The sequence below is a fragment of the Aquarana catesbeiana genome, linkage group LG01, assembly GCF_042186555.1.
Source record: "Aquarana catesbeiana isolate 2022-GZ linkage group LG01, ASM4218655v1, whole genome shotgun sequence".
NCBI classification, from domain to species: Eukaryota; Metazoa; Chordata; class Amphibia; order Anura; family Ranidae; genus Aquarana; species Aquarana catesbeiana.
Genome location: NC_133324.1, coordinates 912,695,919 through 912,840,097, shown reverse-complemented (window position 1 = coordinate 912,840,097; position 144,179 = coordinate 912,695,919).

Below are 144,179 nucleotides of genomic sequence, written 5' to 3'. Positions count from 1 at the left end.
AAACTTTATTGAATATAATGATAAAAAGGAAGTACTCACAAGCAGTTAAAGAAGATGGCACAATGTAAAAGTACGACTAGCAGCATGCAGTCTAGGATGAGCGGAACCTTCCAAAGGTCATAGAGAAACTCACAAGCATCACTACCAGTTAACGCATTTCAAAGGGGACGTCCCTTCTTCCTCAGAGCTCGGCAGACTCAGACCCCCGCACCTCTGACCACATACAGTACTGCATAAACCAGCAGTGGTTTTGGAACGAATCATCTGAGTTTCCATTATTGAGTCATCTGAGTTTCCATTATTTCTTATGGGGAACCCATACCCCTTTAATATACAAGTGTGATTTGGATTACAAACATGCTTCTGGAACAAATTATGCTCGTAATCCACGGTATTACTGTACAGTGATCGGTGCTAATAATATACAGTCACTGTACTAATGACACTGGCTGGGAAGGGGATAACATTTAGGGCAATCAAAGGGGTATATATGTGCCTATGTGTAAGTAATGTGTGCACAGTGTGCTGCTTTTACTAGTTGACCTCTAAGTTTCTTATCCCTGCAAAGCAGGGATGAGAAACACAGAGATCGTTCCCTATGTACAGATCTTTGTGTTGAATGTCAACACAGAGCTCTTGGCTGTGATTGTACACAGCCGATCAGCACAACCCAGCCGTGAATCATTGGCTGGGACTTGCTCAGGGGCGTAACTAGAAATAGCAGGGCCCCCATAGCAAAATGTTGTATGGGGGCCCCCCCTTGCAACAGCCCCCCCCCCCCCCAGCTGCCCTAGTGTCAATGCAGCGTGACCTGTGCCACATATAGCGTGACCTGTGCACAATGCAGCATGACCTTGTGCCCAATGCAGCATGACCTGTGCTCAATGCAGCGTGACCTGTGCACAATGCAGCGTGACTGTTTAGTCTTGTTGTGTACCTGTGTATTGTCTTGAGTATTAGTGCCAGGAAGCTAGCTGTTAGGTAATTTGGACAGGGTAAAATCCCCAAATCCTCACTAAATTTAATAGGTACGATGCCCAGCGGGTGTGGAGAGGCGACCCTTTGTACATCTTGCCGCATGTATGGGTTCCTTGATCATCCGATCGAGGGCGAATACTGCTGTGCAAAATGTAAGCACATTGTTTCCTGGAAGCCCAGGTTCTGAATCTGGGGAAGCAACTGTCAGCACTGAGAAGTCCCTCCATACTAAAGGTGAGCCAGGAACGTACACGGCAGGTGCCGGCAGGGGCCAGCACAGAGGCGGGTGGAGACAAAGAGGTGCAGGCACTAGCAAAGAGTAGATGGGTGACAGTCAGGAGGGGTAGAGGGGGGAAGTGCCAGAGAGGCCGATCCTGGACTGGAGCATCCCAATAAGTACGCTCCATTGAGTGACATTGGTGAAACCAGTCAGGGACCAGCACTGCTGGAGATGAGGGACTCTCCTAGCTGCCAGGGGGAAGAACTCCTCCAGTGAGAGTGGGGGGGCAGCAAAGGGAAAGGAAAGACAGATTCTGGTGGTAGGGGACTCAATTCTTAGAAGGACAGAGAGGGCAATCTGTAACCAAGACCTGAAGCACTGAACAGTATGTTGTCTACCAGGCGCTCGGGTTCGGCACATCACGGATCTTGTGGACAGATTACTGGGAGGGGCTGGGGAAGACCCGGCTGTCATGGTGCACGTTGGCACCAATGACAAAGTCAGAGGCAGATGAAGTGTCCTAAAGAACGATTTTAGGGATTTAGGTGCCTAAATTGAGGAAAAGGACCTCCAAGGTAGTGTTCTCAGGAATATTACCGGTACATCGAGCCACACCAGAAAGGCAGAGGGAGATTAGGGAAGTAAACAAGTGGCTGAAGAGCTGTGTAGTAAGGAGGGGTTTGGGTTCCTGGAGGACTGGGCCGACTTCTCAGTCGGTAACCGGTACTATAGAAGGGACGGACTGCACCTAAATGAGGAGGGTGCAGATCTGCTGGGAATGAAGATGGCCAAAAAGTTAGAGGGGTTTTTTAAACTAGGCGATGGAGGGGAGGGTCCAGAGACAGTGATAGCCAGCGCGGAAGATATTCCAGAGGGTAGTATTGGGGGCATTAGTGGTAGGTTAACCAAAGCACAAAAACACAAGGTGAGCATAGTAGCAAGTCCTAGTTGCAATCTTGAAACACCCAATACGAGGACAAGATGCGACCCGGTCTAAACTATGTGGCATGTTCACTAATGCCAGGAGCATGGCGGACAAGATGGGTGAACTAGAGATACTGTTGTACAAGGAGGATTTGGATTTTGTGGGGAATTTCAGAAGACCTGGTTCAACAGCTCTCATGATTGGCTGGCAAACATTCAAGGGTATACCCTATACCGCAAGGATAGAGAGGGTAAAAAAGGGGGGAGGGGTATGCCTATATATCAAGAATAATGTACAAGTGAATGTGAGAGATGACATCACTGAGGGAGCTAGGGAGGAGGTGGAATCTTTATGGGTAGAGCTCCAAAGGGATGAAGCTAAGGGGAAAATAATACTGGGAGTATGCTATAGGCCCCCTAACCTGAGGGAGGAAGTGGAGACGGATCTCCTATCACAAATTGGATTAGCAGCAAGGATGGGAAGTGTTATCATAATGGGGGATTTTAATTATCCAGACATAGACTGGGCGGAGGGAACCGCGCATTCATTTAAGGCTCGCCAGTTCCTTAATGTCTTGCAGGACAATTTTATGGGTCAGATGGTAGACGCACCAACTAGAAATAAAACATTACTGGATCTACTGATTACCAACAATACAGACCTGATCACAGATGTGGAAATACGGGGGAATTTAGGTAACAGCGATCACAGGTCAATTAGTTTCAGTATAAATCACTCAAATAGGAAACATGAAGGGAACACAAAGACACTGAATTTCAAAAGAGCCAACTTCCCTAAACTACAAACCTTGCTAAAAGGCATAAATTGGGATAAAATATTAGGAACAAAGAATACGGAGGAGAGATGGGTTTGCTTTAAGAGCATATTAAATAAGGGCATTAGCCAATGTATTCCATTGGGTAATAAATTTAAAAGAGCAAACAAAAATCCTGGATGGCTTAACTCCAATGTAAAAATGCATATAAAAGCAAAGGAGAAGGCCTTCAAAAAATACAAGGTTGAGGGATCATCCTCAGCATTCAGACTTTATAGAGAATGCAATAAGAAATGTAAGGGTGCAATTAGGACGGCTAAGATAGAACATGAAAGACACATAGCGGAGGAGAGCAAAAAAAATCCCAAGAAATTCTTTAAGTATGTAAACAGTAAAAAAGGGAGGACAGACCATATTGGCCCCATAAAGAATGAGGAAGGACATCTGGTTACAAAGGATGGGGAGATGGCAAAGGTATTGAATTTATTCTTCTCCTCAGTCTTCACGAGTGAATCGGGGGGCTTCAGTAACCAAAACTGCAGTGTTTATCCTCATGACACAACACAGGAAGCACCTACATGGTTAACAGAGGACGGAATTAAAATTAGACTTGAGAAACTTAACATTAATAAATCACCGGGACCAGATGGCTTGCATCCGAGGGTACTTAGGGAACTCAGTCAGGTGATTGCCAGACCGTTGTTCCTAATTTTTACAGACAGTCTACTGACTGGAATGGTACCAGCTGATTGGAGAAAAGCCAATGTAGCACCAATATTTAAAAAGGGCCCAAAAAACATCCCTGGGAATTACAGACCAGTTAGCCTAACATCAATAGTATGTAAACTCTTGGAGGGGATGATAAGGGACTATATACAAGATTTTAGTAATAAGAATGATATCATTAGCAGTAATCAGCATGGATTCATGAAGAATCGTTCTTGCCAAACCAATCTATTAACCTTCTATGAGGAGGTGAGTTGCCATCTAGATAAAGGAAGGCCCGTAGACGTGGTGTATCTGGATTTTGCAAAAGTATTTGACACAGTTCCCCATAAACGTTTACTGTACAAAATAAGGTGCGTTGGCATGGACCATAGGGTGAGTACATGGATTGAAAACTGGCTACAAGGGCGTGTTCAGAGGGTGGTGATAAATGGGGAGTACTCAGAATGGTCAGGGGTGGGTAGTGGGGTTCCCCAGGGTTCTGTGCTGGGACCAATCCTATTTAATTTGTTCATAAACGACCTGGAGGATAGGATAAACAGTTCAATCTCTGTATTTGCAGACGATACTAAGCTAAGCAGGGCAATAACTTCTCCGCAGGATGTGGAAATCTTGCAAAAAGACCTGAACAAATTAATGGGGTGGGCAACTACATGGCAAATGAGGTTCAATGTAGAAAAATGCAAAATAATGCATTTGGGTGGCAAAAATATGAATGCAATCTATACACTGGGGGGAGAACCTCTGGGGGGATCTAGGATGGAAAAGGACCTGGGGGTCCTAGTAGATGATAGGCTCAGCAATGGCATGCAATGCCAAGCTGCTGCTAATAAAGCAAACAGAATATTGGCATGCATTAAAAGGGGGATCAACTCCAGAGATAAAACGATCATTCTCCCGCTCTACAAGACTCTGGTCCGGCCGCACCTGGAGTATGCTGTCCAGTTCTGGGCACCAGTCCTCAGGAGGGATGTACTGGAAATGGAGCGAGTACAAAGAAGGGCAACAAAGCTAATAAAGGGTCTGGAGGATCTTAGTTATGAGGAAAGGTTGCGAGCACTGAACTTATTCTCTCTGGAGAGGAGACGCTTGAGAGGGGATATGATTTCAATTTACAAATACTGTACTGGTGACCCCACAATAGGGATAAAACTTTTTCGCAGAAGAGAGTTTAACAGGACTCGTGGCCACATATTAAAATTAGAAGAAAAGAGGTTTAACCTTAAACTACGTAGAGGGTTCTTTACTGTAAGAGCGGCAAGGATGTGGAATTCCCTTCCACAGGCAGTGGTCTCAGCGGGGAGCATTGATAGCTTCAAGAAACTATTAGATAATCACCTGAATGACTGCAACATACAGGGATATGTAATGTAATACTGACACATAATCACACACATAGGTTGGACTTGATGGACTTGTGTCTTTTTTCAACCTCACCTACTATGTAACTATGTAACCTGTGCCCCATACAGCATGACCTGTGCCCAATGCAGCGTGACCTGTGCCCCATACAACGTGACCTGTGCCCCATACAGCGTGACCTGTGCCCCATACAGCATGACCTATGCCCCATGCAGCATGACCTGTGCCCCATGCAGCGTGACCTGTGCCCTATGCAGCGTGACCTGTGCCCAATGCAGCATGACCTGTGCCCAATGCAGCGTGACCTGTGCCCCATACAATGTGACCTGTGCCCCATACAGCGTGACCTGTGCCCCATACAGCGTGACCTGTGCCCCATACAGCGTGACCTGTGTCCAATGCAGCATGACCTGTGCCTAATGCAGCATGACCTGTGCCCAATGCAGCGTGACCTGTGCCCCATACAGCATGACCTGTGCCCCATACAGCATGACCTGTGCCCCATACAGCGTGACTTGTGCCCCATACAGCGTGACCTGTGCCCAATGCAGCATGACCTGTGCCTAATGCAGCATGACCTGTGCCCAATGCAGCGTGACCTGTGCCCCATACAGCATGACCTGTGCCCAATGCAGCGTCACCTGTGCCCCATACAGCATGACCTGTGCCCCATACAACATGACCTGTGCCCAATGCAGCGTGACCTGTGCCCCATACAGCGTGACCTGTGCCCCATACAGCGTGACCTGTGCCCAATGCAGTGTGACCTGTGCCCAATACAGCATTGCCTTTGCCCAATACAGCCTGGTCTGCCTGTGCTCCATACAGCCTCACCTGTGCAGAGGAAGAGGCAAGCCACCCGGATCAGCAGAGAGCGGGTTTGCCCGCTGTAATAGCTTTCATTTGAATTTCCCGTCTTCCCGGGGCTCATCCTCACATAGCCCCACCTCTTGGCCTGATGCCTTTGATGACGTCACATGTCCCGCATTGGATTGGCGTTCTGTCTATCAAAGGCGCCGGGCCAAGAGGTGGAGCTATGTGACGTGAGCCCCGGGAACACTGGAAGTTCTAATGAAACTATTACATTGGGCAATTCAGCTCTCTGCTGATCCGGGTGGCTTGCCTCTTCCTCTGCACAGGTGAGGCTGTATGGGGCACAGGCAGACCAGGCTGTATTGGGCACAGGCAACACTGTATTGGGCACAGGTCACGCTGCATTGGGCACAGGTCACAGCTTGCCTCTTCCTCTTCTCTCTCTTCCCCAGGCTGGGAGACTGTGCCAGCGGTGCTCTCATCCTCACTGGGCCCCACTTGGCTGCGGGCCCCATAGCGCCCACATGGGTCGCTATGGTGGTAGTTATGCCCCTGGACTTGCTGACAAGCTACTGCTGAGTACTATGCGCCCTAAACCCGGAAGTAGGCAGCAACGTAGGGGTATGTTGCTTTGCCTACAACAACCACTCATCCGCAGTACAATACAGGCAAGCGGTCACTAAGGGGTTAAAGAGACCCTGTAACCAACTAAAAAAGTGCAGGGAAAAACACAGAAAGTTTAAGATGAAGTTTGAAGTCTGCTTATATTTTGCCTTCCCTGTTCCCTTTATTCCCCCTCATCAATATGCTAATGACATTTTAAAATTAATTACTTACATTTCAATACATTTTCTTGTGACATCATACCTGGGTTTTGTTGCTTCTCTTTGTGCTTCTCTATGCAACACAGGCAGATCATGGCTGCTGATAAGTGATAGCATGCTGTATATGGAGTGACAAGTTCTCTTTAATGAGACATCAGGGGTCTCCTAAACTCCTGATTTTCTCCCCTGCAGCTAATTAAGCACAGTTCATGCTTGATTAGCTGCTTCCCTGGGGAGTGACAGCTCTGAAACCAGGTTTATCACTGCTAGGTTTATTCACTGAAGAGAAAAGAAGCAAATGGATGTACATTGATCTACCTCTGCTCTACCGCCATCACCCACAATTGTCAGTTAAAATAACACAGTGCCATATCGCAAAAAATGGCCTGGTCATGAAGGGGGGTAAATCTTCCAGAGGTCAAGTAGTTAAAGTGTTACTAAACCCAGGACCCTGCATTCACTATATCTGGTCTCCCACAGTACACAGGGCAAGGAAATGCAATTATTTCAGAAAACATAAACTGCTAAATACCTTTTCTCATCAGCAGTATATAGCGGTCTAGTGACTCCTCTCAGTGTCTGGTTAAAGCTTGTAGGAGGAGTTTTCTTTCTCCTCCGACTGTCCTATGAGGCTGCAGGACCCCTGACCCTCTGTCTGGACAGTGCTGATTGGCCCTGTGCTGATCACATGCACCCTCCCCAAAAAAAAAAAGTTGCAATACACAGCAAACTGAGCATATGCAGTGTGACTCCAGTAACTGTCTAATCAGGACATGTTATCAGGGTCGTATTTAAGGCGGGCAAAAGGGACAGCTGCCTTGGGTCCTGTCATTGTTGTGGGGCCCAAAGCAGTTGCCTCATACTTGCCAACTATCCCAGTTTAAATTCCCTTGTCCCTTGAAGTTTTAGTCCTGTGCTGTGTCCCGATATCTCAGTGTGAAGTGCTGCTACTAATGCTGCTCAGCTCTGTCCTATTGTTGTGTACAGATGACTCACCTGCAGACACTGTGTTTACATGTAAATAACCGTCATTCATATGTAAATAATGGCAGCATTCCTATGTAAATAACAGCTGCATTCATATGTAAATAGTTGAGGCAGATGGCATTGATATGTAAATAAAGGCGACATTCATATGTATATCATGCTCCCCTGCAGTGATGAGAAGATGTGCTGTAACCTATAGCAACCAATCATCGAGCAGTATTACTGTACAGTAATCTCTAGCAACCAATCAATAAGCAGAAATCATGTGCTGTAACCTCTAGCAACTAATCAGTGAGCCTTAATGTGTGCTGTAACCTCTAGCAACCAGTCAATAAGACGTAATGATATGCTGTAACCTCTGGCAACCAATTGCAATTGCTGCCTGATCTGATACAGTAAACTGATTTTAAGTCTAGCTGCTATTTATTGTATGTCTTAGAGCAGGTGGACAGTGAAATTGCATGTGGGGTGGGGGTGGGGGTGGGGCCAAGAAAATGTTTGCCCAGGGTCCAATCAATATTAAAGATGGCCCTGCATGTTATGGGGACAATGCACAAAGCAGAGCAGTGTGGAGCTGCTTTGTACACAAAGGACAATTGTTTCTAAGCGCAACTTATTTTTGAATATTGTTTGTTACTGTGTGTATTTCACAGGAAGTTGCTGCTCTTTTTTACGTGTTTTAGAATTTAGAACAGCGCAGTAATATTTCATTTTTTAACAATGGAAGCCCCATAGTAACTCTATGGATGATGTCACTCCCCATTAATTTCCCAGCCGATGTCGTCTGTCTCCTCTGCAGAGCTACTGCCGCTGGTGACCGGACCGGAGTGGTATGTATACTGATTTCTTCTTTACAGGGTTAGGTAGGTTAGTGTTAGGTTGTGGATGTCTATAGATGTAGCAATGTTAGTGTAATGCCCTGTACACACGATAGGATTTTTCGACAACAAAATCCTGGATTTATCTCCGACGGATGTTGTCTCAAACTTGTCTTGCATACACACGGTCACACAAATGTTGTCGGAAATTTTGAACGTCAAAAACGCGGTGAAGTACAACACATACGGCAAGCCGAGAAAAATGAAGCTCAATAGCCAGTGCGGCTCTTCTGCTTGATTCCGAGCATGCGTGGAATTTTGTGTGTCGAAATTGTGTACACACAATCGGAATTTCCGACAACAGATTTTGTTGTCGGAAAATTTGAGATCCAGATCTCAAATTTTGTTTGTCGGAAATTCCGAAGGAAAATCTCCGATGGAGCCTACACACGGTCGGAATTTCCGACAACAAGCTCCCATCGAACATTCGCTGTCGGAAAAATCCTATCGTGTGTACAGGGCATTAGGCTGGACTCCTCCTTTAAGAAGTATGGAAGGTATGTGAGAGTGTTCTTTTAGGTAGTGTTGGCAATTTAAAAATTCTTGGAGATAAATTGTGTGTGTGAAGGAGAGAAAATAGAGTTAATTAGGAAAGGTATGAGGATTATGGAGGAGGGGAAAAAAGGGGGGGGGGGGGGACAAAATAAACTCTATTGTCATGTTTGAATCTAAGGATTTGGAGTTAGCAATTTAATTCATTGGAGGCCGAGAGACTAATTGGGTCTATGAGTCTACCATAGATAACAATTCATATTAAAGTTGCAGCGACTACAAAGTAGTTCATGCACTACTTCGGTCTGACTTTTATGCAACTTAAGGGCCATAGACTTCAATGTTAACCCCTTAAAAGTTGAAAAATCATACCTGAATGTTATAAAGTACAACAGGTGTGCAACAGTTTTCCATTATCACTGGTCAAAGCCAAAGTTGTATCCAAGTCGCACCCATCCAAAGTTGCGTCAAAGTTGCACTCCAAAGTCAGTGCAACTTTGGAGTCATACAAGTGTGAATGGCGCCTAATACCTTTGTAGAAAATTGTGTATTCCAAAACACCGGGAGCACTTCATTCCTTCCCTACATCCTATGGGTGGTGGTTTTACTGTAGCAGAAAACGTACCTGGCCTGCTCAGAATGCTGATGAGTTATTGCTGATTGAACAGTTTACGCGATTATATTGTATGTCATGGTTTAAAGCATCTGAAACATTATCTTTATTTTTTTCCCACATGTGGTAATAAATTGGAATAACTAAATATTTCTCTTTCTGTTGACGAACTTCAGTTCTCATTAAAAGGATTTAATTTGAAACAGAGGCACCGAGGTGTGAAAAGTTTGGCAATTTACCTGACCGCAAGCAATGAGAAGCTATAATCATGGTTTCATCGCCTCAGTTCAGAACATAATAAAAAATGTGGAGTGGAATCATAAAAAGTATACTGTACCCAGTAAAATGGAAAAATAATATTTTCTCCAATGAAGATCAAGGATTGTTTTTTAAGGGTTTGTGAGGGGAATATACTTCATGCTTAACCATTTAAAGGGCCAGGCTGCATTAAGCTGTTATTTAATAACATCAGTACTGGAGTCAAGCACCCAAAGCAGTAATAAACCCAAAAGCAAAAATGTATTATATTGCAGTGGGTCAACTCTTAAATGCAGGAGGCTGCATTATTTTTTGGGGGTTTTTTGTTCCTTTACTTTCACCTGGTGATCCAGCTAATAAGTATTTTTCAACTTCCTTTAAGGCTTGATTCACACCTAGGCATTTTTAGTGTATTTTACATTTTGCAGATTTGCACTACAGCCCGTTTAACATGGTTTCTTACGGAACAAGTTCTGTAGAGCAAATCTGCAAAATGCAAAAAGCACTAAAAATGCCTAGGTGTGAATCCAGCCTAACAGACTATCCAGCAAAAGTGGCAGTTAGGGTGTTGAGACAAACCATTTACAATTGATAGGGGTGATTACAATGGTCATCTTTTAATTATTTATGTAAAAACCTTTATCCCAAAAGAAAAAAAAAAATGTTGCTGTAACTGTTCAAAACATGGTAGTTTGAGTTCAGCCTTAAAGTGTTACTAAACCCCCAACAGTAAATCAGTCTGTATATGCAGTAAAGCATGCTTGTTATACTCACTGTGGAACCTAAGGGGTTAATCCTCTGCATTGAGTAAAAAGTCTGCTTGATCCTGCCTCCTCTGATCCTCCCTACTTGCATTGTCTCCAAAACATGTACGGATAAGACAGGGTTACTGGAGTCAGGCTACACATGCTCAGTTTGGCGTGAATTGTTAGAGAGTTTTTCTTTTCTTGGGAGGGTGCATGTGATCAGCACAGGGCCAATCAGCACTGTCCAGACAGAGGGTCAGGGGTCCTGCATCCTGATAGGACAGTCAGTGCATTATGAAAATTCCTTCTACAAGCTTTAACCAGACACTGATGGAAGTCACAAGACTGTTATATACTGCTAATGAGAAGAGGTATTTAGCAGTTTATATTTACTAAAATAATTGCATTTTCATGTTCTGTGTACTGTGGGAGACCAGATGTAGTGAATGCAGGGTCCTGGGTTTAGTAACGCTTAGGCCTCTTTCACACGGACGATCCGTATGTCCGTTTTTCATCCTTCCGTTTTCGGATGAAAAACGGACATACATTCATCCCTATGGAGCGTCGGATGTCAGCGGTGACATGTCCGCTGACATCCAACCCGCTCTGATCCGAAAAGTGTAACGGAGGAATAACCTACTTTTCCATCCGTTTTCGGATCGGGTGACGACGGACACTACGGTCCGTCATCATCCGATCCCCCCATAGGGGAGAGCGGCACTCTGACAGGTCCGCCGCTGCACAGCGTGCAGCGATGGACCTGTCATCTTCCTGCTCAGCGGGGATCGGCGGAGCGATCCCCGCTGAGCAAGCGGGTGTTCACGGGGCGGATCATCACTGATCCGCCCCGTGTGAAAGAGCCCTTAATGTGTTAGCCAAGTCCATTTAAATTTGCTAGTCCATTTTCCCATTCTGGGATAAAATTTTACACTTGTTTTATGAACTTGTTGGAGATAAAATTCCCAACAAACCCCACATCACTGTATTGTCCATGTTGCCAGGCTTCTATAAACAATTAAGAAAAGCTTAGTTAGGTATTTCATCACTGCTGCTCGCTCTGTAATATTAAGACACTGGCGAGAGGTCAAAGCAACATTGCTGGCTAAATGGGCTTGTGAAATGAACAAAACCATTGACCATTTGGAACGTATGATTACATGGGGGTGAGGATAAAACCGAATCCTACAGTTTTATGTGGACAGTGTGGTCCCATTTCAGGTACTCCTCTGAGTTTGACTCATTCATCTCTTCAAAGTGTGAAACCTAATGCCCTGTACACACGATCAGTTTTCCCGTTGGAATAAACTCTGAAGGTTTTTCCGACGGAGTTCCGACAGAATTCCGCTCAAGCTGTCTTGCATGCACACGATCACACCAAATTCCGACCGTCCAGAACGCGGTGACGTACAACACGTACGACGGGACTAGAAAACGGAAGTTCAATAGCCAGTAGCCAATAGCTTCCGTTTCGTACTTGCTTCACAGCATGCGTCGTTTATGGTCGGTTTTCCCGATAGAAATTGGTTCAGTCGGAAAAATTTAAAACATGTTCTTTTTCTAGGTCCATCAGAATTTTCGACATAAAAAGTCCGATGGGGCATACACCCTGACCCTGGACAACCTCCCATTGGCGTCTCCTCTTTTTTTTTTTTTTTCTTCTCCCCTTCTACTGTGTCTCTTATCTCCTCTTTCTTTCACTCAATGTCCTCCTTCCTAACTTTCTCCTCTTTTCCTCACTAAGGCCCCATTCACACTAGCGCGTTTTTTGATGCATTTTGCATTTTGCAGAAATGCACGGGAATTTTTTAACATGGGTTCCTATGGAACATGTTCACATCAATGCTTTTTTGTATCTCAGCGTTTTTGGAAAGGGTCGGGGACTTTTTTTCATGCAAAAAGCAGCGTTTTGCATGTAATGGTTTTCAATGGACAAGCATCAAAAACGCAAGTGCTGCGTTTTTGCAGCGTTTTTGATGCGTTTTTGGTGCGTTTTTGCCGTTTTTTTTTTTTTTTTTGTAATTTTTTTTTAAGACTGTAAAAAAAAAATGAAAAAAAAAAAAAAAAAAAAAAAAACGCAAAACGCAAATCGCGGCAAAAACGCGGCAAAAACGCCGCAAAAACGCGGCAAAAACGCGGCTCAAAAACGTGGCAAGCATGAAAAAAAAACCTCCAAAAACGCTCAAAAGCAACATGCATAGGTGTGAATCCAGCCTAAGGCTGGATTCACACCTATGCATTTTTAGTGCTTTTTGAATTTTGCAGATTTGCTCTACAGAACGTGTTCCATAGGAAACCATGTTAAATGGACTGTATTGTAAATCTGCAAAATGCAAAAAGCACTAAAAATGCATAGGTGTGAATCCAGCCTAAAAGATTTACCATATTACATATTATCAGTTGAATGTGTTGGTTGCTCCTATCCAAATAAGGCCTGATTCACACCTATGCATTTTTAGTGCTTTTTGCCTTTTGCAGATTTCCACTACAGAACATGTTCCATAGGAATCCATGTTAAATGGACTGTAGTGCAAATCTGCAAAATGCAAAAAGCACTAAAAAATGCATAGGTGTGAATCCGGCCTAAACAACTTCTCACCATGTGTGACTCCCAATAAAGTGTCATATACCTTTAAGAGTTAAACTTAAAACATGCAATGTTCATCCATAAAAAAGTCCATCCATTTAAAAAGTTTACACAATATAATAAATTATTCAATCTTCAAAATTTGTTTCTTTTGTGAACCTTCTTGAAAACTTCATTCTTGTGGTTCATGCATGCATTAATGTGCAACAGTGCCCACCACCTGTTCACCACTGTGCCCACCTCAATTTTAGACCTATAATAGGTCTAACATTGCTTCTCCCAGCTGGGGTGTACTCCGGTGTTATTAAACAGCTGATTAGTTTCCTCTCCTCCTCTCCGAGTTTCACTATTCCTGGTTTTGTGTGGACTGTATGACAAATACTCCTCACTTCTCCGCCACGCCTCAGTTTAAAATTAACATGCTTCCATGGTGTAGTACTTAAAACTCCTTACATTTATTATAAGGATCCACTTACATTTAAAATGGAGACAATGCGTTTGTTCCTACCCTGTTTCCCCGAAAATAAGACCTAGCGTGATTGTCGGTGATGGCTGCAATATAAGCCCTACCCCCCAAATAAGCCCTACCCTGTTTCCCGGAAAATAAGCCCTACCCTGAAACGAAGACCTACAAGGACTTTAACTAGGGCTTATTTGGGGGGTAGGGCTTATATTGCAGCCATCTCCGACAATCACGCTAGGTCTTATTTTCGGTGAAACAGGGTATATCCAACAGGGCCGTAGCCCTCATGTAATCTCTATCCACCACAACACTCGACTCCGCCCAATGCATATTGTCACAGCCACGTGACTTCCTCAGGGCTCATATTACATATTACTATTCCTCCTTGCGTTATGTAGGTTGGGCCGGCGGGCCCCTTATTTTTTCAAGTACCCTTTCCTTTCTATTTATTTTATCTGACATTGCTTATTTGCTATTAACCACCTGAAAGGTTTTAATAATGTGCCTTATATGCATGTCCTGCTAATGATGTGTACCGCTATCTTCCAAATTGCATCATAAATCATTTGTCCTAATTCACAGCTAAGAACATTTGACCACATTTGTCTTTGTTTTGTAGGCATATAGTGTATGCATTCTTCTATTAAAACTTAATAAAACCTAAATCTGCTAGTCCATCTAATACTACTCTCTCCAGATTCACAATGGTGCTGTGAAATGGTGTTTTCATTGCTCCTCCATCCAGGGTGAAAGCACCCTAAGACAGGAAGTGTGTTTTTGGCCAGTTCTCTAGGTGAAAATAAAGGAAACCATTCTATAAAAATAAAATGAATGAAGCTACCACATTTAAGGATTGGTAGGCTGTAATATATTATATTTTGTGGGGTTTAACAGCTCCCATATCTACAAATAGCACGATTTCCCAGAAACAGCAGATTATGGTGGCAGAGTCCATAGTGTATTTCAGCATAGAAGGGAGGTCATTGGTGCAGAGGATCCCGTTGCAGTGCAGATGAGTATGCACACAAGGGGTTACATGAAAAAGTGTTATTCTTAAGTTTAGCGTTTGTGCTTGTAGGGGTTAGTGTAAAGCCGCGTACACACAAGCGGAATGTCCAACAGAAAAAGTCAGACGGAAGCTTTTCATCGTCTATTCCGATCGTGTGTATGCCTCATCGGACTTTTTTTTTCGAAAATTCTGTTGGACCTAGAAATGGAACATGTTCTAAATATTTCCGACAGAACCAATTCCTATCAGGAAAACTGCTCGTCTTGTATGCTGTTCCGACAGACCAAAAACAACGCATGCTCTGAAGCAAGTACGAGACGGAAGCTATTGGCTACTGGCTATTGAACTTCCTTTTTCTAGTCCCGTCGTACGTGTTGTACGTCACCGCGTTCTGGACGGTCGGACTTTGGTGTGACCGTGTGTATGCAAGATCGCTTGAGCGGAATTCCGTCTGAGTTCCGTCGGAGAAACCTTCGGAGTTTATTCTGACGGCAAAACCGGTCATGTGTACGCGGCATAATGCCCCGTACACACGGTCGGATTTTCCGATGGAAAATATCCGAGCGTGTTGTCGGAAATTCCGACCGTGTGTGGGCTCCATCGGACATTTTCCCTCGGATTTTCAGACACACAAAGTTGGAGAGCAGGAGATAAAATTTTCCGACAACAAAATCCGTTGTCGGAAATTCCGATCGTGTGTACACAAATCCGATGGACAAAGTGCCACGCATGCTCAGAATATATAAAGAGATGAAAGCTATTGGCCACTGCCCCGTTTATAGTCCCGAGGTACGTGTTTTACGTCACCGCGTTTAGAACGATCGGATTTTCCGACAACTTTGTGTGTCCGTGTGTATGCAAGACAAGTTTGAGCCAACATCCGTCGGAAAAAATCCTAGGATTTTGTTGTCGGAATGTCCGAACAAAGTCCGACCGTGTGTACGCCCTATAAGAGTTACCAGGAGGGTTAATGTCAGGCTTACAGGGTAGAGTAAGTGTTACGGGGACAGGAAGGGTTCATGTGGGGGCTAGCGTTAGAGTTAAAAGGAAAGCTAGTGTTATGTTTACAGCGATGTGTAGTGTGAGGTTTAAAGTGGAAGTAAACCCTCCTATCGTTTTCAGCCAAGGAAGCCGCCATCTTGGCCTCTGTTTAGTCTAGAACTGCCATGATGCTGCACACATGATCAGTTATGACACCGGCCATTGGATGGTTTGACAGTTTGGTTGAGAGCCCAACCAATGGGAGTGTTACATTTCCGGCACATGCCGGAAAGGTAGCTGTTTTATGGATGGGTTTACTTCCACTTTAAAGAGGAGGTTATAAGGGAATAGAAACCACCTCAATTTATAACTAGCTTTTGAAGGGTATTGCATAATACAAACAAATAGAAATTTCCCAGCACACTAACCAGCTAGCCTGCAAAAAAAAAAAAAATTACCATGTCCAACAATTTATATTCAAAACAGAAGTTTTTGTTGCACACATTTGCAATTATATGTGGAAGCTATATTGCCTTGCCAAGGCTTCTCTGTAAAGTGTGGTCCTAACTCTTAAATTTCAGTCTCCAAGTTGAAACAAAACTAGCAATGGATAAATTAAGGGCAGGTATGTCTGGAAGGAGCCTATTCCTCAAGGGCTCAAGGACACATTAGCAGCCTAGCAAGAATACAATGTCAGCTGAAGGCATCCATTGAGTCCCCACTTTTTTTGTGCACATTACTTCTAAAGCTAGTTAGAAATTGTGATGGCTGCCATTCTTGTATGGCTTGCTCGTTGGATGCAGCATGGGAATGCATTGGATGCCTTCAGCTGCCATTCTTGTCTTGTGGGCTTCTAATGTGCTCATATTCTATTAAGGAGGAATGGGCTTTCTCTAGGCAAACCTGCCCTTAATGTATCCGTTGCTATATATGCTTCATCTTGGAGACTCTCAAATTTAAGAGTTAGGACTGCACTTTACAGAGGAGACTTGGCAAGGCAGTACAGCTTCCACATATATTTGCAAAGGTAATGGTTAGTATAACGGAAAGAGTTATGCCCTGTACACACGACAGGATTTTCCAAAGGAAAATGTGTGATAGGACCTTGTTGTCGGAAATTCCGACCGTGTGTGGGCTCCATCACACATTTTCCATAGGAATTTCCGACACACAAAGTTTGAGAGCAGGCTATAAAATTTTCCAACAACAAAATCCGTTGTCGGAAATTCCAATCGTGCAAAGTGCCACGCATGCTCAGAATAAATTAAGAGACGAAAGCTATTGGCTACTGCCCCGTTTATAGTCCCGACGTACGTGTTTTACGCCACCGCGTTCAGAACGATCGGATTTTCCGACAACTTTGTGTGACCGTGTGTATGCAAGACAACTTTGAGCCAACATCCGTCAGAAAAAATCCATGGACTTTGTTGTCGGAATGTCCGATCAATGTCCTATCGTGTGTACGGGGCATTAGGGTTAGGTCTACATAGAGAGTTAGTATTATAGTTACAGAAAATTGTTGTCTACACTAAAACCTACCTGCCAAAGTTATTTCACCAACTAAGTGACCACAGTGGCACCTTCCGTTATGGTCAGTAGCCTTAAAGACTGCAATAACCAACGTGCAAAAGACTCTACCACTGCTCACCACTTAATGTGAAGAAAGAACCTTTCCTCATTCTCTTGTAATAAAGTTCAGCTTTGACTTTATTGAGCAGACGGACTGCTCATTCCTCAACAGTTTAAAAAGATGTCCTCTTTGAGTATTTTGCAGCAGAATTATCTCACCTAGCCTAAGGCTAATATATGCAATGGCTGACTGCCAGTACAACACCTGTGTAATTTGGCTTGCCCGCTGTCCCTGTAGCGGTGCAGTAATTTAAAAGACTATAAAATTGGCAGTATTTAGCAGTCATTGCAGTGGGTGTAAATTAAAATAAATTAAAGAGCGAAACATAATCTGATGCATCGCTCTTTCACATCAAATTTCTATGGTGACAGAAGAACTTACCGTAGTTTGTATCCACAGTGATGTTGGGGTTTAGGAATGTGTGGATCGATTAGAGTCAGAACTAGGGATGACCTGAATGTACCTGGGTCATGTTTTCAGGATGTTTGCTGAAGAGCTCACAAGCTCTAAGGGTCCATTCACACCTGACGTAGCGATGCACTGGTGTTTTTCAGGCGTTTTTTCAAGCATTTTTGCAGCCTTTTTAAAGCACTTTTTTTTCTACTTTTTACAGGTTCAGGAATTTTTGTTTAGCCAATAGAAATCACTAGGGGGAGGAGAGGGAGAGGAAGTTAGGGGTAGACATGTAGAATTCGGATTGGTCTAAAAATCATCGACCAATTCAAATTCTGTGTGAAGAATAGCTGGTTGTTGAGCAACGGGCCAGGAAGCCGGCCACCGCGTCCTTAACAATCGATTAGTCATGAGCTGTCAGTGGGCTTCCCCACTGACGGCCAAATGTAAAAAAGAATGCGGCAATGAAAATTAAATGGAAAGAACACGCCAATATTTTTTTTTAAATGGCGTGGGGTCCCCCCAAAATCCATACAAGACCCTTATCTGAACATGCAGCCCAGCAGGCAAGGAAAAGGGGGGTGATGAGTGTGCACCCCCCTCCTGAACCATATCAGCCACATGCCTTCAAAATGGGGGTTGCTTTGGTGTGGGGGGGCACTGCCCATGGGGACAAGGGTCTCTCCCCCACAACCACGGGCTGTGGTTGTGGGGATCTGCGGGCGGGGGGGCTATCAGAATCTTGAAGCCCCATTTTTATAAGGGGGCCCCCAGATCCCACCCCCCATATGAATGAGTATGGGGTACATAGTACCCCTACCCATTCACCAAAAAAGTGTAAAAAGTGAATAAAGACACAACAAGAGTTTTTGACAAGTCCTTTATTAAAAAATAAAAAGTAGAAAACAAACAATGTCCCCCAATGCAAAGTCTTCATCAATCACGCTGCCCGCCGAGCCGCCGGACCCGAAAAAAGAAAAAAAAAAAAAAAAAAAGAAAAAAAGCTCCACCCGCGACGAAAGCTAACTGCTGACTGGCTGCTCCTCCATGTGACATTTCTTAAATAGCTAAGGGGCAAAGTCATGATGTCAGCAGGTGACCCCCGCCCCATTTGACATCACCGACCCAGCATGACAGAATGCTTATGTGTCAACAGAGGCCATTGAAATGAATGGGATTTGGCTTGTTGGGCATTCTTGAGCTTCACAGCTGAGCAATTTTCATGCTGAAAATCGCTCAGGTGCGAATGGGGCCTAAATGTTAACTAAGTCAATGGGAACAGAAGCTTTAAAATTCATTCTGAGCATTTTCAAGGCTAATAGGCTGGGGACTGTCAAACAAATGGCATGGGGGTTTGGGCACTGCCTAGGCGGGAGGTGCATATAGCAACCAAAAAAAAAGGTCTGTTTTCAATCACATCAAACCCTGACTGGATACATGTTTGATGATTGGAATTACCCTGGTAAAGGGATTTAATAAGTGCGTTTGACCATTTATATGATGGTCCACTGGATCCAGTAAGAGGCTTATTTATCTGGTGTCACTCGGTGGTGGAAGCACTGAATATTGAGATCGTTGGGACACCCATATGATAACTGAATTGCGAATTGATCATCTCTTTTTGAACTTTGTTTTTTAAATGCCCTTGTTGATGGGCTCCTATGGACTGATTATTATATTTGCTTTTATATTTTCTAATGTTGGCTCAGGATTTAATGACTTGTTTATTATTCTAGCACTGCTCTTTTATATTATTATTATACCTTTGCTGTTGGTGTCACAATTGCTTAAGCAGCTGCTTATTTTAAATACATATGCTCCAGCGCAGGTTTTCCATATAATTCTAGATTGCGTTTTGTGTGTAATAGACTTCAATGGACCTGCACCAAAAATGCAAGTGTTGCATTTTGTATGCGTTTTTACATGCATTTCGCGATTTTCTGGGCTGCCGACATCACAAAGGGACCCTGGCGGCCCCTCCCCTTAGCTATTTAAGAACTGTCAGACAGCGGGAGCTGAACTTTTTTTTTCAGGTCGGTGGTGGCAGCAGAGGTCATGATGGATCAGTCAAAAACTTGTGTTGTGTCTTTACTCACTTTTCACACTTTTTTGGTGAATGGGTAGAGGTGTTATGTCCCATGCTAATTTACATAGGGGGAGGCGGGATCTGGGGGCCCCCTTGTAAAAAGGGGCTTCCAGATTCCGATAAGCCCCCACCCGCAGACACCCACAACCACTGGCCAGAGTTGTGGGAAAGAGGCCCTTGTCCCCACCAACACAGGGACAAGGTGTATTTGGGGGGGAAGGGCCCCAAACCACCCCCTCATGTTGAGGGCATGTGGCCTGGTATGGTTCTGGGGGGGGGGGGGGGCGCTCACTTGTACCCTTCCTTTCCTAACCTTCTGGACTGCATGCTCACTTAAGTGTCTGGTATAGATTTTAGGGGGACGCCATTGCACGTTTTTAAAAGAATGCTGGCGTGGGATTCCCCTAAAATACATACTAGACCCGAAGGCGCTGGTATGTTCCGTTTTCTTGCCAATCTTTTTCTTATATTCAGCTGTCAGTGTGGAACCCAGCTGACAGCTGATGACTCTTCGGTTGTTAAGAACGCAGCGGCTGGCTTGCCTGCCCACTCCCTAACAACCAGCTATTCACAGTGTGTCAGAGAAAAAAAAGAGAAAAAAAAAAGAAGCAAAACGCACAAAAACTACATGCAAAAATGTGGGTTTAAAACCGCAAAATGCACCAGAAAAATGCATCAATCGCAGCCGCAAAGATGCAAACCTAGGATTGAGGATGAATTGCTACCAAAATACCTGCAGCTACAAAAGTGAGTTGGGGCTTGTTTCAAAGCTCATGTTGTGTGTTTTAAGAATATGTAAATACGTTGTATTTGAATGCCCATAGAATTGCCACAGTTCTAAAATCCTCATGCTTATTCCATGAAATAGTTAATACTTTTTGGCTACACCGAGGTCTCAGTCAATAGTAACGATTGGCCTGATGTCACCCTGTAACCCAGATGTATCATGGTAGGGTTCCTATTTCGACCTTTAGTAGCTTGTTCATTAGCGATCCCTGGGGGAAATATGTCAGCCTTTGTAAACACACAATAATCAATACTTGTGTTTCCAGCTATGCAAACAGAAGAAGAAAGAAGAGGGAATGTAAACCGCCAGCACTTATTCAGTGAGTACTTATAAGGGCAATAAACTTTGTCTGATTTATATTATTTTATATGTATTTATTTGTTAATGTATGCATGTATGTATTTATTTTTAGCCATTTTGAGATTCTAGTTATGTTAACTTATAGGGTCAACAAGAACCAGAAAAATGTGCATTTTTAATTTAGCATTTTTTTTTTAATGTGCTGCTCTGGGAAAAATTCTCACCTTCCTGTGCTGTGCATTATTTATAACACAAATGTATTTATAAATATAAAGAGGATTTTTTTTTTTTTTTAAGTTGATCGGATTGAACACAGAGAACCCGAAGGAAGAAAGTTTGAAGGAAGGGAAGTTTTTGTATAGTAACATCATGGCGGAATATGTTGAAAACTTTGTGAACACAACACTGCAATGCAAACTACAAGCTGTACCCACCTGGGACACGGTGTAAACGGAAAATGCTCAGACTTGACAGAAAAAAAGAAAGTATAAAGTTTGCAGCTATCAGGTATAAAAATAGATAAAAATATAATGGTGCCTGTGTGCCTGTTGTGGGTTATAGAAGAGAGAAGTCTGCAGCCGTCGCTTGATTATAACAAGTAGATCTGGGAATTGGGTACACTTGCAACAGCTGCTACTCTGGGCAGGAGAATCTCATCACTGGAGTCTCCAAGACATAGATAAGGAAAGGGCTACAATATTCTATTTAGTACATCAGTACTGAAAAAATCGGTAGGAAATGTGCCTCGGAAATGCCTCGGAAGTTAGGACTGGCATAACCACTTGCCAATCCTTCTCTCCTATTTTTGCTAGAACCCCATAACAAAAATATATATATCTATATGTCTGAATACTTTCCGTCCCCACTGTGTATATATATATATATATATATATATATATATATATATATATATATATACAGTGGGGACGGAAAGTATTCAGACCCCCTTAAATTTTTCACTCTTTGTTACATTCATTTTATTTCCTCATTAATGTACAAACAACACCCCATATTGACAGAAAAACACAGAATTGTTGACATTTTTGCAGATTTATTAAAAAAGGAAAACTGAACTATCACATGGTCCTAAGTATTCAGACCCTTTGCTGTGACACTCATATATTTAACTCAGGTGCTGTCCATTTCCTCTGATCATCCTTGAGATGGTTCTACACCTTCATTTGAGTGCAGCTGTGTTTGATTATACTGATTGGACTTGATTAGGTAAGCCAGACACGTGTCTATATAAGACCTTACAGCTTACAGTGCATGTCAGAGCAAATGGGAATCATGAGGTCAAAGGAACTGCATGAAGAGCTCAGAGACAGAATTGTGGCAAGGCACAGATCTGGCCAAGGTTACAAAAAAATCTGCTGCACTTAAGGTTCCTAAGAGCACAGGGGCCTCCATAATCCTTAAATAGAAGACGTTTGGGACGACCAGAACCCTTCTTAGAGCTGGCTGTCCGGCCAAACTGAGCTATTGGGGGAGAAGAGCCTTGGTGAGAGAGGTAAAGAAGAACCCAAAGATCACTGTGGTTGAGCTCCAGAGATGCAGTCGAGAGATGGGAGAAAGTTGTAGAAAGTCAACCATCACTGCAGCCATCCACCAGTCGGGGCTTCTATTTCAGAGTGGCCTGACAAAAGCCTCTCCTCAGTTCATGACACATGAAAGCCCTCATGGAGTTTGCTAAAAAACACCTGAAGGACTCCAAGATGGTGAGAAATAAGATTCTCAGGTCTGATGAGACCAAGATAGAACTTTTTGGCCTTAATTCTAAGCGGTATGTGTGGAGAAAATCAGGCACTGCTCATTACCTGTCCAATACAGTCCCAACAGTGAAGCACGGTGGTGGCAGCATCATGCTGTGGGGGTGTTTTTCAGCTGCAGGGACAGGACGACTGGTTGCAATCGAGGGAAAGATTAATGCGGCCAAGTACAGGTATATCCTGGACAAAAACCTTCTCCAGAGTGCTCAGGACCTCAGGCTGGGCTGAAGGTTTACCTTCCAACAAGAGAATGACCCTAAGCACACAGCTAAAATAACGAAGGAGTGGCTTCACAACAACTCTGTAAATGTTCTTGAATGGCCCAGCCAGAGCCCTGACTTAAACCCAATTGAGCATCTCTGGAGAGACCTAAAAATGGCTGTCCACCAATGTTTACCATCCAACCTGACAGAACTGGAGAGGATCTGCAAGGAGGAATGGCAGAGGATCCCCAAATCCAGGTGACATTTTTTGCACATTTGTTGCATCTTTACCAAAAAAGACTCATGGCTGTATTAGATCAAAAGGGTACTAAATACTTAGCAAAGGGTCTGAATACTTAGGACCATGTGATATTTCAGTTTGTCTTTTTTAATAAATCTGCAAAAAATGTCAACAATTCTGTATTTTTCTGTCAATATGGGGTGCTGTGTGTACATTAATGAGGAAAAAAATGAACTTAAATGGTTTTAGCAAATGGCTGCAATTTAACAAAGAGTAATAAATTTAAGGGGATCTGAATACTTTCCGTACCCACTGTATATATATATATATATATGATTTTTAAATTTTTAAGCAGAGACCCTACAGAATAAAATGGGATGTTGCATATTTTTATGTCACACAATTTTTATGCAGTGGTTTTTCAAACGTAATTTGTTTGGAAAAAAAATATATAATTTTTAATGCGCAAAAACACAATATAATACCCAATTGTTTGGTAAGATATAAAAGATGATGTTACACTGAGTAAATAGATACAAACATGTCACGATTTAAAATTGCGTATGCCCATGGAACGGGGCCAAACTATGGTATCTAAAAATCTCCATAGGCAACCTTTTAAAAGCCTTTACGGGTTATCAGTTTAGAGTTACACAGGAGGTCTGGTGCTAGAATTATCGCTCTCGCTATACCATTTGTGGCAATACCTCACATGTGTGGTGCAAACAAGCACGGGGGCGCTTTCAATTCTTTAAATGTTAGTATGTATTTATTTATTTTTTTATACGGTTTCCTTCTTTTTTTTTAGGATGGTAAACATCCCTTGTGACAGCAATAGGTAGTGACAGGTACTCTTTATGGAGAGATCTTGGGTCTATTAGACCCCAGATGCCCCCCCTGCCCTTACAGGCATCTGATCACACCAAGATCGGTGTGATCAGATGCTTTTCCAATTTAAAATGGCGCTGTTTACATCCAGGAAACTGGAAGTGATGAAAATGCTCGTCCCTTCCGGTTTCCTCACGTATACCTCAGACATCGGCTCTACAGTCAGCTGGCAAAACCACAGGGGAAAGGCCATCTGTAAAAGCGATCTAACGGCTAACTAGCTGCTAGGATCGCTTTTACAAAACAAGAGGATTGCCAAATGAAAACAAAGATACCGGAATGATGCCTGTAGCTGCAGACACCATCCTGGTATAACCACTGCAACTCAAAGACGTACGTGGACATCCTTGGGTAGCAAGTGGCTAAAGGAATTTGTGTTTTTGTGTATATTAATTCATTATTTTTAAAATAAATTTATATTTTGTGATTTTTTTTTTTTTGACTTTGTGAAAGACATTTTAAACTCTTCACATACGTGTATTTAATTGAATATGCTTTGTCTACTCCAGCTGACATCCTTGGCCACATAACTCTTCTGCCATGAACTGACATTCCTTAGACCCTGATAAGAAACTAGCTAGCCTATGTACCGCTTACAATTGTAGGTATGTTATGTAAAAAAAAAAAAGAAAGAAGATGCTGGGTGTATCCTTTTGTGTCTATTCCATACTGCAGTAGTTATTATTAACCTGGAGCCACTAATCAAGGTTATTATAGAAGTTGCCGATCTATAAAAGTTCCAAGACAACTTGAAGCGGTATTAAATCCAAAACCAAAAATGTAATATATTGCAGTTCACCAATCCTTAGATGTGGTGGGTGGATTAGTTCCTTTTTTTTTAGGCTTTTTTCCCCTCTGTTTTCACCTGGTGATCTGATCAGTAACACACCCCCTGTATTACAGTGCCCTCTCTCTGGATGAAGGATCACAGGGGGTGCAGCAACAGACAGCAGCATTGTCAGTCAAGAGGGGATGGGGGGGGGGGGTTGGGCAGGGGTCAGATAGTACTAAATGTACTAGAAGATTTAAATACACTAGCAAATTGAAGATGAACTCCAGCTGATACTTTATAATCAACCACAGCAAACAGTTTCTTTCCTTTTGGGATAAAAGTTATAAATAAATAAATAAAAGCTGATCGCTGTAAGCACCCCCGTCAGTGGTAAATGGTTTGTCTAATTTCTGTAATGAATGCATTCTGTTGAAGAGCTTCTTCTTTTGAAAATCAACAAACTTGTTGGCTGGCTCACCGGATGTAAATAGAAGAAAGAAAGCCTAAAAAATACAATGAATGCAGCCATTACATCTAAGAAATGGTAAACTGCAACACAGTAAATGATTGCTTTAGGGTTTAACCACTTAAGCCCTGGACCATTTTGCTGGCCAAGACAGAGCACTTTTTGCGATTTGGCACTGCGTCGCTTTAACTGACAATTGCGCAGTCATGCGACGTGGCTCCCAAACAAAATTGACGTCTTTTTTTCCCCCCATAAATAGAGCTTTATTTTGGTGGTATTTGATCACCCCTGCGGTTTTTATTTTTTGCGCTATAAACATAAAAAGAGCGACAATTTAGAAAAAAATGCATTATTTTTTGCTTTTTGATATAATAAATATCCCCCAAAAATATATAAAAAAATTATATTTTTGGTAAAAAAAAAATGCAATAAGCATTTATTGATTGGTTTGCGTGAAAGTAATAGCGTTTACAAAATAGGGCATAGTTTTTTGGCATTTTAATTATTATTTTTTTTATTTACTAGTAATGACGGCGATCAGCAATTTTTATCGTGACTGCGACATTATGGCGGATGCGTCGGACAATTTTGGCGTGATTTTGGGGCCATTCACATTTATACAGCGATCAGTGCGATTAAAATCACATCGATTACTGTGTAAATGTGACTGGTAGTGAAGGGGTTAACACTAGGTGGCACTGTAGGGGTTAAATGTGTCCTAGGGATGTGTTCTAACTGTGGGGGGGATGGGCTAGCTGTGACACATCACTATTTACCGCTCCAGATCACAGAGAGCTATGATCAGTGACACTGTCACTAGGCAGAACGGGGAGATGCTTGTTTACATTAGCATCTCCCCGTTCTCTCTCTCTGTGAGACGATCGCAGGAATCCCCGTGGCGATCGAGTCCGCAGGACTTGCGACCCGAGTCACAGAGCTCCCGGACGGCGCGCGCACACACAATGGAACTGCGGCAAATTCAAAGGGACGTACAGGAACGCCCATTTGCCCAGACATACCATTCTGCCAACGTACATCGGCGTGCGCCGGTCGGGAAGCGGTTAAAGTAGAACTATAGGCAAAACCTTTTTAAGGTTATAACCCTTAAGTTTTTTTTCACCATCTGTGTCCCATTGGGGAGATTTCCCTTCACCTCCTGTTCCATAGCCAAACAGGAAGTGAGAGGAAATCCCTGCAAATTAAGGGAATTCCTTGGGGACCCTCAGGTCACCAGAACTATAGTCCCTATTGTAGAATTTCCCCTTTTCTGGAGACAACCCAAAATTTGGGATTTTAATTTACTTTCACTTTCAATGATAATGGTAAACAGGACAGTTGGAGAGGGACACATACAGCAATAAAAACTGACAGGTGTTCTAATCCCTCTCCACTCCATCCACAACTAAAAAAAAAAAAAAAAATTTGCCCTAAGTTATACTTTATTACCACTTTCTACCATGTGCTGCCCAAACCAATTCTGACAGCACTCACATACATGTAAAAAAAAATCTGCATTTTTTACTAGATAATTACTTAGAACCCCCAAACATTATATATTTTCTGAAAGCAGAGAGGGTCGGCGAACCTTACTAAAGTTCGAGTCCCGTTCAGTACCCCAGTGAAGCCAATTGGAGCTGAATCTTAGAAATCAGTAATGGTCAATTTCTGGGCCAATAGGCAGGAGATTGTCAGGCAAAAGACATGGGTAGCTGGCCACAGCTCTGGGGGACACGTACCAGTGCAATAATAATAAGTGTTGAGCGGGTAAAGGGTCTTTTATTGGGTGGTTTAAAAGGCAGTATTAAATATAACAAAAATCCTTCAAACTACATGATCAGGGGATGCCTTAAAGCTGTATGTGATTTCACTGGACATTACGATTCTCAGGAACAGCATCAGGGACACTGTATTGTGGCATCACATAAATTGCATGTGTAATAATTTAGTTTACTAGTGTACCCAAACACCTCCAGAGTGCAAACCCACATTCCAGAGATGAGGCAGTTTTGCCAAATTAACATATTAATTTGTCATATTGCAATGGGCAAATATATGGCACAGGGGCTTGAGATAATCAGTTTTTGCTCCTGAAATAACAACTAGAGTGTGTTATTTTAAAGACAGCAACTATAAATATTGTATAGAGTCAATACACAGTATGCAAACATTGTACTTGACTACTAAGTTAGATTAAGAGATGGGGCATATGTTATACTGTACTTTAATTATGTCACAGTCAAGAGGCAGAAATATTTCACAGACACGCTGCACACCATGATAGTCTTTTTTACTTGGCCACAATGGAAGATAGAGAGATATGTATGTGTTGTATATGAAAAGACAATAATAGTGAATACCTTCATGCTACCACTATCAACAGTGTCTAAGTGCTAGTTATTGGGTGCTGCTCACATATCTGTGTTCCCGCACATGGATGTAATGGTTGTAACTAATTTTAACCAAGTGTTATATGTAACAAAATTAAAGGGCAATTTTCCAGAGGCAGAAAAAAAAAAAACTGAAATCATTTGTTGGGCAATATGAACCCCCTTATTAGCTAAAATGCTAGCGGGTGACAGCATGTAGATTTCATCTTGATCAAACAAATAACTGTGTAAATTTTCGCAGCAAAATGTTTAAGTCTTTTTGATAATATGGATATTCTGATATCTAAGAGGGAGAAAGCAGGAAGATTAAAAAAACAAAAGTTTATTTACTTTTATTGAAGACTGAAAATTGTACAGTTTGTGACACACCCATCACTGCAGCCCATCAGTGCTCATCAGTGTAGCTTATCAGTGCCCATCAGTGAAGGAGATAAATTACCTAATTACAAAATTTTATAACAGAAATTTTTTTAGTGCAATTCATTTTTATTTTACATAAAAAAGAGCAGGGTTTCTTTATCTTTACCTATTACATTTGGCAGAGTTTATATGATAATACAATATAGCCACAAACATTTTAAAATGAGAACATGTATGAAGTGTGATTATTATTTTTTTTTTTTTTCATTCGATTTTTTATTTAATTTTAATACAGTACATAACAGAAAATTTAAAAAAATTGACATTTTTTGCTTGTTTAGCAAAATATAAACCCAGTGGTGTTTAAATACCACCAAAGGAAAGCTCTATCTGTCTCAAATTGAATATGAGTACAGTCTCAAGAGACACTTTGTCTTGTCTGACTATCCGTTCCGGTTCCTGAACTCTGGCTATGTTTTGACTACGTTTACTCTTTTTACCTTTTTTTTATTATTATTAAACAAGTGAGATTTAACTGTACTTCTGTCTCAGTCTGATTCATGGTTTCTGACAAAGAGAGAGAGCAAGCACAGGTTATCTGGAGAGAAAAATATATGCATTTTAAATGAGACTGAAGACCAAAAACCTTTACAGGTTTGCACACAGATATGTAATTTCTGAGTGACAGAATGAGTATATTGCATCTGTAAATTAAAAATTGGGGCTTTGATTCTTAGAAGGTCTTTATTGGATAGGCCACAATTTCTGAGGAAGAGAGCAAGCACAGTTAAACTTTCCCTTCTCCCCCCCCCCTTTTTTCCGCCACCGGTACCCTGCCCCTGCTTACCCAGGACCTATCTATATTTTAATTCGAGTAAAAATGTCCTAAGCTAGGGTAAATTATTACTCTTTTACACAACTTGGGGAACCATTGATTCCTTGCTTTAATCCGATTATAGCATCACCGTTGTTTCGCCTTGGGTGCAGTGTGTGCCCCTCACCCTCCGGTTCCCCCTCGGGGGGTAGTTTATTCGTGATCCCTTGCAAGGCATGATGGCCTATTACCTGCTCTCTGGAGGGCTGGCCTGCCATCGGGGCTTTGATTCTTAGAAGGTCTTTATTGGATAGGCCACAATTTCTGAGGAAGAGAGCAAGCACAGTTAATATGGAAAGAAAAAAAACATCTTTATTTAAAGGAGACTGAAGACCAAAAAATGTAACAGGTTTGCACACAGCTCTGTAATTTCTGAGCAACTGAATGGGCATACTGGACCTAGAGCAAAAAAGTTTTTTATGTACAAGTGAAAAATATTTTTTTTATATCTTTTCCTCCCCGCCTTCTCCCCCCCCCCTTTTTTCCCTCCCCATAATCCTTCTCATCTTTCCCTCCCCCCCTTTCCTTTCCCCTTTTTCCCACCCCCCCTTTTTTCCCTCCCCCCCTCCCTTTCCCCCCCCTTTTTTCCGCCACCGGTACCCTGCCCCTGCTTACCCAGGACCTATCTATATTTTAATTCGAGTAAAAATGTCCTAAGCTAGGGTAAATGATTACTCTTTTACACAACTTGGGGAACCAATGATTCCTTGCTTTAATCCGATTATAGCATCACCGTTGTTTCGCCTTGGGTGCAGTGTGTGCCCCTCACCCTCCGGTTCCCCCTCGGGGGGGTAGTTTATGTGTGATCCCTTGCAAGGCATGTTGGCCTATTACCCGCTCTCTGGAGGGCTGGCCTGTCATCGGGGAGATAAAGGACACAGGAGGGACCATACCTGTTTCATCATGAACACTTAGAACTATCGGGAGCTTTGCGACTGGTAGCTATGCAATTTACAAAGATGTGTTGTGTGACATACACATGTATGTGACATGTGTTGTTGGTGTTTTTGTGCTATGTTTGATATATGCTTACATTTCTACAGCTGACAAACCATCCTCTGAAGAAGACCCAGTTAGGGTCGAAACGTGTCAGATTTTAAGACCTATGATCTTGTTGTCTATAATACATTGTATTGTGCATTGTTCCTGATTACTGGCACTGTCCATTGTTTTTTATCCTATATTGTACTCCAGATCATTCCCTGATTTTACAGGTCGGAACCCACCTGTTTTATACAACTTTTTGTACTAATAAAATTATTTTTGATCACTCACCTACTCTGCATTCATTGGCTGCATTAAAGCCCTGTCAGGGGGTGTTCGTATTTTCTTGAGCATCTTGTGGGGTGCGCAGCCCAATTGCCTGTGCTCTTGTGAGTGTCCCCGTTCTGTTATTGAAAAATATAAACATTGAACAGAATTTCACCACCCTTTTCAAACCTTTATTAAAACAACCCTCTGAGAGACAGTGTAAGCTGATTGCATCTACAAACAAAAATGTAACTTCTTTTTCAGAAAAAATAGAGAAACATATGTAGTTTGTAATCCTTTGAGACTGAGATTTGCTTCAGGTTTTAAAAATTGCACATTTCTGCATAACAGAATCCTTCTTTTTAATAAGAGGCACATTTGGAAGGAGAGAGTCAGCTTCTTTCAGACAGAATTATGAATAACTTATGGATTAGCTAAAAAGAATGTCATCCATTTTAACCACTTAACCACCGGCCCATAGCCGAATGATGGCTACAGGGCGGTTCGATAACTCTGGGAGAGCGTACTATGACATCCTCCCAGAATCGTGCTCCCACACGCCCTCTGGGGTGCGCACACGGGAGCATCCGTGGACCCGGTGCATCACGGTAAATGGTCGCTGATAGCGGGCGTTTATCACATGTAAAACAACAGGCGTGATATCCAGTTCCTCTCTCCCCTCTCCGCTCACACTGGATGCAGCAGCGCTGTGGGCTGGATGTGTAGTGCCCACGGCGCTGCTCTGTTACAATTGCAAAACTCATCCCAGCCATCCATCCATCCATGCTCAGTCATCCCTCTATTACTCAGTCGTCAATACTTATCCATCCATGCTCAGCCATCAATACTCATCCATCCCTCCATCCATACTAATCCATACCGCCATCCATACTCATCCATACTCATCCATCCCACCATCCATACTCATCCATCCCGCCATCCATACTCGGCCATCAATACTCATCCATCCCTCCATCCATACCCAGCCATCAATACTCATCCATCCCTTCGTCCATACTCATCCATCCCTCCATCCATACTCAGCCATCCCTCCATCCATACTCATCCATTCCGCCATCAATACTCGGCCATCCCGCCATCCATACTCAGCCATCCCGCCATCCATACTCAGCCATCAATACTCATCCATCCCTCCATCCATACTCACCCATCCCTCCATCCATACTCGGTCATCCCACCATCCATACTCAGCCATCCATACTCATCCATCCCGCCATCCATCCCGCCCTCCATACTCATCCATCCTGCCATCCATGCTCAGCCATCCATCCATGCTCAGCCATCCCTCTGTCATACTTATTCACCCATCCATGCTCAGCTATCCATACTTATCCATCCCGTCATCCATACTCATCCATCCCGTCATCCATACTCATCCATCCCGCCATCCATGCTCAGCCATCCATCCATTCATGCTCAGCCATCCCTCTGTCATACTTATCCACCCATCCATGCTCAGCTATCAATACTCATGCATCCCTCCATCCATACTCATCCATCCCGCCATTCATACTCATCCATCCCGCCATTCATGCCCAGCCATCCATCCATTCATGCTCAGCCATCCCTCTGTCATACTTATCCACCCATCCATGCTCAGCCATCCATACTCAGCAATACTCATCCAACCATGCTCAGCCATCCCATCCAACCCCAGCCATACTCAGCCATACCCAGCCATGCTCAGCCATACTCGGCGATACCCAGCCATACTCAGCTGTACTCAGCCTCTGTATGTGGTCAGGCTGTGGAAAAGTCTCACACATGTGGTATCTCCATACTCAGGAAGAGTAAGAGAATCTATTTTGGGGTGTCATTTTTGGTATGTACATGCTATGTGTTAGAAATATTGTATGAACGGACAACTTTGTGTTAAAAAAAATGCATTTTCATTTTCTTTCCACATTTTCCAAAAATTTGTAGAAAAAAATGACATGTTCAAAAGACTCATTATGCCTCATAGATTATACGTTGGGGTGTTTTCTTTCCAAAATGGGGTCATTTTTGGGGTGTTTCTATTGTCCTGGTGCTCCAGGGCCTTCAAAAGTGCAAGAGGTAGTCAGGACATTAGATGTGTAATTTATGCTCCAGAACACCTGAAGGTGCTCCCTGCATGTTGGGCCTTTCTATGTGGCCACGCTGTGTAAAAGTCTCACACATGTGGTATCGCCATACTCGGGAGGAATAGCAGAATGTGTTTTGGGGTGTAATTTGTGGTATGCATATGCTGTGTGTGAGAAATAACCTGATAATCTGACAAATTTGTGAAAAAAAACATTTAAAAAAAATCTTGATTTTGCAAAGAATTGTGGGAAAAAAATGACAACTTCAAAAAACTCACCATGCCTCTTACTAAATACCTTGGAATGTCTACTTTCCAAAAAGGGGTCATTTGGGGGGTGTTTGTACTTTCCTAGCATGTTAGGGTCTCAAGAAATAAGATAGGCCATCAGTACTTCAGGTGTGATACATTTTCAAAGATTGGCACCATAGCTTGTGGACTCTATAACTTTCACAAAGACCAAATAATATACACCGATTTGGGTTATTTTTACCGAAGATATGTAGCAGTATAAATTTTGGCCAAAATTTATGAAGAAAAATTACTAATTTGCTAAATTTTATAACAGAAATTAAGAAAAATGCATTTTTTTACAGAATTTTCAGTATATTTTCTTTTATAGCGCAAAAAATAAAAAACCCAGAGGTGATTAAATACCACCAAAAGAAAACTCTATTTGTGGGAAAAAAGGACAAAAATTTCACATGGTTACAGTGTTGCATGACTGAGTAATTGTCATTCAAAATGTGAGAGCACCGAAAGCTGAAAATTGGTCTGGTTAGGAAGGAGGTTTAAGTGCCAAGTGGGTAAGTGGTTAATGGGAGCGAATTATGGAGACAGGGATTAGTCTAATTTCAGAATGAAAATTTAATAAAAGTGCACTTTAATGCCCCGTACACACGGTCGGATTTTCCGACGGAAAATGTGTGATAGGACCTTGTTGTCGGAAATTCCGACCGTGTGTAGGCTCCATCACACATTTTCCATCGGATTTTCCGACACACAAAGTTTGAGAGGATATAAAATTTTCCGACAACAAAATCCGTTGTCGGAAATTCCGATCGTGTGTACACAAATCCGACGGACAAAGTGCCACGCATGCTCAGAATAAATAAAGAGATAAAAGCTATTGGTTACCCGTTTATAGTCCCGACGCACGTGTTTTACGTCACCGCGTTCAGAACGATCGGATTTTCCGACAACTTTGTGTGACCGTGTGTATGCAAGACAAGTTTGAGCCAACATCCGTTGGAAAAAATCCTAGGATTTTGTTGTCGGAATGTCCGAACAAAGTCCGACCGTGTGTACGGGGCATTACAGATTTGTATCCTTTTTCATGGGAGACAATTTTGGAGGAAAGGAGTTTTCATATTTTACCCTTAAAGAGGGAGTAAACGCTGATGGATTTACTTCCTCTTTGTTTCCCTGTAAAGGTATAGCATAATGGGCTACTATGCATCGCATAGTAGCCCATTATGTGTCACTTACCTGACACAGGAGCATGCGATGTCACCGATGTCCCCTTTGCTACGGAGCGTCCATCTTCTTTCTGGGTATCGTGGCTCCGGCGCTGTGATTGGCTGGAGCCGCAATGATGTCACTCCCGCTAGCAGCGGCATGCTCAGTGCGCCTGTGCACCGCTGTCTACGGCGCATGCGCCGTAGACAGCGGTGCCTGTCTTTTTGAAAATATCTCCTAAACCATGTAGGTTTAGGAGATATTTCTTGGACCTACAGGTAAGCCTTAATCTAAGCTTACCTGTAGGTCAAAGTGGTCTGTAAGGGTTTACAACCACTTTAAATATAATGAAACTGAATTGTTTGCAAAAAGCATTTTATAAAATCATTTGAATGGTGTGCTGAACTGAATAACAATCTTTAGAATGTGATAGGGCCCTTTCACACTGGGGCGGTTTGCAGGCGCTATTGCGCTAATAATAGCTCCTGCAAACCGACCCGAAAGTGCCGCTGCTTTCATTCCAGTGTGAAAGCCCCGAGGGCTTTCACACTGGAGCGATGCGCTGGCAGGACGGTAAAAAAAGTCCTGCTAGCAGCATCTTCGGAGCGGTGAAGGAGTGGAGTGTATACCGCTCCTTCACCGCTCCTGCCCATTGAAATCAATGGGACGGCGCGGCTATACTGCCGGCAAAGCGCCTCTGCAGAGGCGCTTTGCGGTGGTTTTTAACCATTTCTCGCCCGCTAGCGGGGGGGTAAAACCGCCCCCGCTAGCGGCCGCATACCGACGGTAAAGCGCGTTTACAATAGCGGCGCTTTACCACCGACGCCCGCCCCAGTGTGAAAGGGCCCATAAAGTTTTGGAAGTAGAGAAGTAAGCATATTTCACCTGAAACTTTGTTTTGCCAGAGACACTGTATACACATTATGTGTATACACATTAAAAAAATAACAATAAAATACATTAACACAATAATAACTCAGGTGTCTATGATTGTTATAGCAGAGCTACTGTCATATAGTCTATGATAAGCTTTCATGTGTATACAACAAACAGGGTAAAGAGAGGTTGACAGATGATGTGAGAAAAGTCCCAGAAACCTCAGAAGATAATCTTGCTATGTCACACAGTTATGCCCCATACACACGGTCGGATTTTCCGATGGAAAATGTCCGATCGGAGCGTGTTGTCGGAAATTCCGACCGTGTGTGGGCGCCATCGGACATTTTCCATCGGATTTTCCGACACACAAAGTTGGACAGCAGGAGATAAAATTTTCCGACAACAAAATCCAATCGCGTCAATTCCGACCGTGTGTGGCCTGTTCCGACGCACAAAGTGCCACGCATGCTCAGAAGAAATTCCGACACGGGACAGCTCGTTCTGGTAAACTTAGCGTTCGTAATGGATAAAGCACTTTCGTCACGCTGCAATGTAAAAAATTTTTAATACAGCGCACTCTCTTCTTCTTTATAATGTGACAAGAATTAAGTCGTTTTGATGCTCATATTCACACACACTTCTCACAAACTTTTTTCGTTACTATTTATCGGGATTCCCTCAATATATTTTGATTTCTCACATCTGACAACATATTTTTTTTTTTTTTTACTTTAATGTAGAATCTTTTTTTGTGTTTCTCTTTTTATTTTTTTTGGGTGATTTTGATTAGTACTCCCGAAAATGTTTGTGTGTTTTTTGTGACAAGTTCCCACAACACCATTGATATGTTGTTCTATTTAATCTGTAGGAGATTGTTTGGTGTTGTTGTCCCTTGTTAATTTCACATTGTACTTTAGAAATGTACCTGAATCGTCACCAACAAACTGTCCTTTTTGGATGAAAACACACACAGGAGAGTAGAATTTCCCTAAAAATATTTTATTAAGGGGTCACAACTATAAACAAAGAGGGAGGCAACGCTGGAGAAACTGCAGAAGTGGGTGAAGCCTTGGACCCCCAGAAAAGACATCAATTATTTAAAAGCAAAATTGGTGGCCTGAGGAGTCCTTATCTAAGGGAGGGCAGTCTGGTCCAGAAGTCCCAGAGATCCGGAAAGCAGCAGATGACATCTGTGTCCCCAGGCTGTGGTCATACGAGAGACTGCAGCTTTTGTCAGACCAGACTGAACCCAGGTCATCACTCTCAGGTCTTCTTTCCACGCTTCCTTACAGGCTTTGGCTGTGGTGGTGGAGTTGTGGCAGCAGGAGGAGGAGGAGGAGGAGGAGGATGATGGTCCCTCTCCATGACATCCGTCTTGTGTGTCAGTTCCCCACTCTCCCCCTTACGAAGGACTTTATAAATCAGGTCCTCAGAGATCTTGCGTTGGCCCTCCTGCATGCCCAGCAATTTGGTGGCAGCCATGCAGGCAAAGGCCTCTTCAGGACTGGGGAAGGCTCTGAGGGACGCCGAAGCCTCCTGGATCAGCCTGTACACTGAATCCTGCACAGGACTGGGAGTGGCCTTCCTGGCCCTTTTATATGGCAGGCGGAGGGGAGGAACCTGAGACTAAGTCAGGCTGCGACTTGTCCCAGGCTTCTCTTGGCTGACACTTAGCCCCGCCTCCTCCTGGCTGCCACTAATCCCCGCCTCCTCCTGGCTGCCACTAATCCCCGCCTCCTCCTGGCTGCCACTAACCCCCGCCTCCTCCTGACTGCCACATTCCACAGCCTCCTCCTGGCTGAGGTCTTCCTGTGTATGAAAAAGGGACATAGTTTTAGTATTGTTTTCATCAATCACACACAATTTTCACCTCCTGACTGCTGCAAATTGAATGTTAACAAATATAACAGACTATCCTTCTGAGCCCAGCAGTTTTCATTCTTGTCCCAATTTTGGGTGCCCACTACTGTCTATTGATATGTAAAACACTTTATGAAATCAGCAATTAGTGATCAATAATAACATCTAGTAAACATCATTTATTTATTGCTCAGAAATCAGTAGAACAATGCTATACCTGACTCCAGCTGGGCTCCTCCACTTCTTCCTGGCTGGAAGGCCCAGGTTGGACATCGGAAGCCTCAGCTGCTGTGGAAGGAAGAGTGGAAGGAAGAGTAGAGAGGGATTCCCTGACTTCAGTGTGGTCTGACAGAAATCGCAGTCTCTCATAGTACCACAGCCTGGGGACATAAACGTCATCTGCTGCAGCTCCGGACCTCTGGGAATCTGTGACCTTCTTGCGCTCCCTAAGATAAGTGCTCCTCAGCCCACCAATTTTAGCTTTTAAATAAGGGATGGTTGCTGTGGGGACCACCGGCTTCACCAACTCCAGCAGTTTCTCCAGCGCTGCCTGCCTCTTCTGTTTGTGGTTATAGTGGGGGTGTCTCACTTGCCACAGACAGGGCAGCTCCCTGTACTTGTCTATGAACAGGGGCAGGAAATTGTGGTCGTTGAACCCATCCATTTTCTCTGCAAGACACAACACAAGACAAACCCTAATGTCAGGCCAAACTCCCCTAATCTTGTTACAATATAGGCTTCAATTTCGAAGCAGTATAGGCCCAAGTTTAGATCCTACCTTCGTTAGCACGATCGGCGTCTCCGATGCTCCTTCCTCCGCTCACAGATCGTACGTAAGACACGCGCGTTACGATTTATACACACTGCGCATAACTCCGCCCGCCCCTGACGTTCTTTCTATTCTATTCCCCGCCCCTTTTCGTTCGGCGCAGTGGAGGAAGAGCACATGGCGGAGAGACAGCAGGATAGTGCTAAGTACAGCAACGAGGAGGAGGGGGAGGAAAGGCCGGAGCCTGAAACGTCCCGATCCAGAAGGAGATTAAAGGACTCAAATATGTCCTTTGGGGAGATGTTGGAGATGGTGGACATCCTGAAGAAGGCCGACTATGATGGAAAGTATGGGCCTTACCCCAACCCCAATGTCCGAAAGGCCAAGATCATGGCGAAAGTGGTCAGGAGTCTGCACCGGAAATTCAGGGTACGACGATCGAAAGATCAGCTCAGGAAGCGGTGGTCGGACCTGAAATTACGAGAACATGAGCAGTACAGAAAGATCCGGAGAGTGCTGCAAAAAAGTAAGTAGTTGTGCTGTGTTCCTATTGTTCTTGTGTTTATTACGTTCGTGCTGCTCCATGTGCTTTTAGGAACTGTTGTACAGTTTAAAATGGCAACTTTCATGTTCATGGGCACATTATTCGTTCGGATCACACATTTTTATTTCAGACGATAAAATACCATTGTTTAGGCCATATGCATTTGGCCACCATTTTGACGCCCTATACTTGTCTTCAAAGAATTGGGTTGTGTAGATGGGTTTGTTACTAGAATGAAATGCAAATTAGATTGTGTGTAAGGAGAGGACACTGAGCAGCTGTTTTCACATCTGGACACTGGAGCACTAGTGTGGGACCCCAGAACACCCTTTTTATTAGGGGGGGCACACAGGTGCTCCAGTGTATACTATAGGGGGGGATACATCTGTGAAGCTTTTACCAAACAGGTAAAGTATTGCAGGTTGACAAAGGGCACTAAAAAAGCTACATCTTGGAACTCTGCTAAAATAGATCATTGTACCCCACTTCCAAGCAATGTTTCATCTTTCTATAGTTCTGCCATCAAATATCTGTGTGCTAAGTATACCATTTTTGTTTTACATAGGGGAGAAAAGACTCGGAGGACACCCCTCATCCGAGGAGACCAGAGCCCCCCCCCCCCCCCCTGGAAGAAGGGGAAATCCCCCCAACACAAGCTGAGCAGGAGGAAGAAGACGTGGTGGAAGTAGTCACCACAACAGGTGAGTGTCTGCAACCACAGGCTCAGATAAGAGATGGATGGCGGCATTTTTTGGCAAACCTAATTTATTTTGGGTTTCCTTTCTTTTTAGGTGATCGTGAGGTTGTGGATGAAGATCCTTTCACATCAGAAAGTTCCCAGATTGTGATCGGGGAGATCATGGGGTGTAATTTACAATTGGAAAACATCAAGCAAAACATCAATGATGTTATTCCAAAATATAAAAACATCATTGATGTTTTGGGGCGAGTTTAAAGCCCCTCCAAATCACTTTCTTCTTTTGTGTGCTACAATGTGCGAAATGTTTTTGTGATTTTTCCCAAAGCCAAATTTGGAGGATGCACACAGTGTGTCAACATGTGCTATCTGCCATCACGGGAGATCAATGGACGCGTTTTGGGGGTGCAACCCCTTCCTCAATAATAAAGTAGCGGTGAGGAAGGGCTTTCTCCCCCAAAACACGTCCCTTGATCCCCCGTGATGGCAGGTAGCACATGTTGACATTGGGCAATTTGTGTGCATCTTCCAAATTTGGCTTTTCCAGGGGTGATTTCCCCCCATCTGAACGCAATATCAAACACAGTTCCTAAATACTCATGTCTGATATTGCCTTCAAGTTCTACCATATGTGAACTTTGTAAGATCAAGATTTGTGTCTTTCTTGTGGGTTTTACACAGGCCTGTTTTCTATAAAATGCACATTTTGATTTTGGATAATGACACCACAAAATATGTTATACAACAAACATGTCGGTTTGTCAGAAAAACCTTTGGTAAATGCCCATGTGATTGTGCAGGTATTAAAAAGATTGTTCATCAAGAATGTGTGGATTATTGTCTCAACACTACAACACTTTTGGGGTGATGTAATTGTTGTTTGATGAGAAAATGGGGGTAATTTCCTAAGGGGAAATCCACTTTGCACTACAAGTGCAGTTTCAGTGCAGTTGCAAGTGCACTTGTAGTGAAAAGTGTCTTTGCATTTAGTAAATAACAGCCAACAGTGCTTTGCATAAGGTTACACAATCACGACATTTTCTGGACTCCACACATTTCTGTCAGGGTCAGCTAAAACAAACACAAGCAGTAAATGTCCACAAAGAAGAGCCTGGGGGGAGATGCCTGTCGAGAACTTGAGGTCCTGCAGACTTCTCCCTGTGGCCAAATACCGCAAGGTAGCGACCAACCTCTGCTCCGGAGTGATGGCTTGCCTCATGCAGGTATCCTGCCTGCTGATATAGGGGGTCAGCGAAGCCAACAAACGGTGAAACACGGGGTCCGTCATCCTGAGAAAGTTCCTGAAATCATCAGGATTATTCTCACGGATCTCACGGAGCAAAGGCATATGAGAGAACTGGTCACGCTGAAGCAACCAATTCTTGGTCCATGAACTCCTCCCCACCCTGTTCATGGACTGGACTTGTGTCAAGGTCAGGACCCCAACACCAAGCCCCCACACAGCACGAACTCTACGAGGAGTATGCATACGAAACATGGCTAGAAAACGGTCGGCTGCTCAGAACGAAGTAACAGAACGCACTGAAGAACAGCAAGGCCTGTGAAGAGCGACCTGAAAAACAGCAACGAGCGGACAAGATCGCACAGAAAACTCCGATACGAACTGACTGCACGCACTGAAGAGCAGATACAAACCCACAAGCACAAACTGAACGTCAGAAAACGATCTGAAAGCCACGAGTCTGAAAAAGCGCGAATCATCTCTCACCAAACTTTTACTAACACGAGATTAGCAAAAGGAGCCCAAAGGGTGCCGCGCTTGGTTCTGAACCGGCCTTTTCTAGTCTCGTCGTACGTGCTTGACGTCACTGCGTTCTTGGCGATCGGAAATTCCGACAACTTTGTGCGACCGTGTGTAGGCAAAACAAGTTTGAGCCAACATCCGTAGGAAAAAATCCGAAGATTTTGTTGTCGGAATGTCCGATCAATGTCCGACCGTGTGTAAGGGGCATTAGTCTCCCCACACCGAGGTCTGTGTATCACACTTCCCTTTGGGGTTCACACTCACCAGAGGGATGGATATATCAGGCACGGATAGATATACCACAGCTGACCTCAGCATCAATACAGGTGTCACCACTCATGTGGATTCCACTGGTTTCTCGGACAGAAAAAAGGCTCCAATAGTATATTTCCGTTTTCCGTCTATTTAATGAAAGTTTTTCACACAAAATCATCGGTCAGCACAGTTTAAACTATAAGGCAACTTCTGACGGGTGCTCCTCACAGCACAGTGAAATGTGATGGGCTGCTCCCTCACATTCTATAGGGAGCAGCGTCCAGCACTTGCTTCCTGGTAAGTTACTTCCTGGTCACTATGGTGAGTATAGTAGCAAGTCCTAGTTGCAATTTTGAAACGCCCAATACGAGGACAATATGCGACCGGTCTAAACTATGTGGCATGTTCACCAATGCCAGGAGCATGGCAGACAAGATGGGTGAACTAGAGATACTGTTGTACAAGGAGGATTTGGATTTTGTGGGAATTTCAGAGACCTGGTTCAACAGCTCTCATGATTGGCTGGCAAACATTCAAGGGTATACCCTATACCGCAAGGATAGAGAGGGTAAAAAAGGGGGAGGGGTGTGCCTATATATCAAGAATAATGTACAAGCGAATGTGAGAGATGACATCACTGAGGGAGCTAGAGAGGAGGTGGAATCCTTATGGGTAGAGCTCCAAAGGGATGAAGCTAAGGGGAAAATAATACTGGGAGTATGCTATAGGCCCCCTAACCTGAAGGAGGAAGTGGAGACGGATCTCCTATCACAAATTGGATTAGCAGCAAGGATGGGAAGTGTTATCATAATGGGGGATTTTAATTATCCAGACATAGACTGGGCGGAGGGAACCGCGCATTCATTTAAGGCTCGCCAGTTCCTTAATGTCTTGCAGGACAATTTTATGGGTCAGATGGTAGACGCACCAACTAGAAATAAAACATTACTGGATCTACTGATTACCAACAATACAGACCTGATCACAGATGTAGAAATACGGGGCAATTTAGGTAACAGCGATCACAGGTCAATTAGTTTCAGTATAAATCACACAAATAGGAAACATAAAGGGAATACAAAGACACTGAATTTCAAAAGAGCCAACTTCCCTAAACTACAAACCTTGCTAAAAGGCATAAATTGGGATAAAATATTAGGAACAAAGAATACGGAGGAGAGATGGGTTTGCTTTAAGAGCATATTAAATAAGGGCATTAGCCAATGTATCCCATTGGGTAATAAATTTAAAAGAGCGTACCAAAATCCTGGATGGCTTAACTCCAATGTAAAAATGCATATAAAAGCAAAGGAGAAGGCCTTCAAAAAATACAAGGTTGAGGGATCATCCTCAGCATTCAGACTTTATAAAGAATGCAATAAGAAATGTAAGGGTGCAATTAGGACGGCTAAGATAGAACATGAAAGACACATAGCGGAGGAGAGCAAAAAAAATCCCAAGAAATTCTTTAAGTATGTAAACAGTAAAAAAGGGAGGACAGACCATATTGGCCCCATAAAGAATGAGGAAGGACATCTGGTTACAAAGGATGGGGAGATGGCAAAGGTATTGAATTTATTCTTCTCCTCAGTCTTCACAAGTGAATCGGGGGGCTTCAGTAACCAAAACTGCAGTGTTTATCCTCATGACACAACACAGGAAGCACCTCCATGGTTAACAGAGGACGGAATTAAAATTAGACTTGAGAAACTTAACATTAATAAATCACCGGGACCAGATGGCTTGCATCCGAGGGTACTTAGGGAACTCAGTCAGGTGATTGCCAGACCGTTGTTCCTAATTTTTACAGACAGTCTATTGACTGGAATGGTACCAGCTGATTGGAGAAAAGCCAATGTAGCACCAATATTTAAAAAGGGCCCAAAAAACATCCCTGGGAATTACAGACCAGTTAGCCTAACATCAATAGTATGTAAAATCTTGGAGGGGATGATAAGGGACTATATACAAGATTTTAGTAATAAGAACGATATCATTAGCAGTAATCAGCATGGATTCATGAAGAATCGTTCTTGCCAAACCAATCTATTAACCTTCTATGAGGAGGTGAGTTTCCATCTAGATAAAGGAAGGCCCGTAGACGTGGTGTATCTGGATTTTGCAAAAGCATTTGACACAGTTCCCCATAAACGTTTACTGTACAAAATAGGGTCCGTTGGCATGGACCATAGGGTGAGTACCTGGATTGAAAACTGGCTACAAGGGCGTGTTCAGAGGGTGGTGATAAATGGGGAGTACTCAGAATGGTCAGGGGTGGGTAGTGGGGTTCCCCAGGGTTCTGTGCTGGGACCAATCCTATTTAATGTGTTTATAAATGATCTGGAGGATGGGATAAACAGTTTAATCTCTGTATTTGCAGACGATACTAAGCTAAGCAGGGCAATAACTTCTCCGCAGGATGTGGAAACCTTGCAAAAAGACCTGAACAAATTAATGGGGTGGGCGACTACATGGAAAATGAGGTTCAATGTAGAAAAATGTAAAATAATGCATTTGGGTGGCAAAAATATGAATGCAATCTATACACTGGGGGGAGAACCTCTGGGGGAATCTAGGATGGAAAAGGACCTGGGGGTCCTAGTAGATGATAGGCTCAGCAATGGCATGCAATGCCAAGCTGCTGCTAATAAGGCAAACAGAATATTGGCATGTATTAAAAGGGGGATCAACTCCAGAGATAAAACAAAAATTCTCCCGCTCTACAAGACTCTGGTCCGGCCGCACCTGGAGTATGCTGTCCAGTTCTGAGCACCAGTCCTCAGGAAGGATGTACTGGAAATGGAGCGAGTACAAAGAAGGGCAACAAAGCTAATAAAGGGTCTGGAGGATCTTAGTTATGAGGAAAGGTTGCGAGCGTTGAACTTATTCTCTCTGGAGAAGAGACGCTTGAGAGGGGATATGATTTCAATTTACAAATACTGTACTGGTGACCCCACAATAGGGATAAAACTTTTTCGCAGAAGAGAGTTTAATAAGACTCGGGGCCACTCATTACAATTAGAAGAAAAGAGGTTTAACCTTAAACTACGTAGAGGGTTCTTTACTGTAAGAGCGGTAAGGATGTGGAATTCCCTTCCACAGGCAGTGGTCTCAGCGGGGAGCATTGATAGCTTCAAGAAACTATTAGATAATCACCTGAATGACCGCAACATACAGGGATATGTAAGGTAATACTGACACATAATCACACACATAGGTTGGACTTGATGGACGTGTGTCTTTTTTCAACCTCACCTACTATGTAACTATGTAACTATGTAACGCACACGTCACGTCCGGTCGTCGCAAGGTCACGCTCTGACTAGTTTCGTCCTTACGACTTCCTCCAAGGGCGTAGGGTTAATTTGCGCTTGTCACTCTGTGGGTATAAGAAGTCGCATCGTAAGGCCAAGCTCTCGGAGGAAGTCGTAAGGACGAAACTAGTCAGAGCGTGACCTTGCAACGACCGGACGTGACGTGTGCGTTCCATGACCAGGAAGTAACTTACCAGGAAGCAAGTGGTGGACGCTGCTCTCTATAGAGTATGAGTTACCATATTAACTGTGCTGTGAGGTGTGCCCGTCAAAACTTGCCTTATAGTTTTAAACTGTGCTGACTGATAATTTTGTGTGAAAAACTTTCATTAAATAAACGGAAAACGGAATTATACTATTGGAGCCTTTTTTCTGTCCGAGAAACCAGTGGGATCCACATGAGCAGACTGTATGATAGTAGCGCTGCTTTAACAGTCATAGACACCTGAGTTGATCTTGTGTTCATTTATTCTCTTGTTATCATTTTTATTATGTTATGCGTTTGCATTTAAAGTGGCTGCTGAGGGGTTATTGGTATGCAGTGGTAGTATTTAGTACTGCAACCGTGATAGTTATTTTAAGAAATCTGACATAACTATAGCGCCGAGACAGTGGAAGGAGGCCTAGAATTCACTATAATTTTTCTTTCATACTGTATGAACATTGTACATATTTGAGGCACACCATCTCATAATTTTTCAATGGAGACAGTTTGGGAGGCAGGGAGCAGGCATTTTTTAAGAAATGTGAAATGAAAATGTATTTCCTCAATATTATATAAAACCTGATCAGATTTGATACACAGAACCACATCTTTTTTAATGTAAGAACATATCAGAAGCAGGGAGAAGTCATATTTCAGCCATAAATAAGCAATGAGACTGCTATGTACTGATGACGCTATTATAATGGTACTGATGTGCTGCACCAAATCTTTTTTTCTTTAATAAAAATCATTTCTAACACATCCATAGAAATATAATTACACAGTAATTTATTTTTTGAGACATGTTACACATTTTAAATTTTTTTTTGCACAAAGTGTCATGCTTTTAAATCGGATTACATTTTGAAAGGAACAAAAAGTTTTCACCAATCCAATGCTTAAGGTGACACGGATATTATCCGTAGATTTAATTGAAGGCATAATAATTCTTTGTGCATGTTAATTGTCTTTTTTCCTGAATGATTATGTTTTTTTGTATTTAGGTATTTTGAATTTTCATTATTTGTAATGACTGATTTTTGTGGGAAGACTTGGGAGGGGCTAATGACCAAGATTGCACAATCTCAAATTACCTCAGCGAAAACAGAGGCAGACTTATGCCCCGTACACACGGTCGGATTTTCCAACGGAAAATGTGTGATAGGACCTTGTTGTCGGAAATTCCGACTGTGTGTGGGCTCCATCACACATTTTCCATAGGAATTTCCAACACACAAAGAGATGAAAGTTATTGGCTACTGCCCGTTTATAGTCCCGACGTACTTGTTTTACGTCACCGTGTTCAGAACTATCGGATTTTCCGACAACTTTGTGTGACCGTGTGTATGCAAGACAAGTTTGAGCCAACATCCATCGGAAAAAATCCTAGGATTTTGTTCTCGGAATGTCCGATGAATGTCCGACCGTGTGTATGGGGCATTAGACAGGTCATTTGTCATATTACAGCGTTTATTGGGGGAAAAAAAAAGGTGCAAATCTTTTGGCACCAGAAATACTTTGAAAAATATGTGGATAATAAGGTCATTTCATGTGATCTAAGGATCCAAATTTTTCCAAACCTAAAGAAAATTGATGATTCTTTGAAATACACATGGGAACGGAATTTACAATCCTGTTCCCTAGAGATGATCTTGATTTTATGCAAACAGTATGAAAACGAGATCGCTAATTTAGACAAACTAATTCAGAAATGGTATAATGAGCACTTTTCAATTATCACTACTTCTAGGTTCACTAAGAATGAACAAGAAATCAAAGAACACATCGAAGCATACACCGTAGGTATTATTAATACCAAAGAAAACAAATTTACACAAGATAGACTAGCCCATGAAAATGGCTATGCCTATAAATGGAACAAAAGCACTAGACGTGTGCACAACAAAAAAAATTTGTTTTGTTTCGTTACGTTTCTTTACATTTCAGTTGATTTGTAACGATTCGTAATTTCGTAAGACACGAGTTTTTATATTTGGACTCATTCGTATTTTCGGAACAGATATATTTTCGTTGATACGAAATGATTCGTAATTCTAATTTTCTTTGATTCAAAAGTCGTAATTTTATTAGATAATAATTTTCATTTATTCAGTACACTACTCGTAATTTAGTAATTGTTACTTTTGTGAGATTACCTTTTCCATTGATTTGTACTTTCGTAAGAAATAAAGACTAATAATCCTATGCTTGCTTTTCTAATAAGTCCTGTACTTACTCCAGTCCACTCCCTCAGTCACGAGACCTGACTGTGCCTCCTCCTCAACTGAATCTAAAAAGATTCAGGAATGCCGTGTGACTCAGACACAAAAGGGATAAGCTGATTGGCTAAAGATATTAAGTAAGATACATCACTCACTAATACACTGCCCAATTTGAAAAAACAATTCGAGCACACAAAATTATGAACATACAAATTAAGATACACTTATGCCCCGTACACACGGTCGGATTTTCCGATGGAAAATGTCCGATCGGAGCGTGTTGTCGGAAATTCCGACCGTGTGTCCATCGGACATTTTCCATCGGATTTTCCGACACACAAAGTTGGAGAGCAGGAGATAAAATTTTCAGACAACAAAATCCGTTGTCGGAAATTCCGATCGTGTGTACATAAATCTGACGGACAAAGTGCCACGCATGCTCAGAATAAATAAAGAGATGAAAGCTATTGGCCACTGCCCCGTTTATAGTCCCGACGTACGTGTTTTACGTCACCGCTTTTAGAACGATCGGATTTTCCGACAACTTTGTGTGACCGTGTGTATGCAAGACAAGTTTGAGCCAACATTCGTCGGAAAAAATCCTAGGATTTTGTTGTCGGAATGTCCGAACAAAGTCCGACCGTGTGTACAGGGCATTACACTGTCCATTCAAAAGAACAATTCGAGAACACAAAATTATGAACATATATATATTAAGATACACTTAGACTGTCCATTCAAAAGAACAATTCGAGAACACGAACAAATTAAATTACAAACAGACGAAGAAACGAAATTACAAACACATGAATGAAAGTACAAACATACGAAATTACGAACAGACAAAGGATTGAAAATGCGAAATGTAAGTTATTCATTATAGAAGTCATTTTCTTTCTTTTATTGTTTTGGAGTTTCGTAATTTTCGTAAGTTTGTCCATTCGTAAGTTCGTATTTTCGTGTGTTCGTCATTTTGCTTATTCATCATTTCGTAATTTTTGTATATTTCGTATTTTGATTCTTTCAGCTATTCGTATATCCGAATTTATCCGAATGTACAAATACTAACAAATTCTTCCGAAAATCTATTAGTTACAAACCGAATCGCACATGTCTACAAAGCACCTACACCAGACAACCAAAAAGACATACTACTCAAAAGTTATCTAAAATTGATGATGGTACTTCTAACTTACCTTCTGCTTCTTCCATCTGTTTTAATCAATCTAGGGTTGATCATGACCTTTCAGAGGACAGACTCACCAAAAAACGTAAAGGGGAATCTGACACTACATCTACGGAATCCTTAAGGCGCAGTTTTGGGTCTGCACTTATCGTCGACCACAGTCGGTTCGTCCTAAACGCTTGTGTTCATGTTTACCTACTTCTCATTGTTCATCTAAATCTCCACTAGCTACTCAGACACTGGCTTTTAATTTAGGTGCTGCTTTCTATCCACTTCTTTCCCTGGGTCTACTTCATCTTTGGGCACAACCAACCAACCAAGGTGAGTGACCTTAACACTACTTCTCTGTCTTGCAACAATTCACAACTAGCTGACACTAATAATGGCACCAATTTTTTTACCGAAGTCTCTGGATCATACCCAGCATCTTGTTTTGGAAATGCCGTCCCCCTAAGAGGCAATGGAAATACAGAACTAGAAATTATAAATATTTCTTCTTGTTCACTCACTGCTGATGAGATTCAAGTAGTAAAACTTGGTCTGACCTTTTGCCCAGAATCTAATGCTGATAAATTTCACATCATTAAGGACATATGCCTGAAAACGGCACACAACAAAGTTAAAAAACAGGATAGGAATTCTCTTATTTTTTCCAATAGACCTAAAAACTCACCTGAATCGGTTAGGATAATAACTCAATATTCCAGACAACATAAGCAAATTAGGAATATTATAAGAAAATGTTGGCCTTTATTATCAGCAGGCCCTGCCATTAGCAAACATGTAAAACCACACCCAGTATTTACGTATAAACGAGCACCCTCTTTAAAGGATCACCTGGTCAAAAGTCACTTTGATACCTAGTAATATCAGTTCAAAACAGTCAGATACATATGCGTGTGTAAATTGTGATGTATGTCCTTATATTAAATAGCCAGGACATTATTCTTTCGAATGGTCAAATCCATTTCATTAAACATAGGGTAACGTACCAAACTGTAGGAGTGGTATATTTAGCCAAATGCCTATGTGGAGGTTTCTACGCAGGCAAAATCAAACCCTTTCCATAAACACATTAGGGATCATATAAATGTCATATAAATGTCTTATGGATATGGCAATTAGTCGAACTGTAGGAATATATCATGACTTTGACAAGCATATGATAAAATGTATGGCCCTTGAGCATGTGCCTATACATTCCAGGGGTGGAAGCATTGTTCAAACTTTATTACAACTAGAAGCCCACTGGATTTATGACTTGAAAGCGACTAGTTCTCCAGACTTTAATGAAACTCTAATGCCCTGTAAACACGGGTGGACTTTTCGACCGGACTCATCCGCCGGAACGAATCCGTCGGATAACCCGACCGTGTGTGAGCTTCATTGGACTTCCGACGGACCTTTTCGGTCGAAAATCAGACGGACTTTAGATTTGAAACATGTTTCAAATCTTTCCGACGGATTCGAGTCCAGTCTAAAAATCCATTCGTCTGTATGCTAGTCCGACGGACGAAAACCGACGCTAGGGCAGCTATTGGCTACTGGCTATGAACTTCCTTATTTTAGTCCGGTCGTACGTCATCACGTACGAATCCGTCGGACTTTGGTGTGATCATGTGTAGCCAAGTCCGTTCGTTCGAAAGTCAGTCGAAAGTCTGTCGGAAAGACCGTCAGACCTTTGATGCTGAAAAGTCCGCCCGTGTGTACACGGCATAAGTTATAAGCCATTTTTGCAATCGCAGTTATAGGCCTCCCCAATACCATTGTTTCCCATACTATTAAACATCCCACATATAGCCATTTGGTTAATATAACTTTATATGATGATGATTTTTTCTATTGTATTATTTAATTATATATGTAATGTATTATGTATTTGTTTTCTATGTATATTATGATTAAACTGTGTTAAATGTCTATACATATTTAGGTTCGGTTTGTTATGTTTTGTATACTCATTTGCTCAGTCTGTTCTAGTCATGGTGATTGACCTATATCAATGCTAAGCACCATTATGTCCCTGTTGCACATCAGCTCCGATGATCCCTCACTTCCTGTCTGCGTTCCCTGGGGGGGGGTATGGGCACAATGCGTGACCATACGGCCGCCCAGGGCACTTTCGGAAATTCTTATTGGCAGTGCCACCTTGCATCCCCATCCATGGTTTCCTTTTTGAGCATCTCTCCTCCGGATGGTGCTCTGCTTTTTTCCCTCTGGATTTCCCAGTTCTAGTTCCCCCTGGATACCAGCGCTCCCCGTATGTGTTGAAGGTAGGTTACATGGATGCATATTCTTACCAATACGATATTACTGACTATTTACACTCTTATTCTGTCCCTGTGCTTCTAAGATCTTTTATAACTATGTAGACTTCTTGGCTGCAATATGCTAATTGCTTTGAACTTGAAATTTGAAAATCGCCCGTGTTATGGCGCTGCAGAAGCAACTTCATTTAAATGGGCAGGGCGTTTTGGGAGCGGTGTATACACCGCTCCCAAACCGCCCCAAAAATGCTGCTTGCAGGACTTTTCAGAACGTCCCACAAGTGCACCGCTCCAGAGTGAAAGCACTCAGGCTTTTAAACTGGGGTGGCATGGGAAGCATTTTTTAGGCACTATAGAGTCGCTAAAATGCCTGAAAACTGCCTTCAGTGTGAAAGGGGTCTAATATTATGAAATATAGACTATACCAAGATCCAGACTTGTTCTTACAATTATTGCGGTCTATGTGTGTATTTTTTTTTTGTCAGTTACATATAATCTTATGCATTGGGTAACGTAGTATTATATTGGACTACAATATATTCCCTTTTTTTCCAGCTATCTCAACCCATTTATTGGCTTTTGCTGTCTAATTGTAGGTGCCCTCATTTTATTTTGGTACAATTATTTACCAAGTAAGTAATTTAATAGGCCATTTAGCATTTAGTTGACCATACAGTATAAAATATATATATGATCTTGCCACATTTTTTTCTTATACATTCATAAGAATTATTTTCCATCTTGGCCTGGTCTCTATGTGTCCTCTGTGGTCACACGGTGCCCCCCCCCCCTCTGTGGTGATGCTGATGGGAGTGGTGGTTCTTTTAGTGTTTGATTGGGTAAGCGTGGGCTGGAGCTGATAGTGCAAATGATTATATATATTATGGTGTTTATATAATTTTGAGTATATTTTTTGATAACTTATGTGATTTTGTTTTTTGTATATTCTACATTACTAATGGTGGTCTGCAATCCCTTGAAGAAGCCAATTTTGGCAAAACATGTTGGGATGACACTCTACTTCTTGACCATCCATCCAACAAAGCCTTTTTGACCATTGTATGGAGATGTGTGAATATCTTATTGGTCTGATTTTATCTTTGTACAAATAAACTTATACGTTTCATATTTAATGTTTCTATTATTTGTTGGCACCACAATAATCCCTCAATTTTGTCCCATATATACTATTTTGGGGATGAGGTGCCGGATATAACGTTGTCACCTAGCTACCTTATTGCACATAACAAGAAGTCATATTTTAGCCCAAAACATTTAATTGTGCTATAATTTTTTTATAAAAAAAAACCCTCCTAAAAAAACTTTCCAAAACTGTGGTGAATGATGTAGAAACATAAGGGACGTTATTTACAAAAATGCCTAGTAATTTGCTCAGTGAAAGTGCATGTTTTGTGGGTATGGGGCAAAAAACTGTGTTATTAGGCTATTTTTTGTGCTGGCCAAATGCTTTTCTTTGATTCAATATGGAAAATATCACATTTTACCACCAGAGGGTGCTAAGCATTGTAACGTAGTTCCTGAGTTACTTAGCTTCATCAAACAGCATAATAAATAGCCTAATACCGTAGCATTCACATAGAACATATGTAGATGTTTATAAATACATCCCAAAATGTTGTTTTTTTTTTAATGATGATGCACCATAAAGAAATGCAAACATAAATGGCCAACACAGGAGTTGTCAAACTCCAGACAAAAATATGAAATCATTTTTGTCTTTGGCAAACAATTGTCTATAATATAGGTTTTGAGTATTATTGGTGCCAGCACACTGTAAACCAACACACATACTCATACAGATTACCAAAAAAGAAGAAGGAACACCCTATGGGACTTCAAGGGCAGTAGATAGAGCGTAACCAAAGTATATAAAAAAGTATACATTTTATTACAAATGATTAAAACTATTTTGTCCATCAATTCAGAGGTATTGAATAAAAAAAAAGGAACCATCATATAACAATCAATGTGCAATTGTATACACTACTCTGAAATAGAAGGTGGATGGCCCCAGCTCAGTCTCATATAAATACATACTTAGTCATACATAGGGGTTCACCAAACGACTCCTACTCCCTACATGTTTCAGAAATACAGGATCAATTCCTTCACCCAGGGAGAATAGAGACAGAGTATACCGTTATATATGGTTATTTAGTGAAAAAGGTAGCAACATGACCCATGGGGATGCATCTCCCACATACTGTACACACACCAACAGCTACTGTGAAGCCACCCGGTCAGGGGGAATGATGGTGACAATCTCTAAACCAATGGAGAGGGAAGAGAGCTGCCTGATGGACACTGACAAAATGGCGAGCATAGTAGCTCACAAGGTTCACAAAATGGCTGAGCCATCCATCATTAGTAGGGATGAGCCGCCCCCCTGTTCGGTTCGCACCAGAACTTGCGAACAGGCAAAAAATTTGTTCGAACACGCGTACACCATTAAAGTCTATGGGACTCGAACATGAATAATCAAAAGTGCTAATTTTAAAGGCTTATATGCATGGTATTGTCATAAAAAGTGTTTGGGGACCCGGGTCCTGCCCCAGAGGACATAGATCAATGCAAAAAAAGCTTTAAAAATGTCCGTTTTTTAGGGAGCAGTAATTTTAATAATGCTTAAAGTGAAACAATAAAAGTGTAATATCCCTTTAAATTTCATACCTGGAGTGTGTCTATAGTATGCCTGTAAAGGGCCGCATGTTTCCCGTGTTTAGAACAGTCTGACAGCAAAATGACATTTCAAAGGAAAAAAAGTCATTTAAAACTACTCGATGCTATTAATGAATTGCCGGGGTCCGACAATACACATAAAAGTTCATTGATAAAAAGGGCATGGGAATTCCCCACAGGGGAATCCCGAACCAAAAAAAAAAAAATGACTTGGGGGGTCCCCTTAAATTCCATACCAGGCCCTTCAGGTCTGGTATGGATATTAAGGGGAACCCCAGACAAAATTTTTTTTTTAAATGGCGTGGGGTCCCCCCAAAAATCAATACCAGACCCTTATCCGAGCACGCAACCTGGCAAACTGCAGGAAAAGAGGGGGGGACGAGAGAGCGCCCCCCCTCCTGAACCATACCAGGCCACATGCCCTCAACATTGGGAGGGTACTTTGGGGTAGTCCCTATGTTGATGGGGACAAGGGCCTCATCCCCACAACCCTTGCCCGGTGGTTGTGGGGGTCTGCGGGCGGGGGGCTTATCGGAATCTGGAAGCCCCCTTTAACAAGGGGATCCCCAGATCCCGGCCCTCCCAATCTGTGTGAAATGGTAAAGGGGTACAAAAGTACCCCTACCATTTCAGAAAAAAACTGTCAAACATGTTAAAAATGACAAGAGACAGTTTTTGACAATTACTTTATTTAAATGCTTCTTCTTTCTTCTGTCTTCTATCTTCTTTCTTCTATCTTCTATCTTCTATCTTCCTTCGGTTTCTTCCTCCATATTCTTCTTCTTCTTCTGGTTCTTAGCCGGTCAGCTGTGTTCAGAGACAGGTGAACTATTTAATGCCGCAGTATTAAATATATGATCAGAGAGAATATTGGCTGCAGGTCAGCCCAGCAGCTCTATTGGATACTGAACAAGCTCTGGTCAGTGGTTCATCCTCGTTACCCCATATTCAGTGGGTTTGTCTGTTGGACATGTGTCAACTAGGGATGAGCTTTATGTTCGGGTCGAACATGAGTTCGATTCAAACATTGGCTGTTCGTCCGTTCACCGAATAGTGAACAATTTGGGGTTTTCAGGGCAGATTCGAAAGCCGCGGAACACCCTTTAAAAGTCTATGGGAGAAATCAAAAGTGCTAATTTTAAAGGTTAATATGCATGGTATTGTCATAAAAAATGTTTGGGGACCTGGACATATATCAATGCAAAAAAAAGTTTTAAAAAACGGCCGTTTTTTTGGGAGCAGTGATTTTAATAATGCTTAAAGTGAAACAAAAAAAGTGAAATATTCCTTTAAATGTCGTACCTGGTGGGTGTCTATAGTATGCCTGTTAAGTAGCGCATGTTTCCCATGTTTAGAACAGTCCCTGAACAAAATTACATTTTCTAAAGGAAAAAAAGTCATTTAAAACTAATCGCGGCTATAATGAATTGTCGGGTCATTGGAAAAAAAAGCCATGGGATTCCCCCACAGTCCATTACCAGGCCCTTTGCGTCTGGTATGAATATTAAGGGGAGCCCCGCCCCCTCTGACGCTATGGGGAAGCCATAAGGATGTCCCTGTGCGTCAGAGGGGGGCTGGGTCACCTGGGGACGTCACAGTGTGGCCCCGCCCTCAGTTATAAAAGAACTGTCACCTGCGAGGACGCCATACGGCGGGTGCCTCCCATGGAGGCAGGTCGGTGCTGCTTTTTTTTTTCCGGTCCGTCGGCAGAACAAGAGAAGAAGAAGTCTTTGTGGGACAGTTTTGCTTTAGCAGGAGCAAATGTACATCAAATATCCGAAAATAGTACCAGCCAGATACACACATTGATGTAGAGAGGTCCAAGGGTCAAGAGAGGAAAGACCCTGGTGATATTCCACAATAGCAGCAATGGTGTGTATCTGGCTGTTACTATTTTCGGATATTTGACGTACATTTGCCCCTGCTAAAGCTATCTATATAACGAAACAGTAGGTATCTAATTTTTCTTGCCCCATATGTGTCTCACTGCTTTATGCATTGTTATTTATAACCAACAAGATGCCCCTTCTTTTCTCACAGTTTGTTATAACTGTTCCGCACTATTGGAAACTTCCTGGTGGCTATGAATTTGTACATGAGGCTTACTCCCTTGAAGGTATCTTTTTTAATTTCTGATGATGTCATTCTGTCCCAGTGCTTTCTTGGCCAGTGCAGCATAGGTTTTTTTATGATATAACATGTTTGTACATTTTTTTTATTTTAATTGGAATATATCTTATTTGCAGATTGTGAGATTCGTTTTTGTCCCTTCTTTGTTACAATTTTAAACCTCGTTTGTGTCCCGAAGAAGCCTCACATCGAAACGTGTAGACACATGACGCATAAGGGCTCAATGTACAAATTGTATCATTTGATTCATGTTTTTATCTTTCTTTTTTGAACACTCTTCATGTATTATTGTATGTATATTTTTCAATAAATATTTTTTGATTCAATAATAATTGTTTTACCTTCTCCATTGTTTCCATTTTTGGTTACTATTTAGTATCCCCTTTTTCTCATGTTTACGGTTGTGGCGACCTAAGTGCTTCTCCTTTTCTTATTGTTCCTGATGAGGAGGGAAAGCATAGGGTTACATCTCTTTGGATACCCTGCTAATTGGGCATGAGACGGCCAGGCTGCATTCTGTCCCCTCTCAGCTGATGTTGTCGGTTTGGCTGGAACCTGCTTCTTCACGTTACTGGAAACTGTGAGTGTGCCCGGCTGGGTAGCTGTCCCACCGGGTTATTGTGAACTATTGCTGCCTTACTTCAATACAATTTTTCAATTGCAACTGGTTGTGTGAATTATTGCTGCCCCCAACTACAAGCAGAGCAATTCCCACCGAACGTCCCTAAAGTTTGGATTGTACCCAAAACACGTGAACAGCTGAACTCTCAGCTCAGCCTAGAATGGTGTTTGTTTTGTACAGGCAGAGAAAGTCCACAAAGCTAGTGGTTCCATAATGGCACCAACACGCTTTGCTGCTCTTCCATCTTCAGAAAAAAACATAATAAAAATGTAGTTCCAGCATTGAAAAACTTAGGTAACCTATCCATAGCAATAAATTATAGCATCTATGATTTATGATTAGAATAATTGGCTCTAACTGTACATCAATTTCCCGTTATAGCGGGGAGATGGAATTTGTATCCAGATTACTTACAAAGCTGCCATTGTTCCGTGTTTCTTTGAAGAGCAACATGCTCTGGTTTTCTCAATGTTTGTAAGTGCCACATCACAAGTGACTTTTGCTGAAACTAATAACTGTTCACCTTTAAGAAAAGTTTCCATCATTCTTCTGTCTAAGGAAGAGAAACCGGTGCATCTTGGGAACACAGACTTCATCTTAGAGATTGAAAGAAGGAACGAGCTATCAGAGCACATGTTGGACTAAAAGTTGCATCCACTTGCATCCCCTAAATGCAGCATGGCTGATGAGAATTACTTATCACCATCTACTGCATTGCTTATTTATTGTATTTCTACATATTTTATATACTAATTATATGTATCCATATTTGTTTTTTCTCAATAGTTTCACCCACCCTGTTTTTCATTCTCAGCAGCCTTTCCATGCCACACTTTCCCCATGATTCTGTTGTGTTAACAGCATAGGATTGAGGAATATATAACAAGCAACTAGCAAAACCAAAGAATTAAAATTCCACAGAGGGCATCTGTGGTCAGGTACATTTTGCTGGTATAAAAATACAGCTCAAACCCGGCACAAAATTTGTTTTTATGTAGCAAAGCAATTCAAATTCTAACATAACATTACTGACATTATAGGGAGAATAGATTGCACTCTAGTAACCACAAGTAAATGAAGCTTCTCAGTAATTCAACTGAAGTCATGTAAACATAATTCAATTTTGCAATTGCCCCTCCGCAATCTCCTGCAATTCTTTCCACTATAATCAGGAGACACTATTTGATCTTTTATGTGTTTCCTTTCAGAGTTCTATAAGCTGGTAAAGTCAGGATTCAGATTATAGATAAATCTAAACTACAGGAAATAGGTATTTTAATGCTACACACAATCCTTACTGCCCAGAAACCCAAAGCTTCTCTGATGACATTATTTGTAAAGTCAGATAGGGAATGGAACTATTGATATTGGAAGCCTGAAGCATATCTCCACTTTTGCAGTCAGATTTGAGAAACTCCAATTTATGTTTGTTATGTAGTATATAAATAGTTCTCTGCGCTACCAGATAATCGTGAAAAATTAAATAAATCAAATCAAATTAGTGGAAATGCTGCAAAACCTAAAAGTGTTCACAACTACACATGTAAAAATATATATAATGTACAGTGATCTTGTGCATAACCTTCAATATCATACCATAATAAGTATATGAACCATAGGTGAAAGATGAAAAATTAATTAAATATAGTAGATAAAGTCCAATGACATAGCTCATCCAGTGTTCCAAATAGTGAAGATACTGACAGAAAGTCTATTAGTGGTTCTCAGAAGAACAAAACGCTGTCACCAACACCTCTATGCTCCCTGAACTCTCACCTCATAGGCATGAAACATAAGCCTTGTATACTACTCCAATAGGAATCAATAAGCTCTTGTTCTGGGATGACAGCTGCAACTCTTCAATAAAGAATTCCGTCCCACATGTAAAGTAGACAAGCCTCCAATAGTGCATTACCATATAAAACCATTTATTAATTAAAAAAGTGCCTGCTTACATGAGTACACTAAAAACATGCTTAGAAAGACAAAGCATCAGTGTTTTCGCCACCTCTGAGGAAGTCACGTGATGTAATGCGCAGGGCATGCCCAGAGCACATCGCGGACCACGAGTAACGTGAGAGGGGGTGAAAACACAGATGCTTTGTCTTTTTTCATTAATAAATGGTTTTATATGGTAATGCACTATTGGAGGCTTGTTTACTTTACATGTGGGATGGAATCCTTTATTGGAGAATTGCAGCTGTGATTCCAGAAGGAGAGCTTATTGATTCCTATTGGATTGGTATCCAAGGCTTATGTTTCATGCCTATGAGGTGAGAGTTCTGGGAGCACAGAGGTGTTGGTGACAGCGTTTTGTTCTCCTGAGAACCACTAATGGACTTTCTTTCACTATCTTCACTATTTGGAACACTGGATGAGCTACGTCATTGGACTTTATCTACTATATTCAATTAATTTTTCATCTTTCACTTATGATTCATATACTTATTATGGTGTGAAATTGAAGGTTATGCACAAGATCACTGTACATTATATATGTTTGTTATGTGTTCCTATTCACACAGCATTCCTTTTTTTTAATTAAATATTGCTTTCCTTTTATATAATAGATGTTTCTCAGGAGGAGGCATCATGGTCAACTTTATGAACAATGTTAGAGTCTGTCCTCATGAACATACAATGCAAGAATCCTATCCTCTATACTATAACCCTTTGGTAGGACAGACAGTGTTCACCTCTAGTTACAATTGATAAAAAAGATCTGCCTGCTCAGTATAGACAGGATTAGTTATGGCAAACACAACTGCCCAGGCCCCTCATAAAAAAAGTAGTATTTTTTATGCTAGAGGGTCCAGAATAGATCATCTAAAAAAAAGTAATCTGACACTTTTAAATGTTTTAAGTCCTGCCACGTAATGGGGGCATGTAGCAAATACACTACTCAAAAAAATTAAAGGAACACTTTGAAAACACATCAGATCTCAATGGGGAAAAATATCATGCTGGATATCTATACTGATATGGACTGGGTAATGTCTTAGGAATGAAAAGATCTATATCATTTGATGGAAATAAAAATGATCAACTTACAGAGGGCTGAATTCAAAGACACCACAAAAATCAAAGTGAAAAAATGATGCAGCAGGCTAGTCTATTTTGCTGAAATTTCATCGCAGCAACTCAAAATAGTACATTGTATGGCGCACACGTGCTTGTATGCATGCCTGAAAACATCAGGGCATGCTCCTAATGAGACGACGGATAGTGTCCTGGGGTATTTCCTTCCAGATCTGGACCAGGGGATCACTGAGCTTCTGAATAGACTGAGGTGCAACCTGGTGGCGTCAGATGGACCAAAACATAATGTCCCGGAGGTGTTCTATTGGATTTAGGTCAGGTGAGCGTGAGGGCCATTCAATGGTATCAATTCCTTCATTCTACAGGAACTGCCTGTGTACTCTCGCCACATGAGGCCGGGCATTCTTGTGCACCAGGAGGAACTCAGGACCCACTGCACCAGCGTAGGATCTGACAATGGGTCCAAGGATTTCATCCCGATACCTAATGGCAGTCAGGGTGCCATTGTCTAGCCTGTGGAGGTCTATGCGTCCCTCCATTGATATGCCTCCCCCAGACAATTACTGACCCACCATCAAACTGGTCATGCTGAATGATGTTACAGGCAGCATAACGTTCTCCACAGCTTCTCCAAACCCTTTCATGTCTGTCACATGTGCTCAGGGTGAACCTGCTCTTATCTGCAAAATGCACAGGGTGCCAGTGGTGGACCTGCCAATTCTGGTGTTCAGTGGCAAATGCCAATTGAGCTCCATGGTGCCGAGCAGTGAGCACAGGGCCCACTAGAGGATGCCAGACCTCAGGCCACTCTTGTAAAGTCTGTTTCTGATTGTTTGGTCAGAGACATTCACACCAGTGGCCTGCTGGAGGTAATTTTGTAGGGCTCTGGCAGTGCTCATCCTGTTTCTCCTTGCACAAAGGAGCAGATTCTGGTCCTGCTGATGGGTTAAGGACCTTCTACAGCCCTTTCCAGCTCTCCTAGAGTAACTGCCTGTCTCCTGGAATCTCCTCCATGCTCTTGAGACTGTGCTGGGAGACACAGAAAACCTTCTGGCAATGGCACGTATTGATGTGCCATCCTGGAGGAGTTGGAATGCCTGTGTGATCTCTATAGGGTCCAGGTATGGCCTCATGCTACCAGTGGAGACACTTTTTGAGCAGTGTATAAAGGAGGTGCTATCCAAATGTGGCTGCAAAAGCAGAAATACACTTTAAAATAGATGGGTCACTCACTGTTGCTGTGGCTATTTTAGGGGGTTATGATAGCATAAATATAAGAATGATACATTTTAGTCACATGTATTATTTTTAGATGCTAGGCTTCCCCTATGCCTATGCTAATGAACTCATTGGACTGGTCAATGAGCTCAGGACATGTGATGCTACAGGAAGGGAGGGAAAAAAAGGACTTGGACGCAGCCATGTGGTGGACAAAAATTCCATCATAAAATAAAATTGAAAATAGTAACGTTACCTGGGGATGTCACCAAATCTACAACCCAAGTAATGTTTAGCACATCCCTCTTGCATGCATCAGCAATGCTAATTTGCTGGGATAAAGAGATAGTTTGTGCATGTATATTGTATGCAGGGCTTTTCTTCTCAAACAATAGGTGCTGGAACTTAACCACGGCCCCACAAAACCCCTCCCCCTACACACACCCTCCAAATCATATCAAATAGTGGGTGTTAACAGTAGGAGGGTCTTAAAGGGGCATTAAATACCAGGATTGCATTACATACAGAGGGCAGAGCTATCACTTGTAAACACAGAAACCAGACTTCTGTGTTTACAAGTGATTGTGTTGAGCAGGCACCAAAGGGTCTGAGCCAGAGGTGGTGGAACTGAGTTCCACCAAGTTCCTTCTGAAAAAAAGCCCTGATTGTATGCATATTTTGTGATACTCTGTATGTCATTAATTGTTTTTCCTAAAACTGTGCCTGGTTTGTATGTGCTGCATTTTTGTTTATTAAAGCCTTAATGCACTACAGAGGTATTTATGCTTCCTTGGTTTTATCACAAAGGGTCTTAAAAGACACAAAACAAAACAGTCACCCAAACTGATACTTCAGGTTTCAGTAGATGCCGAGGGATTAAACCACCATTATTTCCCCTAAGGACTCTGTTGGTAAGACCTGTGTGCTGAGTTCTTACGTCTGAACACATGCTATTGCCATTATGAAAGATTCCACTGTACCCATTAAATTTTTCAGTATGTTACATAATGGAGACTGCAACAGAAGGAGCCAGAACACACAAAGATGGACAAAAAGAGTCAGCAGGGAGATCTTACAGCAGGCGTATCTATGACTTAAAGCTCAACTCCAGGAAATCTTAAAATGATTACTAGCAGTGCGGCTGCATCTGCAATGCAAAGGGTTGATTGTTTGCTTAGGTTTAAGGGACTTGTTAATTGACCATTGCATGCTGGGTGGGCTTACCTATATAAGAACTGTCAAATGGCAGAGCCTGCAGTGGGCGGCTAGCCTTCGTCGTGGGTGGAGCCTTAAAGTGGTTGTAAAGGTTAGATTTTTTCTTTAAAATAACAGACATGTTATACTTACCTCCACTGTGCAGTTCGTTTTGCACAGAGTGTCCCCGAACCTGCTGTTCTGGGGTCCCACGGCGGCTGTCTTGGCTCCTCCCCGCTAAAGCTAACCCCCTCTGGGAAGCGCTCTCCTGGGGGGTAGCTTGCGGGCGCGCTCCCGAGTCCTGTAACCAGCGTCCATAAGCCACCGACTACAGGACTCGGCCCCGCCCCCTGACCCTCACATCATTGGAGTTGATTGACAGCAGCGCGAGCCAATGGCTGCGCTGCTATCAATCTATCCAATGAAGAGCCGAGAACAGGCGAGAAGACCGGGCCGACATCAAGCGCGTTCTCGACGCGGTACTTTCGAGGGCTCAGGTAAGTAAATGGGGGGGGGGGGCTGGGGGGCCTGCAATCGCCAAATGTTTTTTCCCCTTAATGCATAGGAGGCATTAAGGTGAAAAAACATGAACCTTTACAACCCGTTTAATTTAGTTGTTTTTTTAGGTCTGACAGTGGCAGCGGTGTCGTGATTGACAATGGGCCTACATCGGGGGACAATGTTTTTACATTTAAAAAAAAAAAAGTTTAATAAAGGACTTATCAAAAACCTGTGTACTGTTTTTTAGTAAATGAGTAGGGGTACAATGAACTCATTCGCATGGAGGGGGGGGTCTGGGATCTGAAGGCCCCCTTGTTAAAGGGGGCTTCCAGATTTCGATAAGTCCTGCAGACCCCCCAATCACAGCCCAGGGTTGTGGGAAATAGGCCCTTGTCCCCATCAATTAATTTGAGCACACCACAGAGCTGGGACACTCATAGTATTTAGTATACATTTTGACCCAAATTTATGAAGATTTATTTTGTAAGCACAGTACTATTATGATACAGGCTATTGTCATCCGACACACAATGGTCTTTTTATACAGCAAACTATTTGCTGTGTAAATGCCTCAAGCATTCACGCAGCCATCACAATAATCCCAGTAATGCATCTTAATGCATTATCATTATTTCCTATGACTATCAACTCCATCTAGTGGCTGTAATTTGGTATTTTCCTGATCTAAGTTTTTCAGGAAAATTCCACATTGTGGCCACTAGATGGATCTGATGATCATAGAAAATAAACATGAGACACATAGTAGTAGTTATCTGTAATTGCTGAATGAATGCTTGAGGCCTTTGCACAGTGTTTTTGTTTAAATAAATCCCATAGTTCCAGTGTTACAGAACCCACAATTTATTTACACTGCACACATTTTTACAGTACAGTTATCCATCAAAAAATTATTTAAAAAAGAAGACAAACACCTTTTAAACTTTAACTTTCTTCTTATTGTTATAGCTAATAATGAACCTGGCTCTTTGTCTGTAGACTTTACTGAGTGTTAATTAAGTGCTGTTTGGTCTGTGGACCGGGAGAAGATATATGAACCCGTTTTCACTGGAAAGCAATGTGAGAGGCAGTTAGTAATTAACTATAATGTTCAGCCATCGATAATCCATTCCCTTGTTAAAGTTCAAGGCGAACCAAAGACAAAGGGGTACGCTGTGCAATAATGGCTTCATATTGGGCTTGAACTCCATCGGCCAATTAAAAACAAAATTATTATTTTAGTACGCACCCACAGAAAATGGTAATTGGTTATATGAAAAAACTATAAATAACATTATAAAATGGATACTTGCTAAAATACATCTAAAGTGTCTCAGTTTTGTCCTGGATTTTTCTACCATAACATTTCCTAAAAGTCCTATTATTTTTTAGGTTCACTTTTGCATGCCCCAGAAGCCCCCATAGGGTTTTTTCCACACGGATGGCCAGGGGGCAGTAAAAACAAGCTGTTGAGTTGCTGTTTTAATGAAACACCAAACCACCTGCCTAAATTCTACCATTACAACCAAATGGCGCTGTACACATGCCATGGCCATGATGCTCTGCTTTATGGATGTGGCAATTTTAACTGGAGCTAGTAGAGTGAAACATGTCCATGTCCTCAGTCTTCATGAGGGAATTGGGGGGCTTCAGTAACCAATACTGCAGTGTTTATCCTCATGACACATCACAGGAAGCACCTCCATGGTTAACAGAGGACCCTAGGGTACCTAGGGAACTCAGTCAAGTAATCGCCAGACCATTGTTCCTAATTTTTACTGACAGTCTACTGACTGGAATGGTACAAGCTGATTGGAGAAAAGCCAATGTAGCACCAATATTTAAAAAGGGCCCAAAATACATCCCTGGGAATTACAGACCAGTTAGCCTAACATCAATAGTATGTAAACTCTTGGAGGGAATGATAAGGGACTATATACAAGATTTTAGTAAATCTATACCAACTTCTGAAAACTGATCCACTGCAGATCGCTGAAGGTGGTAGGTACTGCCATCAAAAAGAAGGAGCCCTTAGGCTTATATTATACAGAGATGACAGTTCCCTGGTTCCTCCCTCCACACCTCATCAAGGTGCTAATTAGATTTTTAGATAAAACCTTTTTATTACATACCTCTTTTTAGACCGGGTGAAGTCATTACCAGGTCTCTGTGCTTCTTTATGTAAAGCAGGCAGATCATGGCTGGTGGGAGGGGCCAGCAGGGTGCTGTACATAGTTTCCTGAAAACATCACAGCACCCAACACCATTACTTCTCACAAAGCCCTCAATCCTGATGCAAGCAGTCGGCTGTCCCTTGGGAAGAGATATGAAAATATCAAAATGCATTGATGGTAGGCTTGCCACCTTTTCTTCAAGCCAAACCCCAACACTTTAGTAGCCTTGGGTGCCCCAAGTAGAGTAGTTATGTGGTGCACAACAGATTTGTGTATGACTATCTTGGTTACTTGGGGAACCACAGTCCTGTCTGAATAATGTGTCTGGGTTTCAGCCAACCGGAAACCCGGACACATTATTCAAAACCCGAACTGTCCGGATGAATCCTGGACAGGTGGCAAACCTACTTGATGGGTGCCTGTCAGTCTAGAGGAGAGGGCACTTGTAGGAAGACTGTATTTGCACACAGTCTGCATTAAAAAAAAAAAAAAATTATATATATATATATATATATATATATATATATATATATATATATATATATATATATATATATATATATATATATATATATATATATATATATATATAATAGGGGTTAGCTCAAAGGGGATCACCTTCCCTGGTAAAAAGGTAGTCCAAATGGCAGGTTTCTTTAAATCTGACTTGTAGCCAGTTTTATTTTTAAACGGTTGCATAAAAATAACACAAACAAAACAGAAAATAAATCCTTGCCATCCAGGCACTAACTGAACATTTGCAGGTTCCTAACTCAACAGGTGAAGGGCTTCTCCCAGTTACCCACAAAACAAAGATAATGCAAACCTTTTTCTCTTACAAAGCAAACTTCCCATACGCAGCTATCTCAGGTTTTGGCTTCCTGAGTCCCAGGCCAGGAGCAATCCTTTGCTCTAGTCCTGCTTAATTTATACCACCTGTTGGTGGACACAAGTGGACCGCAAAATCTGGTCCAGGGCCAACCCTGCCAAGGTGGCTGGTAAAACCCGCACCGGGTTGACTGATTGCTCCTACATGCATGCACTGGAGTGACGTCACGTGGCTACGGCCAGTCACAGAGCCAAAGTCCACGGACCTGGAAGGAAGAGGGGTGAAGATGGACGCGGCCTGCACAGGGGACAGCACAGGCTTTGTTTGCAGGTAAGTGTCACATAATGGGCTAGTAGGCAATGCCTACTAACCCATTATGCTTTTAATTTGCAGGGTCTGCAGGGAGCAAAAGAGGAAGTAAAACCCATCAGGGTTTACTTCCTCTTTAAGGTGTCAGCATACCAAGACATTTTGGACAATTTCATGCTTCCAAATTTGTAGGAACAGTTTGGGGATGGCCCCTTCCTGTTCCAACATGACTGCTTACCAGTACACAAAGCAAGGTCCATAAAGACATGGATAAGGGAGTTTGGGGTGGAGGAATTTAACTAGCCTGCACAGAGTCCTGATCTCAACCCGACAGAACACCTTTGGGGTGAATTAGAGCGGAGACTGCGAGCCAGGCCTTCTCATCCAACATCAGTGCCTGACCTCACAAATGCACTTCTGGAAGAATGGTCAAACATTCTAATAGACACACTCCTAAACCTTCTGGACAGCCTTCCCAGAATAGTTGAAGCTGTTATAGCTGCAAAGGGTGGGCCAACTCTATTGAACCCTACAGACTAAGACTGGGATGCCATTAAAGTTCATGTGTGTAAAGGCAGGCATCCCAATACCTTTGGTAATATAGCGTATGTTTTAGGGTTTTTTGCCTTCCTCTGGATCATCTGATGGTAAAGGATTTTGTATATGGAGGTTTTCTATTTATTTGTTTATTGGTTGAACTAGAGGGACTTACAGTGGGGCAAAAAAGTATTTAGTCAGCCACCAATTGTGCAAGTTCTCCCACTTAAAAAGATGAGAGAGGCCTGTAATTGTCATCATAGGTATACCTCAACTATCAGAGACAAAATGTGGGAACAAAATCAGACAATCACATTGTCTGATTTTTGAAAGAATTTTGGTCAATATCAAAAGTTCATCTCAATACTTTGTTATATATCCTTTGTTGGCAATGACAGAGGTCAAACGTTTTCTGTAAGTCTTCACAAAGTTGTCACACACTGTTGCTGGTATGTTGGCCCATTCCTCCATGCAGATCTCCTCTAGAGCAGTGATGTTTTGGGGCTGTCACTGGGTAACACGGACTTTCAACTCCCTCCAAAGGTTTTCTATGGAGTTGGGATCTGGAGACTGGCTAGGCCACTCCAGGACCTTGAAATGCTTCTTACGAAGCCACTCCTTTGTTGCCCGGGGGTGTGTGTTTGGGATCATTGTCATGCTGAAAGACCCAGCCACGTTTCATCTTCAATGCCCTTGCTGATGGGAGGAGGTTTGCACTCAAAATCTCACAATACATGGCCCCATTCATTCTTTCATGTAGACGGAGCAGTTGTCCTGTTCCCTTTGCAGAGAAAAAGCCCCAGAGCATGATGTTGCCACCCCCATGCATCACAGTAGGTATGGTGTTCTTTGGTTGCAACTCAGCATTCTCTCTCCTCCAAACATGACGAGTTGTGTTTCTACCAAACAGTTCTACTTTGGTTTCATCTGACCATATGACATTCTCCCAGTCCTCTTCTGGATCATCCAAATGCTCTCTGGCAAACCTCAGACGGGCCTGGACATGTACTGGCTTAAGCAGGGGAATGTTTCATATTCCCATTGCACACGTTCCTGGTATAAGCTCTAAAGGTCGGGTGCTGCAGCAACAACCAGCTGGATACTGGTTCAAGTCACAATGTAGATATTTGCCAGCACACCAAAGTTTCAGAGTCACGCAGGACCCCTTCACACATCACACGCCTGACGAAGGGGTCCTGCGTGACTCCGAAATGTTGCACCTCTTTGTGTTGTGATCATGCAATAAACGAAACCGTTTGGACGCCACCTTGTGCTGATCCTTGGTGTGCTGGCAAATATCTACATTATACACGTCTGGCACTGCAGGATCTGAGTCCAAGGCGGCGTAGTGTGTTACTGATGGTAGCCTTTGTTACGTTGGTCCCAGCTCTCTGCTGGTCATTCACTAGGTCCCCCCGTGTGGTTCTGGGATTTTTGCTCACTGTTCTTGTGATCATTTTGACCCCATGGGGTGATATCTTGCGTGGAGCCCCAGATTGAGGGAGATTATCAGTGGTCTTGTATGTCTTCCATTTTCTAATTATTACTCCCACAGTTGATTTCTTCACACCAAGCTGCTTGCCTATTGCAGATTCAGTCTTCCTAGCCTGGTGCAGGTCAACAATTTTGTTTCTGGTGTCTTTCGACAGCTCTTTGGTCTTCACCATAGTGGAGTTTGGAGTGTAACTGTTTGAGGTTGTGGACAGGTGTCTTTTATACTGATAACAAGTTCAAACAGGTGCCATTAATACAGGTAATGAGTGGAGGACAGAGGAGCCTCTTAAAGAAGAAGATACAGGTATGTGAGAGCCAGAAATCTTGCTTGTTTGTAGGTGACCAAATACTTATTTTCCACCATAATTTGCAAATAAATTCTTTCAAAAATCAGAAAATGTGATTGTCTGGATTTGTTTCCACATTTTGTCTCTGATAGTTGAGGTATACCTATGATGACAATTACAGGCCTCTCTCATCTTTTTAAGTGGGAGAACTTGCACAATTGGTGGCTGACTAAATACTTTTTTGCCCTACTGTATGTCCTTTTTTAATATAACTATTATTCTAGCCCATGTGTTCTAATGTTAGGGACTGTCACATTTTGTGTTACAACAGTGGGGTTGATCATGAGATTGCAGCAAAAAAACAAAACAAAAAAAACAAACAGCACTCATTTGGAAAGAGTTCAGCAAATACATGTAAATGAAGTTTTCTAAAATGCCTGCAATATACAGTATCTCACAAAAGTGAGTACACCCCTCACATTTTTGTAAATATTTTATGATAGCTTTTCCTGTGACAACACTGAAGAAATGACACTTTGCTACAATGTAAAGTAGTGAGTGTACAGCTTGTATAACAGTGTAAATGTGCTGTCCCCTCAAAATAATTCAACACAGCCATTAATGTCTAAACCGCTGGCAACAAAAGTGAGTACACCCCTAAGTGAAAATCTACAAATTGGGCCCAATTAGCCATTTTCCCTCCTGGGTGTTATGTGACTCGTTAGTTTTAAGATCTCAGGTGTGACTGGGGAGCAGGTGTGTTAAATTTGGTGTTATCGCTCTCACTCTCTTATACTGGTTACTGGAAGTTCAACATGGCACCTCATGGCAAAGAACTCTCTGAGGCTCTGAAAAAAAGAGTTGTTGCTCTACATAAAGATGGCCTAGGCTATAAAAAGATTGCCAAGACCCTGAAACTGAGCTGCAGCACGGTGGCCAAGACCATAAAGCGGTTTAACAGGACAGGTTCCACTCAGAACAGGCCTCGCCATGGTCGACCAAAGAAGTTGAGTGCACGTGCTCAGCATCATATCCTGAGGTTGTCTTTGGAAAATAGATGTATAAGTGTTGACAGCATTGCTGCAGAGGTTGAAGGGGTGAGGGGTCAGCCTGTCAGTGCTCAGACCATACGCCACACACTGCATCAAATTGGTCTACATGACTGTTGTCCCAGAAGTAAACCTCTTCTAAAGCTGATGCACAAGAAAGCCTGCAAACAGTTTTCTGAATACAGGAAGACTAAGGACATGGATTACTGGAGCCATGTCCTGTGGTCTGATGAGACCAAGATAAACTTATTTGGTTCAGATGGTGTCAAGCGTGTGTGGCGGCAACCAGGTGAGGAGTACAAAGACAAGTATGTCTTGCCTGCCGTCAAGCATAGTGGTGGGAGTATCATGGTCTGGGGCTTCATGAGTGCTGCTGGCACTGGGGAGCTACAGTTCACTGATGGAACTATGAATGCCAACATGTACTGTGACATACTGAAGCAGAGCATGATCCCCTCCCTTCAGAGATTGGGCCTCAGGGCAGTATTCCAACATGATAACAACCCCAAACACACCTCCAAGATGACCACTGCCTTGCTAAAGAAGCTGAGGGTAAAGGTGATGGACCGGCCAAGTATGCTTCCAGACCTAAACCCTATTGAGCATCTGTGGGGCATCCTCAAACGGAAGGTTCACTTATGTGTGTACTCACTTTTGTTGCCAGCGGTTTAAACATTAATGGCTGTGTGTTGAGTTTTTTTGAGTAGACAGCAAATTTACACTGTTATACAAGCTGTACACTCACTACTTTACATTGTAGCAAAGTGTAATTTTTTTCAATGTTGTCACATTAAAAGATAGAATAAAATATTTACAAAAATGTGAGTGGTGTACTCTCTTTTGTGAGATACTGTATATTTTTGGCCTACAAGGAATTGTCTTCTTCTCAACAATATAGGAGCTTTACTTTAAAACTTCTTTAAGACAGTCAGTTTGGTAAGCAGATCCAATAATGATTTCCTGAATTGCTAGTATGAAGTTTCGCCTCAGTAACTATATTACGGTGCGGTGTGTCTGTTTGATTGATATTTGCCCTCTGCCGAAAGCACAGTGGGAGACACTCTGGCACATTTATATAGCCATAAATATCGGCATACTAAGGCTGAATCTTAAAGTTCTTTCTGATTCTTGGTCATCGTTCTGCTTCTCTATGGAGGAGATTTTCCCCCGTCTGTGTGTTCTATGCAATTCCACAGCAGAGATAATTGGATTAAGAAGCAATATTACAGCTCCGTATATCCTTTTATTTATTGGATCATTATTGTGCCTAAGTTGATTTACTGTTTTATTATCAATATGATTAAAATAATAAAAAGCCATCACAGATTATTTTGTTTTAAAGCTGAACTCTGGGTTGGAACAAAAAAATACCCGTGCAGTGCACCTCCTTGCTCATTTTTTTAGGGTGGTAGAGGAAGAGATCTATTACTTACTGTTTTCTGGCTCCAGTGCTACCGTGTTCTCCCCAAAGCTCCAGACTGTAAGCCACCCCTCAGTATTATCACATACAATGCAGGGCTATAACCCTGTATTGTCTTCAGTTTTAAAAAAAATTGCATTGTATATCTAGGAGGTAAGTATGCACCTGGGGCCATGAGTGGCTTAGAGAGGATGCTGCAGTGATCCAGTTGCGCAGATAGAGGGAGCCTGCTGAAGCGCTGAATAAAAAGTGGTGGATTTTTCCCATTAGAAGGATCAAGTGTAGTATCTTTTCCGATCAGTGTCCAGTAGGGGTGCTATGCCTTCATTCTGGCTTGACCAGGAGGTGGAGTGGCTGGCTATATAATACCCTTGCTGGAGTGATGGGAGCTCTGAAAGCTAGTACCGGCTGGAACAGAAACCGGGGCGCCCACAGGTTATTGAGGCACAGGAGTAATTCCCATGGGTAAACTGGATGGGCCCAGTTCCTCTTGATTTGAATGGATCTACCTTGTCTGGCCATGGGCAGGGAAGGCAGAAAGTCCCTGCCCTCTGGGAATGGTCGTCCTAGTAACACTTGGGTGTGGGACCCCACAGTGTGAAAAGGCACATAGTCACAGTTACCAAAACTTTTTCTGCACTGCGCCTTTTAGGACTAGACCTTTTGACTAAAGTTCAGGGCCTCAGGGCCAGGCCAATGCACTATTGCACAACCACCTTTCTATTTATTTTTTTCTCCACTGTTTTGGCACTTTCACTTTTGTGTTTGTTTTATTCTCACTAAGATGGAGGGTGTGAGTCCTTGGGCTTGCCCTGATGTCTAGAGAGAGGATGTGTTCCCCGTAGGCTCCTTCTTCCTCAGATCCTGGGTGGGGGTCTCTCTTCAGGAGAGCCCCTGGACCTAGTACTTAATGGTTTGCTTCGGCTGACCATGATGACAGAGGTAAGCCGAGCAATCTAGCTATATGGACCATGTCGTACCCTTTGCCCTTCTCAGGATCCGCAGGGGAGCAGGGAGAGGTCCTACCTAGGGTTGCCACCTTTTCTTCAAGCCAGACCTAAGCACTTTAGTGGCACAGGGAAAAAATAAATCATAGTATACACTGTAGGATTATAAAAGACCTGGGACATCTTTGGGTGCCCCAAGGAAAGTAGTAATGCAGCACGTATAGCGGTGGCCAACAGTGTGTGCGCCAAAAATCATCCTCCCAGTGATGCTGAACCTGCCACCAGACAGCCGTCCGCAGCGCCTGGATGGCAACAGATTTCTGTGTGACTATCTCGGTTACTTGGGGAGCCACAGCCCAGTCTGGATAATGTGTCGAGGTTTCAGGCTGAAATCCAGACATGTAATTCAAAACCCAGACTATCTGGGTGAATCATGGAAAAGCAGGTGTCCCAATACCTTTGACAATATATTGTATGTGCAGTGGCTGGATGTTAAAGCCCACTCTACCTGTTACTGTAGTCATGCGTCAGGAAGACAGAAAGAAAGAGTAGCGGTATGAGACTTTAATAGCCACAATTAGTAAACAACTCACAGGATCATAGTGGATATGCTCGTCAAGTAGATAAGAGTCCCCACTGTGGGCAGCTGGATGACCGGCGTTCTTCATCAGGGAAACCAGATGGAGCCCTTGGCAGTGTGGGTTGACAGCAACTGGCCGTCCACAGTGGGGACTCTTATCTACTTGATGAGCATATCCACTATGATCCTGTGAGTTGTTTACTAATTGTGTCTATTAAAGTCTCATACCTCTACTCTTAGATGGCGCCGCCTTTCTTTTTTTGTCTTCCTGACGCATGACTACAGTAACAGGTAGAGTGTGGCTATTAAAGTCTTATACAGCTACTCTTAGGCCCCTTTCACACTGCATGATTTTACTGCGATTTTGACGCAATTTCAGGGAATGTCTGTGCAAACTTGAGGTCTATGGACCTCAATTTGCATCAAAGTTGGACCAAAGTAATACAGGGACTACTTTGAAGTTGCATAGATATCATATATATCATAGATATCATAGTTATCATTGGGAAGCATGGGGTACGATTTGTTATGCGACTCTGATGTCCAAAGTCTCAGGAAAAGTCTCACAAGTGTGAAAGGGGCCCTAGATGGCACTGCCTTTCTTTTTGTCTTCTCTGCAGAGTTACGTCTAGCTCCTCCACAGTGGCTGCCACTAAGTTAGCACATTGGACTTTTCTCCACATGACTGTTTTGTTGTTTTTATTGATTTAACCTAGTTGTATTAGGACTGACAGCTTTCAGTGTGCTGGATCTCCTCCATCTTGCTATGCATCAGGAAGAGGTTAAGAAGGCTAAACATTGGAACAACACTCCAAAAGCCACATCCGTATGGGGTTAAATTTACAGAAAAAATGGAGAGCCAAAAGGCTCTAAATCGGGCTTTCCAGGCAACACGGACGAGCGTATAGTAAAGTTATATTTTATTCAAAAAATTATTACAGACAAGTCAAGTAGAAAAAAGTTAAAAAACATACAATTTACACAGAATGATCGTAAATATATGGCGTGAACAAAAGGTTGACGCCAAATGGACAGCAGTGAACCTCGCTGTTTTGCTTCCTCAGGACACACTTGGGGGTTGTTGAAAGAAACAGGTTTCACTATCTACCATAAAACACATTAATCAGACATTGTGTAACAGTAACATGATAAAAGCTTCAGCCGCTGCCATATCTAATGGTGGAAACAAAACCTTTCTGACTGTGTTGTATCCGCAATATCAGGGACTTGGGTGTTCAGGTTAAGAAGGCTCTAATGGAGGGCCTTTATGTCCATCCAACTATAACCTAATTGATTATACTTTTTTACTTCACAGAAGCCTTAATGTTCATGCACTGCATTAATGATGACCTGCCAGCCTAAAACCAACAATTCTGGATGTACAGTTGACCCATAAACAAAAAGCGATGCTTTAAATGTTATGTCCACTATCCTAAAATGAGAAATATACAACTTTATCATTTGGATGTGTGATGGAAATGAGACAATTCTGCTACAAAATGGCTCTACTTTGCATTGACAACAAACACAGATACATTTAGCATTGTTATAAGTGAGCGTCACACTTTCCACGTAGCGGGGGCATCTAAAACGATGCGTCTCATGCTTCATATATAAGCCTCCACAGTTCTCTGAGCTCTGGATTGCGGCTGGCATTTCTCAGCGATTCAATTCAACTGCAGCTAAGTCTGCTAATAAAAAATGTATTTTCAGTGTTCCCTCTTGCACAATTTATTGCTTAAACGAGCATGAAGCTTTAGTCACAATGCTCTCCCCTATCTGCCATTTTATGTAGCTATCACTCAAGTGCGCAATGAAAGTGGAAAGGAATTAGGAAACACTATTAGTAGTTTAATGTTATATGAAGGTCAATCAATTAAGTCAAACCTTTGCTAAAGGGAGTCATTTTGTGGTTGAAAATCATTATTTGGTTTATGTGTATTAATAAGGCAATGTTTCTTTATAGATGTCCGTAGGATTTAATCGGAGGCTGCTTGTGTTGTTAGGATACTTTCTATTATAGACAGAAGTTAAATGACAAGGGGGGGGGCGACAAATTAGCTTGTCCCACTCATATTTGTGCAGGTCACTTGACCATTATCTGATGTGTACATACACTCACCGACCTCTTTATTAGGTACACCTGTTACATTGGTTGGTAACACAAATTGCTAATCAGCCAATCACATGGCAGAAACTAAATGCATTTAGGCATGGAAGTGGTGAAGATGACTTGCTGAAGTTCAAACCGAGTATCAGAATGTGGAAGAAAGGGGATTTAAGTGACTTTGAACGTGGCATGGTTGTTGGTGCCAGACGGGTTGGTCTAAACATTTAAAAAACTGCTGATCTACTGGAATTTTCATGCACAACCATCTCTAGGGTTCACAAAGAATGGTCCAAAAAAGAGAAAATATCCAGTGAGCGGCAGTTGTGTGGATGAAAATGCCTTGTTGGTGTCAAAGGTCAGAGGAGAATGGGCAGACTGGTCCATGATAGAAAGGCAACAGTAACTCAAATAACCTTTTATTACAACCAAAGTATGCAGAATACCATCTCAGAATCCACAACACATCAAACCTTGAAGCAGATGAGCTACGGCAGCAGAAGACCACACTGAGGGCCATACCTGTCAGCTAAGCACAGGAAACTGAGGCTACAATTTGCACAAAATTTGCACCAAAATTGGACAATAGAAGAAAAACGTTACCTGGTCTGATAAGTTTTGATTTCATTATATTACATTCAGATGGCAGGGTCAGAATTTGGCATAAACAACATGAAAGCATGGGTCCATCCTGCCTTGTATCAACAGTTCAGGCTGGTGGTGGTGGTGGTGGTGTAATGGTGTGGGGGCACACTTTGGGCCCTTAGTACTAATTAATCTTTGTTTAAACGCCATGGCCTACCTAAGTATTGTTGCTGACCATGTCCATCCCTTTATCACTACAGTGTACCCATCTTCTGATGGCTCCTTTCAGCAGGATAATGCACCATGTCACAAAGCTCAAATCATCTCACCACTGGTTTCTTGAACATGACAATGAGGTTACTGTACTCCAATGGCCTTCACAGTCAATCTAATCAGATTTCAACCGAATAGAGTACCTTTGGGATGTGGTGGAATGGCATATTCGCATCATGGATGTGCAGCTGACAAATATGCAGCAACTGCATGATGCTATCATGTCAATATGGACAAAAATCTCTGAGGAAAATTTCCAACACCTCATCTTATTAAATCTATACCATGAAGAATGAAGCCAGTTCTGAAGGCAAAAGGGGGTCCAACCCGGTACTAGCAAGGTGTACCTAATAAAGTGGCTGGTGAGTGTATGCTATGGACTCTCTGGGGTTGATGCCTGCAGCAGTTTAATAGGAGCAGAAGTTCAAAAATACATAATGTAGTTTTTTTTTTAAATATTTGTCTTATCACCACTGGACACTTTTATGAAACCGGAACAGCAGACTGTGGAGGAGGTTGACCTTCAGGAATAGGATTCGTTTATACACTTACTTTGGGCCAGCTTGGCTCAAAGAAAATATGCAGATGCCACCTCCATGTGGCTGATGGTGAATTTGTAATTTAGTGTTCTAGTCTATGCTATGTAACGGTGTCCTCTTCCAGTGGGTGTTTCAGAAACTACCCCTCGGTGTACTAAATAAAGCATTTTGCTTTAACTTTAAACTCTACCACTCAGGAGGAGCTTTGTTTTTTTGTCAGTGAATACAAGGCCTCCTTTGACTGGGTGAAAAAAACAAGAGGAATTTTGGGACTTTAAATGAAGCATGCAAAAATGACGCAAATAATCACTGTGTATCTGTAAAGTGTTTATTCATAAGACAATACAGGTAGAGTGCATACACAATGCAAATCTAAAAATTTTAATAAATAAATGCTGTAAGTTCATGTATACATATATGATAGCATGGCATAAAAATACAAACGGCAATGTGCCCAATGCTGGCATCTGCGTTCACGTGATATGTAAAACCATACTAGATTGTATAATAGCAGCATCGTCAGATATGATTGGCAATAAGTAGATGACATTCCATGATGTAATATAGTTGTGGCATCAACAAAGCTCAACGCGTTTCGTGGATGTATCCACTCATCAGGAGCAGATGCGACAGGAATTCCTATAGAGTATGTAAATATAGTAAACCAGACTCTGACTAAAGAGGGGAAATATAAAGGAAGGGGGTGAAATATATGCACAAATGGTTAACCAACCATACATACAAACAAGGACAATGAATGCGGCGTGTGGTAATGGGCACAAGGTGAGCCGAGAACATCACTTCGTCACGGGAGCTGAGGTGGCAATACATCCTGATGCAACACCGGACAGTGTTATAAAATAAGTGAATCTGGGAATATAATCCTCGTGTAACAAGCAATGATGATGTATAACTCATCAGACAGGGACAGCTGGGAACAAATAATAAATATATGTGTATAACTATAACAGTAATAGGTTATATATCATTTGTAAATAATGGTGAATCCAGTGTAACTCCTGAAAAAGTGATAAAGGAAGTGAAAGATAGAACAGTGGTGTTGACAAGCCTCTATCTAAGAAGTAGTTAGAAAATCCTAGTTATGTATATGCACAAGAGTGATGGAAAGTATACCCCAAATAAGGAGGGAAACAGTGTGATCGGTTAGGGTGAGAAACTAAACCACCAAAGTAGAAACCTAAACCAGGACAAGCTTACCCCAATGCTGCATGAATGCAACACCAGAAAGTCACAAGTCCAGCTAGTGTGCAGAGACCCCAGGAGGAGACCAGCCATATAAGCAGCTCGCTCCAACTGGGAGGTATATATACCACCAACGCCACGCTAGTGAGCTAATGGATTGAAGGCGTCCACACCTGAACGGTATAATCACTCAGTAGCCAGCGCCAAAGCTCCCTCATAGAGAACATTGATGTACTACACTGAACGTCAGCACAATGACGTCAAGGCTGGTGTCACACGCATGGCGTAAGGGGGCGTGGCGTCGATGTGCACAGGGGCGTCCGCCCAAGCCTCCCAAACACCATGGGTGCAAGGGGAGGACCCACATCGCAGCTCCCGTAACGAAGAAAGACCACAGCGCCGTCCAAGTGTCTGATAAACCTGTCAGAGCTGGGCTCAGCCCTTCCTTCTCTGAGCTGGCCACTCAGCTGTCGGCTAATTGCCAGTAAGAAGAGCCAGCAAAACTGTAATCCATGAAGTGTCATTTATTGGTACATCAGAGCGACAGTAAAACAATAATCTAAAGCGTTTCGACAATAGCCTTATGCCGCGTACACACGATCGGACATTACGGCATACTTTGCCCGGCGGACTTTTCGACGGACTTTACGACGGACTTTACGAATGAACGGACTTGCCTACACACGATCAACCAAAGTCTGACGGATTTGTACGTGATGACGTACGACTGGACTAAAACAAGGAAGTTCATAGCCAGTAGCCAATAGCTGCCCTAACGTCGGTTTTTGTCCATCGGACTAGCATACAGACGAGCTGACTTTTCTACCGGACTCGAGTCCGTCGGATAGATTTGAAACATGTTTCAAATCTAAGTCCGTCAAACTTTTGAGAAAACAAAGTCCGCTGGAGCCGACACACGATCGACCAAGTATGCCGGAAAGTCCGCTCGTGTGTACGCGGCATAAGTCGTAGCTATGACTAAGGCTATTGCCGAAACGCGTCAGGTTTATTGTTTTATTGTTTTATTGTCACTCTGATGTACCATTAAACGACACTTCAAGGATTACAGTTTTGCTCTTGGCTCTTCTTACTATTGTTGCATTGGACTGTGTTGGGACACATTGAGCCTCAGTGTCAGGAGACGCAGGTCGCCTCCGTCCGCCGGGCTTCGGGGCGCATGTGCGGTGGACTAGCGCTGTGACGTACACCCGTTCGTGGCCCATTGGTGCGGCGCGCGCAGGTGCACGGCGGTCCCCGTGTGCGCGCCGTCGCCCGTGCGGGTGCCCGGTAGCGCGTCACGCTGACGTGCTCACCGGGGAGGCTACTTCTGACTGCTCCAGCGCCCAGTCGGGTTGCTGGTTTGTCGTCAGCTGTTTCCTGTCTCCCTGTACCGCTGAATCTCCTTGTTCCTGATAACCTGTGCTACACCTTTGCCTGTAAAACGGATTACTCTGCCTGCCTGATACCCTTGACCTCTGCTTGTGATACGGACTACTCTGCCTGCCTGATACCCTTGATCTCTGCTAGTAACACGGACTACCCTGCCTGCCTGATACCCTTGACCTCTGCTTGTGATACGGACTACTCTGCCTGCCTGATACCCTTGATCTCTGCTAGTAACACGGACTACCCTGCCTGCCTGATACCCTTGACCTCTGCTTGTAATACGGACTACTCTGCCTGCCTGATACCCCGGTTCTGACCTCTGCTTGCACCACGGACTCTGCTCTGCCTGATACCCCAGTTCTGACCTCTGCTTGCACCACGGACTCTGCTCTGCCTGATACCCCAGTTCTGACCTCTGCTTGCTTAACGGACTTCCTGTTCTTCAGTTCCCCGGTCCTGAACGGCACCCACCGGTGTACTTCCGATCAGCAACTAGGACTTCCACCAGCCCTTCCTGGAATCCTGCAGTTACCGGAAGCCCGTGCCTCCGCGTGCCCCCAACTCCCTGTATCACCTCCAGGGGCTCAGGTGCGCGTGGTCGTAAGGGCGAGCCGCTCTCGGCATCTTGGCCTCGGTGAGTATTAGTCGTGACAGTACAAACCAGCCAGATGTCTGAGGCTGACAGAGCGCGCTCTCCCTTGGAAATCCTGTGTCAGCAGGTTTCCACTCTGGCTGACTCCGTTCAGAAACTACAAGAGGGATATACTCAGATTGACAACCGCCTCCAACAGATTACGGGGCCACTCCCTCCTGCCGCCGCAGCTCCCGCACCCAGCAGTGAAGGTCCGCTTCCCCAGGTTACCGCCAGTCCCACAGTTGTCATGGCGCTTCCGGAACCCAGGGTTCCTACACCTGAACGGTTCTCAGGGGACTGTAAGAAATTTAGGGCCTTTAAAAACGCATGCTCTCTCTACTTTGCCCTCCAGCCCCGTACTTTCGCATCAGAAGTTGTCAAGGTAGGATTTGCAATCTCACTGCTGTCTGAAGAACCTCAGGCCTGGGCCCACGGCTTGATGGAACAGGGAAGTCCTGTGCTAAATACAATAGATACCTTCTTCGAAGGTATCTCTCAGCTCTATGATGACCCACAGCGTATGGCTACAGCCGAAGCCATCCTGCACCACCTGTCCCAAGGAAGGAGACCAATTGAGGATTATACAGTGGAATTCCGTAAATGGGCGGCCGACACAAACTGGAACGAGCCGGCCCTGCGCTATCAGTACCGTCAAGGCTTGTCCGAACTTCTCAAGGATGAGTTAGCCAGGATGGAGACTCCCGCTTCCTTGGAAGAATTAATCCAAGCAGCCACGAAACTGGACAGGCGCTTGCGGGAACGTCGCTCAGAGCGATTCCAAGGTCCACGCCCTGCGTGGACGCCGTCCAGACCCCTACCTGTGCAGTCACCATCTCCTACGGCAGCTGGTTCTATGACACTTCTCGAGGCTGAACCCATGCAGCTTGGCCTGGTCCGAGCTCCACTGACCTCAGAAGAGAGGCAACGCAGACGGCAGTACAACTTGTGTCTCTATTGCGGGGGAGCCGGACACTTCCTGCGCAACTGCCCAATAAGGCCCAGTAAGTTCTTTCAGCCAAAATTGACGAATTGCCACGACAACAATGCTCCAAAATCTTACGTGATGTTGTTTGTTTCTCTACAGCTACCGGAAGGGGAGTCCCGCTTACCGGCCATCATTGATTTGGGTGCATGTAGTTGCTTCATGGATGCTGCCTTGGCCCACAACCTGCATATCCCCTTGCAAACCAAAGCTCAAAGTCTACGAATACATCTGGCTGATGGGTCTCTCCCTAGTTCAGGTCCAATCACCCAGGAGACCCAGCCTATTCTAGTAACCACCGATTCCGGGCATCAAGAGCTCCTACGACTAGACCTCATTCACTCTCCCATTTTTCCAGTCATTCTAGGCCTGCCCTGGTTACAGGCTCACAATCCACAAATCCAATGGAGTACTAAGGCGATATCTTTCTCCTCTCCGTATTGCTCTCAACATTGCCTCCCTTCGGCTCCGAAAGTTTGTGCTACGGTTACTGTTCCGTCAGATAGACTCCAACATGTTCCCCATGAATATCTTGAGTTCCAAGAAGTCTTCAACAAACAAATGGCCGACCGCCTACCACCTCATCGGCCTTACAACTGCCCGATTGACCTGCTGCTGGGATCGGAAATCCCGTTTGGTCGTATATTCCCCCTCTCGGAGACTGAGCTGGAGGCTCTCAAACATCAACGAGAAACTGAAAAAGGGTTTCATCCGTCCCTCGTCCTCACCTGCCGAAGCGGGTATATTCTTTGTTGGGAAGAAAGACGGCTCCCTTAGACCATGTGTGGACTACCGGCAGCTTAATAATATCACCATCAAGAACAGGTACCCACTGCCGCTCATTCCGGAGCTGTTCCAACGGTTCCGATCAGCCAAAGTCTTTTCCAAATTAGACCTCCGAGGTGCCTATAACCTTGTCAGAATCAGGGCCGGGGACGAATGGAAGACGGCTTTCAGGTCCAGGTTTGGACACTTCGAGTACTTGGTGATGCCATTCGGGCTTTGTAATGCTCCAGACACTATTCAACACCTAGTAAATGATATATTCCGAGAATACCTGGACGATTTCCTTGTTGTCTATTTGGGCGATATACTCATTTTCTCCTCCACGATTGAGCTACACATGGGGCACGTTAAAAAGGTTCTTACCATACTGAAGCAGCATAAGCTTTATTTGAAAGTGGAAAAATGCGAATTCGAAAAACCAGTTGTACAATTCCTGGGGTTCATCATATCAGCGAATGGGGTCGCAATGGATCCCCAAATAATACAAGCTATCCAGGAGTGGCCAGCCCCATCTGATAAAAGAGGAGTCCAGCGGTTTATAGGGTTTGCCAACTTCTACCGGAAATGTATTGTTGGATTCTCTGCCATAGTGGCACCTATCACCCAGCTAACCCGCTAGCACGGTTCCTTCCGGTGGTCCCAAGCCGCACAGGAAGCCTTTCTGAGATTGAAGACCCTGTTCAGTTCCGCTCCAATTCTTCGTCACCCCGATCTTTCTCAACCATTTGTATTGGAGGTGGACGCATCGGAAATTGCAACAGGAGCAATTCTTTCCCAAAGACAGGGACCTAAAGCCATCCTACATCCCGTTGCGTTTGCATCCCGGAGACTCAGCCCGCCGGAATTAAACTACGACGTGGGTGACAGGGAGCTGCTGGCCATAAAATTCGCCCTAGAGAAATGGAGGTATTTGCTTGAGGGGGCACTACACCCAGTGATGATCTTTACAGATCACAAGAACCTTGAATACCTCCGGACAGCAAAACGACTAAAACCCAGACAAGCCCGTTGGGCCCTCTTCTTCTCTCGCTTCAAATTTCACATATCGTACAGACCTGGTGCAAAGAATGGAAAGGCAGACACACTCTCTTGGATGTTCTCAGCAGATCCCCAAACTCCGGAACCGAGCACAATCCTCTCTCCTCAAAACTTCCTTGGGCTGGCACAGGCGGACTTGATGTCAACCATCAAATCTTCGTCTAACTCATGTACGGAACCAGAGGTACATTCCTTGAAAAAATATGGGAATTTTTTTTGGATCCGTGGAAAAATTTTTGTACCTCTGGAGACACGGTCATTAACCCTTAAAATGTGCCATGACCATAAATTGGTGGCCTGGGTGGAGACGGGATTGCAGGGAGTATGTGGCCTCCTGTCCTCTATGTCAGCGGAACAAGGGCCAAAACACTAAGTCCTTGGGTCTGCTCAAACCCCTGCCCATTCCAGAATGGCCATGGGCCGACGTGTTGTGGACTTGCCAGCCTCGGGGGGTTTTACCACTATTTTTGTCGTGGTCGACCGTCTCTCCAAGATGGCTCATTTTCTGCCCATGAAGGGCACCCCTGGATATGGCCAATATTTTTCTGAAAGAAATCATCAGGCTCCATGGCGTACCAAAGAGTATTGTGTCGGATAGGGGCGTGCAATTTACGTCCAAATTCTGGAGGGAGCTCTGCAAAGCCCTGGATATCAAAGTTTGCCTCTCATCAGCTTACCATCCTCAGAGCAACGACCAAACGGAGAGGACGAACCAGACCCTAGAGCAATACCTCCGTTGTTTCTGCTCAGGATCCCAGGATGATTGGGCAAGTCTTCTCCCATATGCGGAGTTCGCTTATAACAATTCCGTTCACGCAGCTACCAACCAAACGCCTTTCTGGGCAAATTGCAGATTCCACCCCACATTTCTGTCTAATGATATTCCTGAGATAGCAGTCCCTGCAGTTCACGACAGGATAACCTCTTTACAATCTAATTTTCAGAAGACCCAAGACATGTTACAGAAAGCTCAAGGGGACTACAAGGAACAGTATGACCGGGGCAGGAAGGAGAATCCAACGTTTAATATAGGGGAGGAGGTCTGGTTGTCCACCACCAATCTTAAATTACCTGTGCCATCTCAGAAACTGGGACCCAAGTTCATTGGTCCTTTCCCTATCAAAAGAATCATCAACCCTGTAGCTATGGAGCTAGCACTACCAAAAACGTACAGGATCCATCCTGTCTTCCATGTATCCTTGTTGAAGCCTGTGGTGCCCAGCGCTTTTCCAGAAAGAGGAGAATTTCCTCCTCCACCAATTAGGGTGGATGGGGAGAACGAGTTCGAGGTAGAGTCCATCCTTAATTGTAGGAAAAAGGGCAGGCAACTACAGTACTTGATCCAGTGGAAGGGATACCCACCCGCAAAAAACCTGCATGCACCACGCTTAATTCAAGCCTTCCATCGAGATCATCCGGAATTGATGTCCAGCCTGGGCGTCCAGTGTCCGCCCTTAGGAGGGGGGCACTGTCAGGAGACGCAGGTCGCCTCCGTCTGCCGGGCTTCGGGGCGCATGCGTGGTGGACTAGCGCTGCGACGTACACCCGTTCGCGGCCAATGGTGCGGTCAGAAGTAGCCTCCCCGGGCGTGCGGGTGCCCGGTAGCGCGTCACGCTGACGCGCTCGCCGGGGAGGCTACTTCTGACGGCTCCAGCGCCCAGTCGGGTTGCTGGTTTGTTGTCAGCTGTTTCCTGTCTCCCTGTACCGCTGAATCTCCTTGTTCCTGATAACCTGTGCTGAACCTCTGCCTGTAAAACGGATTACTCTGCCTGCCTGATACCCTTGACCTCTGCTTGTGATATGGACTACTCTGCCTGCCTGATACCCTTGATCTCTGCTAGTAACACGGACTACCCTGCCTGCCTGATACCCTTGACCTCTGCTTGTGATACGGACTACTCTGCCTGCCTGATACCCTTGATCTCTACTAGTAACACGGACTACCCTGCCTGCCTGATACCCTTGACCTCTGCTTGTAATACGGACTACTCTGCCTGCCTGATACCCCGGTTCTGACCTCTGCTTGCACCACGGACTCTGCTCTGCCTGATACCCCGGTTCTGACCTCTGCTTGCACCACGGACTCTGCTCTGCCTGATACTCCGGTTCTGACCTCTGCTTGCTTAATGGACTTCCTGTTCTTCAGTTCCCCGGTCCGGAACGGCACCCGCTGGTGTACTTCCGATCAGCAACTAGGACTTCCACCAGGCCTTCCTGGAATCCTGCAGTTACCGGAAGCCTGTACCTCCGCGTGCCCCCAACTCCCTGTATCACCTCCAGGGGCTCGGGTGCGCGTGGTCGTAAGGGCGAGCCGCTCTCGGCATCTTGGCCTCGGTGAGTATTAGTCGTGACACTCATCACCTTTGAGTGGACCTGGTGTTTGGATTGAGTTGTCCCTGCAGAGAGCGCTGTTACCTTTCTTCTTTTCCAAGCTAATTGCCAGCTCTTATCTCTCCACAGTTACTCAGCTGTTGATGATATCCTGCTCGTCAGTCCTGCCTACTTAACCCATCTAGCCCACAGGATCTCTGCCTTCGCCTTAATCAACATCACAGAGACACTCTCCTGCATTCCTGTTAAAAGACTTGCTTGGCTGACATCCCTTCTGGCTCCAGATCCTGCTTGTTGTTTTACTACGCTCATCTCCGGCTCCCTGACTTTTGGCTTGTCTGACTATCCGTTCTGGTTCCTGAACTCTGGCTATGTTTTGACTACGTTTGTTCTATTTCCTTTTATTATTAAACAAGTGTGATTTAACTGTACTTCTGACTCGGTGTGATTTCATGTTTTCTGACAAAAAACACACAAGCATACAACATTAACCAGGTAGTAAGTGTGTATTACACAGACGGATGACTGGGTGAGGCTGAGAGGCAAGCAGATTACATCATAAACTTCAGATAATGAATGTCCTTATCTGAATACTTGCTTTTGGTTAGTGATCTAAAGTATTGAACCCAGAGAATCAGCATCCAGGCAACTAGCTATTTCTGAATGAGAGGACAGTAATGGCTACTGCCATCTTATCTTATGATATCTTTAAATGAACATATGAATTATGAGAAATTATGCATCATACACATGGTCATCTTCTATTTCTCCCCTGGCCTTGATAAGTGAGGAGGGCCCATTTGCTGTGCCAGGTTAACCAATAAGCTCTGTTTAGTATTAAAGATGTTCTTTGTTCCTTTTGTCAGTTTTCTTCCACAGGGCAGGTCCTCCAGTCACCTCACTCCCTTCTGATGCTCAGATTCCCCATCGTCCTTGGCCAACCAGCAAGGATGGTTAAGGTCAACTGATGCCCAAACCAGAGCCCAGCAATGGTGCCCTCTCTACCCTGCCAGTGCTTAGCTAAATCATTAAGAATCGAAACATGTTGATGGTTTTCTTGCAGGCCATTAACCAGGCCAGACCCTTCAGGTATATTCATTTTTTTTATTTCTATTAGAGTGTATCTCTTTGCAAAATCTTTTTTTTTTTTTTTTTAGTTTTGAGGTTAGTGGGGAAGGGTAATAACTTCTGTCAATGTTTTTTTTTTTTTTTTTTTTTTTTTGCTCTCTGTGTTCCCATTTGGGATAATCATCATTCTATTTGTACTTGTGACTATTGTCTTTAAAAAAAAAAAAAAAAAAAACATTTTTGAGTTGTCCCCAGAACAAGAAGTGAAGGAAAATGTTTCAATGGGTACACATGTTCAAGCGAATTACCCCTACTTTGGAGATTTCCTCTAATTTCCTAGGACAGTAGGGAAAGGAAAATTTCTCCAATGGTACACAGACAGCAAAAAATTCAACCAGCAAAAAATTCAACCTTCTGGTAGTTAATTGATTCTTCCTGTCAGTGTGAAACTGCCTGCCATATTACATACGCGCAGACAGAGCAGACAGCTTACACTAATGCCGCGTACACACGATCGCACATTTCGACAACAAAGTCCATGTTTTTTTCCGACGGATGTTGGCTCAAACTTGTCTTGCATACGACCGATCGCCAAGAACGCGGTGAAGTACAACACGTACGACGAGCCGAGAAAAATGAAGTTCAATAGCCAGTGCGGCTCTTCTGCTTGATTCCGAGCATGCGTGGAACTTTGCGCGTCGGAATTGTGTACACACGATCGGAAATTACGACAACGGATTTTGTTGTCGGAAAATTTGAGATCCAGATCTCAAATTTTGTTTGTTGGAAATTCCAACGGAAAATGTCCGATGGAGCCTACACACGGTCGGAATTTCCAACAACAAGCTCCCATCGAACATTTCCTGTCAGAAAAAACGATCGTGTGTACGCAGCATAACAGTCTGTAGGAGCCTTGCATGGCACCTGCAATCTGCTGCTCAAAAACACCTAATTAGAGATAATTGCCTAATTGGCATGCCTAATTCTGCTTTGGGTAAGTAGTTGAGGACAGGGCAGGGGATAGATATATCTTCACTGCTACTTGTCAAGACAAATTAATTTGTGTGCTCCTCTATTCTAGCAGCTACAAGTGACCTGTAGATTGACAGGCCTGTAGTCACTTGACTGTGCCTAGGTGTATTGATTGAAGAACATTGGCTGGTGTTCTTTAAAGATGGGCCTTATCAGATGGTAATTTGAACATTAGCGTAGAGCAGCATGATTAAGCGAGATCTTTATCAGGCCATTCTTTTTACCATAATTCTTGGATATTGATTTATAATAGAAAATGTCATTAAAGTCTACCAGAGCAATCATCCATCAGTGCACTTTCCAGAAATATGTAAATCTACACTAGGACATTTATAGTCTGCTCAGTTTTCATTCATTTTAGATTGAAGCAGCCACTGAACATGAAAGGTCCCAAAAAAGACCAGATTAAACCAGTGCAAGAAAACAAAAATGGAAGGCCAAATGCAGTGAGGGGAAATCACCAAGTGCGGGGAACCCCATGCAAAAATTCAAGAAAAAAAAGCATGGGTGTCCCCCCCCACAAAAATCCAGCCCACATATATATATAAATTGAAGGAAAAAAGTACGCTTGCCCACTGACAAAGAAATTACCATTCTATAATTTTAATGGTAGGTTTATTTTAACAGCGAGAGACAGAATAACAGCAAAAATATACAGAAAAACACATTTAAAAAAGTTATAAATTGATTTGCATTTTAATGAGTGAAATAAGTATTTGATCCCCTATCAATCAGCAAGATTTCTGGCTCCCAGGTGTCTTCTATACAGGTAACGAGGTGAGATTAGGAGCATTCTCTTAAAGGGAGTGCTCCTAATCTCAGCTTGTTACCTGTATAAAAGACACCTGTCCACAGAAGCAATCAATCAGATTCCAATCTCCCCATCATGGCCAAGACCAAAGAACTGTCCAAGGATGTCAGGGACAAGATTGTAGACCCACACAAGGCTGGAATGGGCTACACGACCATTGCCAAGCAGCTTGGTGAGAGGGTGACAACAGTTGGTGCGATTATTCGCAAATGGAAGAAACACAAAATTGGCCAAAACTGTCAATCACCCTCAGTTTGGGGCTCCATGCAAGATCTCACCTTGTGGAGTTTCAATGATGATGAGAACAGTGAGGAATCAGCCCAGAACTACACGGAAGAATCTTGTAAATGATCTCAAGGCAGCTGGGACCATAGTCACCAAGAAAACAATTGGTAACACACTACGCTTTTGAAGGACTGAAATCCTGCAGCGCCTGCAAAGTCCCCCTGCTCAAGAAAGCACATGTACAGGCTGTTTTTCTGCTAAGGGGACAGAACAATTTCACCGCGTCAAAGAGACGATGGATGGGGATGAAGGACAGTGCCATGTACTGTCGAATCTTGGGTGAGAACATCCTTCTCTCAGCCAGGGCATTGAAAATAGGTCATGGATGGGTATTCCAGCATGACAATGACCCAAAACATATGACCAAGGCAACAAAGGAGTGGCTCAAGAAGAAGCACCTTAAGGTCCTGGAGTGGCCTAGCCAGTCTCCAGACCTTAATCCCATAGAAAATATGTGGAGGGAGCTGAGGGTTTGAGTTTTCAGACGTCAGCCTCGAAACCTTAATGACTTTGAGGGGATCTGCAAAGAGGAGTGGGACAAATTCCCACCTGAGAACCTGTAAACCTGGTGGCCAACTACAAGAAACGTCTGACCTCTGTGATTGCCAACAAGGGTTTTGCCACCAAATACTAAGTCATGTTTTGTGAAGGGGTCTACTTATTTCACTCATTAAAATGCAAATCAATTTATAACTTTTTTGAAATGCATTTTTCTGGATATGTTTGTTGTTGTTCTGTCTCTCACTGTTAAAATAAACCTACCATTAAAATGTTGACTCCCCCCTAAAATGGAGCACCAGTCACCACTGCATATCAAGCCTAAAAATTGTGTGCTCCTGGGAAATGGCGAAAAAATTGCCGTAACCTAGAGAGCCTACTGCATCACATGAGAGACAAGCAGTCTGACACTTCTATGTGGTGCCAGGTCAGAATATTTAAACCCTTGTTGCAGCACTTATCAGTAAAAAAAAAAAAAAAGGTAAATAGGCCCATATTACTTTATTACTGTATAGGCAGCCAGGCTGTATCAAAGTACATAGCAAGGATTCAGTTGGGCTTTAAGGCAGCTAATAGAAAATGCAGAATGGATTTTGTGACAGTTTTTTTCAGCTAGGCTAACAGCCAGCACAACTCCTCCCACTGCAAGACTGATTTGACATTTCATCTGCTATACAAGGAATCGTGTGAAATTAATGTGTAGAAAAATACCAGGTAATTGCTCAAAGTACAATTTAAAAATGAATTGAGTGATGTTTCTGTGAATATATATTATGTGGCGGTTGTTATATTTGTGGTGCACGCTCCCTTAGAATAGTCATTTCTACATAATTGAGGACATGAATCTGATTAAAAGGTATCCAACAGAAAATAATTTCACTACCAATGTGAAATGAAAATGTCTACTAGGTATGCAAAGTTCACATACACATTTATGAGAATAGCAGTATGTATAGTCTACTTGACACAGTTAATAGAGCTGAAGTGGAGTTTACTCATTAAGGGCATTAAGACCAAATGAACCACTTAGAATCAATTGCAAGAACTGGATTGCTGCACAGGTTATCTTAACACTTTTTAAGCATTTTTACTATGTTCATTTCACCATTGTTAATATTAAATAGATTAAATTTGGAAGCATGTTAGTAGCCGTTCAGCTTCTGAATGCCTGCCATTTGCACCCGCCCCGCTCTCTGAAAGTGACCCAGCGCGGATAGTTCTTGAAAGAGTGACGCAGGTGTGAAGGAGCCCTTATTTTTCTACTTCTTAAAGCGGAGTTCCGCTGAAAAAAAAAAAAATATTTATGCCCTGTACACATGATCGGACATTGAACGGACATTCCGACAACAAAATCCATGGATTTTTTCCGACGGATGTTGGCTCAAACTTGTCTTGCATACACACTGTAGCACAAAGTTGTCAGAAAATCCGATCGTTCTGAACGCGGTGATGTAAAACGCGTACATCGGGTCTATATACGGGGCAATAGCCAATAGCTTTCTTCTCTTAATTTAATTAAGAGATTTGTCTACACACGATCGGAATTTAAAGGATCGGATTTTGTTGTCGGAAAATTTTATAGCCTGCTCTCAAACTTTGTGTGTCGGAAATTCCGATGGAAAAAGTCCGATGGAGCCCACACACGATCGGAATTTCCGACAACACAATCCGATCGCACTTTCTCCGTCAGAAAATCCGATCGTGAGTACAGGGCATAAAAGTCAGCAGCTACAAACACTGCAGCTGCTGACTTTTAATAATCGGGCACCCACCTGTCCCAAGGTCCAGAGATGTGGGGGAACGAAGCCCCACTCGTCTCCCCCTCCTCTCTGCGGCGCCAGCATTGTCAATGTGGGTGCCCGGCTGTGGCTTCACAGCCGGGCACGCACTGCGCATGTGCGAGCCACGCTGCTTGCTGTGACTGGCCGGGCAATCATCTGGGACCTGTCACGTGTCCCAGATGATTGCCGAGAGGAAGGGAGGAGAGGTGAACTTCCTTCTGGTGCCACGGTGCCCCAGGAGGAAGTGGGAGCTGAAACCCTCTAAAAAGAGGGTTTACGCTGCCCCCCCCCCCCAAAAAAAATCACATGCGGCATGTCAGGGGGTCACCTTCCCTTAAAGTGGAAGTTCCATTTTTGGGTGGAACTCCACTTTAAGGCCCCTATTACACTGGCAGAGTCCACCAGCAGACCAGCCTGCTCAGCAGGGGATCTCTATGCTGAACCCAAATGAGCAGGCGGATGACCCCGCTGATGCAGAGCAGATACAGACACAACCCTCTCTACTATACGGGTGGTTAGATAGAAACGGACCGCCTATCCATTTCTATCCGACTGTCATCCAATCCACCAGACGGATGGGGAACGGATCCCTATTGATCTGTTTTTAGCGGCTAGGATCTGATGTTGGTGGGTGTCACATGTCCGCCGCTCCATAGATGACAATGGATGGTCCGATCGGGTCTGCCTATAAAACTGACAGGCAGTCTCGATCGGTCCACCTGTGTGAAAGGGGCCTCATACTTACCTCTTCCCTGTGCAGGCCAGTCAAGTTCCTCCACCCCAAACTCACTCATCCATGCCTTTATGGACCTTGCTTTGTGCACTGGTGCTCAGTCATGTTGGAACAGGAAGGGGCCATCTCCAAACTGTTCCCACAAAGTTGGGAGCATGCAAGTGTACATTTGTATGTCTTGGTATGCTGACACCTTAGGAGTTCCCTTTACTGGAACTAAGGGGCCAAGCCCAACTCCTGAAAAGCCTACACCATAATCACCCCTCTACCAAATGATTTGGACCAGGGCACAAAGCAAGGTCCATAAAGACATAGATGAGTGAGTTTGGGGTGGAGGAACTTGACTGGCCTGCACAGAGTCCTGACCCCAACCCGATAGAACACCTTTGGGATGAATTAGAGTGGACACTGCGAGCCAGGCCTTCTTGTCCAACATCAGTGCCTGACCTCACAAATGCGCTCCTGGAAGAATGGTCAAACATTCCCATAGACACTCTCCTAAACCTTGTGGACAGCCTTCTCAGAGGAGCTGAAGCTGTTATAGCTGCAAAGGGAGGGCCAACTCAATATTGAACCCTAACCCTATGGACTATAACTGGGATGCCATTAAAGTTCATGTGTGCGTGTGTAAAGGCAGGTGTCTCAATACTTTAGACAATAAAGTGTATATACAGTATCTCACAAAAGTGAGTACATCCCTCACATTTTTGTAAATATTTTATTATATCTTTTCATGTGACAACACTGAAGAAATGACACTTTGCTACAATGTAAAGTAGTGAGTGTACATCTTGTATAACAGTATAAATTTTCTGTCCCCTCAAAATAACTCAACACACAGCCATTAATGTCTAAACCGCTGGCAACAAAAGTGAGTACACCCCTAAGAAAAATTTTCAATTGGGCCCAATTAGCCAAGCTGCTTGCTGTGGGGGCACTGAACACGAGGGAGGGGCCAGGATCACTGAAGAGGGACCCGAGAAGAGGAGGATCCAGGATGTTCTGTGCAGATCCACTGCAACAGAGCAGGTAAGTATAACATGTTTGTTATTTTTATAGGAAAGTAAACAAGACTTTACAATCACTTTAAACCAGGGAAAGGGTTTGGCTATCAACCATCAATTTGAAACTGGCTTGCCCTTCCAAAAAATTGGGTTCCTGGTACATTGGTATATTTGTTGTAAAGAGAAGAATTATTCCAACAGTTTATGAACTTTCATGACCAAAAACATGCAAGAGTCATCTGTTTTTTCATGTATCTCTATTGAAACCTACAGTGTCAGATTCCTTTCCTGGTCCTCCAGTACCAACTATAATCAAGGATGAAGAGGAATATGAAATCAAGGCCATTAAGGACTCTAGGAAGAGGAGAGGCCTTATCCATTATTTAATAAATTGAAGGGTTAGGGTCAAGAGTAAAAATTTGTGGGAACTGGAAATAAATGTTCACGCTCTAAGACTGGTGAATACATTTTTTTAAGCTCACCTTGATAAGATGGCCTGGATGGGCACTTGGAGGCTGCCCGTTAGGCGGGGGGGGGGGGGGGGCAATGTAAGGTAATGTACACATGCATGTAACAATTAGTGTGCACACTTGCTGCCCAGTGACCTATTTAATCTGACGTGTCACTGAGAGAATAGTCTTAAGCTTCTTCCTGTGTTTCCTGAAACCTGATTTTCTAGATTTGCCTATCTGTGTATGACCTGACTTCTCTTTGGATTTCGCCTCTGCTTGCTGCCTTAAACCTGCTCATCTGGTTAACATTGACCTTGGCCTGATTACTGGACCCTCCTTTGCCCACTGATTCTGTACTGTGTTGGTGGGCTGCTTCCTGGACTTGTCTTGTCTGATGATTCTGTACCACTTTGCCCTGATGTGATTGAACTTGGCCTGTTTCCTGGACTTACCCTGCCTTCCAATTTGGTCCCAAGTTGTCTGGCTGTGGCCTCTGCATCCTGCCCTGAGGACAATGACTACCAGTTCAATCCTCTTACAGCACAGGCATCAGCTAGCTGCTCCAGCACTCATACCACTTTGTGCCTCCTCACTTCTCTGTCTCCACCTTCAGGAGTGTTGGGCAGGAGTTGCAAGAGAGGAACAACGTTCCAGTCTCTACCAGGTACGTGATAGTGTGCTTATGTTGCACAACCCTCTACTGTGTGAGGCCAAGTTTAGTTCTTCTGACAGCATTCAGCAGATCATTGATCAGAGTACTTTCTTGCTTGGCTTTCAATTGCCATTATGGTTTTTTACGGTATTGACTCTTAATCTTTTACAACTTTGTAAACAATTACCTTTCAGTAGCCATGCATTCATTTCTCCCAGAATCTATCATATCAATGGAAAGGGTCATTCATTACTCTCTGCTCTTTGAGAAATTAACTACGTGGCTTGTCTTCATTGACCACCTCGGGGCTAATTCATCGACCATCTTTTAGTGAGCTTTAATAGAGAAAGCGATGGTGTTTGTTTAAGGGAAAAGTATAGCATGAAAACATTTATTGGTAATCTTATCAGGTATTCTTTAATGAATTAGGCTCCAGAACCATTTTTACATTTCAGGCACGGCCCTATGATTTTGCTAATACATTTGTCATGTCTTCTTATATATAAAAATAGATGTAGAAATAGATATAGATATAGATATAGACACAGATATAGATGTGGAGGAGGTTTGGATTCGGCACTACTCAGGATTCGCAAAGTTTATGAAATGCAATACTTTTGGCCTAAAAGTTTGCAGCTCCACAGCAGAAATTAGGGTCAGCCTATAGTGCACTTCCTCCCTTACCTTTGCTCCTGATCAGCTGAGTCCAATCATTTGAAGAAATCCTGAAACGTGGCTCAGAGAAAATGGTGCCACATCCTTAGCATTAAAGTTGTTCTAATGGCTGAAGGTTTTCTACCTTCATACATCAATGCATGAAGAAAATAAAGGTAAAAAACTTCTGTGTGTAGCCCCCAGCCCCTGAATCCTTACCTGAGCCCCCTCTGATCCAGCAATGTACACAATGGTCTCGGCTGTATGGGGTACTCTTACTCCTCATTGGTGGCAGCAACGGTAGGCCATTGGCTCCCACTGCTGTTAATCACAGCAGGTAAGCCATTGAGGAGAGAGTGGGGGGGGGGGCAGGGGCGAGCCGCAGTTTTATGTGTCTTAAGGACAGTGGTGCCTTCAGGGCAGGGCAAGCAGCTTTCTTGGCGCTGCTTGAGGGGGGAGGAGCTAGGAACTCAGTGGGGGACCAAAAAAAGAAGGGGATTTGTGCAAAACTACTCCACAGGGCAGGGGAGTATAACATGTTTGTTATTTTAAAAAAAAACAAATACAGCTTTAATATCACTTTAAGTTAAGAAGGTATGCAGGGGAAGGTATATCAAAATCAATAAAATAACAATATAATAATATACAATCCTGCACGTTATGGAAATGTTGGGGAATTTTTTTTTTCTTTCAAATAGAAGTTGCTATGCCACAGACTGATTCTTCTCTTTGAAGGGGTCACCAGTAAGTGCACAAAATGTTTAGGTGGGTGCCATACTTCCAAATAAATTAACTGTAATCAAATCCTATACATATTCTATATATATAAAACTCTACTTCTCATCAATTTTGTGATTAATGCAGCAAATTATCAGATTTTTCCAAAAACCTAGGAAAAGGAAATCTACCTCAATATCTATGGTAGCACTGAAATTCTTGCCACTCTAGTCTAAATGGTAGCATACCCAGGATGGATAAGTTAAATAGGCTGGCTAACGATTAAAATGTCTAAAAACATAAATATATCCAATAAATCACACAATATTCAGTCTATTTGTGCTAGGGGGTTAGACTAAAGTACCATCAGCTGATAGGCTGCACAAAAAGAAGTTACAGCTTGATCCCATTTTATTTACATATCCATATAACCAGCATGACACATGTATGTGATGGCTATTCCCAGAAAAATGGGACTCCCATGTGCTCAAACCAACAGGGGTTTAAATAGTGCATTAGGAAGGGGACTCCCAGAGGACACCCCCACAACCTGGGTGGGATTTGACTGATTCCCAATGCAAAAAAGTACAGGGCATGGGGGCAGGCAAAGGTAAGAATTTAATTTGTTCCATAGATATTGAGGCGGATGCCTGTTTGGTTACAGTTAATAGTGAAGATATTTATGATTTCCTTTTCTTGGGTTTATATTTAGTCTGTGTGTGGCATCTATGAGGGTTGTTATTTGACCTCTAGTGGTGACTTAGACTTACTTCGTGGAGATAGTGGAAGGGTACAATTTAATAATAATTTAATAATTATTTAATGTAAATTATTATTTGTTTATCATTAGTATATTCACATTTTTTTTCTTGCTGCCATGGATAGTGTTTACTTTGCATGTTTGGTTATTGGTTGTTTGTTTATTTTCCCTTATCAGATATATTGGTTTGAAATTTGGATGTATTCATTTTTTTGTCTATTTTACCAGCATAACAACCTCAAACAAAAATATCTGTGAGACTCTAAAAGTCCTGATAAAGCAGTTTATCTCGTGAAACGCGTAGTCCATAATAGACCTCATTGTATTTTCAACTTAGCGTCCTGTACTATGTTGTTTTTAACATTGTTTTGACACACCCATTTTTAGATGAAGTTCGAATTAAAGCATAACTATAGGCAAAACTTTTTTTTGTTTTGGACAGAGTGGAGAGGGATTAGAGCCCCTGTCAGTTTTTAGTGTCTGTGCCCCTGTTAAGGAGATTCACCTGCTCTATTTGTCCTGTTTAACATTATCATTGAAAGTGAACGTAAAAAGAAAACCCCAATTTTTGGGTTGTCCCCAGAAAAGTAATAGATGGGAAATCTTCCAATGGGGAAACTAGTTCTGGTGAGCTGGGGGTCCCCAAAAAATCCTTTAATTTGCATAGATATTCTCTCACTTCCTGTTTGGCTATGGGACAAGAAGTGAAGGGAAATCTCCGCAATGGGGCAATCCTCCCTTATTCTATCCAAAATTTAAAAAAAATTGCCCATAGTTCTACTTTAAATACTGTTGAAGTTTTACTATTTGATTGTATAATTAATGGATAATCACTATTGGCAGCTCCTTTTTAATTTTTGCAAATTTGCTAATTACACATGAATACTGCTTTTTTCTTAGTAGCTCTGTACAATGTCTGTACTTCACTGCTTCTCTCTCTCTCTCCTGGTGCAGGTCTGTGGGTTAGTTCTGAGCTCAGTGGAAACAATACAGACTCTATAAGGTCTGTGTCAATTGTCTTTGGGCTGAAAATGCAAAATATTTTTGACATCAGTTTGAAGCACTTCTGAGATCATAAAGTATTCATTAACAGATGCATTTGACTGGCAGTTGACCTCTATTTGACATGCATCACCTGCATTCTTATAGACTCGTACGGGGAAAGAAGCAGTTCTGACTCAAACAAAAGCCCATTGATGCTATACCACAAATCTATCAAAATGATTGCTGGTAAATACATTTACAAATACGAAATACACTAATTGAAATATTGGAAATAAAAAAAAAAATACTCAAATATTTCTTCCATATAAATGTTAGGATATACTGTACAGTATATTATCATCATCATCATCATTGGTACCATCGTCAAAATTTATTTTGATTTGTTATTATTTATTGATTTTTATTTCTTTAAGAAATAAATAACCACATTCTATAGCTAGACTAGACAGGACATATTTTAAAAGATAAATTGCATTGACCTTGCAGAGCTTCTAAAAGATTGGTTTTCTTTGAGTAGACAGACCACAGGTAATGATAGGGACAGATACTTGCACATTGTATGGCAATCCTTGAGTTTGCTTAGAACTGCAGAATGCAATCTAGTCTATGCAACATGTCCTTCCTATGTCATTCCAAAGAAACCATTTATAATAACTCAAATTCCTCGAATTTTACATGTACTGTATATGGAATGCTTTGCAGTTTATGGAAAAAGGTCCTGCTGTACTACTGGGTTTCTCAACCAGGGTTCTATGGAACCCTAGGGTTCCTCTAGAGGTTGCTAGAGGTTCCCTGAGCAATTTCTGCCTCTCAGATAAGTTCCCACTGACACCATTGATCTTTTCAGCTATTTGTAAGGGATTAATTCTTCCCAATGACCACAAGTGTAAGGAACATTCTTCCCACTGACCATCACACTAATGTGTCACGAGTTGCAGATATAGTCATTTTTAGCAGGGGTTCCCTGAGACCGGAAAGTTATTTCAAGGGTTTCTCTGTGTTGAAAATGTTGAAAAAGGCTGCGTATATGCTTAAGGTAGATTTAAGACCAATCATTAAATTACCATATAAGATTTAACACCATAAAGTAATTTCAAAGGTTTTTAAGTCAGCTTCGTTGGATGCAGGAATCCTAATCCACCTAAATCTGGTGATACGCTATCCAAATGTTGTCTAGTTACTAGTGAAACAGATGAAATTTGCTACATGGGTGTCCCTGTCTCCACCCTCCCACCACACATCCTTTGACATAAAAAAAGGAACTGGGTGGAAAGCTGTTGACCAAATTAGTGAAAACATAAGAAGTCTGTAACCAGGGCTTGAAACCCCTTTTAATGTGGAACTGCCCCGTTCCCTATTTGGTAGGTGCTGGGCTCCTTCTCCAGAAAGGGTATAGAAAGGGAAGGAGGAAATGTAGAAGGGGTGGATGGGAAAGAGAAGCCTTTGTGTTCCCCAGTATGTGGTAGGAAAAGTACAATGATGGTTTCCTCTTGGTGGGCTTTATAGGACCACAACATACCTTCAGGGTATGAAGAATAAATGATAGAACACAGGGAATTGAAATGCTGGCTAGCAATCACCTGTATAGAATATGGGTTCCAAGCGTGTACCTGAAAGCTGAGATGTGTTATGATGTTTGCAGCTCAGTAAACCATTGACAAGTAAGCTCTGTCTGGACATTTATTTAGGGAAGAAACCTTGGAACTGTGGTGCCTGATACAAGAGTGGATGAAACCTATCATAAGGCCTTAGGCTTACAGTATATGAACAAGGACAAGATGGCAGAACCTTCATTGAATTCATCAGTCTTCCACTGGCACTGAAGTTTGCGGACTATTATCCAAAATTTGTTTTACTGCGCCTACTAATAGAAACAATCCCAGAATGCAAATAAAAAAGTGAAATGGCTACTCTAAATTTTTCCTGGTATCTCATTTATATAAGAAAAATGTAATAATCAATGGTCCCCCAGGAAAAAAAAAAGTAAAAAAAACGATTTTGTCCAAAAAAAATCACAAGCTTTGATTTGTGAAAGTCATTGTTACTCATATCATTTTCCATCTTTCTGTAATGTTATAAAAACTGTCTATCTGCACCAGAGGCTGCAGTAAATTGAGAGCCACAGCTAAGGAAAGTTATTTGGCTCAAGAATGATGGATGTCCCGAAGGGCGTTTATTGTCTCAGAATTTGTAACTGTATTATTCCTATGAATCAAGGGGCGGAAGAGAGCGCTCACACTGGCTCCAGGCTGTTAATGGTTTCTCTTCCAAAAACAATAAATAAATGTGACAGGAAGCATGAACAATCCATAATGTGTTTATTGAGTGAAATGTGCGCAGACCCTCTTTAGATTGGCCTGGGTTTCATGGCATGCTGCACACAGATCTTCTCTCTGAGAATAAGTATAACGTCAACGCTAAAATAAGTTTTCAGTTCACTTCAGGCACCTCAACTTGAATAGCAATATTGTATCACTGGTGTATGCTGCAAAAATGTAGGTATTTATAAAAAGATTCAATTTGTATTGCCATAACCTGCTAAAGAGGACCAGAAATTATTTGGCTTATGTACGAATTTGAAAACGACAAGTTTTTTTACATTTTTTGTAGGTTTATAGTTTTAAAAACCTATATATTAGTTAGCATTTTTTCTATTATGTGTACTATTATGTGTACAGCATTTTTATTAAAAAACAAAACAGTATATACTAAAGTTTGCTTACATGCTGAAATGTTTGTTTTGTTTTTTATTTTTTATTTAGTTTTATAAAATGACCTAGGGGCCGTCAAACACCCTAGGAGAGACAGTGGGATCCCAGGAGTTTTTGGACATAAATAATAACATAAATAAACTTAGATAACAACATAATCCTGTAACACATAACAAAAAATACCTTGGGTTATACAGTATGCATTAGGAGCTAAGGGTGGTCTAGGCCATACCAGGCGAAACTGGTCAGGCATTGCCCTCTTCAATAGCCCAGCCTCTCTCTGGTGACCCAATATGGATTGAAAAGTATTACACACACACACACACACACACACACACATATATATATATATATATATATATTTATATTTTATTTTATTTTTTTTATTTTTTTTTTTTTCCATTAAAGTTTTTATTGTGAACAAAAGAAGTTACACAGTTTTTACAACCAGTAGATGGGTAGACAACATGAATCATATTAACATGACATATGTCACTACAATATAATGAGTCATTTATGTATTCAACTGTAGGTCATACAGACGTATAACAGAGTAAGAAAGCCTCGAACTCGAGGTTTACCACATCAACTGAGATCAGGAACCATATTAGGTAGGAGCATCACTTAGAGTAAGGTGTCAGGAGTTTTGGGTTAAATGGGGAGTGTACGAGTGTAGTCATCTATGGGTCCGTAGGTTTGTCCCTGAACACGTGACAATGTATCGGGCTTGTTACTTAGGGTCAGTCTGTGAGGTAGGTTAGTCTCGTTGGTTTTTGAAATGTGACAAGTGGGTGGCGGATTAAACACCAAAGTTCGGGTAGTCATGGGAGTGGGTAGTTGGTTGTCATTGTCAGTTCAGTTGGGGTATGGATAAGGAGGGGGGAGTAGGCATAGGCAAGAAGGGGATAAAGGGATGAGGTAGAGGATAGGGGTAGGTGTGGGAGGTAGGGGATAGGGGTAACTCCTCCCCAGTCTCCACCGGGTCTCCGGAGTAAGGATGTTTTCGTGTGCGGATCCCTGTCTGAAGGGGGACTCCCCCCGGGATCCGCATTAAAGCAGGATTGAGCGAAACAGTGAGTTTTGATGGGTTAGTGTATGTCTCAAGAGGGGTTTTCGGTTTATTCGATCATTCATTGTGGGAGGAATCGGGACGGTTTGGTTTCATAATGGAGGAGTATCTCTCTGTGGTGCAAAAGTGGGTCCAGCAGGCCCACGTTCGGGAGTATTTTGAAGGCGTGTCTTTTGCAATGTGGATTAATTCCTCCATTTCAGCAATTTTGTCTATACGGGAAAACCATTCAAATAAAGTTGGGCTGCAGGAGGATCTCCATTTGGCTGAGATGCATAGTTTGGCTGCATTGATCATATGTATTCCCAGAGATTTTCTGTATGTGTGGGCTGAAGTGGAGGAATGGTGGAGAAGGAGTCTGGTAGGAGTATAGTCTAGGGGGTATGTGGTTACCTGAGAAGTGATGTCATGAACCCGTTTCCAGAAAATCTGGAGAAGAGGGCAGGACCACCAGATGTGTAAGAATGTGCCTATATCATTGGAGCACCTCCAACATTTGTTTGGCATATCAGGATTAAATTTGTTTAGTAGTTCCGGGGTACGGTACCATCGGGATAGGGTTTTGTAGTTGTTCTCTTGTATCGTGACATTGAGGGAGCCCTTGTGTGCTATTGTGAAAATTCGTTCCCAGTTCTCTTCTGTTAGGTCAATTTGAAGTTCCCTTTCCCAAGCTTGGCAAGCTTTGGTGTCTTTGGGGGATGTCAGGGCAAAGAGCATGGAGTGTGTATTTGCAATCAAGTGCTGTTGCGGTGTAGTTTGGGAGCATAGGTTTTCAAATGGGGTTAAGTTTCTGGACACAGACGCATTTCGGTGTGTTGCTGTAAGAAAATGGCGGATCTGGAAGTAGGTCCATAGCGGGAAGGGTTCATCCCTTGTGTTTATGGGGAGTGTGTCACGGTTTGTGAAATTACCATCTCTAAAAAAGTGTTGGGCTAGTATATCTTTGTGTGGCCAAGTATCTTTAAGGAAGTTGTCGGACATCCCTGGGGTAAAGGCTGGGTTGTGGCGGATAGGTGTGAGGGGTCCTGGGTTAGAGGAGATTTGAAATTTCTTACAAACTTCCCTAAAGCTCCTGAGGGTAGCCTCTATAAGGGGGTGGTCTTTTAGGGTTTTGGGGATGTGGCGTTGGAGAATCCATGGGGTGCTTTTAATGGGCAAGTGGGAGAATGAATCTTCTAGTCTCACCCAGTCTTTAACTCCTTCATGGACTGCCCAGTCTACAATTCTTCCCAGATGGCAAGCTCTGCAATAGTTCTGCAAATCTGGTAGCCCAATACCCCCTTTATTTTTGGGTTTCGAGAGGTGGGAGTAGCTTATCCTAGGACGCTTGTGTTTCCAAAGAAACTTCAGAAATTGTTGTTTGATCGTGTGAAAGAAGGCTACAGGGAGTTTGATGGGCATTGTTTGTAGCAGATAGAGGATACGTGGGAGCACATTCATCTTCAGGATGGCCGCACGGCCGAACCAAGAAAAATGGGGTTTGTCCCATCTACGTAGGTCTTCGGAGATAGTGCGAATCAGTGGGGTGAAGTTTTTAGCGTATAGGTCTGATAGGTGTGTGGTCAGTTGGATTCCCAGGTAGGTAATGGCGTTTTGTTTCCTGACAAAGGGAAAGTTATCTTGGCATTGGGAGACTAAGTCTGTCGGGAGGGAAATGTTGAGGGCATGGGATTTTGAGAAGTTAATCTTTAGGTTGGATATTTGTCGAAATAAGTCAAAATCTCTGAGGAGGTTTGGGATCGAGGTAAGTGGGTCACTTAGAAATAGCAGAATATCGTCGGCAAAAGCCGCTATTTTATACGTGTGTCCTGCAATGGGAATACCTTTGATGTTCTCGTTCGATCGTAGGCAGCGTAGTAGGGGTTCTAGAGTTAGAATAAAAAGGATGGGGGACAATGGGCAACCCTGTCTTGTTCCATTCCTGATGGAGAAGGCGTCTGACAGGTGGCCGCTGACTTTGACTTTTGCTGTTGGTGTGGTGTATAGGGACATAATTAGATTGAACATTCGGTTGTGTAAACCTAGGTGGCGTAAAACCGCCCCCAGGTAGTCCCAGGCCAGCCTGTCAAACGCCTTCTCAGCATCCAGGGATAGAAAGAAGCCCTTTTGTTTTTGTTTTTGGGAAGTTAGCCAATGGTTTATGTTGATAGCTTTGATGGTGTTGTCCCTGGCCTCTCTGCCAGGAACAAATCCAACCTGGTCTTTCCCTATTATTGTAGGAAGGAGGGGAAGGAGTCGGTTTGCTAGTATCTTTGCGAATAATTTGATGTCTACGTTGAGTAGGGATATTGGTCTATAACTAGTGACTGAAGTGGCGTCCTTCCCCTCCTTCGGAATGACCGTGATATGTGCTTCAAGCAGTCTGTGAAAAGGTAGTTTGGAGGAGGTTAAGGAGTTGAAAGTCTTTAGGAACGGAGCTGAAAGGATGTCTATGAAGGTCTTATAATATGGCGCTGAAAAACCGTCGGGGCCTGGGCTTTTGCCTGTTTTTAGTTGTTTAATCGCTTTCTTAAGTTCCTCTTCGGAAATGGGGTTGTCTAAATCGCGAGCCTCTTCTCGGGGTATGGGTTTGGGGCTGAATTTTTGGAGGAAATTTGTTTTTCTGGAGGTTTGGCCTGCGGTCTTTTCGGGTTGCTGCGGTATGTTATAGAGTTCTGTGTAGTAGCGTTCGAAGTGAGATGCTATGTCTGCGGAGTTTGAGCTTGAATTACCTAGCGGGTCTTTAATGGTGTGGATGTTGGTGCTAGCTTTCTTGGATTGTATTGCTCTGGCTAGTAGCTTTCCACACTTGTTCCCCTGTTCATAAAATAGCTTTTGGTTCAATGTGAATTTGCGTCGGGTTTTACGGTTGAGGATTTCCAACAGAAGTTTCCTGGTTTGAGTGAGTTCTAAGTATGTGTCTTGTGATTGGGATTGTTTGTGGAGTATTTCCAGTCTCTTTATTTTGTTGGTGAGTTCCTGAAAGGTTGTCTGTTGTGCTTTTTTCCGGTTGGCCTGAATTGTGAGAAATTCCCCTCGGATGACACATTTATGTGCCTCCCAGAGGGACAGGGGTGCTGTTTCGGAGTTATCATTTTCCCTGAAGTAGTTGCTTAAGCTGGTGCGGATGCGGTTAGTGTCAATTTCTGAGGTGAGGAGAGATGGGTCAAGACGCCATATCTTTGTGACTAAGGTTTTTTCCGGGAAGGAGAGGGAGAGGGTGATCGGGTGGTGGTCTGAGATGAGTAGGGGTTCAATGGTGGCAGATTTCAGGAAGGGGAGGTCTTTTTGGGAGAGAAAGAGGTAGTCTAGCCTAGAGTATCTATTGTGAGGTGCGGAGAAAAAGGAGTAATCTTTCCCATTCGGGTGTAGGGTGCGCCATGTGTCGTGTAAAAGGAGTTCTTGTAATTGTATCTTAACTTGTCTCAGTGCTCTATAGGGAAGTGTGGAAGATCCCGAAGAGGAATCTAGGATGGGCTGAAGTGTCACGTTGAAATCGCCTCCAAGAATCGTAGTCCCCTCTTGAAAATTTGCGAGGAGGGCAGCGATAGAACGGAAGAAGCTGACCTGGGCAGTATTGGGGCTGTATATGTTTGCCAAGGTAAACGTCCGGTTATGGACGGTTCCCTTCAAGAACACATAGCGGCCCTCTGGGTCTATTAAGGAATCTATCAGTTGCCATGGAAGATTTTTAGAGAGCAAGATTGAAACTCCTTTTGTTTTGGCTAGAGGGTTTGTAGCATGGAAGGATGTAGGGTATCTGTGGCTTGCTAGTTTAGGGGTAATGTCCGTGCGGAAGTGGGTTTCTTGCAGAAATATCACATCTGCTTTTAATTTATTCATCATGTTGAGGATTTGACTACGTTTCTCTGGGATGTTTAGTCCTTTGACATTTTGAGAGACTATTTTAAGCGTGTTGTGTTGCACAGTGGAATGTAGGGGGTCCATGATCGTTGGGTAGAGTCTAGTTGGTGTAATAGATATGGGGAGGGAGTGCAATTTGCCGATGCGGCCGATATGGGTGGGTGTGATCTGTGAGGAGTCGTAGGCTCCTCAAAGGTGTTTGAGTGATGTAGTAGGAGAAGCTCCGGTGGAGACCAGGGAGGGGGAGAAATCCAGATATATAAAAAGGGGGGGGGAGGGAGAGAGAATAGAAAAAGGGGGGGAGATAGAGGGTATGAGGGGGGTGATAAGTCAGGAGGGGATTAGTAACGGGAAGTGAGATGTACTTACCGGAGGTAAATGTAGTCCAGCTACCTTACCCTGTAATGGGTTGAAACGTTCGGTGTGGGTCAACTAGGATAGTCACTGTCCTGTTGTGTGGAGGAGTGGAAGGAGCTCAAAAAGGAGTTCGAGAGACGTTCTGTCCGTTGGAGGTCAACTTGGGTCTATTCGACTGGTATGTAGGGAGCCTGCTTACATATCAAGGGGAGAGTATGTGGTTAAAGATCTCAGATTGATGATGTGAAGGTAGAAACAATCAATAACATAGATATTTGAAACATTGAACATTAAACTGTGGCCTTAGGAATAAACTAGCCACGATGAAAAACATGTTGAGGTCGCCCCCTGGACAGTCTACATAGAGGCCTAGGAGAAGAGGTAAAGTTAAACCAACTATACATATATCTTAGATATAATACTGAAACATGTAGCAGCAATCATTTTAGGGCTAAGTTGGGTTCAGTGTAAGTTATGAGCTTGATGTAAGTATTGAGGCTGTGAGGGGGCGTAAGGTGGCGTAGCCTCTGAGCGGTTAGCTCACTATAATTTGGGGGAGTAATTGACTATGGGGGGAGAAAAAATAAAATAAGGATCCATTGATGCTTACGTATAGGGGTTAGTCTGAGTGTGGTCTAGACATCGAGTTAGGATAGAGCTGTAACTCGAGCAGTTGTTCAATCCCAAAGCTGTCTATGGTAGTTCCTAGCAAAGTTTAGCATTGAGTTAGGTATGAAGTGGTCTTTATTGGGTATCTAACAGACTGTGCAGTGCTCGGCCACTGTGGCCTTGGCGTGGTTGGTTGAATACACTCTACCCATCATTAGGAAGCTCACCCCCCATGGACACCTCTGGCAGATGTATAGCGAATAGGAGTGTGTCAGAAAGGGAAAGAGCCCTTGTCCATGCGGGATGAGCCCCCTTTTTTTTTTTTTTTTGTTCCCTACTCTTTTCTTTGCTTTACCCCCCCCCCCCCCCCCCTATAAGCAAATCAAGACATTCAAAATAAACATATTTAAAAGCAGTAAAGAGAGGGAGAGAGAGAGAAGAGGAAAAAAAAAAAAAAAAGGGGGGGGGGGGGAGAACTCTACATGTATCTCAGAGCGCGGTGGAATACTGTATATTCAGCATCTAACTTGTTTTGATTTCTCAGGTTCAGTTTATATCTTCGTCGCGTCGTCTTCAATCTGGAGAAGGTATCTGAAAAAAAGGGTTGGGGGGGGTTGGGGGGGGAAGGGGAGAAGGGGGGATGGTGGGGGGTGCAGCAGTGGGGTTGTGAGCTGTGGTGGATGACACCATCTTGAAGGGTGGGGGTCCTTCTTGAGCTGTCATTCGTGAGTTCAGTGAAGGTTAGTAGTTGTGTGAAAATGTTGGTGGCTGGTGTGGTGTCCTGTTGCTCAGTCAGGCAGACTTCCACTGGTGATGTATGCGGCTTAGGTTCAGGCACTTAGTGGAGTGGATTGATTTCCGTTGGGATCTGTGGATGGGTGGCATTTTCTCTGGAAAAATGTCTTGGAGATGGGTTGATGTGGAGTCGTGTAGCGTGGGATCTTCATGGGTTTCTCAGCTTGTGGGTGTGTGTTATTGTCTGACTGTATCTGGTGGATCCAGTATAGGCCAGGTTTGAGGTATGTTTCTGTCAGGTGAGTTGTGAGCTTCAAATGGATTGCTGTTCTGTCTTGGTTCTATGGTCCTGGAACTTGGGTTGGGGTGGCGACCTAAGAGAAACTGCAACTCTGAATATGAGTTGTAATGTTATCAAACGTTTGGTTATGGTTGATCAAAGCTGATCTGGCCGAGCCCGCCTATGGGCTGGTGACGCTGTTGGGCTTTGTCGGTCTCTGTCCAGCTGATCCCTCTGAGGAAGTGGTCTTGGAGAGGATGATCTGCGCCTTCTGATGTGGAATTCATCTCTTACCGGTATGGCCTCCATGGAGTTGGTTCTTTGGAGCTGGGTGAGGCGAAAGTCTCTATACCAGTCCGGGAGTTCGATGACTGGTATCTGTAGAGTATTGCAGAACCCCCTGAGATCTTCCGGGACTTTCAGATTGGCAGTGCGTCCAGCATTTGTTGCAGACAGGCAGAAGGGAAATTTCCATCGATATTGGATCTCTTTTTGGCGCAGTAGGTCGAGCAGCGGGCGTAAGTCTCTTCTGTTTTGTAGGGTTATGGGGGACAGATCTTGGAAAATCTTGATTTCTGCCCCTTGCTACATTAAGCTGCGGCGCTCTCTGGCTCTTCTTAGTATGTCTTCTTTCAATCTGAAATTCACCAGGCAGCAAATCACGTCTCTGGGAGGGTCTGATTCTCTGCCTCTGGGTTTGAGAGCTCTGTGTAGACGCTCGTATTCAATGGGGGTCTCGGGGGGTCTCCCTAGTAAGTCATTAAAAATTTGGATTGTGGCCTGTATTATGTGGTTTTGTTCGACAGACTCAGGTATTCCTCTTACCCTCACATTATGGCGGCGTCCGCGATTGTCCAAATCTTCCATATGCCTGTGTAGATCTCTGAGCTGGCTGTTGTAACTCTGAGATGAACGCTGCAGCTGTTGTAGAGCGGCATCATGGCGGATAGTGGTTGTTTCTATGTCGTCGATCTTCATGTGCATCGATTGAATCTCCCTCCTGAGGTCTGTAAAGGCAGCAGCAAAGGATTCTTTGATGTCTGTGGCCACCGACCTGAGATCATCCATGGTAAGTGGACGGGCAGTGGATGGGCTCTCTGCACGTTGTGAGCATCTTCTGGCAGGGCTGGGGCTTGAGGCGCGTGTTCCGGAGTAGGCCGGAGATGAAGCCGGGGCCTCGCGTGATCGCGGCCGGAAGATTTCCGGAATGTTGTGTCCGGAGAGCGGATCCATGCCCCTGGGGGATCGAGACCGGGACTGGGAAGGTTTATCTTTCGATTTCCCCATATTGTTAGCAGGTAAGGGCTCCTTTAGGCTGTTTGCAGGACCTCCGTGGGACCGAGCGAGGAGATCAGGCAGCCATTCTCGTTCGGCTCCAAGCCACGCCCCTTATTTTTTACCCATACTCTCAACCTGAGCCTATTCCTGTTGTATAGGTAACAATGGACACTTTGAATGTGACCATGTGGATTATGCTGAACAGAGTGTCTGATCTTTAAAAGCCTATGTTCTAAAACCTTTTCAAGTGTAAGCCCCTTGGCCCACTTTGTTGTGTATTTGGCCTTCACTGGTGTGCAAGGGAGGTGTTTACAGTCTTGGAGTCGCCATTTATTTATCCATCTAAAGGGACTGGATCCCCATGATTGAAGACAGGGCATACATTCTGTAATACGTCCTCCTCTGGACCATGATGCCCTTTGAGTGTTTCAAGGGCACCACCAGTGCACTATACAGGGCTTTTCAGCTGTAAATACTTTGCAATGAGACTTTGAAACTCTGGCCATATATAAAGGTCTCATTCGCAGTGCATATATGTTATGGATCCATTCACCTACTGATTGGCTCAGACATCTACACAAATAGTTGTTTTTCATTCAGAGGATCACATGCGCTAATTATTACCATAGTATTATGAATAGAATATGTGCAAAATGATTACTACAATGTGGACATTTGTTATCAAGATTTGTGAGAGAGAGAGGGGGGCACTGTAATTCAAATGTTTGTAACCTATGTTTATGTGTGGTTGGTGGCTTGGTGTAGTTTTAAATTAAATTTTGGTAAATTATTAAAGTGACATCTTTTTGGATACAGTCCAGTGAGTTGTTGAAATAATTTTCTAATTTTAACCTTTTTATAAATATCAAACCTTAAAAAAGAGGGGGGTTTAGACTAATCTAGATTTGTATTATTTATGTTTTCAAGCCTTTCCAGGAAAGGGCAGGGGGTGATAGAGCTGGGAGTTCTAATTTTAGGGGAGTATGATCCATAAAAGCATGCCTTCTGTGTAAAAAAGGATTAATAGAGATAGAGTGAAATATTTCCCTTTTCCAGTTTTTCTCGGTATATGAGAGTTTTAGGTTAATTTTTGACATCCGAAATGGCTGGCCCTGTTGTGGAGTTTTCTGTTATTTTTAATTCAGCTGGTTGTGTCACAGCAGGCTAACCAAGCAGGATACTGTAACAAAACAACATGAGAACCGGGTCCTGGGGATTTTGCAGTCCGCAACCCAATGGATGAAGGAGGCTTCCAGGTCCCAGAAGTCAGAAAGATGTTGGCATGACTAGAATTGGTGCGTAAGTGAGGGCCTAGAGGAGCCACAAAGTTGACAGATATCTGACTGGGAGTCATCTTTGGATGGGAGGAATGGAACATAGGCTCTGTCAGTGGCGGCCCGTCCATAGGGGGCGCCCGGGCGCCCCCTCCTGTAGTCACAAAAAAAAAAAAATTTGGAAAAAAAAGTTTTTTTTTAAAACCGGCCCTTTAAGAAATAATAAAAAAAAAATTCCCTTAACCTTAACATAGTGCACTGTGGCGCCGGATGCAGTGCACTATGGGAAGCGCCACGTCAATGCAATCACGAGATTGCAGACATGGCGCTTCATTTGCGGGGATTTAAGTTTGAATTGGATCTCACTTCATATTTCATTGGTCACCAGATTGAGAACTTTATTGTATTCGGACAATACTTTTTAGGTAAGCATGTTGTCAGTTCTGGAATATCTTAGTTTTGTCTGTGCAGCAGGACTTCTCATAGCTCACACATTGGAAATAGAAGAAGCTGTGGTGACCAGGAAGTTCAAATCAAGCAGAGATTTCCAGGAAGGCTTTAAGATTGCCGGAGAACAACAAAGGCACTTGCAACAGACCTTTAGGCCTGGTTCACACCTATGCATGTTTTCAAGTTTGCAGAAACAGACTACAGTCCATTTAACATGGTTTCCTATGGGTCATGTTCACATCTGTACATTTTATGGAAAGGGACAGTGACTTTTTCTGGTTTTTGGTTCCATAGACTTCAGTGGATCAAAAACCTGTATTGAAAAACGCTAAATGCACCTGGAATATGCAAATTGCAACCTGCATGTACACCAGGCCTTAGACTTCCAGGTTATGAAAACTGCAGTATGAAGGAGGAGTGTTTTCTCTTCTTTCAAGTCATTCCACAGTGTGTGTAACCTGTTTGTAGAAGCATTCTAAAACAGTACATTACGAGGCTCCTACATGCCCTACTTTCTGGCTACATATATATACAGTATATATACAGTATCTCACAAAAGTGAGTACACTCCTCACATTTTTGTAAATATTTAATTACAATGTAAAGTAGTGAGTGTACAGCTTGTATAACAGTGTAAATGTGCTGTCCCCTCAAAATAACTCAACACACAGCCATTAATGTCTAAACCGCTGGCAACAAAAGTGAGTACACCCCTAAGTGATAATGTCCAAATTGGGCCCAATTAGCCATTTACCCTCCCCAGTGTCATGTGACTCGTTAGTGTTACAACGTCTCAGGTGTGAATGGGGAGCAGGTGTGTTAAATTTAGTGTTATTGCTCTCACTTTCTCATACTGGTCACTGGAAGTTCAACATGGCACCTCATGGCAGAGAACTCTCTGAGGCTCTGAAAAAAAGAATTGTTGCTCTACATAAAGAGGGCCTAGGCTATAAAAAGATTGCAAAGACCCAGAAACTGAGCTGCAGCACGGTGGCCAAGACCATACAGTGGTTTAACAGGACAGGTTCCACTCAGAACAGGCCTCGCCATCGTCGACCAAAGAAGTTGAGTGCACATGCTCAGCATCATATCCAGAGGTTGTCTTTGGGAAATAGACGTATGAGTGCTGCCAGCATTGCTGCAGAGGTTGAAGGGGTGGGGGGTCAGCCTGTCAGTGCTCAGACCATACGCCGCACACTGCATCAAATTGGTCTGCATGGCTGTTGTCCCAGAAGGAAGCCTCTTCTGAAGATGATGCAAAAGAAAGCCTGCAAACAGTTTGCTGAGGACAAGCAGACTAAGGACATGGATTACTGGAACCATGTCCTGTGGTCTGAAGAGACTAAGATAAACATATTTGGTTCAGATGGTGTCAAGCGTGTGTGGCGGCAACCAGGTGAGGAGTACAAAGACAAGTGTATCTTGCCTACAGTCAAGCATGGTGGTGGGAGTGTCATGGTCTGGGGCTGCATGAGTGCTGCCGACACTGGGGAGCTACAGTTCATTGAGGGAACCATGAATGCCAACATGTACTGAAGCAGAGCATGATCCCCTCCCTTCGGAACACCTCCAAGATAACCACTGCCTTGCTAAAGAAGCTGAGGGTAAAGGTGATGGATTGACCAAGCATGTCTCCAGACCTAAACCCTAATGAGCATATGCGGGGCATCCTTAAACGGAAGGTGGAGGATTGCAAGGTCTCCAACATCCACCAGCTCCGTGATGTCATCATGGAGGAGTGGAAGAGGACTCCAGTGGCAACCTGTGAAGCTCTGTAAACTCCATGCCCGAGAGGATAAAATATTGACACTTTGGGCCCAATTTGGATATTTTCACTTAGGGGTGTACTCATTTTGTTGCCAGCGGTTTAGACATTAATGGCTGTGTGTTGAGTTATTTTGAGGGGACAGCAAATTTACACTGTTATACAAGCTGTACACTCACTATTTTACATTGTAGCAAAGTGTAATTTCTTCAGTGTTGTCACATGAAAAGTTATAATAAAATATTTACAAAAATGTGAGGGGTGTACTCACTTTTGTGAGATACAGCAGATATATATATATCTATATACATTTATTCATTTATTTTTTCCCATTACATAGCTTTACTTACTTTGAGGATACTTCTCTTGTTAAGAAGGGTCTCTGCCTAAATGAAAAAATGAACAAGCCGCTCACAGGATAACCACTTTTAAGTAATAAGGAACATCCTCCCTCAGCCCCACAGGTGCTGGCTCTGCGCGATAAATGGAAAACAATATAGAGGAGTCTGGATGGCCGCACTTCCGTGAAAAAAGCGCCTTTATTGTGGCAAAAAAACCCAGGTCACATGAAGGATGGATACACAGGACAACTTCTAACGCGTTTCACATCAACAGATGCTTACTCATAGCTAAGTGAAAACGCGTTAGCTATCAGTTGTCCTGTGTATCCATCCTTCATGTGACCTGGGGTTTTTTACCACAATAATGGCGCTTTTTTCACAGAAGTGCGGCCATCCAGACTCCTCTATATTGTTTTCCAAGGGTCCCCTGCCTACCTATTCAGGTTTAAGGTTAATCCTAATAATTGATATAAAGGCCAGATAGGCATTGAAAGGAGTATAACCAGCATATACAATCATGAAAATCATAATAAAAATTGCTTGAAAATGAACCTGTCACAAAATGTAACACAGGATCCTCCCCTGTAACGGTGGAGAAGGATCTGGGTCTTCTGGAAGATCATAGATCTAATAATAGCATACAATGCCAACCTGTAGTTTCTAAAGCGAGCAAAATACTCGAGAGACATCATTGTGCCCCTGTACAAGTCATTAGTAAGACCTTTTTATATATCTATGTATGTATATATATATATATATATATATATATATATATATATATATGGAATATGCAGTTCAATTATGGGCACCAGTTTACAAAAAAGATATCGAGAAACTAGACATGTGCGATTAGTTTCGTACGAATCGAAAATTCGTACGAATTTCCATAAATCCGTACATTCGGGAGGATCCGAAATACGAATTGCTATGCTTCCGAATTTTGTAAGAAATACGAAATTTTGTTTACGAATTTCGGATCCAAATTCCTAACGAATAAAACGATAATTCTCCCGCTCTACAAGACTCTGGTCCGGCCGCACCTGGAGTATGCTGTCCAGTTCTGGGCACCAGTCCTCAGGAAGGATGTACTGGAAATGGAGCGAGTACAAAGAAGGGCAACAAAGCTAATAAAGGGTCTGGAGGATCTTAGTTATGAGGAAAGGTTGCGAGCGTTGAACTTATTCTCTCTGGAGAAGAGACGCTTGAGAGGGGATATGATTTCAATTTACAAATACTGTACTGGTGACCCCACAATAGGGATAAAACTTTTTCGCAGAAGAGAGTTTAATAAGACTCGGGGCCACTCATTACAATTAGAAGAAAAGAGGTTTAACCTTAAACTACGTAGAGGGTTCTTTACTGTAAGAGCGGTAAGGATGTGGAATTCCCTTCCACAGGCGGTGGTCTCAGCAGGGAGCATTGATAGCTTCAAGAAACTATTAGATAATCACCTGAATGACCGCAACATACAGGGATATACAATGTAATACTGACATATAATCACACACATAGGTTGGACTTGATGGACGTGTGTCTTTTTTCAACCTCACCTACTATGTAACTATGTAACATTTGTAATTGTTACGAAAAGTTAACAAACCTAAAAGTTAAAAACCCAGGAAGTCAGCACAGCACAGGGATGGTGGGAGCCCCTCATAATGATAAATTCATCATAACAAACATTCGTAATTGTTACGAAAAGTTAACGAACCTAACAAAAATTCGTATTTCGTACAAAATTTCGGACATGAATTACGAAATACATTTTCTAATATGAAATGGAACGGAACGAAACGAAACAAATGTATTGACGGCGCACATGTCTACTGGAAACTGGGGAGAGTGCAGAGAAGGGCAACCAAACTGATAAAAGGCATGGAGGGGCTCATCTATGAGGAAAGATTAGAGGACCTGAATTGTTTCTCTCCCGAGACGAGGAGATTTAGGGAGGATATGATCACCATGTATAAATACATAAATTGTCCATATAGTGAAATTTGTGCTTAGTTTCCTCACTTTCAGGTCACGATAGAGGACAGGAGGGCACTCTTTACATCTGGAGAAAAAGAGATTTAACCTACAAATATACAAAGGCTTCTTCACAGTAAAAGCTGTTAAAAGGTGGAGTAGACTTGATTCTTTCCTAAATGGCATGGGCCCATAGGGCGGTGCCTACTCTGCCTATTTGGTAATCTGGCACTGCCCAGATCACTGCCACACCAGTCATTGGCAGTGAAAAGATACTGTATCCCCCCTCACCACCTGCTTGGACCCTGCACATGCACCCTTATTTGCTTGAACGGGTCGCGATCTGTGGGTGTACAGGGAGTATAGTTCTTGCCACAGCTGCAAACAAATATTGCAGTCACAGTATGTGTACACCCCTGGACGCTGCCTGTGCAGCTTAAGGGGGTAACAGTTGAGGGCCTGTAAAACCCAGGGTGAGCCCTAATAGTGCAGCCAGTCACAGTTCTCCGATCACCAGCCACAGTGTAACCAGACCAGTGTAGCTAGAATCAGCGTTCTTGATTGCCACTACACCAGACAAGTGCAGCAAGTAACAGTTTTTCTGAACACCATCACACCGGTCACAGTGTCACCACACCAGTGTAAACCCACAATGATGGTCGCCACACTTGTCCCAGTCAGTGTTAATTTTGGCAGCAAATTTTGATTTAGTTTTAGTCTTAGGACTAAAATGGAATTTTAGTTTTAGTCCCATTTTAGTCTTCTGCAATTGTTTTATTTTCGGTTGTATTTAGTTGACTAAATCTCCAGTACATTTTAGTCAACTAAAATGTCCTACATATTAGTCGACTAAAATGTCCTACGTTTTAGTCGACTAAAATCTCCAGTACATTTTAGTCGTCTAAAATCGAATGGGTGTAATTCAATTGTAATGCATTAATTAACATTTCTCTACAATTTCCAAACTCATTATATACTACTGGAGTGAAAAATCGAATACGTTATTATTTTTGGTATTGAGGTATAAACATGCACTACAGACCAGTGTTAATTTTGAAGTCAAATTTCTAATTTAGTTGTAGTCTTAGTGTTTTGACTAAAATGGCATTTTAGCTTTAACCCGCGTACACACGAGCGGACTTAACGGCAGACTTTGCCCGGTGGACGGGATTTCGTCGGACAATACGATCGTGTGTGGGCTCCAGTGGACTTTGTTTTCTCAAAAGTTGGATGGACTTAGATTTGAAACATGTTTTAAATCTATCCGTCGAACTCGAGTCCGGACAAAAAGTCCGCTCGTCTGTATGCTAGTTCGACGGACAATAAGCCACGCTAGGGAAGCTATTGGCCACTGGCTATGAACTTCCTTGTTTTAGTCCGGTCGTACGTCATCACGTACGAATTCGACGGACTTTGGTGGATTGTGTGTAGGCAAGTCCGTTCATTCGGAAAGTCCGTCATAAAGTCCGTTGAAAAGTCAGCCGGGCAAAGTCTGCCGTAAAGTCCGCTCGTGTGTACGCGGCATAAGTTCTATTTTAGTCTTTTGACTAAAATGCCAAATGCCGTATTTTAGTCATCTCAGTTGTTTTAGTTCTAGTCGTATTTTAGTTGACTAAAATAGTATTCATTTAGTCAACTAAAATGTTTTAGTCGTTTTAATTGACGAAATTAACACTGGTCCCAGTGTCACAAGACCAGTGCAGCCACCAACAGCATTCTTGATCACCACCACATCAGAGCAGAGTTGTACCTGTCTGCCACCTGTACTAACACTGGCCTGTTTATTGACCATGTTTCTGCTTGCTGTCTGGACCGATCCTTTGCCTGTTTGCTTACCATGTCTCTGCCTGCAGCCTGAACTAAATATGTTCCTGCAAGACATTAGTCCCAGCCATCCCCTGCAGACATCTTCCCTCCTGGAACCACAGGCACTCTTTTGTTCTTCCTTTTTTCTGCCTCCTGTATTTTCTGGTCACTAAACATGGCATTCCTGGGGGCATCTATGTACCAGTAGGCTAGGCTTGCTCAGTTTATAGGAACGGGGACTGCTATAGGTGATGCTATACTAGACTATATTCCCTGACCACTCATACAGAGGAGATCATTACAGTACATTACAGTAAATAATCAGTCCAGACAGTGAAAAAGTCTCACACATGTAGTATTGTCATACTCAGGAGAAGTAGCAGAATGTATTTTGGGTTGTAATTCTAAGTATGCCTGTGCTGTGTGTAACAATGTTTTCTATAAAACTAACAACTTTGTGCATTTTCTAATGGGTGATTTCATTTGTGGTGTTTCCATTGTCCTGGTGCTCCAGGGCATCCAAAAATGTGCTAGGTGGTCAGGAAATTCAATGTGTAATTTATGCCCCTGGAACACCTGAAGGTGCTCCTTGGGTTTTGGGCCTACACATGTGGTAAATATGCCTATTCTGTTTACCCTTTTAAAATGGTAATTAAAAATGGCAATAAACAAAAATTTTATTTCATTTCTTAAATTTTCCCAAAAATTGTGACAAAATTACAACTTCAAAAACTCATCAGTTATTTTACTAAATACCTTGGACAATCTACTTTCCAAAGAGGGGTAATTTGGGGAATATTTGTACTGTTCTGGCATTTTAGGGCTTCAACAAATGAGATAGGCCATCAGTACATCAGGATTGATCAATTTTCAAATATATAGTATATACCATAGTTTGCGAACTCTATAACTTTCACACACACACACTAAATAAATCACACTGATTTGAGTTATTTTGCCAAAGAAATGTAGCAGAACACATTTTTGCCAAAATTCATGAAAACAAGATTATTTATTTGCAAAATGGTAAAGCAGAAACTTTCTTTTTCAAAATTTTCAGTCTTTTTTCATTTATATAGCAAAAAATGAAAAACCCAGTGGTGATTAAAATACTATCAAAAGAAAGTTCTATCTGTCTAAAAAAAGAATGATAAAAATTTCATTTGGGTATAGTGTTGCATGCCTGAGTAATTGTCATTCAAATTGTGACAGCGCTGAAAACTGAAAAATTACCTAGACAGGAAGGGGGTAAAACAGTCCTGTCTTGAGGCAATTAATATCTTCTGAATTTTACATAAATCAAATGGTAAAAAAAAAAATCCCAATTGAATCTATTTAATCACAAATTGTAATGCTACGGTATGCTGAAAAGTCCAAGGCACTGAACATTATTAATGTAGACTTGATTTATGGAATTAATTTAATATTTATTCACATTACTATTAAAATCAGTTTGTATTTTTTAATTTTTTTTTTTTCAGGTAAAATGTATTGCTTCATCATATATACTAGATTTTATTTAAGTCTAGTTTGTACAATAAAGAAAATGAAAGGTATAAAAAGAACATCTGTTTACTGCTGGGGTCAGCAATCTTTTTCCACTTAAGGGCCGGATTCAATGTATGTGAATGCATGGGGATTCCACATTCACCTGCTAATAAATTAAGATAATAATAATCCTAACATAGTAATAATTTACATTACACAGCCCCGCACCTCTGGACTCCTTTACATTACAGAGCCTCGCACCTCTGGACCCCTTTACATTACACAGCCCCATACCTCTGGTTCCCTTTACATTACACAGCCCCGCACTTCTGGTTCCCTCTACATTACACATCCCCCTGCACCTCTGGACCCCTTTATATTACACAGCTCCTGCACCTCTTGACCCCTTTACATTACACAGCCCTCTGAACCTCTGCACCCCTTTACATTACACAGCCCTCTCAAACTCTGGACCCCTTTACATTAAACATCCCCACAACCTCTGGTTCCCTTTACATTACACAGGCTGCTGTACCTCTGGACCTCTTTCCATTACACAGTCCCCTGCACCTCTGGACCCCTTTTTATTACACATCCCCTGCACCTCTGGACCCCTTTTCATTACACAGCCCCCATACCTCTGGACCCCTTTACATTACACAGCCCCTGCACCTCTGGACCCCTTTACATTACACAGCCCACTGAACCTCTGGACCCCTTTACATTACACATGCCGCTGTACCTCTGGACTTCTTTACATTACACAGTCCCCTGCACCTCTGGACCCCTTTTTATTATACAGCCCCCCTGCATATTACACAGTCCCCCTGCAAATCACACAGCCCCGCTGCATATTATACAGCCCCCCTGCATAATACACGCCCCCCCCCGCATATTACACAGCCCCCACGCAGCTATGTTGTTTCCAACCTTGCCCCATGCAGTGAGGGAGACAGAGCAGAGTGAAGAAGGGAGCAGGAAGCTGAATGAGAACACGGGAGAGACACACAGCAGCGTGGATAAGACAGCGGGAGCTTCCAGGGTTAGTTTTTCATATTAACAAGCTGGTGATTGGTTGCAAGAACCTCCTAGCAACCAATCATCTGGAAAATTAACTCTGGAAGCTCCTGCTTTCTTATCAAAGCTGCTGTGTGTCTCTCCCATGTTCTCATTCAGCTTCCTGCTTCCTGCTCCCTGATGCATACGAATTCATCACGTTCACTGACGGGCCGGACATTTAGCAGCTGTGGGCCGGGTGCAGCCCGTGGGCCGTAGGTTGCTGTCCCCTGGTCTACTGTATACACTCACAGCAAACAGACTGAGGCAAGTATGGTATTATGCTACAGATACCTGTTTGATAATGAGCTAACACATTCAGTTTTAAACCTTAACTCCAGGCAAGAATGAAACAATTATAAATATGCCCCCTCTCTTATGCCACAATCCACCAGTCTTGAATTCTGTTTGTGATGACAGATCCCTGAAGCTGCTCTGCTTGCTGGTCTTCAGCTGGTCTTGTCATTGTTCTTTACACCTGTAGCGCTTACTCCCATAGGAGCAGCTGGTAATTTGCCCCAGTTCTTCCTCAGTGGATTGCCCCACAGCCAGGCACATGCTTTCAGACACACTTTTCTTCAAAGTTCTTGTTTTTATTTTTGGGGAACTTGGATAAGGTTGGGGGAATTGAGTGGGATACTCCAAAAACAGAAACTATGTACAAGTTGAGGACAGAGAGCTCCTTTGTAAAAAAAGCTAAAGCGGAAGTCCTTGCATATAGCAAACTGTGGACTTGGCTTGTAAAGGCAGTAGAGCCCCAAGAGCAGAGTCCCTTCACAAAGAACTAAATAGACTGAGCTCGTCTGTAGTAGAAGCAGACAAACTTCTTTTTTTTAGAGCAATAATAGCCTAGTCCCTTCACAAGGAGTTAAAAAAACTGAGCTTTTAAGGACATCAGCCAATGTCCTCTTTAGCAAACACACAGCTAACCTTCTAGCACAAGAGGGGAGGCAGCAGCCAAAAGGTCCCTAAGATCTTTCAGCAGTCTGTACTCTCAAAATATCCAGGGTAAGCTAGTTACCTCCTTCCAACCTCAAAGCGACACTTTCCTCAAGTGATACCAGACTAGATCTTCAGAAGACAGAGCCTCAGTCACCTCTCTGTAGCTTCAGCAACCAGCCCATCAGATTGCCCACCTGAGGCCTCATGAACAGCAAGCACAAGGCAGCGCTGCCCTGGAGGGCAGCAAGCCCTCCAGGCTGAACTAATCCTATCTGGGAAAGACCCAGAGCTCAGTGTGCTCATAGAATATATACAGTCTCCCAGCAGCCTTCAGGGCCTGCCTCTCTGAGATTGGCCAGGGCTGTATAAATATTCATGCTGCCATCTGCATAGTTCCACACCTATAATCCAGAATTTTCTACTGATTTCTTGAAAACAGAGGGAGCTATTAGACTTGCAGCAGCTGAGAACACTGAATAGACCTAACTAATCAATCCCAGCCACACCGGGTACAGTGAGGCAAGCTACATTTACTTAACCAAAGCACACACAGCTCCACTGAAAACAGTGAGCCAGCATTAAATCTAACTAATCATAGCACCTACACCTATCTTGGAGGTGCTATCTCTACATGATGCAAAATCCTGTAGAGGTGCCCACTCACATTCCAGCACTTGAGAGCAGAGGATTGGACTGCATCTGGTTAGAAAAAAAGTAGTACAATTTAACTGGTTTATCCTTGCCTGCAATAAATTAATTGCCTGCTAGTCGTGATAGACTAATATAGTAAAAAAGGGTAGTATTATAGGGTTTCAACCAGGAAGGAAAAGAAGAAGAGAAGCTGAGGATTTTTTTTTCATACCAGGGTTTGAACCAAATCTGTAACTGATATACAGTGTATAAGGCATCTTATTTAGTGAGAAGCAGACATCAAGATGTGAACATACACAATATTGCCAAAAGTGTTGGGACGCCTGCCTTTACATGCTAATGTACTTTATAGGCATCCCAGTCTTAGTCTGTAGGGTTCAATACTGAGTTGGCCCACCCTTTGCAGCTATAACAGCTTCAACCCTTCTGGGAAAGCTGTCCACAAGGTTTAGGAGTGTGTCTATGGGAATGTTTGACCATTCTTCCAAAAGCGCAGTTGTGAGGTCAGACACTGATTTTGGGTGAGAAGGACTGGCTTGCAATAAAATTTTGCAATAAATTTTGCATGGAGTGACATTTTTTGAGCTAGCTATCTATCCAAGTATTGAGCATGGCTCGATGATGGTAATATGTACTATTATGTTAATTGTTCCAGCTCATCATATGGCTACTAGTAGGGATGAGCTTCGTGTTCGAGTCGAACCCATGTTCGACTCGAACATCGGCTGTTCGATCGTTCGCCGAATTGCGAACGTTATGGGCCGTTCGCGCTAAATTCGTGTGGCGCGTCACGGCCCATAATTCACTGCGGCATCGCAGTGCATTGCTGGCTGATGATTGGCCAAGCATGCACTATGACCCGCATGCTTGGCCAATCACAGCGCCGTCAGTAGAGAGAGCTGTAATTGGCCAAAGCCAGGGTGGCTTTGGCCAATTATGGCTCAGGGGATTTAGTACACACCCCACACTATATAAGGCCGCCTGCACGGCGGCCCTGTGTAGTGTGTGTTCCGGTGTGCTGAGAGATAGAGAGAGAGAGAGACAGTGTCATTTGATTTGAGTTAGATAGATTAGGCAGAACAGTCAGTCAGTTAGCTGCACTTACAGTGTATTGTGTATATATATGCATCCCAGGTGTTGCATATATATATATACACTGTATTCAGTTTAGCTAGATCCGTTCCTGTTATCTTCTATCTAGACTATTTACATTTAATGCAGTGCGTCCTGCTCACAGTGTTCAGCTAGATCCGTTCCTGTTATCTTCTAGACTATTTACATTTAGTGCAGTGCGTCCTGCTCACAGTGTTCAGCTAGATCCGTTCCTGTTATCTTCTAGACTATTTACATTTAGTGCAGTGCGTCCTGCTCACAGTGTTCAGCTAGATCCGTTCCTGTTAAATTCCTACTGACAGGCAGGCTTGTCTGGTTACAGTATATAAAGCTACCTGAAGAAAATTACAGGTGTTCTATTTGATCCTATTAGTACCACGGTCAGGCAGCTAGACTATTTACATTTAGTACAGTGCGTCCTGCTCACAGTGTTCAGCTAGATCCGTTCCTGTTATCTTCCTACTGACAGGCAGGCTTATCTGGTTACAGTATATAAAGCTACCTGAAGAAAATTACAGGTGTTCTATTTGATCCTATTAGTACCACGGTCAGGCAGCTAGACTATTTACATTTAGTACAGTGCGTCCTGCTCACAGTGTACAGCTAGATCCGTTCCTGTTATCTTCCTACTGACAGGCAGGCTTGTCTGGTTACAGTATATAAAGCTACCTGAAGAAAATTACAGGTGTTCTATTTGATCCTATTAGTACCACGGTCAGGCAGCTAGACTATTTACATTTAGTACAGTGCGTCCTGCTCACAGTGTTCAGCTAGATCCGTTCCTGTTATCTTCCTACTGACAGGCAGGCTTGTCTGGTTACAGTATATAAAGCTACTTGAAGAAAATTACAGGTGTTCTATTTGATCCTATTAGTACCACGGTCAGGCAGCTAGACTATTTACATTTAGTACAGTGCGTCCTGCTCACAGTGTTCAGCTAGATCCGTTCCTGTTATCTTCCTACTGACAGGCAGGCTTGTCTGGTTACAGTATATAAAGCTACCTGAAGAAAATTACAGGTGTTCTATTTGATCCTATTAGTACCACGGTCAGGCAGCTAGACTATTTACATTTAGTACAGTGCGTCCTGCTCACAGTGTTCAGCTAGATCCGTTCCTGTTATCTTCCTACTGACAGGCAGGCTTGTCTGGTTACAGTATATAAAGCTACCTGAAGAAAATTACAGGTGTTCTATTTGATCCTATTAGTACCACGGTCAGGCAGCTAGACTATTTACATTTAGTACAGTGCGTCCTGCTCACAGTGTACAGCTAGATCCGTTCCTGTTATCTTCCTACTGACAGGCAGGCTTGTCTGGTTACAGTATATAAAGCTACCTGAAGAAAATTACAGGTGTTCTATTTGATCCTATTAGTACCACGGTCAGGCAGCTAGACTATTTACATTTAGTACAGTGCGTCCTGCTCACAGTGTTCAGCTAGATCCGTTCCTGTTATCTTCCTACTGACAGGCAGGCTTGTCTGGTTACAGTATATAAAGCTACCTGAAGAAAATTACAGGTGTTCTATTTGATCCTATTAGTACCACGGTCAGGCAGCTAGACTATTTACATTTAGTACAGTGCGTCCTGCTCACAGTGTTCAGCTAGATCCGTTCCTGTTATCTTCCTACTGACAGGCAGGCTTGTCTGGTTACAGTATATAAAGCTACCTGAAGAAAATTACAGGTGTTCTATTTGATCCTATTAGTACCACGGTCAGGCAGCTAGACTATTTACATTTAGTACAGTGCGTCCTGCTCACAGTGTTCAGCTAGATCCGTTCCTGTTATCTTCCTACTGACAGGCAGGCTTGTCTGGTTACAGTATATAAAGCTACTTGAAGAAAATTACAGGTGTTCTATCCCAGCTTAGTGCAGCTACAGGCCATTAGTATGTCTGGAAGGCCAAGAAGGAGAGGCAGACAGTCACAAGCCAATAAGAGAGGGCAAGCAGGCTCTGTGTCTAGTGCTGGTCGTGGAGACGGTGCATCCTCATCAGCACGTGGCCATGGGACACGCTTGGCCTTTTTTTCGGCAGCTGGCCGTGTTGAGCCGCAACATGCGGAAGACTTGGTCGAGTGGATGACCAAGCCGTCCTCATCCTCCTCATCCTCTCTCACCCATGCCCAGGGTGCTTTGTCTGGCAAAGCAGCGGCCTCTTCCCTCAGCTCAATGTCATCAGTGACTCCTTCCCTAGCTCCACCATGTCCTCATGAGGATTCCCTCGAACTGTTTGACCACAGTGTTGGGTACATGCTCCAGGAGGATGCCCAGCGTTTGGAAGGCTCTGATGACGATACTGAGCTCGATGAAGGCAGTAACATGAGCACGGACAGAGGGGGTGCCCAAGAAGGACAGCAATCTGGCAGTCATGCTCCCCCTGCTGCAGCATACTGCCAGGTTTGCTCCAGTGATGAGGAGGGAGGGGATGATGAGGTCACTGACTCAACGTGGGTGCCTGATAGGAGAGAGGAGGAGAAGGAGGAGGAGGAGGAGGAGGAGGCGGCGGCACATCACCAACGAGGCAGGATGCCCTCCAGGGGCCAGCCTAAGGGCAGCACATTGACTGCATCACACCCCAAAGCTCCACATGTGCAGGGCGCTGCAGTCTCTGCGCGTTATTCAAAAAGTTCTTTGGTGTGGGCCTTTTTTGAGACGAGTGCATCAGATCGCACCGCTGCTATTTGCAACATATGTCTCAAGCGTATCTCGCGTGGCCAAAACATCTCCCGCTTGGGTACCACATGCTTGACCAGACATATGTTGACCTGCCATGCAGTTCGTTGGCAAGCGTATCTAAAAGACCCACACCAAAGAACAAAGAGGATCTCTCCTTGCTCCTCATCAGCTGAGATTTCCAACCCCACTAGACCTTCAGTCCTCTCTGAGACCTGCAGTGAGAGGAATGAAGGTGTAGAATTAGGTGTGTCACAGCCAAGTACTTGTGGGCAATCTGCTTTTGGTACACCGACGTCAGATTGTACCAGGCAAATTTCCCTGCCCCAGCTGCTGCACCGCCGAAAGAAGTTTGCTCCCAGCCATCCACATGCCCAGCGGTTGAATGCTAGCTTGGCAAAATTGCTAGCACTTCAACTGCTGCCTTTTCAGTTGGTAGACTCTGCCCCCTTCCGTGAGTTTGTGGAATGTGCGGTTCCTCAGTGGCAGGTACCCAAACGCCACTTTTTCTCACGGAAGGCGATTCCGGCTCTCTACCGGCATGTGGAAGGCAATGTCCATGCCTCGCTGGACAGGGCGGTCAGCGGTAAGGTGCATATTACCGCTGACTCATGGTCCAGCAGGCATGGACAGGGACGTTACCTAAGTTTCACGGCGCATTGGGTGACTCTGCTGGCAGCTGGGAAGGATGCAGGACAAGGTGCAGTAGTGTTGGAGGTTGTTCCGCCACCACGCCTCCAAAATGCTGATTGTGACACACCTCTCTCCTCCACCCCCTCCTCTTCTTCTTCCTCCATGGCCGTAGGCGTTCAAGGGGCTACGCAAGTACGCAGGCCAAAAGATGCCATGCGGTGCTTGAGCTGGTGTGCTTGGGGGACAGGAGCCACACTGGGGCAGAGGTTTTGTCAGCTCTGCAGGGGCAGGTTCAGAGGTGGTTGACGCCACGCCAACTTAAGGCAGGAATGGTGGTTTGCGACAATGGCACCAACCTCCTCTCTGCCCTCCGACAGGGACAAATGACCCATGTGCCCTGTTTGGCTCACGTCCTTAACTTGGTGGTGCAGCGGTTCTTGGGCAGGTACCCGGGCTTACAGGATGTCCTGAGGCAGGCCAGGAAAGTCTGTGTGCATTTCCGCCGGTCATATAATGCCAGTGCTCGGCTGACGGACCTCCAAAAGGAGTTTAACCTGCCCAAGAACCGCCTAATCTGTGACATGCCCACCAGGTGGAACTCAACGTTGGCCATGCTGCAGCGGCTGCACACGCAGCAGAGGGCCATCAATGAGTACCTGTGCGACTATGGCACCAGGACAGGGTCAGGGGAGCTTGGTTTTTTTTCCCCACGCCAGTGGGCCATGATCAGGGATGCATGCACTGTCCTGTCACCATTCGAGGAGGCCACGAGGATGGTGAGCAGTGACAGTGCATGCATCAGTGACACTGTCCCCCTTGTCCACCTGTTGGAGCACACGCTGCGTGGAATAATGGACAGGGCACTTGAGGCAGAACAGAGGCAGGAAGAGGAGGACTTCCTTAGCTCTCAAGGCCCCCTTTATCCAGACAGTGTTCCTGCGTGCCCGCCGATCACACAGGAAGAGGACGAGGAGGAAGAGGAGGAGGAGGAAGATTGTGTCAGTATGGAGGTGGAGCCTGGCACTCAGCATCAGCAGCAGTCTTTAAGGGATCAGTCCCAAGAAACACATGGACTTGTACGTGGCTGGGAGGAGGTGGCTGCGGACCATGTCGTTCTTAGTGACCCAGAGGACTCCGGACCGAATGCCTCAGCAAACCTACGCTGCATGGCCTCCCTGATCCTGCAAAGCCTGCGTAAGGATCCTCGTATTCGTGGTATCAAGGAGAAGGACCAATACTGGCTGGCAACCCTCCTTGATCCACGTTACAAGGGTAAGGTTGCGGACCTTATCTTGCCATCGCAGAGGGAGCAGAGGATGAAACATCTTCGGGAGGCCTTGCAGAAAGGTCTGTGCAACGCGTTCCCAGAGACTGGGAGGTTACAAACTCCTGTTTCTGGACAACGTGTTGCTGAGGCTTCGGTCAGTCAAAGAAGGAGCGGTGGAGAAGGTGGCCGTCTGACCGATGCGTTCAGACAATTTTTTGGTCCGCAGCCCCAAGGTATGATCGGTTCCAGCAACCATCGCCAGCGTCTGTTTTACATGGTGCAGGAATACCTAGGGGCAAGATCAGACTTGGACACCTTTCCCACCGAAAATCCTCTGGGTTACTGGGTCTTGAGGATGGATCACTGGCCAGAGCTTGCACAGTATGCAATTGAGCTACTGGCCTGTCCTGCATCCAGCGTTCTTTCGGAACGCACATTCAGTGCTGCTGGAGGCGTGGTAACCGATCACAGGGTGCGTCTGTCCACCGACTCGGTCGATCGGCTGACCTTCATAAAAATGAATGAGTCTTGGATCACCACCAGCTACCAAGCACCTGATGCTGATGTAACCGAATAATTTTTTTTGAAATCTCAGATCCCTTCAAAGACTGCCTATGCTGATGCTGAGTGACTATCCCTGAGTAATTATCCTCTTCCTCCTCAATCATCACGCTGATAGCTTGTAAGAACATTTTTGGTTCTGGGCGCCACCACCAGTGCCTAAGGCCCAATTTTTCAGCCCCTGTCTAACAGGGGCGTGTAATTACAATTTTTGAAGCAATACTTTGCAGCAGGGCTCGTTCCTGCATTCCAACTAGAGTGTCTGTGAGGGGTTGCAGTGTTGTGGCACCAGCACCAGTGCCTAAGGCCCAATTTTTCTGCCCCTGTCTAACAGGGGCGTGTAATTACAATTTTTGATGCAATACTTTGCAGCAGGGCTCGTTCCTGCGTTCCAACTAGAGTGTCTGTGAGGGGTTGCAGTGTTGTGGCACCAGCACCAGTGCCTAAGGCCCAATTTTTCTGCCCCTGTCTAACAGGGGCGTGTAATTACAATTTTTGATGCAATACTTTGCAGCAGGGCTCGTTCCTGCGTTCCAACTAGAGTGTCTGTGAGGGGTTGCAGTGTTGTGGCACCAGCACCAGTGCCTAAGGCCCAATTTTTCTGCCCCTGTCTAACAGGGGCGTGTAATTACAATTTTTGATGCAATACTTTGCAGCAGGGCTCGTTCCTGCGTTCCAACTAGAGTGTCTGTGAGGGGTTGCAGTGTTGTGGCACCAGCACCAGTGCCTAAGGCCCAATTTTTCTGCCCCTGTCTAACAGGGGCGTGTAATTACAATTTTTGAAGCAATACTTTGCAGCAGGGCTCGTTCCTGCGTTCCAACTAGAGTGTCTGTGAGGGGTTGCAGTGTTGTGGCACCAGCACCAGTGCCTAAGGCCTAATTTTTCAGCTCCTGTTCAACAGGGGCATGTAATTACAATTCTTGATCTAATATTTCACAGCAGGGCCCTGTGAGGGCTTACAGTGTTGTGGCCACAGCAACACCTAAGGCCCAAATTTCTGCTGAGTATATAGGGCAGGACCCTACTTTCAAACATCTAACTTACAAACGACTCCTACTTGCAAACGGAAGGAGACAACAGGAAGTGAGATGAAATCTACCCCTAGGAAGGGAAATTCTTTCCTGTAAGAGTTAATATGGGAAAACAATTTCTCCTTTCCACTGATGCTTTCCAATCCTTGTTCCACAAAAAAACCCAAATTTTCAAAAAACATTTTTCATTGGGACAAAAAAGTGAGGTGAAATCTTCTGAAGAGGAGGAAAGACAGCAAAACAAATGTCACAGGGGTGATAACCCTTCCCTATGTTTTCCAAAAAGCTTAGAAAAGATTTTTTGGCTGGAGCTAAACACGTTAAAAATGTTCAAAATTACAAACAGATTCTACTTAACAACAAACCTACAGTCCCTGTCTTGTTTGCACCGCCTGTATACTGCTGTTCAGCGTATATAGGGCCTGGTGGCCCCACACCTTTCCTTATTTTAATTTGGGTGTGGGGTTCCCCTTAATATCCATACAAGACCCAAAGGGCCTGGTAATGGACTGGGGGTACCCATGCCGTTTGTCTCACTGATTTTCATCCATATTGCCATGACCCGACATGACATTAAACCCGCAAGCAGTTTTAAATGAGATTTTTTCCTTTAAAAATGACATTTGGTGCAGGGACTGTTCTAAACATGGGAAACACGCGTCACTTTACAGGCATACTATAGACACCCCCCAGGTACGATATTTAAAGGAATATTTCACTTTTTTTTTTTTACTTTAAGCATCATTAAAATCACTGCTCCCGAAAAAACGGCCGTTTTTAAAAGTTTTTTTTGCATTGATACATGTCCCCTGGGGTAGGACCCGGGTCCCCAAACCCTTTTTAGGACAATACCATGCAAATTAGCCTTTAAAATGAGCACTTTTGATTTCGAACGTTCGAGTCCCATAGACGTCAATGGGGTTCTAACGTTCGTGCGAACTTTCGGTCCGTTCGCGGGTTCTGGTGCGAACCGAACCGGGGGGTGTTCGGCTCATCCCTAGCTACTAGTATTGGGAGATTATGACTCCTTATCTACACAGTGATTTTTGACGTTTATATGGGAAATTTCCATATGTGGATATTTTTATGCTGACAAGGTAGTTGTGTGTGTTGTATATATGTCACTTGGATATGACAGCGTCTATGTTTTTATCTATACATGTTACTATTACACAATGTCTGATTGATGTGCTTTATTATAAATAGTGAGGTCTGTTCCTTCCAACAACCCCTGAGTGTGTCCTGACAAAGCAAAAAAAGTGAAACGCGTTGATGCACAGGTGCTCACTGCTGTCTATATGGTGTCAACATTTTGTTCATGCCATACATTTATGTCTATTGTGTGTTAATTGTGTGTGTTTTTTAATTCTTTCGATACTTGTTCTGTCTGTGATTAATTGTTTTCAATAAAATATATTTTTTTATTATACTCTCGTCCATTTTGCCTCTATGTCTATGGCCTTTTTTTTCCAGTATTTACCCCCTTTGGATGTTAGTAGTCTAATATCTTAATAACTAGTGGCTATGGTAAAAAAAAATACTCTCTGGAATCATGATTCAGTGGGATTCCAGTTCTATTGGTGGCCCAGAGGGTTCTTGCATTATGACAAGGGCCTCTGCAAGAGACATGGTATGACTTCAGTTTCTGAGCAGAATTTTTAAAATTGCATATTGTGTCCCCCTGGCTATGAGTGGCATCTCTTGGCATCTGCTTTTCACTTGTTAGGTCATCTTTTATATTTGAATTCAGCAATTGACTTCCATCAAGATTTGCTCTACTTACAAAGGGAATTCTGAAATTACATGTTTTCTGTTGTCTCTTTCTTCTGTCATTTTATAGAGTTTGTGGTAATTACGGTTTCTGAAACTTTATTTCAGTTTGGCAGATACAGACGGTGAACTCTTGATATCACATAGCATTTCTAAAAACAGTCCTCTGACAAATATAATTACTGTCAGTATTGATTCCAGTTATTAAAAGGCATGCTTGACTGATTTTTGAAGCTTTGGAAAATGGAATAAAAAGTGGACAAAGAACAGAAAAAGTTTTGTCTAATCAACAAAAAAAATAATCTGTATCTCATAGTTCAAAATCATTTTAAACCACAACCCAACACGCTGAGTCTACTATGTTGAGAAAGACTTTTACACATATGTGGCCCATGTGCAAAAGTATATTTACCAGCACTTCCAATACCTATTAAGGATTGGTAAGCCTATTTAAAAGGATGCCTGTTATCAGATTCTTTTCTCATTAGGTGCTCTCAGTAATTTTTGTTCATTTTCTCTCGTTAAAAATGTTGCTTGTATTTTATTTTTCATCTCTTTGCTGCCTGCCTTGACCTTTTCTACATTCAACTATGCAACTTGTTTTACTTTGGTTTGGGTGCTCTGGTACTGTCTTCATGGCTCTTAATTTGTGTGCTGTTTCCAACTATCTGATTTTTTGATCTGTGCTGTGGTCCTGGCTATTCACCAGGACTAGGCTGAGCTAGTGGGAAGGGTGACAGTTGCCTCTTGGACCAATTTTTTGTTGGGCTGGTTCCCTGAATGTAGTTTCTCCATCATTCAGACATTGATCAGAGTGGGACTCACAAGCAGTGACACTTTTGGAAATATTTAGCTATATAACGCCTATTCAGACCGGCAATCACAGTGCCAGGCAAGATAGTCCTCAGCACCTACTTTCTATGTGGGTCACAGATATCATATGACTGATGCTTAGAACTTCAAAGTCGAAGCTGAAAGATGTAAAGGTGTATAACAATAAATTATGTCCTTTATGAACACTCACCTTAGACAATGCCAACCAATCAGTGATTCACCTTGGCATAATTTGGATAGTACACTTCCCTTTGCCCCATACATTTGTCCCCACCAGGATGTCTGAAGTTGCTGGATTAATAGAACAATAAACATTGCTCTCTGTGCTGTAACCCCATTGTATTTTGGTGTTTTTGGGACACACCTGTTTGCATGCGTAGATAGCTATCTTTACCTGTTGGTGCTGTCCACCTAGTTAAACTTTGTCTTTTCACATACATGCTGGATTTTGTTCTGTAACTCGCTGTGTCTGGTCGTCCCATATTGACACCTTGGGGTTGATTTACCAAAATTGGTGAGTGCAAAATTGGGTGCAGCTGTGCATGATAGCCAATCAGCTGCTAGCTTCAGTTTGTTCAATTAAGCTTTAACAAAAAAAAAAATGGAAGCTGATTGGTTTCTATGCAGAGCTGCACCAGACTTTGCACTCTCCAGTTTTAGTAAATCAACCCCACTATGTCCATGCTCTTAAGAGACTGGTATTTAACAAATAAGAGGTTGGCAATCTGCAAGGTAGAGTAGGTCAGAGAGGAATCACTTTGACAACACTGACCAGCTTGAAAATGTATTTCAATATTTGCGAATTAAGAATCCCTGTTTCTTAACTGCTTCAGTTCTTTGGACGTACTATAGCTATGACTAAGCACTCCTTGTAGTGCGAAACGCGTTAGCTTTGTTCCACTTTGCTGTGACCTGTATTTTGGATGACACCTTATTGAATAAAGGCAAATATCTTTGGAGTGCGGCTGTCCAGAATTTCTTTGATGTCTAGCTGACCTCACTCAGCTGGTCCAGGCTCTGAAGAAATCCTAACTTTAATGTCGGGATCCACCCAGATGCCTGTATCAGCAGCTGGCTCAGCCTCTGAATGCATCACTGAAAGCCTGAGCCAGCTGCTCCCACCCCTTCCACAGCCTAATGCTCCAGTGAGTGCTGGAGGGGCAGAGCAGAGAGCTGGGGACTGATAGTCATCAACTCTCTACTCACTGAAGACCTAAAACCGAGCTATCATCGGTCTTTGACAGTTCAAAAATGGGACTAAAACTAAAATGCCATTTTAGTCCTAAGACTAAAACTAAATCGAAATTTGCTGCCAAAATTAACACTGCTCTTAACAGTTGTGCTTATTTACATTGCAGTCACATCTGTGAGGTGTGTCCATTGAATTTTGTTTATTCTTTTCACAAGAAAACATATCTGTTTTTAAAATAATTGTAATATATGGTATTGCAGTGAATTGCCTATTCTTAAAGGAGAAGTATAGACAAAGCTATTTTGGCTATACTCATCTTGCGGATCACAGGAGTGCAATTCTTTCTGCACTACTGTGACCCATTTTCAGCTAACAGTGGGCTGAACCCCACTGTCAGCTGTCAGCTGATGCCACTTAGCCAGTCCAGGGTCAGGGAAGAACCCAACTTTAAAATTGGGATCCAGCCAAAAACCTGGATCAATACCTGGCTCAGCCTCTAAGTGAGCTGCTGACAGCCCGAGCCAGCCACTGCCTAGTGCTCCAGTGAGCACTGGAGGGGCAGAACAGAGAGCCAGTGACTGACAGTCACTGCTCTCTGCTCAGAGCGAAAGGGGAAAAATGAGCAATCAGCAGTGTTTGATCGCTCAGTTCACAGTACAGAGCCAGCGGGGGGGAGTGCAGCATAGAATCAATGCTGCATCCTCCTAGGTGAGTATAAATCTTTATTTTTTTTAAAATAACATAGAAGGAGAGAAATTGGGACTTTTAAAGCGCACACATATACAAAAGTTAGAAAAATAGAAAATATTTATTGAATTAAAAATACATATGTGAAAAAAGGGTAAACCCACAGTACATCAGTAACAAATATCAACAGAAGTAAATTGTCTCTATACATGTTTCGCCGTTCACGGCTTCTTCAGGAGATTCTGTTACAATAAACTCAGTGTGTATAGACTGATCACTATAATAGAAAAGTATACAAATCAAAAAACACAATCTAGAAAAAAGAACATACAAAAATAAAGCAGCAAACAACAATCCATAGAGATTTTAGTATCATAGACTGATAAACAATGAACAGTAAGCATGTTCTAACCACGGCACCAACCTTCAAAATTTCAAAAATACAGTCATCAATAGTGGAGGAAGGGCAAACAGGGCCATTTGGGAGCATCATAGAGAAGGGTAATAGACTGGGAAGAACAGAAAGTCCATCTAAATTGAGGGTAAAAATGCAAAAAACATGAGTATAAATAAATATTTGGACAGAAAAAAAAAAAGGGGAGAGTTGCAAAAGCAACTTCCCTAATAATAGCCTACCTCAATAAATTTTGAGCCAGTCAAGATCTTGATAACAACAGCAGGTTATATTTGCTCCATTTGCAAGCAAGGGAAAAAATAGACTTTTTGAATCAAAAAGATTCTCAAAGTATTCCAAAATTCCCTTAAAAAGAAATACAAAAACAAAGTTGCAATAAAAAATATTTTTTGGATGAAGACTAAGGTAACAAAGTCCAAATTAATCTTTACCTGGTCATTTCTGAAGCCTTAGGCAGCATGCCTCCTTCCATAGACCAAACCTAACAGTAATTGAGGATTACTTCTTTATATACCCCCCTTCCAGACCGTTTTGGCGCCAAAAATTGGCTCCAAAAAAGGTCTGAGGACACATGATTGGCTGGATTGGACCAGAGAGCTGTTGCACAGGAAATTACATTTCCATCGTATTCCTGCGCGCCGGAAATAACATCACGGCAGCCAAGGGAGCAAGAGAGGAAATGGAGGATCGCATAGAGTAATCCCTCAACTTCCTCTACAGCAAGATGGAAAAACCTTTGGTAGCCGGAAGGGGGAAAAAAATCAAATAATGTGAAGATGGAACAACAAAAGAGCTAAACAGCCCAGCCAGTTGGAAAGAATATAGATAATAAAAAACAAGGACCCAGAAGAAAACCAGCTGAGGTGGCGTTCACCCTTAGATAAATGCCTTGGGTGTCCATTTGATGAAACTAGCCCACAGCCAAAAACCATCCAACATCAAAAGCCAAGATAAACATCCACTAAAAGTGGAATAAGGATTCACGGGGAAAAAAAAAAAAAGTCTTTTCTCTTTCCCTTCTCTACTTTTCCTTTGTTATTATAATCTCAATTATTAATAATAAGGTGCCGTGAACAGTCAGACATACACAATGTTCAGAGCAAAATCAGTCTGTACCAAATACAAAGTAAATACAACTCAATTTAACAATAAAAAATCTACAAAAAATATTTAATAAAGACAGAGAAATATTAATTTCTCAATAAACATTGGCTAAATCCCTACATAAAAGACTTAAAGCTCATTCAGGCCTGGATACATCGTAGCAGATAAGTTGTGTATCCATTTTGATTCTTGTTGAAGAAGTATTTTCTCTATATCCCCGCCCCTACCGCAATCTGGTATATGTTCGAATGCAAAAAATTGCATCTTTGAGGCATCAAAGGCATGATATAGCCCCATGTGCCTGCTAATTGGAGTTTCCATCTTTTTTTTATTTAATAACTTAACATGATCTCTTATCCTGTAAAAAAAAAAGGGCCTTTTGGTTTTACCCACATAAAATGCATTACATACACACAGTCATCCTATGCATTAAGGTGAAAAAACACCTGGCAGTCATCGGCCTGCAGGCCCCCCCTCCCCCGTTTTACTTACCTGAGCCCTGGAATTTCACCTGGCGGAGACGCGCTCTTCCTTTTCCCGGAGTTCTCGGCACTTGATTGGTTAGATTGATAGTAGCACAGCCATTGGCTCCCGCTGTTGTCAATCAAATGCAATGACGCAGCCGCTGGGGGCGGGGCTGAGTCCGGCATTCGTGTCAATGGACGCAAATGCTGCACTCAGAAGCACGCCCGCAAGATAACCCCCTCGAGAGAACGTTTCTCCTAGGGGGTTATCTGATAAGAGGAGGAGCCACGAGAGCCGCAAAGGGACCCCAGAAGTTGGTGTTCGGGGCCACTCTGTGCAAAACGAACTGCACAGTGGTAGTATGACATGTTTGATATTTAAAAAAAAAAAATGTGAACCTTTACAATCACTTTAAGTGCTGATGGGGGTGTAATAGTATTAGATTGAGAATAAAATACAGCTGTTGTTACCCTCCTAACCCGATGTTTTCTCTGTTCCGGTTATTTACTGCATTTCTTCAAGTTCAACAAGTTGCCCAGAATTGTTCAGACCTAACTTTGAAAATATTTAAACGTATTAAATGTGACTCAATTTTAGCACCGTAGAAAACAATTGATAAACACTTTGTATTTTTTACTGATGTGCTCGAATGACAGATGGTAAAAAAGAAGAAAGAAAATACTTTTGTATTCAAAATTTAAAAAAAGAAGATGGAAAAAAAAAAAAACCAACAACACACGACTGTCTGACAATCTCTTTTCCACTGTCAAAGCTAATTGTAGCATTTGAGAAATAAACATCTGAAAATTGCCGCTTTGGAAGGACACTTTCACCTTGCTCGGAAGCAGTCTTTTATAAAATTAATATTGTTTAAAAGACTAAAGTTCTGTTGAAATCTGTGAAAGATAAGTAATTCTATATATGAGTTAAGGTGGGCTGTGAAAACAGATCATCTAGTTTGGAACTAATGCATTGTGCCTTATTTTCTTCTCAAGAAAGTTTTCCTACTTTAGCTCAGTTTGAAATTCATGTAAAACATTCTAAATTTGTTTTCTGCATAATTGCATGCCTATATATTATGAAAATAATAGAAAACTGAAGTGCAAATTCAGAGCTCAAGAGATATTTAGCTGCTTGGTAAAATACATATGTAGTGCTACCCCTGTAGGAGCCACTGGATAGGATGGGTCCTTTGTTCTTTGCCTTGACCTTCTCAAGAACCTTAGTCCCCCTGACACCCCATGTTAAAGAGGAACTGCAGTCTGCTCACATAATTTGTAATAAAAACATTTTTTTCATTCTGAAGCTTCCCTCCAACCACTTTGGATATTGTTTCATATATACTGTGATCCTGTACTTGCCAAATATGCTGCAGAAATCTCCCTCCACTGAGTCTGGCTGCATATATTTTAACTGTGGGCAGCTGAAGCTGCTGCCTGCTCACTTCCTGGATTTACACAGACTGATTTACACAGACCGCAGCTCTCATTGGCCCTCTTATGACTCACCCCCCCTCCCTTCCTGCCAAACCCTCCTGAGAGTTAGAGAGGAAGCTGTGCATGATGCATTAAGCCCAGGCTTTTTACCAACAAGAAACAGGAAGTGGGCTGTATAACATATTTACTGGCAGAAAAAAAAAAAAAAATTTAAAAAAACAAGGGCAGGAGATTTAATAGATGGAAAGATGAAAACATGACTGAAGGGCCGCTTTAAGTGTACAAAAATACAATATCAATAAAATACAATAGAAAGAAATACTCAGTACCCAATATAGCTACATATGTAGTCTGGTTGAAAAAAACACAAGTCCATCCAGTTCAACCAATAGAAGGGTAAAAAATATGATAAAATCCTATATATACAACCATATAACCAAAGTTGATCCAGAGGAAGGCAAAAAAACAATAAAGCATGATCCAATTTGCTCCATCGGGGAAAAAAAATCCTTCCTGATCCTCTAACAGGCATTTGGATATTCCCTGGATCAACTTTACCTATAAATATTAGTACCCAGTTATATTATGTACATTTAGGAAAGAATCCAGGCCTTTTTTAAAACAATCTACTAAGTTGGCCAAAACCACCTCTGGAGGGAGTCTATTCCACATTTTAACAGCTCCTACTGTGAAGAAACTTTTCTGTATTTGGAGATGAAATCTCTTTTCCTCCAGGCGTAAACAGTGCCCCCTTGTCCTCTGTGATGACCTTAAAGTGAATAACTCAACACCAAGTTCACTATTTGGACCCCTTATGTATTTGTACATGTTGATCATATCCCCCTTCATTCTTCTCTTCTCACGAGAGAATAAATTCAGTTCCTCTAATCTTTCCTCATAGCTGAGCTCCTCCATGCCTCTTATCAGCTTGGTTGCCCTTCTCTGCACTTTCTCCTGTTCCCCAATATCCTTTTTATGAATTGGTGCCCAAAACTGAACTGCATATTCCAGATGAGGTCTTACTAATGATTTGTACAGGGGCAAAATGATATCTCTCTCTCTGGAGTCCATACCTCTCTTAATACAAAAAAGGACTTTGCTGGCTTTGGAAACAGCAACTTGGAATTGCATGCTATTATTAAGTTTATGATCTACCAGAAGCCCCATATCCTTCTCCACTATTGACTCCCCCAGTTGTACCCCATCCTAGTATGTATGATTCATGCACATTCCTAGCCCCCAAGTACCTAACTTTATATTTATCAACATTAAAACTCATTTGCCACATAGTTGCCCAATTAACCACTTCAGCCCCAGAAAGATTTACCCCCTTCCTGACCAGAGCACTTGTTACAATTTGGCACTGCGCTGATTTAACTGGTTATTGCACTGTCATGCAATTCTGTACCCAAACAAATTTTACATCCTTTTTTTCCCCACAAATAGAGCTTTCTTTTGGTGGTATTTGATCACCTCTGTGATTTTTATTTTTTGCAATATAAATGAAAAAAGACCAAAAATTCTGAAAAAAATTATATTTTCTACTTTTTGATATAAAAAAAATACAATAAACTCAATTTTAGTTATACATTTTTTTGTCACAAGTGATTGAAAAAGGACAAAAAAAAAATGTTTACACAAATTTGACACTAAAATGATATATTGCTCAAACATGCCATGGGCATATGTGAAATTACACCCCAAAATACATTCTGCTGCTTCTCCTGAGTACAGGGATAGGACTCAACGTGTAGGACTTTTTCGCAGTTTAGCTGCGTACAGAACCCCGAAAACCAATCACCGCCTTCAGGATTTCTAAGGGTGTAAATTTTGGATTTCACTCCTCACTACCTATCACAGTTTTGGAGGCCATGAAATGCCCAGATAGCACACCCCCCCCCCCCCAAATGACCCCATTTTGGAAAGTAGACACCTCAAGCTATTTGCTGAGAGGCATGTTGAGTCCATGGAATATTTTATATTTTGACACAAGTTTTGGGAAAATGACAATAATTTGCGGCTAGGCTCCCAAAAAGTCCTACACATGTGGTATCCCCATACTCAGGAGAAGCAGCAGAATGTATTTTGGGGTGTAATTTCACATATGCCCATGGCATGTTTGAGCCATATATAATTTAGTGACAACTTTGTGAAAAAAAAAAAAAAAATATTGTCATTTTCCCGAAACTTGTGGCAAAATGTAAAATATTTATCTTACACAAAATTACACAATCTTACCAGAGCTCCCTATGTAGTTTGGGCAGTTCTCCGACTCCACGTGACTATCTTTTTCCTCGTAAACCATAAAACTATATGTATAGCCTGTGGCCCTTTCACAGAGCTTATACATCTTGACCTCATATCTGGCACGCTTGCTGGGAAGATACTGTTTGATAGACAATCGGCCAGAAAACGTAATCAGGGACTCATCAACGCAGACAACTTGATCGAGAGTAAACAAGGCTGCAAACTTTTGGTTGAAGTGGTTTACGAGAGGCCGAATTTTGTGGAGCCGATCGTATTCAGGGTCACCCCGAGGTCGACAGAGTTCATTGTCATTAAAATGCATGAATCGCAAGATCTGCTCATATCGTGCCCTGACCATGGTGGCAGAGAACACGGGCATATGATGAATTGGGTCAGTGGACCAATATGACTGCAACTCACTCTTTTTTAACTATGCCTATGAGGAGGGATAGGCCCAGGAAGGTCTTAAATTCGCAAACCGTAATAGGTTTCCATTCTCTGGCAAGGGTCAAATGGGGATTAGCGGCGATGAATTGACCAGCATACAAATTGCTTTGGTCCACAATTGATCTATAGAGATCTTCCATGAAAAACAACAAATAAAAATCAAGTGACGTAAATCAACTGTTTCTACCTGAATTCCGTGTTGGCCAGTGAATAGGGGGAAGTACGGGTGTTGCAGAAGTGGTGGGCTCAGAATTCGGATTGGCAAATACAGCAGGAAGGGCACTATGGGCTCGACGGGCCTGTCTTTGTCTTCTTGGTGGCTGCGGGACTCTACTTGCTAGCCACCTCACTAGCTTGAACTGCACTTATGGGTCTCATCATGTCAACACGTGATACTGCAGTGCTGGTTTGACTACGACCAGGGTGTACTAGGCCGCTAGTGGTTGCCAGTTCACCAGAAGGAATAGCGGCGCTATTACTGGCTCTCTGCTCCATACGAGAGCCCTGCGGTTCTTGCACCTCAACAACAGCAGAAGAATGGGGTCGGGTACGCCTGACCTTGGCAGGGACCACTACTCCGTCGTCCGAGCTATCTGTCAGGGTGCCGCTGCTGTCTACGGGTTTGAATACTGAGCCTGAATCTGACAGATGGGTGACTTCCTTTTCACTCTCATCTGTCATGCTCAGAAATGTGTAGGCCTCTTATCTAGTGTATCTTCCATTGGTCATTTTGGCCTCTAAATTTACTGGTACAGTAGGGAGACTCGCAGGAAAGAAAAGAGCACCTGACTGTCAGTGACTGCTTCAAGCGCTACCAAAAAACTGTTAATGTTCGCAGGGATCAGACATCAGACCTGACTCTGAGAACGCTGCAGTTATGTGTGTTGTGTTTTTGTAAGTGACAATGATCGATTGATACTGCACTTGGGTGGGCTGGGCTGGGCGGAGGGGCTAAACGCCGGTGCTAACAGGTATCTGGGCTGATCCTGCTAACGCTGCGTTTTTGGGAACCCTAAATTACTGGGGATGCTAGTATAGATCTGATTAGATCGGATATTGATCTGTTCAGACACTATACTACTAAGGGAGGTGTATGGTGCGTGCGTGGGTGTTTGTGCTGCTGGCACTAATCTGATGCTGCCTGGGGCAACGCAGACCCTAACTGATGCTAAAACCTAATTGATGTCACCCGCCGGACGATCAGTGGGTTAAACCTCTATTGGGTAATATATGGCTGGTGCCCTGACGCTATAAAAATCAAACTAACCAGTGTCACCCGTAACACTAATACGGTGATCACTGGTGACGGGGGTAAAGGGGTTAACTAGGGGGCATTTAGGGGGTTAAAACCTTTTATTTTTATATTTTTTTACCTTTTCATTAGGTAGTATATGGGGGTACCTGACGCTATAAAAACCTGACGGTGAAACTAATCAACTAACTGGCTAACCCGTGACACTAATACGGCGATCAGAAAAAAGATCTATTAGTGACACTGGTGACAGGGGGTGAAAGGGATTGACTGTAGGGTGATCAAGGGGTTAAACCTTTATTAAGGGGGTTTAGGGGGGTAGCCTAGACCTACCTGGGCCTACTACTAACTGCCCTAACACTTATTACAGTCATAAATGACACCAATGCAGCGATCAGTGAAACATCTGACAACTGCAATTAGTGACACAGTGACAGGGAGTGAAGGGGTTAACTGGGGGGGGATTGGGGGGGTGACAAGTGTACCTGTGTGTACTGGTGTTAGTGTAGTGTTGTGCAACTCATGTTTAGACGTTCTTTCTCCTCTCTATGGAACCGAAAAGAATTCCACAAGGGGAGATGACATCACTTCCCCTGCCTGTGTTTATACTTACAGACAGGGGAAGCATTTTAATTCACCAGAACCGATCAGCAGGTCCAGGCCAGAAATCATTGGCCTGGACCTGAAGATTGATCGGCTCTGGCACGAATCCGAAGATGCAGGCATGGGGGGGCGGGCACGGCGCCCATTTGCACACCCGTGCCATTCTGCCGACGTATATCGGCGTGCGGCGGTCGGCAAGTGGTTACAAGAACCGATCCCCCTGTATAGATTTCAATATGTTATCAAGGTGTTATACCGTGCTAATAAATAATAATAACTGTGAAGAAACCTGTGAAAAAATCCTGTGAGAAAAAAGCAGCGGCACAGACATTGGATATAATCATGTAAAGAAGCTAATAAACTAAATTAGTTGCGCTAATCGAAACTAGTGAACAAAATATAAAACTGAAATCTTAACACACTATAATCCCTGAAGTGTAAGAAAATCAGTATAGTACATATAATAACCAATGAAATGAAGAGTGATTCATAAAATAAAGTCTCTGAAAAATGGCAAATGGAATAAGTTCTATGACGGTAGGGATCCAGAAAGATGGAAAAGATTCTCAGAGTTTTCACCACCACCAAGGGAATGAGATGAAGCTCTCCGTGTGGCAATCACCCAAAGGAATGGAGACTCTTACCGGAAGGAGTGAACCTCTTGTTGTAGTGAGGTCACACATGCCTGCAGATATAGCCCTCTGCAGGGTCTGAGATGGGTCTTGGCTCTAAGGTGTGTAGGTAGACTCGGGGCGTCCTGGAGAAGGATACAGGGACAGTCAGGGGTGATTGGTGCGGCGGTGGGGGAGTTACAAGCACCTATCCCCTATATAGATTTCAATATAGCAGCTGACAGCTGCTTCTCTTCCTTTCCACCCTGCGGCTCTCAGCTGCTATATTGAAATCTATAATGGGGATAGGTGCTTGTAACTCCCCCCCCCCCCCTACCGTCACACCAATCACTGACTGTCCCTGACTGTCCCTGTATCCTTCTCCAGTCCCCCTCTGTGTCCTCCTCCATGCTCCTCTAGGCTCCTCCGCTCCACCTCCGTGCTTCTGTCCCCCTCTGTGCTCCTCTGCCTCCTTTGTCGTGGATCTGTCAGGATGATAAGCGGAGGAAGGAGCTGGTAAATCTGTCATTTACTGACTCCTTCCTTTTCCGAATGAACAGAGTCAGTAACTCTGTCCATTTATAACTGAGCATCGTAAACTGTGTTTACGATGCTTCAGTTTATGAATGGAGAGAAGCCGCTGTATCCTGTTCATTCATCTTTAGTGCAGCTGAGGCTGCAGAGAAAGGGACTGGGGAATCTGTGTCCTCAGTCCCTTTCCCTTTCTCAAAGGGGAGATGTCAGGGGTCGGTTAAGACCCCTGGTATCTCACCAAAGCCCCCCAACAGGGCTTATCTCCTGCACAATTATGAACCTATCCATCAATCTTTATTCATACTTTTTCTTCCATACTTACACTTTTTCTTTTTTACTTTCTTGGGTACAAGTATTCCTGTCATGATCCTGCTTCCAATTTAGCATCATTGTTATTTAAATACAGGTGCAGTGCAGGCATTCCCTCCCCCCCGGTTGTTCAGGGGTTTTTTTCTACGTGATCCCTTGTAAGGCGGGTTGATTCGATGCGCGCTCCCTGGGGGGCTAGCCTACCGTCTGAGGGGCAGAGGAAGGAGGGGGAGAGGGGATAACTCCCTTACATCACGTTCAACCATAAAAAGCAAATTGATTGGTAATTATACAATGCATAGAGACGTTTATGTATATACATGGATGCAATGTATTTATTACTATTATTTTTATTCTTCACTTTATGTCGATCTGTGTTGCTTTACAAGATTGTGATATATGTTTATACTTTTCGCAGTTGTCAATCATCTGTTCTCTGAAGAAGAACACTTAGGGTCGAAACGCGTAAAGACACAATTAGTAAATTTGATCCATACATCCATACATTGTACCATACATTGTTGCCGGCTTTTTAAAAAAATTGTTGTATTACAGTTCATGTCTTGACTCTCAATGTCAGATGTCATTACTTTTTAACCTTTGTACCAATAAAATTAAAATTTGACTATTTCCATTATGTTTTTTGAATCACATATCATTGGCTATATACATAGTTGTTTATAAAATAAACGTTTTATCTTTCAAAAAGTGTTTCCCGGTGCTAAACCTTTCATCCAATTTCTAAATTGTCGTATTTGTAAATTTCAAAAGCCAGTATAAAGGAATAGTAGTAGTAAAAAAAAAGCACTTGTGGGTTTAACAAATATTTTTTTTCTATAATTCTCCTTTAAGGGGGGCGTGGCAGAGGGTGTGTCCTATGCCTACATACTTTTGCTAATAGGTGTCCCTTGTTCCCATCTCTAAAAATTGGGATATATGTATTCCTGAGACCTGCATTCTGTATGCTTGGCTCTATATTAAATATTTCTGACCAGTGTATTCTACAAGATTGTTTATATGTTATATGTCCACTATCTCACCTGTGTTCCTGAAGTGATGAAGAAACATTCTTCTAACAGCTTGCAGCACTGTCTGTCTCCCGCAATGTCCTCACCACATCTGACTTTAAGTCCAGGAACAGACCTTTGTTTTCTTCTCCACAGAGCACCAGTCATGCTGCTATGTGTAGTTTCATTGCAAATCATAAAGATTCAGTCTGTTTACTGGTAAAAATAAGTGTGAAATGCAAGACTTTGGTGGATGTAAAAAGATGTCTGCTTGCCACCTTCTCACTGTATCCTTACTGTGGGCGACTGCGGGGTGTACCAAGATGGCCGTGGCGGAACTTCACTTCTGTTACAAAATTTCACGGGTCGCCTAATCTCACGGAACACCTGCACTGCTTGCACACCATAGGGGAGGGATGAGGAAATAAGGGGCAGTGGCTGCAAAAGTAATAGCCTGGTCTCTGCCGCCAGACAGAGCAGTACTGTAGACCAAGGGCTACATATAACTTAAAGCGCATCATTGGATTTGATTGATAGCAGCGGGAGCCAGAGGCTGCGCTGCTATCAATCTATCCGTTCAAGAGCCGAGAACCCCGGGCAGAGAAAGAGCGTGTCCCCTTGGGACAAGTTCGAGGGTTCAGGTAAGTGAAACAGGGGGAATGGGGAGGCCGGTCACTGACAGGGGTTTTTTCCCCTTAATGCATAGGATGTATTAATGTGGAAAAACACAAAGGTTTACAACCCCTTTAAATCCTGCAGTCTTCTTGGTATTCATGCGATATCACGGGCCCTTCCTCTTCTTTACCAGCATCTGCAGTGGGTGGTCCTCATTCCTCATGTGGCACTAACTTAAGCATAGTGCACACTAGTAGTTTTTTTTCTTTTTTTGTTCAACCCAGCAGGGCTGAACAAAAAAAAACCTTACAGCTCAGGAGGAGCCACTGTACTAGCTATCCAACTTTAGTTCAGCGATCTCCCCTGCTGGGCTATTGTGTTCTAACAGCATAGGTGTGCGCAAGGGGTGTGCCAGGTGTGCCTGGGCACACCCTAATCCTAGAGTTGGCAACCCATCAGTTGTGAGCAGGTGACAGGTAAGCCGCGATCCTTACTTGCCAACCCCCAGAACCTGGACAGGATAGGCGGCTGGAGTGGAAATTAATGGACCGATCTGTATTTTCTTCTGCAGCAGCTGAAAGTAGGCTTCTCCTCCTCTTCCTCTTGCCGATATTCAGCTGCCATGGGAGGAAAATACAGGGGATTGGTACCAATGAGCAGGTGACAGGTAAGCCGCGATCCTTACTTGCCAACCCCCAGAACCTGGACAGGATAGGCGGCAGGAGTGGAAATTAATGGACTGATCTGTATTTTCTTCTGCAGCAGCTGAAAGTAGGCTTCTCCTCCTCTTCCTCTCGCCGATATTCAGCTGCCACGGGAGGAAAATACAGAGGATTGGTACCAATGTATGCCACCCCTCTTGTCCCAGTTCCTTTTCTTTCTGCTGCCCAGGTCCCCTTGTGTGCTCACCTGCTCACCCCCATTGTTTTAGGGTGACGAGTGGGGAAGAGGCCGGTTAATATGTCACAAATGCATATGTGTTCGAGCTTTGAGGTGCACACCCTAATACAATAGGCTGCACTCACCTATGTCTAACAGGGGGACCCCCCCGTCAGAACACTCTGGTCACTGACTGAGAGCGCTGACCGGGAGACAGTCAGCAGACCTTTTTCGGTCATGCCGGCTTCTGTTGGACTGACTGCAGTACACACGGGCTGAATGTTGGCCAGTTTCTATTGAACCGGCCGATGCCGCCCAACATTTGGCCTGCGTGTACCAGGCTATAGTGTGGAGACTGGGCTCATGCTGGCTTGATAACGCTCCCTCAGAGGGTGTGTCCATGATGATCTGGGCTCCCAGGAAGTGGGCCTGATTATGCTGGGCATCATTCAACCCAGAAGAGGAGCATTGTATCTGAATGAGAGAGTGTTTGAAAGCAGGAGAGTATAGGGACCAAAGCTGTTTTTCTTTTTTACTTTTACACGTGCAAGGCCACTAAATTTTTATTTTGTGCCAAAGGAGGAGTTAGGAATTTTTTTTTTTTTTTTGATAGATAGATAGATAGATAGATAGATAGATAGATAGATACAGTAGATTAGATAGATAAATACACTATATTATCAAAAGTATTGGGATGCCTGTCTTAGTCCATAGGGTTCAATATTGAGTTGGCCCACCCTTTGCAGCTATAACAGCTTCATCTCTCGAGATGGCTGTCCACAAGGTTTAGGAGTGTGTCTATGGGAATGTTTGACCATTCTTCCAGAAGTGCATTTGTGAGGTCAGGTACTGATGTGGACGAGAAGGCCTGGCTCGCAGTCGTCTCCACTCTAATTCATCCCAAAGGTGTTCTATTGGGTTGAGATCAGAACTCTGTTCAGGCCAGTCAAGTTCCTCTACTCAAAACTCGCTCATCCATGTCTTTATGGACCTTGCTTTGTGCACTAGTCCAAATCATTAGGTGGAGGGGGGATTATGGTGTGGGGTTGTTTTTCAGGGGTTGGGCTTGACCCCTTAGTTCCAGTGAAGGAAACTCTTACGGTTTCAGTATACCAAGAAATTTTTGGACAATTTCATGCTCCCAACTTTGTGGGAACAGTTTGGGGATGGCCCCTTCCTGTTCCAAAATGACTGTGCAGCAGTGCACAAAGCAAGGTCCATAAAGACATGGATGAGAACTTGACTGGCCTGCAACTGAGTTCTGACCTCAACCTGATAGAACATCTTTGTTATGAATTAGAGTGCACGCTGCGAGCCAGGCCTTCTTGTCCAACATCAATGAGTGACCTCACAAATGTGGTTTTGGAAGACTGGTCAAACATACCCATAGACACACTCCTAAACCTTGTGGACAGCCTTCACAGAAGAGTTGAAGCTGTTATAGATGCAGGGGGGTGGGGGGGGCTAACTCAATATTGAACCCTACGGACTAAAGCGGGGCACACACCATAAAATGTTCCTATTCAATTTTCTTTAGATTTACTTTTAAGTATGTAGTGCAAGAGCCTGCCTGATTGCATACAAATTGAAACTGTTTAGATTTGACCTCATATTATATGGTTTTGGTAAATCTGAAGGAAAGTTGTACAAGAAAATTGTACAATGTAGATAGATAGATAGATAGATAGATAGATAGATAGATAGATAGATAGATAGATAGATAGATAGATAGATAGATAGATAGATAGATAGATCGTAGACAAAAGTATAGATGTGTTAACATCCTTACATTTAAGTAGACAACTGGATTTAGTGTTGACAATCCACAGCTTTCAAGAGATCTGTCAAAATGTTATAAATTGCATACATCGCCAACTCATACATTTGAATACGAATGCAAAGATAGAGTGATGTTTTGTTTAACAAACCTAGGGTGTTTTTCCTTGAATTTTTCAACTTTACCTGCATTTGTTATCTTAAAATACAAAGAACCACATCTCCTATGTGCACAAATGTTACAGAAAGTGTGCTTGTTATTCTAATGGTTTCCTATGTATTATTCTCGAACAAAGCAGAAACAAAAAATAAAAAACCCACAACACACTACTTCTGTCAGGCTTAATGGAACATTCTGTCCTTAAAAAGTGCTATGTTCCTTTCTCCCAATTGTTCTCCTATGTTCTCGCCTTCTCACACAGGCTTACAATGAATACTACAAGCGGGAGGTTCAATTTACTTTACATAGGCGCCAGTGCCGGCCCAAGACATTGTGCTGCCTGGTACCAAGAATGAAATGCTGCCCCCTCCCCCCCCCAAAAAAAAATCACGCCCACCAAAATGCCTCCACATCCATTATTTTATATCATGGTAACTAAAGTGGACCTGTCATGGCTCTATACATGTAAAGGAGTATAAAGAGGACCTGTAAAAATACGAACCGCGGAGATGATCAAATACCACCAAAAGAAAGCCCTATTTGTGAGAAAAAAAGGATGTAAATTTTGTTTGGGTGCAGCGTCGCACGACCGTGCAATTGTCAGTTAAAGCGATGCAGTGCCGTATCGCAAAAAAATGATTGAAGTGCAATATTTCTATTATTACATTGTTATATAAAATAGTTCAAATCACCATAATGCAGAATCAGTGGGATCCCTGAGCGTGTCACTTGCCAACGTCACCTGCCTTCAGATGCCTTCAGATGCGGATTGTCACTTGCCACGATGCCACCCGCCACAAATTGTGGATTGCCATGACGCCACCCACCACACATTGCGGATTGCCACGACGCTACCTGCCACACATTGCCGATTACCATGACACCACCTGCCACACATTGCGGATTGTCACTTGCCACGACTCCACCTGCCACACATTGCGGACTGTCACTTGTCACGACTTCACCTGCCACACATTGCGGATTGTCACTTGCCACGACTCCACCTGCCACACATTACGGATTGTCACTTGCCATGACTCCACCTGCCACACATTGCGGATTGTCACTTGCCACGACTCCACCTGCCACACATTGCAGATTGTCACTTGCCACACGTACTGGATTGTCGCTTGCTACGTCACCTGCCACATGTACCGGATTGTCGCTTGCTACATCACCTGGCACACATTGTGGATTGTCACTTGCCACTACTGCTGATCCCACTGTGAGGAGCCTGGTGTTCTGCTGAAAAAGGTCCCCCATCAGATAGTGTCCGCATTGTACTGCTCTTGCGCAGTACGGAGGACAAAGGAGATGCCGAAAGTCTCCGAACATCAACAGTGGGAGCGTGTGGCACAATGTACTCTGAAGCGCAGGCGCCGTGTAGAGCTCATGAACAGCTGTTCATCTTCGGAGACTTTCGGCGTCTCCTTTGTCCTCCGTACTGCGCAAGCGCTGCGCCTGCGCAGTACAGGGCGGACAGTATCTGATGGGGGACCTTTCTAGGCGGATCCACAGTGGGATCCGCAGCGGAGCGGGCAGAACAGGCGTGGCTGGTGGGCGGCAATTTGCCGCCCCCCTGAATGTGCCGCCTGGAACCATGGCTCCATCGGGTCCCATGGTAGGGCCAGCCCTGATAGGCGCAGTCCGCTGCTTTCACTATCAGGAAACCCTCCTGTGAAATGCCATGTAGTCATCACTGGGGAGCATGAATGTAGACAGAAAGTGGGGGCAATGAGGCTGCCAGAGATTAATGGCACAATGAAAATCAGGTTTTTTTTAATGGAATGGATGCATAGGGCTTTAGTAAACTAAATGTCATTCAGCTATAGTTTACATTTACTTTATGTATTTTTTATTTCGGTATATGACACTTAACCAACATATGCTAGTCTTCTATGCAAGCATCCAGTGCAGCTGTAGGTCTCCTATTCTCTCTCTCTCCTTTTTTTTTTTTTTTTTTTTTTTAGTAAATGCTGTTGTTTACAGAGCTCAATAGCTCATTAAGATAAGTCAGTGAGACAGAGGAGGTAGTCATCATGA